Here is a 144,179-nt window from a genome sequence, read left to right as displayed (position 1 = left end):
TTATGCTCTTTTTTTTTTGAAAAATTAGTTATGGTCTGTTGGTTTTTTTGGCCCAAAATCTGATTTTTTTCCTTTAGTTGTTGGGCTTAGCCCAAAATGTGTTTTCCCTCCTCTTTTTCTGAAAAAAAAAATTGGTTAAATGGAACTTTAAAAAACGTGATTTTAGGTTGGGCCTTAGCCCTCAAAACCGAGCCTAGCCCAGAAAATATTTGTGTGTTTGGTGCAAGAATACACTATACATGAGTTTAAAATCTTTTTTCCTAACTAGTTTATAGTCCAAAGAACGAACTTATTTAAAAGCATATTACATTTACACGCAATTTTGAAATCTATTTTTCCCGCCTGGACTTAGAAGAAAGCTTTTGGAAAACTGAGTTAACAAGAAAACGTTCCTCTGGTTTAAAGAAAAAATGTCAAGCCTGGTCTTTCTTTGTTTAGAGAAGATGATAACAATAGTTTTTAGTAAAATGAAACTAATCGTTTTCATTCTTTTACTGATTTGCTTAGCCATTTTTATTCTTTCAAAATCGTTTATATTAAGCCAGGCTTTGAAAAAACGAGTGGAGGAGCCTAAAGTCGAACTAAACGGCATATATACCGTTTTCCTAAGATGCCTAGTTCAAACCATAAATGATTCCTATAATAGTGTGAGTTTGTTTTACAACGTACAAATACAACACTTTAATCAATAAAGGAACTGGCATGATGAAATTTAAGGAAAGAGGGATACGCTAGGGGCATACCAAAACCCTAGTGGACCATTTTTATCCATGGTTGGGACTTCATGTCATTCTCACCCATGACTGGGCCTTCAATAATATTAGCTTCCCTTTTCTCTCGTCGGACTCAATAACGTTTGAAAGAAAATTTCCTATTGGGCCTTTGGCCCTACAGGGTGGCTGGACTTCGGCCCAAATGGCCATACAGTAAGAGGAGGAAAAGAAAAAGGAACCAAATTATTCTATGTTTGCTGAACCTGTCACTAGCATAATTATACACATAACTATATATATATATATATATATATATATATATATATATATATTTGGTTACAAAGTGCACGATTAAAGGACTTGATTGTATACTATTGGCCTCACTGGACTGTAACTCATACCATACAAAGGGAAAAGGTTATCACCACTCTTATTCCTGACACCGCACAAGTTCCAAGGAGCTTCATGAACCCCAGGCATGGCTGGACATCGGGTCCATAATTGTGCACAAGTGTCACCATATATGAAAGTAATTTATTTACAACCAATACTAAAAATAAACCCACAGTCATAATAAGGAAAAACTGATACAAGTATGGCAGTGTGATGACATTAAAAAAATATAACATAACAACTTCAAAATACTTAATCAATAGATCATTTCAACAAAACCATCCTTTTTTTGTTCCTTTGTATTTGGGGTTTAATGAAAACTGACACCTTTTCCAATTAATCCTGAGTTGAGCTAGGACCAACTGCCTTCTAAAAGAGAACCCCAATTGAAAGTTTAGAGCTTAGGTGAAGTTTCTATCTCTTTTACTCATTTACACATGCTGTCTATAACTGGCCTATTCCCTTACATACACATGGTGTACTTATGATATACACATGTGATGTGTTTATCAACTGTATACCATATGTATATTCCTCTTCCTTTTCATTAGCCTATGCATATTCTGTGCATATTCATACTCTATGTGTTTAACTTTAGGCCTCAAGATCATTTCATTCACCTAATGAATCTTTATTCCTCAGAACAGTGTTCAAAGATAAAACTAAAGCTATTTCAAGTCTAACTTAACTCTTATACATATCAAATAAATGATTCACCAACTTCACATGTTAACAGACCTCATAGTAGTAAGTTTGAGAACTGCTTGATGCAATTAACAAAAACACAGCAAGGAGATGCAGGTAAAGAGAGAAAATCCTATAATTTTATGATTACCAAAACATGATTGGAACACCAAGAAATTTGAACTAAAACAACATTAAATGAACTGAGACTGTGCAATTTATATTCTCAGGAAAACCTACAGAAATGAACCTTCGTTTTAGTCAAGCAGTAGTAAGAGCATGTACCCAGGAAGATTTCATGTGAATTGCCACTTGAGTTAAAAAAAAAAAAAAAAAAAAAAAAAAAAAGAGCAATGAGCAGCTATGCATGTCACCAAGTCTCACAGAAAAAAGAAATGGCATAAGGCTTTAAAAACAACTCTTTGCAACCCAGGATTTTTTTTTTAAACTCCTAAAAAAGGACACTTATCATCAATTAGCCTTAAACTATTCCATTTCCCTTAGAAAGAAAGCAAAAATCACCCTACTGAAATAACCAGTTTCTTTTTCCTAACTTCCTAAGTTCCCTTTAGAAATTTAAACAGGTTAACTTTTCCCACCCTTTTCTATTTCCAACCTTTGATAAAATGGTGAGATTCAAGGAAGACCAATGCACCCTCATGACAGGATTGCCCCTCATGGCCCATAGGCTGTGTCATGATACCCCTCATTTGGAGGGTAGGTACTATAAGTCAAGCTAAGCTTGACTCTTCCATGCCCCCTCTTTGAGGTGTCTTGAAAAGACCACTCTATGCTAAGTGTTTCAGACTATTTTAAGAGTACTCACAACATCCTCAAGCCACCACATTAAACCAATTCCAGCATATCACTTATTCATTGTTTAAACACAGACTCAGTATTCAGTTATTTCATCCTACAGTTCTAAACATGATAGGGCTTTAAACAGACCAACAGTATAGAGACAAACCTTATTAGACAGAGTACAACCTTACCTTTTCAATCCAAATTTACACTGCAATGCACATTAAAGTCTAAATGCAACAGTTCAAGTTCAAGAGTAGGGATTCTAACCAACCTTATGTTAACTAAAATGTCCTCTTCCCAAATTCAAACTAAGTCTAACACACAATATAGACAGGTCTAAACATAAATGTATCATACAGGTTTTATTGAACATATTCATTCTTAAATAACACAAAGCAAACATGTTGTCACGGCCTATTTTTCCTAAGCTGTGTGGGCACTTACCTTCCCACCTCGGTAAGCGAACTCTCAACCCAACAATAAATAAAGTCACAAATACATAACTAATCAAGCGAAAAAGAATAGATAAGTAAGACTCACGATATATATATATATATATAGTGCGGAATAATAATAATACCCCCAGGGTCTAGTCTGAATAATAATAGAGCATCTAAAAGGGAAATAATACAAGTCTGGAATAATAATACATAAAGTGTCTATGTCTCTGAATAGAATAGGACATAAAGATAAAGAAGTCTTCAAGGCAGCGAACGGCCATGCTCACCCTGGAAACTCGAAGATAAAGCTGAAAAGACTATCAGCCACGTGTCACAGAAGCATATCTGACCTGACACTCTGCATTCATAAAGGAATGCAGCAAGTGCAGGTCAGTACAAAACAAAAGTAGTGGTAGGCATTATCGGCCGACTAAGCATAGCTAACACAACTCAGAAAATAAAGCAGAGAAGCAGATAAATCAATAAGTATAAGTCAATGTAATCAAATCCAAGTATACGTCATCGCCTACGTAAAGAATCTAATCCCAAATGTGCCAAGTCTAAATATATCCAATCCGAATCCAACATCACAAGTACAACACCAAACATCTCAAAATCAAGTCATAATGCAATGCAATAGTGTATGAATACAATGCAATGCAGTAATGTATGAATGGAATGCAATGCAATGCCATGCAAATGTTGTGTACACATGTACTCCGGACGGAAATATCGACATCTCGGTAGCACAACCCAGTGTGACTCGTGAAGTCTAAGTGCCACCAGTCCCGGATCTTTTCCCAACAGACAGACGGGACCCCGGATCTTTGCCCACGGGGGGTTCTCACCGGCAACACTATAGGGGACCCGCGGAGTCCAGTACTCACTCAATCAATGATTTCGGAACTAACATCAGATATCGGCAATCTCACGTCTCTCAAGTAAAATCGAGCCTAGCTCATCAAAGTGTCTCATCAAATATCATCAGTATCTCAACAGTGTATCATGAAAATAAGAGTGCGTGCAATGTATGTATCAACAACGATAATCATGCTCAATATCACAAGTACCAACAATGGGCACGCCAACTATATCATAATCAAGCTGATAAAACAGAATCCAATATCTATCAGCAACTCATGGCATCAAGCCAGCACAATAGAACAATTAAATCACAACACAATGGGGTGGGTAGCCCCAACACACAATAGGGCCCAACCTAAGGCAATATTCATCCCAGCTTCATACCCGAAGGTTCACATGCTGTCTCCGGCAATAAAATCTAAATATATGCTTCGCTATACAAAGTCTCACCAAGGGTAAGTCATAACCTACCTGGATGGCCGAACCGCAACACCAACAACTCACTCTTTTATCTTGCCTTTCCGCTGAACCTCAGAACCAAAATAGTCTAAGCATAATCGAAATCTAGATTAGAAATCATGAAGAATGATACTAATATTGCTACCATTTAATTTAGGTCAATTCTAACCTTAGAATTTGGGGAAACGGGCCCATAAGGGAAAAACGGGAAATTCGAAAGAAAAATATCAAATTAAGCATTAGGTGATCATAATCTAACCACTAATTGCTAAATTAACTAATAGATTTACCCAATTTCGAATTTGAAGTAAAACCCCCAATTTGGGTATAAACCCTAACTTTTTGATTCCGAAATTCAATACTAGAAATGGAAGATATATGATTAAAAAGTTAGATTCATCAAAATCTAGCATAAACACAATCAATTTCATCATTAATAAGCCTAGGGAAAAAGTTCATCAAAACCCACTTTCATCTTTGATTACTAAGGGATTATTAAAGGAAAGGGATAATCTATGATGATTAGGATTAAAGAAATAGAAGAGAGATTAGCAAGATTTACCTCCAAGAGTATTCCCCAAAATATCTCCAAGAACAGTTCCCAAAGCTTTAATTTCGAAGTGAAAATAAATGAGGGTCTAAAGGCTTATTAAAATCACACTTAATGAAATAACAGGCCCGTTACCGCCACGACGGTAATGGGACCGAAACAGTGGCGTCGCAACGACGCCCCCCAGGCCGCACCAGCGGTCTGGGTCAAGACACACATGGCTGCTCCAGCGGCCAACATGCTTCCATAGCAGTACCGCTGGGACAGCCCTGGTGCCGCCAATAGAGGCACCAAGTACCAGAATCCACCAGATTTTCTAAGTCTCAATCGAAATTCCGAGCCATTCCCGAGGCCATCTGCTCACAAACCACATACACAGACCCACACAAAAATTCACTACGGTCGCGCTCGTGGCCTCGGAATTCCCAACGGAGGTCTCATTGACCTAGTCAATCCCCAATACCTCATTCCTATTTCCTAACCCAAGTCCTAAAATGCATCCGAGTGCATTGGGAATCGAACCAGATATCCACACACGTCATAAATGACCATCCGAACCTCTCAAAATCGAGGAATTTTTAAAAAAGGTCCGTTTACCCAAAAGTCCCAACTTCGTGTCAAAAATGTGCTAGTCAATGCTCGGAAAATAGCGGAAATGCCGAAAAGACTATAACGACCAAACGGGTTATTACACATGTTGAACTCTGAAAACATGGATCCAAGACCTGGTGAATAACTTACTCTCAGAACTTGGTCAATAGTAGCTTTTAATTCTTTAATTAAAACAGAAAATGTGACAGACCCTCACACTTTGTTTTAACTTGGTTTTAAACAACATAAATCTCAGAGGTTCCCTCCCATGCATGGTAAACTACTTATAACCAAATATAAGGTCCCTGTGAATCCCACAATCATGGGAATAAGGTTCAGGAGAAAAGGAAACCTCAGGGTCCTGAAAGAGAAACAGGGTAAGGTGAGGTCATCACCTCCCCATCCCTCTCATAAATCTTGCTTTCAATAAAAGGGGAACAAAGGCCCCACTAGTCATTACCTCTAGCTCATGCCTAAGCTCACCCTTTACTCTCCCAAGGTAACCTCAACCCTTTCCCTCATCCTCATACCTAATGGCAGCAACCAAAACCTTGTGGTTAAAACTAGTTTGACACTGTATTTAAATTAAATCCCATCTAAACACCTAGTTGACCACACAAGTTATAAATTTCAATCAATTCAATCTAAGGTCTCAACTATGCAAGCTATTTTGAATTCCCTGTATACATTACCACTTTGAAAAGATTTAAAACATCTTAATCATTTGAAAGCTTAAGTTTAGGCTGAACACCAACCTTTAGACTCAGATAACTCTCTTTCACGTATTTGATTAATCATTTTTAACAGTCAAAGAACATATTAGGACTCTATTACCCTTTTTAGTCTCACTAGACCTCTTTTGAAGACTCAAGCATGAACTAGACATGAAAAGGGGAGGGTCTGATAACATGAATAGTTAAGACTAGACTCTGCTTAAATGAACAGCCATGACAAACAATCATCCTATTTGTATTTAGGTGTCCTAATTCATTTTAGATGATTTTACAGCTTTATAAACATACACTAGCTTCTAGTGGACCATTTGGGAACCTATTACCAAATAAATAAACCTTAATCTCAACCTTCATTTTAAAACTTCTATATCATATTCTAGAGTGTTATTGCTTCAACTTACCTTTGATGTATAGCATACAACTACTCAAAGTTATTTTAGGCTAATCCAAACATATTCAAACAGACTTACGTAGACTCAAACCCATTCAAATGCAAACAGACCCCATTTAATCTTACTCTAGTGTCTTAATCACATCATGAGACTCCTATAAGTATGTCTAGACTCTTTAAGCCTTATTTCAGTCTAATCATGATCCTTTTTTTATCCTAATCATAACTCACGCTAGCTAATTGACATAGACAAAGTATACAAACTTATGAAAGCAGATTGAAGATTCAAATTTGACATAGTCTCATCCAGGAAATAGCAATTATCTTAAATGATTCAAGATAGATCATCACAGTACCTTAGCAATCTATTACATTCAAATAGAATTAGTATTAGTCTAAAAGTTCACTAAATTACTATTATGAATCGTGTAATCATATTTTTTGTCATGTTTAAGGTTTGAGCAGCCAAACAGGAAACTTCAACATCTAATAAAGCACACAACAATCTATTCATCCATGGCTATATAACAATATGAATACATTATCTAATCTCGTACATTCAGTCCATATTAACAGCCAATATTAAGGTTTAAGCAGGTATGTTTTGAAAATAAGAAAGTAATCTCCATTTCCAAAACATCTAATGAACATTAAGCATCTTTTAGAACAACACATTACTACTTAATTGAACCAAAGATAATCTAATAACAAACTAACATCAAACAGGCCACTATCACATAGCAAACTACTAAATAACAAAAATAATAAAAACGGATAAAATGTTACCTTTTTAAAGTGCAGCCGGGGTCAAAATTGAACTTGAAAGCCTTTTGTGCTTCCAAAACCACACTCAGCCACACCAGACTCAAAAACAAGAAAGAAACGAATTTTTAGAACTACGAAAACCTCAACTTAAGTCAGTCTTAAAATGTTCATATTAAGAGGCTTGAATTCGAAGTTTCTAGCCTTTTTTAATATTTTCCCCGATTTTTCCGACTTGTTTTCATCGTGAGGGTGCGGTTCTATTTATAGAACCCCAAATATTGTTCAAACCCTCAAAGTAACGATGTGGGACAACTAATCTTTCCCAGAAAATAAACTTGTAAAGCGAATCTATGGCTTAAAACAACTTATCAACAAATGAACGACCAGATCTGAGCCTTATTCGACTCGATCCAAACCCTTCACCCCCAACCAATGGAAATCAAGCAAAATGAACACAATACAACAAAAATAAGACATCAATAATCAACTTTGACTAAATAATTTTAAAGAAAAGCAAAAGGAAAAGGTTCCATTACCGATTTTGGAAAGATTTGGGTAAAAACAAACTTAACATTAATTCATTGCACGCAAATAATGCTGTAAATCTGTGCATCTTACACTTGTTCAGTGATATTTCCATTTTTGGGACGACAGAGAAGGGGAAAGGCGGGCGGCGGCCTTAAGGTTTGCGAGAAAGAGGAAGAGAGAAGGGGAAGGGGAAGGGGTAGTTTGGAATGAAAATTAAAAAGGGGATATACCCCCTTTATCTATATTGACCCGGTTGGGCCGGGTCTTGGCCTGTTTTGGGCTAGACTCGGTCCAGTGTTTTAATATAAGGTTGACCCCTCTTTGTAGTGTATAGATATATGTGTATACCTAGTGTATACATATGTATATATAGAGTAAAAGTAAGTAATTTAATACTCAGATAAAAATTGAATTTGATTATTGGTAATAATATTTTCATTATAGACGGACAAAATTAACCTATTGAAATAATTAAAAAAAAAAAGGCCAACCGTCTTAATGGGCTTAGTTTTGCTGATATGGCCCTGATTGATTTTAATCCAACTGATTATTTCAATTATGGCCATATTTGGCCTTAATTGATTTAATCTAACTGGTTATTTCAATTATGGCCATATTTGGCCTAATTAGCATATTAAAAAAATTAAATTGCGTTAATGACCTTGATTAATTTGAGCCAATGAATTTTGTTATTCAATTAAGGCCATTAAGAGGCTAATTTTAAAAAAATGACCCCAATTTCCTTAAACCATGAATTGGTTAAATTAAATGTGGCCATAACAAAATAATCAAATAATTTTAAAAATCAATTTGCAATAATGACAACTTAATTGGTTAATTAATACATTTATAAATAATTATAAATAATTTTGACAAATTACACAATTATACAAAATTAAAGATTGAGGGGTGAAATGGATAATTATTTAAATTACTCAAACTCCTTGGATTGAAGGGAATAAAGTCTTTGCTAATCTTGATTTTTTGAAAATTTAAACAATTAAATAAATTATCATTATTTTAAAACAAAATTCCCTTTATCTTTGATAAAATCTAACAAGCACCTCATAAATGTCATAAAAGTATCAATTAATTTCTAAATAAATTTGTGATGTCATGAAAAACCTTTCACCAATTTAAAGGAGTAAAATATTGATCTGAACCATTTATAAAAATTATTTAAACCCTTTAAGATGCATAACTCATTTTATTTATCTTCCAAGGTCTGAGTAATTAAAATAAATTACGAGAAGTCAAAAATTAGGTGTCAACAGATAGTTAGCTCTAGGACTTCACATTGGAGAGCCATGACGCATGAACTTAGTTGAGTAACTTGTTCTTTTAGGGAGTGATTTTCCTTTTTTGCCTTTTCCCTGCAGGCTACACTTGTCATGAACTCATTTTTCAGTCCAAAGAGGGCATTAAACGACTCAACTCTATTGGTGCTCATGTCATGATGTTTATCAAGGATAGCAATCATTACGGATATGAGTTTCTCCTTAAAGAAGGGATCTAACTTGTCTTTTAGATCAAGAATATTTAACCTTGAATTTGACTTCTCATTAGCCATTAGGGTTGAGGGATTTTCTTTATCTTCAACACTGTCGTTGCTCTTCTGATCATTGAACGGATCCTTCAACCTATCCTTTTCTGCACTTTCTCTCTTCCATTCGATTTCCCATAGTGGGCAATCTTTGATTTTGTGATCAGTGTTCTTGCACTTGAAGCATCATTCATTAGATGGTTTGTCAATAGTATCACCCTTTTTTCATTTGACCTACATCTTGAGCTTGATTGAGGAGCCTGAGTTCTACTTACTGTGTCCTTTATGGTGGTGCAACACCTATCATAATCTTCTCCTGAGGTGCTAGCCTTCTTAAGGAGAACCTGCTTTGGTACCACTTGTTAGGTTGCACGACCTACTTCCTATCCTATGCAATATCCAATTTTTGCCTAAGAATGGAACATGTCACTTTACATGTTCTATGATAGCGTCTTGTAGAATGAAAACAACAGGCAAGTAAAGAATACAGTGATTTTTACATGGAAACCACCCGACTCATAAGTGAGATAAAAACCACGTCCTATACCACTCTAGGAATTACCCCAAACTCCACTACAACGGTGAGCCTTGCAAATTCAAGTTACAGACTTTGTAACCTAGGAACTAACCTCTAATCCCTACCTTACTAATCTCTCTACACTAGTAAGCAACCTTCAAATTGATCCCCAACTTGAAGTTGAATTTACAACATTTTTGTACTAACCGTATGCTTCTATTAAAGAGGATAAAGTACAACTCAATAAACAACCTAATATAAGTTTTTTACACTCAAGAACAGTAAAACATAACCCTATTCTACAGCTTCTTCAATCTTCTTCTCGTATTAGGGACGGACGCCTAGATTCTGAATATTCTTGATAAATCTTTTGATAGCTCGATATTTTGAATTCTCTCTATGTTGGTGCGCAAACCTTATTTTGGTAAGACTTGGGTATATATAGCATTGAGTGCACAATAGGTCGGCAAAAACAAAACCCTCTTCGAATAGGCCAATAAGATATATTAGGATTTGTGTTGAATTGGGATTCTTGCCTTTTGGATCGACTTCATTATCCTTGTAGGAGTTTGAAGAACCATATTTAATTATAGAAAGGAATCTTATAACTTGACCGCCAAGTCTTTACCATAAATCTGCAAATCCTAGTTGATGTAGACTAGCGTTGGAACATGTTCACGAAATTGTTTCATCATCCCCTTCTCATTCATTCCTTCAACTTTATCTTGAGCCTACTTTTGTGATGGATGATGGAACATGTTGACAGACCTGTTTCATACCATCATGCTCTTTGCTCTATGTCTGTATCCTTCATTTGGATTTATTCATCGCTGGAATAAATCATGTCTTCAGCCTTGTCTAGCTCTGTGACTCTGATCATGTTCTTGCTCTATGTTGGAACATGTTTGTAGAACTGGTTCATATGTTTTGTCTACAACTCTCTTTACTTGAACAGATTACTTCTTAGTCATCTTCACCTTTTCTCCTCACGATTTCTTCTCTTCTGATTCATTCATCAACTGCACCTGATGACTCCTGAGATGGAATATGTTTTCAGACTTGTCTTATTCTTCAATGAATTTCTCTGTTGATTGAGTCATCTTCATCTCCTTCGCTCTGCATCTATGTTTGTGATAGATCATATACGTGGATGGTCCATTCTCTCTCTGAGCCATTCATTGCACTTGTCTTTGCATTGGCACACATGTTTTGCAATCTAGATTCATGTGTATGCTCTTTTCTATTGCTCCTTTGCAATGAAACACGTCTATAGACCTATTCTAACTATCACGTGCTTCTTATTTTTCCCAGTTGTCTCTAACATGATTCAAAGGCTTTTGTTTATTTTGTCAACCAGCAAAACGCAGACGTGCTAGTTCCAACAAATTGGCTCTGGGAAGTTCTTGGGTTTTCTAGTTTCTGAAAGTGGAATCGAGGTAAACCCAGATAAAATCAAAGCAATTGAGGACATTCCCGACACATTGGACAATATGAAGGCGGTACAGTGGTTGACCGATTAGTTAGCAGCCCTCAGCAGGTTCATATCCCGATCATCAGAGAAGTGCCAGAAGTTCTTCTCGTCGCTCAAAAATAAAAATGACTTTGAGTGGATGCTAGAGTGTCAACAGGCACTTTGCGATCCGAAAACATACTTATCCAGTCATTCGCTAAAGGATGGGGAAAAGCACTTGGTGTATCTGGTTGTATCGGAGGTAGCGGTAAGAATAGTTTTAGTACATGGAGAAAAAGGTATGCAATTTCCAGTTTATTATGTAAGTAGAATCACGTCAGGGGCCTAAACTCGGTACCTGCTTCTGGAAAGACTAGCCTTTACTCAAGCGATAGCATCACAAAAGCTCCGGCCTTACTTTTAGTGCCATCAAGTTTCCACAGTTACTATTTTCCCTTTGAAGAATGACTTCACAAACCCGAGCTTTCTGGATGCCTGGATAAATGGGCGGTAGAGTTAAATGAACTCGGCATAGAGTACAAGCCCTGAACTGCAATTAAGTCACAGGTCTTGGCCAACTTCATTGCTGATTTCAGTTCCAAGGTGGCTCCTCAAGTAAAAAAGAAATCCGCCTTAGTCTCGGGGGCTACCCCATGGTTTGGATGCTTTTACACTGACAGACTGTCTAATGTTAAGGGAACCGGTCTAGGGATAGTATTACATATTCCAACTGAAGAAATTTTGAGGCAAGCAATACATAGTGTACCTCTAACTAACAATGAGGCAGAATATAAGGTTGTGATTGCAGGTCTTGAATTAGCCTCGGGACTGGGTTCTGAGATAATCGAGGTGAACTCTGATTGCCTGCTGGTGTTCAACCAAGTCCACAAAGTGTTTGAAGCGAAGGAGGAGCGCATGTTACAGTACCTCAAAAAGGTTGTAAAGCTACTCTAGGAGAGGACAATGGTGCACCTGCCCAGAGAGAAGAATATAGAGGAAGACGCCCTTGCTAATTTGGGCTCGTCCACAGAAGCAGAGGGGTCGAGTACTGAATCAATAATGATTTGCTTCACTCACCGTTGGATCCAACAGGTTACAGTGAAGTAAAATCAATGAGCTTGATCTAGGATTAGGGGAACGAGTTCTAGACTACCTCAAGTACGAAAATTTACTCGAGGATCCGAAAACATCCCGAGCATTAAAGGCAAAAGCTGCTCGGTATTGCTGTATTGCCTCGTCGATGGATTATTGCATCGAAGATGCTACTATGGCCATTGGCGCATTATGTGGGCCCTGAAGAGGCAGACTATGTGATGAGAGGTCCATGAAGGGATCTGTGGCAGTCACTGAGAAAGATTAGTTGATGAAATAATTTATAAGAGTCGGATACTATTAGCCTCAGATTGAGGAAGATACAAAAGTGCTTGTTCGAAGATGCGACTAGTGTCAACTCCATGCTCAGATGTTGCATCCGGTTGTGTCTCCACGGCCATTCATGAAATAGGGGATGGACATAGTCGGGCCTCTTACTTCTTGGCCAGGACAGGTTAAATTTGTATTAGTAATGACTGATTATTTCTCCAAGTAGATTGAAGCAGGAGCCTATAAGAAGATACGAGAGAAGGAAGTGATTGACTTCATCTGGCAGCATATTATTTGTCGTTTTGGTATCCTGAAAGAAATAGCTTGCGACAACGTCCCTCAGTTCATCGGGTCTAGGTCACTAACTTTCTCGAGTACTTGAACTTCAAATGGATCACTTCCTCTACTTACCACCCTAGCCCAAACAGACAAGCAGAGTCAACTAACAAGACTATAATCCAGAATCTGAAGAAGAAGCTGGAGGATGCCAAATGGTCATGGCCTGCTAAGCTACCTGAGGTACTTTGGGCATACAGCACCACAGCAAAATCAAGCACTGGGGAAACATCTTTTTCCTTTGTATATGGCACAGAGGCATTAATCCCAGTTGAAATAGGGACTCCGAGCTTGCGTTATCTCTGGGCGAATAAAAAGGCCAATGCGAATGTAATGCTGGTTTAGTTGGATTTTCTTGAGGAGCATCGGGACCTTGAATACATTCGGATGATAGCGCAAAAGAAACGGCTGGAACGATGCTACAACTATAGGGCCTATGTCCTACTCTTCAGAGTCGAGGACTGGGTAATTCAAAAGGTGCCTACAATACTCGGGATATAAACGCAGGCAAGTCAAGTCCCAATTGGGAAGGACAATACAAATCATCGGGATCGCCGATAAAGGATCATATTAGTTGGAAGATCAGGATGGAAAGAAGCCTCCCAGTAACTGGAATGTCAGTCATTTGAAGAAGTACTATGCCTAATCGGGAAATATATAGCAAGCTATTCAGAAAATACGTGTTGCACTCTTTTTTCCTTCGACTTGTTTTTTCCCAAGTGGGGTTCTTACCGTAAGGTTTTTAATGAGGCAACACCATATGGCGTACTATGACATTTTGCTCCTATGTTACTATCCAGTGCTCGGGTCTTCATTCTGTATACCCAAGCACTGGGTGGGGGACTATATCCCTACCATCCGGGTTAGGCATGGTTGTTAGGTACTAAAGGAGTTTTCTAACCATTTTTTCATGAAAATGGATAGGTCTATGAGAAGGCCTAGTATTCATCCTTTCACGAAATTGGATAGGTCCATGACAAGGCCTAGTATTCATCCTTTCCTCAAAATGGATGGGTCCATAAGAAAGTTTAGTATTCATCCTCTAATGAAGGAAACTGAGTGCTTCAGATCAACGGTACTTTGATGAATCGACGATTACCGTAACAATTGTTTGACAGAGCTTCAAGGCAAAATCATATTAACACCAGGGACTGCCCAGTTGGTTTAATATTTTACACATGTAGTCGGACTGACACACAAAATGGCAGATGGGTCAGTCTTACATTTTTTCACATTTGTAAATCAAAGGAAACAATAAAATTTTCCTATTCATGATAAAATTTTGCCATTGAAAGAAAAGATAGTTAAATCAAATGGATGTTACTTACAACATACCGAAAACTTGTGCCATAATGAACAAGAGACACCCTCTCCTAAAGCACTGGGCCCTCTCTTATTAGAAGCTAAAATAAAACCTTAATAAAGAAAAAGGTTGAACTTGATTGCTTGAGCATTTGGAACAAAATTTGACCGGTACAAAGAAATATATGTCGGGTTTTACGAACAATAAACCACAAAGGTTTTCATTAAAAGAGTCCAAACGCAAAGAGTAACTGGACAGTACTTAATTTACATGTTGGTTAAAGCCAGTGAAGTTATGAAACTCGCCTTTTGACTCAAGAAAGTCGATTATTATAAGTAGGGAATCATGAAAATCCTTAAGGAAAGGCTTTGTGGGTCGAAGTTAGAACCCTCAGGTTTGAATTTATAAAGCCTTGAAGTATTAGCCATTTTCCTTTTCCTCTAAGGAAGGGTACGAAGTATCCTTATTGTAAAAGAAAATCATGTAAAGAAAATTCCATGCAAAAGACAAGGCAATAGAAACAACAAAATGATTCATGTTATAAAAACTATAGGCTCATTAGTGGCCCGGAGGCAAAAACTTACTAGCTCACGAAAGGAACCGATACGCTCGATTCCATGATCCACCCAATCTTAGGGGAAAAATATATATCAATATGCTAAAATCAATTGTTCGAAAAGATACTGGTGCCTAAAACTACGAGGTTAAAGGAGTATCCCCGACCGCAGGAGGCTCTACGAGGCCCTCGCTCCTGGAACTGCTTCCCTCAGTGGATTGAATGTTAGCCATCATAGATTCTGCAGCACCTTGATCAACATCAGCTTCCAGTAGGGCTGTGGAGAGATCCAGCTTGTTTTCGAGCGCATCCTTGAAGGTATCCCGACGAGACTCTAGAATGGGGAGGTCATGGATTAGGATTTCTTTGTGTTCATTAAAAATGCAACGGAGCGGAAGTTTCTTGCACCAATTTTGGAGCCAAACTCTAGAAGCTACTGAACAAGCCAACTGTCCTCGGACGGTCTCCAGCTCAGCCTCCATTGGGTGGACCCAGGACTGAAGGTTCTAGTGGTTAAAGGTCAGGGACCGGAGAGATTCCTCTCACTCCTCCAAATTCTCTTTGACTTCATCATAGTTCAACCTCATAGAATGTTTCAAGGACTCAGATTCTCGATGCCTCGACCGGAACATTTCCACTTCGACAAAAAGCTGACATTTTTTTTAGTTCAGCAGATCATCTGTCGGTGTGGTGACAGCTCTCCCTGCCATGTCTATTGTGGTAATTATAGTTGTGTGATTGTGGAGGAGGTGATCGACAAGTTATGACAACAAAAATTTCATATCCGGATCCTGTTCTTGCTTAGGGTCGGAGCTTTCGCCACGATTGGTGGAGCGAGGTTGAGCCATCGGAGCCTCAGGAAATGACCCCTGTCCCTCCGAAGTGTGGGCATCTCAAGAGCCTCATCTCCATGGCTCGATAGATCCTCTTTCACTGCTTCATCATCATCTCACCGGGACCCAATTCCTTCGGTGGGAATCTCGGCAGGTTGTATAAGACTACAGGCCCTACGTTTCCGGCTGCTCGAGGCCCAGGATACAGCATGAATGATGTTCACGCAAAGGAATCCTCCAAGCAGCCGACCTTCTTGTAGGAATGCCTAACAAGTAACAGGGGAAAAAAAGGGAACTGTGAGTACGGAGAATCTAGATGAAAAACATACGAAGGTAGGATTAGATACCTTACCATGGCTTTTTCCTTTCCACCAGTTGGAGTTCAGACTCTTCGACGTCTAACGACATCAGGAGAAGCTCTCAGCAGGTCCATTACCTAATCGAACATTCCGTACACAAAATCGAGCTCCACGGGAGCGGCTGTGAGAATTTGCAAAATTATTAAAAATGAGGAATCAGATGTATGTATATATAGGAAAAGGATAGGGTGGAGGGGTCTAAAACAATAACAATGGAGTGTCGATGCTTACGTGTGTTATTCCAAGCTTCCGAAAAAGGCTTAGGGGAGGCACGGTGAAGGAAATCGATGCGGATCATGACGAACCGGTCACACCATGCACCAACCGCCATCGAAGTCATCCTCGGCACTGGTAATCAGTCCACGAGAACCTCAAGGGTATAGATGGATCATTCCTCCCCGGAACAATCGAGGAAAGTAGATTTTCATCAGGTGGTCAATAGTGAAGGCCATTCTGGCGCGGTCGGCCAAATCCTAAACGCAGTAAATCATTCTTCATAATTGAAAGGCAGGTTAACCGAGGCAAACCTAGTACTAGCAACAAAAGTTATGGGACATGAAGCGTGAATCCTATAGTAAAAAGATAAGTATGGGTCATGGTGAAGCCCTCAATGTGTTGTCATCCGCCCCTCTTTGCCCACTGGTAAAGCCACCACTTCGGCGCCCCAATTGCAATCCACGTAGACTTGCGAAATATTTTCGCTGGTGATCAGAGAACTGATTTTGCCCACGATTCATGAAGATTATCGATTTGAAAATACCCTTGGTATGCGCAGTCGAGAGGAAGGATGTCGGCAGCATGGGAACCTAATTCAATTTCTTGGGTGATTGAATGCACGGGGGCTTTCCCTTGCCTGTGTGAGGTTGTATCAGAATGCTCCTCTCCTTGTCCCTCTGAGGGGAGAGAGGGGGAAGAAGACATAAATGATGGATTAGGGGAAGCCATTGTCAGAATAGGATTTTTTTTACGAAAGGAATAGGGTGCTTAATCTTTTCCCCAAAAGAATTGAGTGCGTAAAAGGTAAGAAATAACTTGGAGAAGAATATAAGTTATTGAGGGAATCTTATGCTTATATATGGAAGAAAAACATTTATGTTCGTAAAATGAGGAGTTGTGTATCGTTATTAAATGACAATCGGCGGCACCATCAGTGAAAGCATGCAGTGGCAACTCTGATAATTGTCACACCAAATGAAGGGATGGGATGTTTCATTTCCTGCCAAAAGAAACGGGTGTGAACCTTTCCCCTTCCCTGTCACATCTGTTCGAGTCCCGAAAAAATGGGGGGACTATATGTATTGGGGAAAATTTGTAGAATACAACTGGATGTATGTCATGGTGATATGTGTCAATAGGGATGAATCGGATCTAAGTTAGCACTCAATGCCCCCGGAGGTATTCAAAGGCACCGAAAGCTCATTAGGATTCATGTCCCCAGGGAATTCATGATATTAGAAGGCACCGGTTGAAGAGGCCAACGGTCAACTGATACATGAAGACTTTGCGCTTCCCATGGGATATTAATAGTCATTATTGTCATCTTTACTTTCTATCATTACTATAACATTAATTTGTAAAATTAATGGGGGCATAAGGCATAATTCGTGGAATGTGTACCCCTGAGTCCAAGTATAAATAGGACTTCTCATTTCGTTGTAACATCAATCTAAGAAATATATACAATAAACACTTGATATTATACTATTTCTAGTTTCTTGTTTCAATTCAGCTTATAGATATGTCTAGTTAGGATTTAATTATCAAATCCATATTGGAATAGATTTTTCCAATCCTAGTCTATTTTGATTTTCTAGTATTATAAATAAAGGTGCCCTGTAACATATTTTCATTGTAGTGAGATTCAAGAGTTTTGAGTTTTCAAGTAAAGTCTTCTACCTTCTCTCTCTAGTTTAATAAATTTCTTCTATATAGCCATTGTTAAGTCTTTTACTTGTCCTTATATTATTCCTTTGAGTATTTTTATTTCATTCAAATTGGTATCAGAGCCTGTGTGAGATCCGACCAAAGCCTCGTGTGAGATCTGACACTTATAAAAGAATATGGATATTCTATATTTATCAAATTGTCCCATTTTTGTGTTTGATGGTAAAATAATTTTGAGAATTGGTATCAACAGATGAAGAATTTCTTCAATGTTGTTGGACTATGGTTCATTATTGATACAGGGTTTTTGGAAACCCCAAACGGCACAACATTGACCGGTGAAGCAGTTAAAGAATTGGCGAGAAATAGACAATTGGATTATAAGGCGCGTTTCTACCTTGACAGCGAGGTCCAATTGCATGTATACAATAAATTTTGACATGCAAAGTTGGCAAAGGAGGCTTGAAAAAATTTGGTGAATTCACATCGAGGATCCGAAGACGTAAGGAAAGTCAAATTGCAAGAGCTTAGAAGACAGTACGAGTTGGCCCAAACGAAACCAACTGTCTGTCAAAGAATTTTTACAAGAGTTATTGATATTGTCAACGATATGACAACTAATGGTGAAGCATTAGACCAAGTTAAAGTTGCTGAAAAAATATTGCGGTCCTTGAGTATAAAATTTTCACACTAAGAAGACGGTTCTTAAGGCCACCAAAGATCTTAGGACTTTGACACTTGGTGATTTAGAAGATGAATTAGTGACATATGAGATGTCCCTGAACAACAAACAACTGAAACAATTGATGAGGCATTGCAAGAAAAGGTGGATCAACCTAAAGAAAAGAAGAAACATCACATCTGGCTAAAACAAATCCAAGAGGTCACAATTTTAGAGGTAGAGAAGGTGGTGGTAGAGGCGATTATTGAGCCCGTGGTAGAGGTAATTTTTCCTATCAACAGAGAAATGATAATAATTTCAAGAGGGAACAACAGAGTAATCAAAATTTTCAAAGACATGATAAATCAAATGTTCAGTGTTATAGGATGTGTTTGGTATGATGGGAAATGTTTTCCTAGAAAATGATTTCTTGTGTTTGGTTGGATGTGAAAAATAATTTCTGGTGTTTGGTTTGACGGAAATACCAATCCAAACCCCCTAATCACATGCACCTCCAACCCCCCAGCTCACTACCTCTCACCTCCTACCCCCCCCCCCCCCCCCCCTACATTCCAACCTTCCCTACTACCCCACCCCGCATTTCGATATAGATGCTACTTTCACAAAGTGGCTATTTTTATAAGATAACCAAATATGTGCATACCTTTGCAAGTGGTCTTTTTCTAAGACAACAAAAAAAAATGACTACTTTGTACTTTGAAAGGCAACCGAAAAAAGTGACTATGTTTGTTGCACTTTGAAAGACAACCCAAAAAAGTGACTATGTTTGTAAACTAGCCATTTTTTTAAAAATGACACAAAAAATGGCTATTTTTGTAAATTGGTCATCTTTTGAAAAGTGACATAAAGATAGATATTTTTGCAAAAATGTATTTCTTGCAAAATGACAGAAAATGCAAATGTATAAAATTGCCACTTTTTGTCATTTTTAAAAAATGGCCACTTTATGAAATTAGCCATTTTTGTGTCACTCTTTAAAAATGGCTACTTTACAAAAGTGGCTGCTATCTTAGAAAGGGCACATTACAAAAATGGTTATTTTATTACTTTCGCAAAGAGGCTATTTTAAAAAATGGTTACTTTTGCAAAGTAGTTAGTTTTTAAAAGTAACTACTTTCAAAAAATGACTATTTATGAAAATTGGCTACTTTCAAAAAGTGACTATTTTTAACAAGTATCTACTTCACGAAATGACTATTTTCTAAATGTGACTATTTTCTTAAGTGACTACTTTTGCAAAACGACTATTTTTGAAAAATAGCTACTTTTCACAAGTAATATTTTTAAAAAGCGGCTACTTTTGTAAAGTGATTACTTTTGTGAAGTTGCTATTTTTGAAAGTTACTATTATCACAAAGTGCCTAGTTTTGCAAAGTTGAGAGATAGGGGCTGGTAGTAGGTAGGTGAGAAGTAGGGGTTGGGGCTAGGTGGTGATAGGAGTAGGGGTGGGTAGGTGGTTAATTATAGGGGTGGAGAGGGAGGTAGTGGGGGTGTAGGGGTGGTTAGGTGGTGGGGTGGGGGTATTTTGGGTGGTGTAGTGGGAGTGGGGGTTCGGGGGTGGCGAGGTGTGGGAAGGTCGAGGGATAAGGGTTGGGGGTGTTGGATGAGTGGGGAGGAGACAATGAACTTGAAATGTTACTTGTGGAACTTGTTTTCCACACTTCCATTAAGAAAGTCATTTTGCTCATTTTCAAGGAACTTGTTTCCCTAGAGAAAATATTTTTCAAGACATTTTGACCAACCAAATATGAAAAAATTGAAAAACCATACCAAACACACTTATAATTGCAGAAAATATGGACATTACCAACGTGATTATTGGTACAATGAATCTAAAAATAGCAAAGAACATGTAAAGATGGCTGAAAATTATGGAGATAAACAAGAGACATTATTGTTTTCTAGCTCAGCAATCGAAGAAAATAAAGGGAATGAATGGTTTATTGATTCTGATTGTAGCAATCATGTCTGGAAATAATAAGAAATTATTTGTTGATCTGGATGAATCATTTGAAGCTATAGTAAGACTTGGCAATAATGCAAAGGTGTCTGCTGTTGGAAGAGGAAAATTCCAATTAATTCAAAAAATGGATCTTCTCATTTTATATCTGATGTATATTCTGTTTCGAGTCTTCATCACAATTTATTGAGTTTGCGGCAACTAGCAGAAAAAGGTTATGATTTGCGTTTTAAGTACGGAATGGGAACTATCAGTGATGATAAAATAGACCTAAATGCAAGAATAAAGATTAATAATAGTCGTTTATGGCCTCTTTATTCCCTTACTTTAGTTCTGTGAATTGTGATGATACTTGGTTGTGGCATCTACGCTTTGGGCATCTGAATTTTGGGAGTTTGAATTTTCTTGCAAGAAAGAATTTGGTTGATGGTTTTCCTTCTATTGATTTTCCTGACAGAAAGTGTGAGTCTTGTATTTTGCGAAAGAAATACAGAGAACCTTTTCAAAAAGGCAAAGCTTGGAGGGCTAATGCACCATTGGAGTTAATCCACTCAGACTTGTGCTCAGTTGAAGTTCCATCTAATGGAGGTAGTAAGTATTTTATTACTTTCATTGTTCATTTTAGCCGAAAGACTTGGGTATATTTTTTGAAAAATAAATTTGATGCATGTGAAATTTTTAAGACCTCAAGGCTTATGTAGAGAAGCAAAGTGCATATTTTATTAAGACATTGAGAAGTGATAGGGGAACTGAGTTTCTTGTGTGTGATAATTTAAAGAAGTATGGTATTAAGCATCAATTGACAGCTAGATATACTCCTCAACAAAATGGTGTGGCTGAAAGGAAAAATAGAATAGTGATGGATATGGTGAGATCTATGATGCGTTCCAAAAATATTCCAAAAGATTTTTTGGGCATAAGCTATTTCCTGTGCAATTTATGATCTACGTAGGTGTCTTACTCGATCTAATTGTGGAAAAACTCCACAAGAAATTTGGACAGGTAAGAGACCAAGTATTTCTTATCTAAAAGTATTTGGTTGGCTTGCTTATGCTCATGTTCCTGTTTTTTTTAGAAAGAAATTAGATGATAAGGCAGAAAAGTGCATTTTTATTGGCTACAGTCATGAGAAAAGAGTTACAAATTATTTAATCCAGATATAGAAAAAATAATTATTAGCAGAGATGTTACCTTTGATGAGCAGAGAGCCTGCGATTGGTCAAAGAAGGATCCTAAGCCTTCCACGTCTCAACTAATAATTTCAGTCATAGAGGAAGGAAGTTCTAGCAGACATCAAGAGGAACAAATAGTACAACCTGTTCAAATAGAGACATCCAATCGCCCTCAAAGACATCACCATTTACCAGCCCGTTTGCGAGATTATGTTGTTGGTAATGATAATGATTTATCTGATGATGATATTGGGAATTTTGCTCAATTTGCAAACTGTGATCCAGTTACTTTTAAGGAAGCTGCGAAAGATGATTGTTGGATACATGCAATGAATGAAGAAATTCATGCTATTGAGAAAAATAACACATGGGAATTGACTATTTTACCACATTCGAAAAGGCCAATTCGAGTCAAGTGGGTATACAAGACCAAATACAAACCAACTGGAAAAGTTAATTGCTTTAAGGCAAGATTAGTTGTTAAAGGATACAAGCAGAAAAAAGGTATTGATTATTTTGAGGTATTTGCACCTATTGCAAGACTTGATACAATTCGTATGATTATTTCTCTTGCTGCCAATAATTGCTGAAAATTTTTTGAAATGACTATGAAATCAGCTTTCTTGAATGGTGTTCTTGAGAAAGAAGTGTATGTTGAGTAGCCTGCAGGGTATGTCAAAAAAGGTCAAGAAAATAAAGTTTACAAGTTGAAGAAGGCGTTATATGGGTTGAAACAAGCTCTTAGAGCTTGATATACTCGTATTGATTCTTATTTTATTGGACATGGTTTTCATAGATGTCCCTGTGAGCATACACTATATGTCAAATTCAATTCTGGTGGAGACACTCTCATTGTGTGTTTATATGTGGATGACTTAATATTTACTGGCAATAATCCCAAACTAATTTATGAATTTAGAGAGGCCATGATTAGCCAGTTTGAGATGACTAATTTAGGATTAATGTCTTATTTTCTCGGCATTGAAGTTTCTCAATTTGAAGATGGAATTTTTATCTCTGGGAAAAAATATGCTGGTGATATTTTGAAGAGATTTAATATGGACAAAGCCAAGCCAATTTTGACCCCTGTTGAAGAAAAATTGAAGCTGACTAAAAATGGAACTGGTTATTTTGTTAATGCTACATATTTTAGAAAATTGGTAGGGAGTCTAAGGTACTTGACTTCTACAAGACCTGACATATTACTTATGGAGTTGGATTAATTAGCAGATTTATAGAGTTGCCTCGTCAATCACACTTGCAAGCAGTTAAGAGAATTTTGAGATATGTTTAAGGTACGCACTCTGATGACATTTTTATTCAAAGACTAATGCTAGTAGTCTTGTTGGATTTATAGACAGTGATTGGGCTGGTGATATGATGCAAAGAAAAAGTACTTCTGGACATGCATTTTATTTGGGGTTTGATATATTTTCTTGGTCTTCAAAAAAGCAACAAGTTGTTGCTTTGTCAACTGCTGAAGCAAAGTACATGGCCGCAACAAGTAGTGCTAACACAAGCATTATGGTTAAGAAGGACGCTTGGATTTCTTCAACACAAGCAAGATAGTCCTACAAAAATATTTAGTGATAGCAAGTCTGCGACTGAGTTAATAAAGAATCCAGTTTTTCATGACCGCAACAAACACATTGACATTAAATATCACTTCATTCGTGATTTGGTTCAAGATAAAGAGATAGTTATTGATTATTGCAAGACGAAGAACAAGTTGCTGATGTTTTCACAAAGCCACTAAAACCAAAGTTGTTCATAAAGTTGAAGAAGATGGGCATGATCAAGTTTGAAGATCTTGGTTTAAGAGAGACTATGTAGGAAATAAATCAAGAGTAGGAAACCTAATTGTTTAGGATTTAGTTTATTTAATTCATCTCTAGTTAGGATTTATTTATCAAATCCATAGTGGAATAAGTTTTTCTGGTCCTAATCTATTTTGGTTTTCTAGTACTATAAATAGAGGTGCTCTGTGACATATTTTCATTATAGTGAGATTCCAGAGTTTTGAGTTATTAAGTAAAGCCTCTTACTTTCTCTCTTCAGTTTGATAAATTTTTTCTGTATAGCCATTATTGAGTATTTTAGTTGTGCTTATATTATTCCTTTGAATATTTTTATTTCCTTAATTTTATTTTATTTTTGCAGCTACTATGACTATCCTTTTCATACATGGTACTATGACTATCCTTTTCATACATGGAATCACGTTACATCAATTTCTGTGTTAATTTCAACGTATGTCCAACAGGGTTCTTAAAGCATACGACAATGAGAAAAAGGGCACGATGGTTGTTCTTTCATCTCCATTATTTGCCAGACAGAACGAAGTTGTTCTAGCCAATAATGTTTTCTCATCCTTTTAAGCTTTCCTGTTCAAGCACAAAATTCATCTTAACAAACATGTTTCCCCAAAGTGAGGATGCTTGATAAATCAAAATGGCCTTAAATAACTTTTCTAAGAGACAATACAAATACTTTATTCTTTCCATCAAACTACAAGCCATCTATAAATTATTCTATGCAACTAGTATAGATGCGGGCTTCAGCTACTAACTTATTCTCTTTAAGAAATACATAATCCTAAAAAATTTATTTCACTGGCCAAAATAGTGTTATGTTGCTCAAATCCTCGAAAAGTAATACATATTTGGAGGATCGAGCAACATAGAAACAGCGTAATGCCGCACCATGTAGACCAAATCAATACTTTCTCAATTCAATGCATTACAGCTTCTTCTGATCATGCCTTGAGAACCAGTGAGAACCCCAGAAGTAGAAAGCTTGACAAAAGCAGACGAGAAAGTCTGAAAGAACGCGTCTTGATCAGCTGCAAAGCGTTGTACAAAGGGAACAGTACGAGGATCGAAAGGGATTTCAGCATCAATCGTCAAAACTCCCCGGCCATTAATGGTATTGATGAAGTAGTGGTTGTCAAATGTAAGTGTTGTAGGTTCATTAAGCACAACGCTAATGTTTGAGGTTAAAGAACCTTGTGGACAGCGCAATTTTAGGTACATCTCAAACGCGCTTCCGTGTTCACTTTTTGGGTCATCATATAGCCTGCTTTCAATGTTGAAGCAGTGTGCTACTCCTAGTGTGTGAGCCCCTGCATTAAGATTAATAAGTTCTCAAGTACATGAAATTTGTAAGGTTGATAAGTTTAGTACTCCCTCCATCCCAATTTATACGATATAGTTTGACTAGGCACGTATTTTAAGAAAGAAAGGAAGATTTTTTAAACTTGTGATCTAAAACAAATCATACATATTTATGCACCGTAAATCATTTCACTAAAAGTAAAAGGGAAACTTTTAAGTTAAATTATTTCTAAATATACAAAAGTATCATTATTTTTTAGACAGACTAAAAAGAAAAGTGTATCACATAAATTGGGACAGAGTGAGTACCATATTAAACTTGTGTGAATGGTCATCTAAAAACTTAAACTTTAAAGAGATTTGACATTTTTATTTATTTATTTTGATGCTTGTATCGGAACATAATTCATACACCTAATTTAGTATATATTTTTTTAGAATCAACTGAACTAGTTACTTGTTTATAAGCTAATCTATGTTTTGAAAATAAAACGTGATGATACAGAAATAATTTGAACAATACATAGTTGCAATGTTGTCCCACTTCTAATTTCTAAATTATATGAGAAATAGTAACTTCTAATTCAAAAAAAAATTCTGCTCCATGGAGAAAGGGAACTGTGAGAATTGGATCGTCTATTGTGTGTAAGATTCCCATAGGTACTCTTAGAATATACAGTTTAATCGTATAACATTATTTAATTAGTTAAATTTGATTTGTTAGAAACTAAAATTTCAAATCCTAGAGAAGGGCGACTAACCAAAATAGTTCGACACCAAGAATTGAGAAATATATGTTTAAAATTTCAGAAATTGGGAAAACGAGAAGTACGTACAAGTTTCTATACTCCACTATGGTAAATCTTATAGTCCAATTTTATACTCCTTCCGTCCCAATTTATGTGTTTTAGTTTGATTAGACACGAAGTTTAAGAAATAAAGGGAGACTTTTGAATCTTGTGGTCTTAAATTAAAGATGTGTGTGGGCCTTTAATTAAATCTTGTGATCTTAAACTTGTCAGGTAAAATGTTGGAATTAGAAAACTTAATAAATATAGAAAGAGACACTCTTATTAGACATTCCAAATAAGAAAGTAAGAAATTTAAAATGAGACGAAGGGAGTATGTCAACTCAATTGTATAAAATGTATAGTTGGGGGTTATATTGTTCTTTTCCTATGGGTGGTTAATATTCGGTTAGTTGGTTTAAGGGGTTAGCCACAATGATTAGCTGGTTGTTAGAAGAGTCAAATACTCGATTCACTCATTCTTTTTTGTTGTCAGTCTCAATAATACCATCTCTTTCTTTCTCTCAAATCTGTTCAATTCCTTAGGATTGCATAGTTGAGTTCTTCATTAAGTTCGTTACATCCAAAGTAGAAGGTAGTAGCAATTAAGATGAAAATCTTACAACATACGTACCAATGATGGCAACAGATTCTTCAAGGGAAAGTCCTATTTGTTCGAAAAGACGAAGCATGTCATCGACTCCCACATTTGAAGGAGGAAGTGAGGAATCTGCTAAGGCTGAATTTGTTGGATTTGAAGAATCCCTGCGACCCAAAGGAACATCTATTCTCGGACCACCAGAACTGAAAACAGCTTCACGTGCTGCCAAAATTAGAATGTCAGCACATGATACTCGCTGTGGACATTGTACTTCCACCACAGACTTAAGCAAATTCACTGCTTCTCTCTTTCTTATTCCCATGTTTCTGCTTGATCTAATCTCTGATTTGTAATTATTACTCTCTGAATCCACCAGAATGGAAGCATCACACCCCTGCCAATATTCCCAAAAGTTTTTGCTGAAATCGCTGATATTGATTATTGAAATAAGGTTTAAGTTATATATATCCTTATAGTGTAGTTTCTTACACAATTAGTACAATTTATCTGTTGTAACGGGTTATTTACCGTGACTTAATCTCCCAGCATGATGCGTATCTAGGATAATTAAATATGTAGTGGCACTCAATTTGTTTGACTTGGGTCATACATATAACTGGAAAAACATTTAAAAATTATGTACATAATAAACTACATATGCTTTGTTAAATGAATTTTTGGCCTAACTCAATCCCAAAAGTCAGCTCAAAGGGAGGAAAATTATCAAGCCATATAAGAAGTCCAAGAATCTCATTCATCTCTAATGTGGGACTTTCATCTTCATCATGCTTACATTGAACTTACGAAATCTAAATTCTATGTCCAACTTAGGATCGATATAAAGACCTAGTCTTTAATTTACCACTTTAACGTGCTTTAAATAGTTGATCATTAAGAACAACAAAAACTCACATTAAGTAGTCTCGACTGATAAGGCAGACGAAAACTGTCTCGTGATTTTGTAAATTCCAAAAATGAAGGTGGCAAGCACAAATGAAACTAACTAGCCATTACAAATGAAACTAGCTAGCCATTCTTTTTCAAAGTAACTAAAATAATTTTTCCAAAATTCCTTTTCAGTTTCTTAAAATATCGAAAAAAAACCAACGTTTAAAAATAAACAAATGTCATTAAGGATGTCTTTAATTTAGTTTATTCAAAAAAGAAATGAAAAACCACCCCATATGTATTATTCAAATTTTGCAAAAAGCTGAAAAGCTTTTCTGTAATAGTGTTAGGTTAATTAACCAATTAAATTTTAGAAGAAATAAAAGTGCATGTAATGAAACCTGAACTTGACAGTCATGAAACATAAGCCTTAAAAGAGCAGCAGGAGTAGTGGGATCAGTGATAGATATAGATTGAACACCGCTCCTAACAATAGGTTAAGGGTATTTATGAGCCTTTTTCCGATACAGATATAACTTGAGCTAATAACAGCCGAGCTCGGAGCCAAAATGGGTTTGTTTTGCATACATTGAACAAAAATGGTATGCTTTTTTTTTATAGACCCAAATGGACAGTTCGTGATACAATCCATGAAATAGGTGGTTTTTTTTTTTTATTTCGTGAATTAAATGAAGAAATTGATTTATTATTTTTTTTTCTTTGCATTTCGTGTATCAATTCACGAAATGCCTTCTTTTTTAATTATTTTTTATTTCCTGAATAAAAAAGAAAGTAATTTGTATTTTTTTTATTTTTTTTGCATTTCGTGACACAAATCACGAAATAGGTTTTTTTGGTTTTTTTTTTTTTTTTTTTTTTTTGCAATTCGTGAAATAAATGAAAGAAACATTTTTTTTTTTGGCATTTCGTTGCATGATTCACGAAATAGCCCTTTTTTGGTTTTTGCATTTCGTTGCCCAATTCACGAAATAGCCTTTTGTTTTTTTTTTTTTTTAGCATTTCGTGAAATAGTCAACGAAATGGGTGTTTTTTTTTTTGTATTTCTTGAATAAAAAAAAATAGGAAATTATAATTTTTTTTTTGCATTTCGTGTATTAAAAAACGAAATAGGATAATTTATTTTTTATTTCGTTCATATAAAAAGGAAATTGGAAAATATATATATATTGCATTTCGTGTATTAATGAACGAAATAGGTTTATTTTTTTAAATTTTTTTTTTTTGTATTTCGTGTATTAATGAAGGAAACTTATTTGTTTTTTTTTTTTTGTATTTCGTGAATAAAAAAACGAAATAGGAATGCATATATATATATATATATATATATATATATATTTTCGTATTTCATTTATATAAAAACGAAATAGGAAAATAATTTTTTTTCTTTTATATACCAACGAAATGTTTTGTTACATTTTGCAGGTATAAAACGAATCCCCCCCCCCCCCCCCCCCCTCCTTAGAATCTTGGCAGAAGCATTGTACACTTATTTAATTTTGTCCAACCAGTATTGCATACATTAAGAGGAAGCTAAAAAGGAAGCTAGTTAGTAGCTTTCAATTCATTTAGAATCTTGGCAGAAGCATTGTACACTTATTTAATTTTGTCCAAGCATTATTGCATACGTTAAGAGGAAGCTAGTTAGTAGCTTTCAATTCATTTAGAATCTTGGCAGAAGCATTGTACACTTATTTAATTTTCTCAGCATTATTGCATACGTTAAGAGGAAGCTAAAAAGGAAGCTAGTTAGTAGCTTTCAATTCATTTAGAATCTTGGCAGAAGCTACACTTATCTTTTCCATTGTTGCATACTTTAAGAATCATTGTTGTTATATATCTTTTATATTTCGTTGCATACTTTGCGAAATGCAGGGACAATTTTTTTAGCATGGAGAAGTCAAATCCCAATTTTTTTTACACGGATTCCTTGGTCTTGGCTGTTGAAAGAGCTAACATTTTCTTACAATTGCATTCATCCAATTTATAAATAATCGGACTATTTCAACCAAAAAAATATAAACTTTCAACCAATATTCATCGTATTCGATTATCTATATCTCAATCGAACTAACTTCATTAATGTCTAAAAAACCTTTTTTCAGCGGATGGTTTAAAAATAAAAAACATAAAGGAGAGGAAATCGCTCACTCGATAATGAAGATGGATGAGATGGAGAGGAAGATGAAGATGAATACGATAGCATTTCGCATAAAATACAAATTGAAATAACATTGAAAACTGAAAAGGTACAAATACAATACTTAACTAGCCAACATAACATTAGAAAATGCTTATGGAAAATCATCTTCATCAGACATTTCGCAGTCTGAGTTCCAATCAGGGGTAACTATTAACCCCAATCTGTGTCCCTCCAAACGCAACAATCGCAAACGCATCCTATTATTTTCTTCGCGAATGCAGTTCAATGCAACATTCAGTTCTTGGGGTGATGTGAGCGGCATGCCTACTGCACGGCGTTTTGGACGGTGCAGGCCACGACTTCTTAAATCGGTCTCAATATTATGAGCTTCATCCAGGCGATAGTTTCATTCTCTCCTCATTTTGCTAATGTATTGTCTATTGTAGCGCTCGCTTGGATTAAGCGAGTACTCAAATTCACGTTCCAAAACCCATTTCCTACCCATTGACTCAAAAATGTCACCTGGGTGATATGTCATTGGGCCGCGTTGCCAGAAGAATGGATTCCACGATGACATTTTGAAAGATTTTGTTTTAGCGTGGTGAGATGAATAAGGTACTATGGAAGACTATTTATACAAAAATACATGGTGCAGAAAGGTCTAAATCCCACATGCAATTTTCGTATTTATTAAAAAAACAATTCATATAGAAGTCTAATTAGTCAGAAATCCACCATAATTCATATTGACGGAATATATGTCGCTATAATAAGTCTTATATAGTCATAGATACACAATAAATTTTCAAAATAAGTTGTTAAAACTCCTCATGCATCCCTATGTGTGCATCTTTTCCTCCCACCAGTGCCACATTGTGTTGGCCGGCGATCCCTACGAGATCTGCGCGGAGGAACCCCCTCATGCATCCCTTCCGCACCCTATAAATATCATACAAAAATAAATGTTACTTTTTAATGCGACACTTAAATTATATATATAAAAATTTAAATTCAAAACGAACTTGTGCCTCTAAGTCCTGAACATCTGGCGTAGGTGCATATGCATCATTAAAACTGAGCCTCCTTCCATCACAGGGAAAATTAGCTGGAGGTCGAGATGAGGTACTAGTCTGAGGAACTTGGAAAAGGAGGTTGTCCAAAGCCTGTTGGCTCCAAGGTTGTGAGGAAGGTCTAAATGGGGTGAAACCTTGTGGAGTGACCATATTAGATGGGTCGGAAAATTCCATCGACGGATAATATGGGCTAGATAAATTCGTATGTGGGTCATGTGGACTGGATGGGTGATGTGGGGTGGGTAAATGCGTAGGTGGATGAGAGGAAGCAGTCATAGATGGGCCGACATTACAACAGAATGCATGAGCCGGGTCTGGGTGTGGCTCTAGATCGTCAACTTGATCGTCATCAATAAGCTGGTGCGCCACCTGACCTCGACCCCGTGGGTTACCAGCACGACATACATTTGCACGATCCCGACGACCAGTTGGCAACTTAGGCGATGCCTCATAAACTGCTGGTGGTACATAATCGGGATCAAATGTCAACCTCGTCCCCATTGCAGCAGCATTCAGAGACTCAGTTGACATGTTAATAAACCTTTGCATCAATGCATTCATACCCTGAGAATCTGAAGGCAACTCTAACGGACTTTCCTGAACACTGTAAGCCAAATGTCTAACTCCATGAATTCCACGAGCCTACAAAAACATATATAACAAACAGTGACGTAAGAAAGCCACTGATTGGCAAAAAGAAATTAATGTGTATCATATACGATATAGTTATTACTATTACTATAATATTTAATACATATGATACACATGTATTTGCATGTAAATCGGTTCCAAATCCTTTATATGATGATTTAGTTAGAAAATATAATTAAATTACTTTCATAATCATGGTCAATTTATTATTATACAGTCTTTTTGCTAAATAACAAAAGAGATAAAGTATAAAAATCGAAGCACCTAGGTTAAGATTTTCATGGTAAATTTGCCTGAATACTGGCATTGGATGAGTGTAGTAAGTCAAATTCTTAGACTATTTTTCAAGATATATAAATTAGTACTACCAGTAATTTTGTTTCTACTCAAATGTTAGAAAACTATATAGTACATCATTAACTGTCTATTTAACTTGACATGCACCAAAAGTTACGTACCAGTGCTTCATGCCTCCCTGCGAGGTGTTGGTATCCCCTATCCACGGTACGTTCTGGATTTCCTATCAAGGTGCGGGAGTACCTCCGGTACCATTTAAAATATTCAGAATCCGGTCCGGGAGCTACAGTAGTATATGGAGCTTCAACTATTAGTTCCCGACGGTGTTCCCACAAATATTTAGCTTCCTCAAATTTTTGCCACATCTCCTGACTTATCTTAAATCGCTTGTCCAGTGAAAAATGAAATGGTTTATGTGGGGGGATTGGTCCCGGAACAAACAGCTCCTTACCAAATTGTCTGTTGACCCGACCCGCCATGTGCCACTCTCGGTAGATCCCACAAATGAGTGGCAACTGCACCATCCAAATGTCTTGACCACGTCGGCACCACTCCGGAAGTCCTTCATTGATGGCCTGTGTATAAGGCTCCCACACAAACTACGATAGCAAAAATATTATACAGTCATTTATAATTTATACTACAAATTATAAATTTTCTCATTACAACAAACATCCATTATGCATTTTCAGTTAAGTAAAGATTAGAACATTCAAGCAATTTCCTTCCTTCTAAATACACAAAATTTCATCATTTCCAAACCATGCAAATGAAGAATAAAAAATACTCAATAGTAGAAAGCGTATCATGACCAAATCCTTGCTAGGAGTACTTTCTTTTTTATTCAGTTCCAAAGCATAACAAGAACAGGCTAACTTGAAAATTCCATAATGAATTTTGATGGAAATAAAAACAAAATAAAATACTTTAGTAACCTTCTAGCCATTAAAACAAACCTAGAAAAAATACTAATTATGCTAAAAGAATAAATGGGATCTAAAAAATATCACAACAAGTAGCAAGTTGTAGCAAATTAGCTATAACAAATTAAAATAAAATTAACCCATTATCATAGTACGATTAAGCAAAAAATGAACAAATCTATAAAAACTCTGTTGTTGTTGTTATATTTTTCACATTTCTTATCAAAAAAATTTAAAAGGAAAAATACCTGATCATCAGTTAGGTTGTCTAAAACATCCCTACAAACTACTAGCACAGCTCGTGCCTCGCTTTCACGAACTCCACGACGAGTTCACTTCTGCGCAAATACAATATCTCGTTCGTTTACTCTTGGGGGACGAAGTAATGGCTGCATCGGAATTATTTGCTCCCAAGCCCAAACCTGTATAAGTAAATTTAAATATATAAATATTTTTTGAATTAAATAAAATAACCCGAAAATACACATGAAAATTGTGTTGTTATGGTTGGGTTCCGATAATGCGCTAATATTGTTGTGCAAGCTATTTGACAATATTATACTCTTTAATGATTTATTATACAAATTATAACACTAGGAAATCTAAAGTATTATTTAAAAGATAGCAGAGAAGTTGACTATTTAAACGTGTATTAAGCAATACTTTAAAATTGTTAGCGTGACAACTCAAGGAAATATGGTTAGCTGACATTTAGAATTATACACAAATATTAATAATCCAGATTGCATTATATATAGTGGTACATTTAGTGTTTATAATAAAGCTCGACTTTCGATTCCTAATTTCATTTTTCAAAATTTGGGTAATGGTGGTTATAAGAATGTTGCTTCATCTCTTATTTCTACTGAAGTAGAACAATATATTATTGAAATTCACGTACCTGTAACAAAGCAATAAATTCACAAACATCACGGCTATTGGCCATCGAAGCATGGCATAAACAACTGTACAAGTATGATAATGTTGCTGCTCCCCAAGCTTTCCCGCCTATTGCATCAAGGTCTACTATGTCAAGCAAAAAGTGTAAACTAAGCTTTGAACCACTATTATCAGGGAATATATTGCCACCAATCAACCAAAGCAGGTACAACCTGACCCTCTTTTGTACCTCAGCCTCATCAGTGTGTTCATCAATAATATCATTATTGTCAATCAAGGTTTCCAAATGATTAGATAATTGTGTTATTACCAACATGCTATTACCTATAATTGCTTCTTCTCCGAGCAACCAACCAGTAAGGTCGTACATCAATTCCCGCCACCTTGATTTAGTTATATCTTTAACATTTCTCTGCACCAACGGGTGGCCATCCACGGGAATGCCATATAACACCTCGACATCCTGCAGTGTGATAGTACATTCGCCAGTCCGCATATGAAATGTATACGTCTCTGGACGCCATCTCTCAATAAGTGCAGTGATGATTCCTTCATCATACTGCACATTACCTACTGCTAAAACTCCCCCAAATACACACCTCTCAAAGTAATTAAGGATGCGATTATGTAAAGGGTATTGCCTCACGTGATTCCAGAATTCATGATCCGCACGACGTATAGTTAAACACGCGTTCTTTCCAGTCAATGTTCCATCCCACACAGCCTGGGATCGATGCTCATGCTGGAGTATTAATAAATCATAGTTTTCTGGACCTGGATGTACAGTGACTTTGGGGCGATCCATATCTATAACATTGCAACACCAAGCCACTGCTATTAGAATAATGGACAACACATTACAGAATTGTTTACTATATATTCAATAGGAAAGTCAATAGAGGTCAATCTATAAGATATATTATCACGTGAGAAAAGAAAAAAAAATTAATAAGAGTACAACTGTCAAAAAATAATTGCAGTTCCCTATGTGGTGAACGAAATGTAATTAAACTTTTGGTTAAGCTCATAATTAATTGCCATAATAGTATTCATCTTACATATAACTACTTCTTTTCTATTTAAAACAAAGCATATGACTGGAGAGGGGATGCAAGGAAAATATATATATTTTTTTAACGGATCGGAATAGTATTTCGTCAGTTATCCAACGAAATACCCATTTTGGTATTAAAAAAAGGACATGCTATTTTTGTCTATTAGCTTCAAAAACAACTCCAACTTCCTCACAGTTTCTTGATCTTCTACTTTTAATTTGAAAATTAAAAATTCTTGATGCTTATTAACAGAAAATAATCTCCAACGACTATTCACAATTTGAACATAAAAAATGACCCAACAAATGATACAAATATATTTATGTTATATTTAACAATCTTACTTTCCTCACAATTTTTTCATCTTTTTTTTAACTGTTGTTCTATGAAAATGACTAACTAAAAGAACATTTTATAATATAAATTTATACCTTTTTAATCAGTAGCTTCAACGATTTTTTAAGTATTTTAATTGTAGTTCGTTAACCAATAAACTCTACTAACATTTTTAAAAGCTTTTTTTAATTGAAGCAACGACTGAAATTACCAACTATTGATTAATTAAACTTGTAGCTTTTGTTTTCTTTATTACAGTCTACTACACTAAGTATAACATATAAATAAATAAAAAAAAATGTGAACTAATTTATAATGACTAAATCAAAAAATATATGTAAAAACTTATAAAATTAATAAATTACCTTAACTTAAAGAAGATTATGGAGCAAAAGTTGAGAAATCCTTGTGATAGGATTAGTAGAAGAAGAAGAAAAGAATCAAGAACGGAAGAAGAGAAAGAATGGAAGTAGAGGAAGAACGGAAAATGGAGAAGGGAGAATGGAGAATGGAGGTAGTCCGATTATTTATAAATTGGATGAATGCAATTGTAAGAAAATGTTAGCTCTTTCAACTGTCAAGACCAAGGAATCCGTGTAAAGAAAATTGGGATTTGACTTGCCCATGCTAAAAAACTTGTCCCTGCATTTTGCAAAGTATGCAACAAAATATAAAAGATATATAACAACAATAATTATTAAAGTGTACAATAAACCTACTAAATAGCTTCCTTTTTAGCTTCTTCTGAAGGATGCAATAATGCTTGGACATAATTCTTAAAGTGTACAATAAACCTACTAAATAGCTTCCTTTTTAGCTTCTTTTGAAGGATGCAATAATGCTTGGAGAAAATTGTTAAAGTGTACAATGTTTCTGCCAAGATTCTTAAAATGAATTGAAACCTACTAACTAGCTTCCTTTTTAGCTTCTTCTGAACGGATGCAATAATGCTTGGAGGAAATTAAATATAACAACAATGTTTCTGCCAAGATTCTTAAAATGAATTGAAAACTACTAACTAGCTTCCTTTTTAGCTTCTTCTGAACGGATGCAATAATGCTTGGAGGAAATTAAATATAACAACAATGCTTCTGCCAAGATTCTTAAAATGAATTGAAAGCTACTAACTAGCTTCCTTTTTAGCTTCTGACTTGTCTAATTATTTAGATTTGCATTTCGCAAAGTATGTAACGAAATATAAAATCTTGGAAAAAGATAACTGCAACAATGCTTCTGACAAGATTCTTAAAAAAATGGATTTGACTTGTCCATGTAAAAAGAAAAGAACTAATTTCCAAGTAAAAAAAAAATTGAAAGCTATTGACAAGCTTCTGACAATTTTTTATCCTTGCATTTCGGAAGGTCAGCATCATCATATAAAAAACTTAAATTTGACAAGTCCATGCCGAAAAGTTATTTATAAACTTGGATTACTCCAATTTTTTTTTTTACATTTTCGGTGCATATGCAACGAAATGCAACAAAATTTACATTATAAATAACTCTAACCGGTCATTGTTATCTTCAGGTGAGCGTTTACAAGCAAGAGCCATTTTTTTTTATTTTGCATTTCGCAAATTATCCAAAATCTTCGACTGAGACTTAAAAATCCATTTACTATCCAAAAAATGTCAAACAAAAAAGAGAACACTCCTGGAAGCTCTTCCTCACCTTTTGCTTGGGCATTCCCGGAAAACAGAAATGATAGCTTCAGTTCAGAGTCACCCAACAGCGACTGGGGAACATGGGATCCATATGATTTTGAGATGGACATGTACAACCCGCACATGCTTCACGAACGAGAGGATGATTTTCGGATGCTGAAAAAATCAGATCCATGTGAGTACTACTGCGGATTACGCCGTGAATGGGAGCATAGGTACCATGAGTCAAATATGCTCATGAATGAGCTTGAGCAACTGGGGGCACCCAAGCCACGTCGATTCTCTGTGTGGATGGAACGCAGGGATATGGTAGAATATGAGATAGCTGTGAAACAAATTCGAAAGGAGAATAATAGGATGTTGGTGAGACGTTGTAGGTACTATATCCTTAAGCTCGCTGAAGAACAAGCTGCAGCAACAAATCGAACGCTAACAGAACATGAAAGAGCAAGTGTTTTAGCACACGAACTTTACAAATCGGATGATGACATACCTAACGAACTCCCTTAGACCAACTATGTGTTATGTTTTTTAATTTTCAATTATAATGTAATTTTGTGTTCATTCAATAAAGTGTTGTGTAAGTTCTATCCAACAATAACTGTTAAATTAAAGACAAAATTAAACTCTACAATACGAACCGTTTATATTTTAAAGTAAGGACGACAACATATTATTGAAGGACGACAACATATTATTGAAGATTACATAAGATAACAAAGATTACATAAAATAAAAATAACATAGAACTCATGAAAAAACTTAACAATAAACAAGCAACAACAACTACTGAGTACGATTGGGGCAACGATTTTTGTTATGACCGGTTTGCCTGCAAGTTCCACACCTCCTAGCCATGCGAGCAGGAGCAATATCCATTTCATTCCTCCTTCTAGTTGTTCTCTGGGCTCCAGAAGTTCGCTCGTATGCAGTGTTTGCAATTAAACAGAAGGGACTTGCAGGCCAATATGCCTCATCACCCAAGGGAGAAAACTTTCCACTGTATGTTTGCTTGTAATACCTACAACTGTAGTACTTGCTAACATAGTCCTTAGGCTGAATTTTACGGATCCGACAGAATTTAATTGCATGGGAAAATGGCATGTGGTAGTTTTTCCATTTCCCACACGAACATTTTTTTCCATTGTCAGAGACTTTATGGACATTTCCACCCTTACCTTCGTGTGCAAATGTCAGAATCTCGAAGACCCCAGTCACAATGTTATAGTTCATCATATCAGTGTGCATAGCGGCCCTATCCCAATATTTATGGAACTTTTTATCAACACTGGGCGGCCAAGTCTTCTTATTTACCATTAGTAGAGCAGCAAGGGCGCTTCTTTTAATAAAATGATCAACAAGATTTTTAAAGGTCAAGCGAACCATGGCAGTAACAGGCAATCCACGGGCTTTCTTCAATAAACCGTTGTAAGACTCAGAGACATTTGTCGTCATAGCCCCTCACCTATAACCACCGTCCTTATACAATGTCCATTTTTCCTTCGGAAGATCGCTTTACCACATATGCGCTGCAGGTGACAAAGTTTTGATTTGTTGCATCTTCATTTGGTATTTCTTCTTCTGGTGCTCTGTAGCAGCCAACCACATTAGCTTCTCAAGATCAGAGTTAAGAAACTTTTTGTTAAAGTTGCTTTTTAAATGTCGAACACAAAATCTATGATGTGTGGTGGGTGGTTGTAACCATTCATGTGTCATTACACATTGCAAGATCCCTTGGTGACGGTCAGAAATTAGTCCAATGCCTTTTCTATGACAAACAACATGTCTCCATAATAAATTGAGAAACCAAGTCCATGACTCATAGCTCTCACGTGCTACTATAGCATATGCAAGTGGAAAAATATTTCCGTTTGCATCAATGCCAACAACAATCAACAATTTCATCTTAAACTTACCATAGACATGGGTGCCATCTATTGAGATGACCGGCCTGCAACTTTTGAATCCATCGATACTTGGTTTAAAGGCCCAGAAAAGATACTTGAAGATGTGTTCGCCTTGCATTGTAGTTGACTCGTGTGTCCACTCAACAATAGTGCCCGGATTGAAATGTTCTAGGGGAGCCATGTATCGAGGCAATGCCCTAAAAGAACCTTCGAAATCACCATACACCATCTCAAAAGCTTTCTTACGCCCTTTTTGCGCTTTTCTATAACTAGGAGTATAGTGATGGATGCCTTTTATAGTTTCCTGAACAAACTTAATACTGATTTGTGCATTGATCATAACATATGGTATCAACGAAGTAGCAATCATGTTGCTATTCAAATTGAAATGATCCTCTGTATAATCATCTGTATCACAATTATGTGGCTCAATCATTTTTCCTGCTTTCCACATACCACTTCCGATCAACGAAAAACGGATCATCCAACTACAACCTTCCTCATGCCGCTTGCAAATAACCTTCCAAAATGTATCTTTGGCTTGATCTGTTTTATATTCTTTTTTGTGAGCTATATTATAGAGCCTCACTGCACCTTTCATTTGCTTCTTGCTGTGAAATAACATACCTATTTGCATGTCCAAGAAAAAATATCAACTCCTAATTACACCAATTAAAATCACAAAATTCAAAAATAATATATTATTACAAAAATTAGTCGCACGAAACTAACCTGATTTGATAACTTTAGGATTACTAGAATTCCAAAGTGCAGCCCGAACAGACCCGTTATCTCTCATGTATGCAAAATCTTCCGGTTCTACTTCTTCTGTATTATCCAAATATGGGATCACATTTGAATGATAATTATCACTAACATTACTGGGGGCCGCAACATCTTCATCAGAATCGTCACCGTCAGCAGACGATTGATCATCGTCCGTCCCGTCATGATCTAATGGACTATCGCTATCCGACTCATTTATTATATCATTAGCTAAATCGTTATTGCTCACAATTTGTGTGAGTTGAGTCAACGTGGGGTTATCTTCAAAATCGTTATGCCTATAAATAAGAAAAATTCATAGAATTTACGAGTCAAATACAATTATACAATCCATGAATAAAGTGAATAAAATATGATTATATTTACCTATCACTGTCCAATTCACTTGGACCAGGATGTGAAGGGTGTCGTACATTACAATTCAAATTATGCAACTGCGTAGTAGCATTATTTGGTCCTCGCGTCTCACGATTCTGTCCACTCCAATCAAAGTTATGATCATGCGTTGAAGCCATACCATCATACTGTGTACCATAATTAGTTGTATCATTTGACTGACTACCAAATCCTACAATTGTTTGTTGTTGAACTACACCCCTTCAAAAACCAATATTCAAACTTGGGAGATAGGTAGTACCTCCAAAATCGAACTCATTGTCGGTCGGTACTTCGACCTGGGTAGAGTGTTGAACTGTAGCATACATGTCAAGCGCCGCTATGCATATGTGATTTCTAAAAATCTCAGGACAACGAAGAAATGACAATAAAGATTCATCGTCCGTAATTGGCATCTCACCATAAATTGGTGAACCATCGGCTGTAAATGAACTTGGACATCGTCCGGTTATAACCACCGATAGTTCAGGATCATTTACGAACATTTTACTCCTTAAGACGCGTTGCAGACGATCATATTTTAGGGAAATTGGAAACCTTTGCCCTATTTCAGGACCACGGTTGTATCTAACCGAACCAGCTTCATACACAACTTCACCACCCCAAAATAAATACACTTTAACATGAGTTTCCGTTATCTTTTATGAAATATATGAGAGAAAAAATAAAAGTTGAAGGATATGAAACAGATAAGAGAAAACAATAGATGAAAGATATGAGATGGATAAAAGAAAATTGAAAGACTAAGGATATACCATAAGTAAAGATAGGACAATATTTATAAATGAAGACAAGTAAAAAATTTCGCAAATTAAGTCACGAAATGTAAAAGATATTATTTTGACAAGTATTCAATGCTCGTCTGAAACTGATTGAACCAACAGAAATGAAACAAAAAAATAAAATTAAAACCATAGCGATATGGAGAGCAGAAAAACGGTAAAAAAAAAGGGGCGGGGGAGGTTTCGTTATATACCTGCGAAATGGAACAAAACATTTCGTTGGTATATAAACGAAAAAAAAAAAAAATTCCTATTTCGTTTTTATATAAATGAAATACAAAAAAATATATATATTCATCCTATTTCATTGGTATATGAATGAAATATATATATATATAATTTCCTATTTCGTTTTTTTATTCACGAAATACAAAAAAAAAACAATTTCTTTCATTAGATTACGAAATGCAAAAAAACAAAAAAAACAAATCAGTTTCGTTCATTAATACACGAAATACAAAAAAAAAAAAAAAAAAAAAAAAACTTATTTCGTTCATTAATACACGAAATGCAAAATAATATATATATATATATATATATATTCTAATTTCCTTTTTATATGAACAAAATAAAATAAAAAATTATCCTATTTCGTTTTTTAATACACAAAATGCAAAAAAAATAAATTATAATTTCCTATTTCTTTTTTTATTCAAGAAATACAAAAAAACAAAAACACCCATTTCGTTGACTATTTCACGAAATGCTAAAAAATAAAAATAAAAATAAAAAAACAGGTAAGTTAATTAATATTCACGAAATTAAAAAAAAAAAAGAGGCTATTTCGTGAATTGTGTCACGAAATGCAAAAAAAAAAAAAAAAAAAAGGATATTTCGTGAATTGGGCAACGAAATGAAAAAAAAAAAGCCATTTCGTGAATCATGCAACGAAATGCCAAAAAAAAATGTTTCTTTCATTTATTTCATGAATTGCAAACAAAAAAACCTATTTCGTGATTTGTGTCACGAAATGCAAAAAAAAAAAAAATATAAATCACTTTCTTTTTTATTCAGGAAATAAAAAATAAAATAAAAAGAAGATATTTCGTGAATTTATTCACGAAATACAAAAAAAAAAAAAAACAATTTCTTTCATTAGATTACGAAATGCAAAAAAAAAAAAAAAAAAATCAGTTTCCTTCATTAATACACGAAATACAAAAAAAAAATTAAAAAAAATAAACCTATTTCGTTCATTAATACACGAAATGCAAAATATATATATATATATATATATATATATATATATATATATATATATATATATATTCTAATTTCCTTTTTATATGAACGAAATAAAAAAAAGTTTATCCTATTTCGTTTTTTAATACACGAAATGCAAAAAAAATAATTATAATTTCCTTTTGTTTTATATTCAAGAAATACAAAAAAAAAAAAAAACACCCATTTCGTTGACTATTTCACGAAATGCTAAAAAAAAAAAAAGTTAAGTTAATTAATATTCACGAAATTAAAAAAAAAAAAAAGGCTATTTCGTGAATTGTGTCACGAAATGCAAAAAAAAAAAAAAAACAGTTTCTTTCTTTAATTTCAAGAATTGCAAAAAAAAAAAAAAAAAAAAAAAAAAAAAAAACCTATTTCGCACCATAGTTTATGGTGGGGAACTTGCAAATATTGGGACATAGGTAGTGACAAAAAATATTATAGTTCTACAACATATAATTGAACCATGAATACATATACATCATTTACCAAAATTTATTAGAAAACAGTTTCTTTCTTTAATTTCAAGAATTGCAAAAAAAAAAAAAAAAATGCCATTTCGTGAATCATGCAACGAAATGCCAAAAAAAAAAAATTGTTTCTTTCATTTATTTCATGAATTGCAAAAAACAAAAAAAAAAAAAGGCATTTCGTGATTTGTGTCACGAAATGCAAAAAAAAAAATACAAATTACTTTCTTTTTTATTCAGGAAATAAAAAAAAAAAAAAAAAAGGCATTTCGTGAATTGATATACGAAATGCAAAGAAAAACAAATAATAAATTAATTTCTTCATTTAATTCACGAAATAAAAAAAAACAAATCACCTATTTCGTGGATTGTATCACGAACTGCCCATTTGGGTTTATAAAAAAAAAAGCATAACATTTTTGTTCAATGTATGCAAAAAAAACCCATTTTGGCTCCGAGCTCAATAACAGCCACATCCATTGTCTTCAACAATCAACAAATATCTGCCAACTGCAATTATTTTCCTTTTCTATTTATCTCATAATTGACACAGAATGTAATTCAACCATTTTACAAAAACAACATCCTCATAGACTTTATAAATGTCAAAGATAACAAGGAGCGAAAGAGAGAGAAGAGAAGAAGAAGGTTTCATATAACAGCTCAAATTAAAGTGTATTAACTGTTCATGATAAACTAAATGAGTATTACTCCCTCCGTTCACTTTTACTTGTCCACTTTGGATTTTTCATGTTGTTTAAGAAAATAATAAATGAAGCGCAATTTATCAATTTACCCATATTAATTGGTGCATATTTTTATTGGATTTGAAAAAATGATTTGAAGTGAGCATTTAATACTATGGGTAAAACAGGAAGAAAAAAGTTGTCTTATCTTGATATGCGAAAAATGACAAATAAAAATGAAAAATTATTTTTGAAATAGTGGACAAGTAAAAGTGAACAGAGGGAACATTTTATGAAAGATATTATCTTATGTAGGTTAAAAATACTGAAGTTGCAAAGTTGTTAGTAATCTCATACATAACCTTTTCAGGTCTCTAGGCTAAATGTCCACTTTGAGTCTCCAAGTGGTGAAATACCTACTAAATCTTGAAATATTGTGAAATACCCATTTTTTTGTGACATCAACAAAAGAAGTTTAAAAGTTGTCAATTCTAACATCAAAGTCTTGAAAAATACAAAATAATTCTCATCTCCAAAGTTTTGAAAAAGCTCAAATTAGAAATTTCTTCCCTCCGAAAGCTCCAAACCTCACATTTTTCTCTCCTTTTAGATCCTTTTTCCGACGAAAAATCCAAGCTTTTCATCGTAAAACCACTCCCCAACGACGGAAAAAGCTTCTCCACTTGTTCAGCCATAATTATTCCTAGCCCTCAACCATTGTTATCCAATTCAACCATTGTTATCTCCAATTAATTTCTCCATTCCAGTAAAAGCTCAACCACTTCACCAACGATTATAGACTATCCTCCGTGTTGATGCTGGACTATGAGCAAGTATATCATAAATCGGCCCGTATCAATTGTCAACAGATATGTTTTCTACTCAACTAAATCATTTGCCACTAATCGACCATTAGTTATATCTAGGCTAGACTAATATTTGGCTAAAAAACAATTAATTAATTGAATTAATAAGGGACTTAACACTATCTATTTAAGCATGAAGTTCATCCGGACCTCACGCATAGCGGGAGCTTAGTGCACCGGGTTGCCCTTTATGTGAGCCCCCATCAATTGGCCACATGATCTAATGTGTTTGAGAACAAGTAGTGCACAAAGCATACCATTTTGGCTTAAAAAAAGCAATAAATTAATTAACTAAATTATAATAAGGGACTTAACACTATGTAAACATGAAACTAATATTTGATTATATCATATATGAGAGTCCCCATCAATTGGACACATGATCTAATGAGTTTGAGAACAAGTAATGGTTCTCAAAGCACTACCATTTGGTTAAAAAAGCAATTAATTAATTAAACTATAATAAGGGACTTAACAATATTTAAAATGAAAATAATACTTTCTTCTATCATACGAGAACCCCACACTACAAGAAAGTATAGAAATGGCAACAAAAAATTTAATATTTGGCAACAACTTAGTTTTATTGTTGGCAAATGAACTTTTTAATTGCTAAAGAATTTAATTTTGTTGTCATAGTATTGATTATTGTTATAAAAAGTACTTTTGGCAACAAAAAAAAAAGTTGTTGCACGTTTTTGCAATAACAGCCATTGGGAAAAGTCTATGCAACAAAAAAAAATTGTTGTTAAAAGTACTTTTTGCAACAATAATCAATCTATGACAACAACAAAAAAATTGTTATCAAATATATTTTTTCTTATAATGTCATTTATTTTAAACATATGATGTAATGAGTTTGAGAACAAGTAATGGTCCTAAAGGCAATATTATTTGGCTAACAAAGAAATAAATAAATTATACATAAGGGCTTAACAAATTATTTAAACATGAAAATAATACTTTATTATACCATATGATCAAGATCCCTCATCAATTGGTCACATGATACAAAGAGTTTGAGAAAAAAGTAATGGTTCTTGTAGCACATGATCCAATGAGTTTGAGAACAAGTAATGGTTCTCAAAGCACATTCTTGTTCTAAGGTGGTGCTCTGAGGACCATTGCTTATATGATAATCACAAGTAATTGATCACATATTATTATGTTAAGAATTACTAATTTGTGAGACATTATTATGTGAGGAATCATCAATTGGTGCGTGATCCAATGAGTTTAAGAACGAATAATGGTTATCAAAGCACAACCTTGTCCTAATAAGGAAGTGCTTTGTTCAACTATTACTTGTTCTCAAACTCAATGGATCATGTCACTAATTGATTGAGACTCTCATATGATAAGTATAATTATCATGTTTAAATAGTGTTAATTTTTTTAATATAATATTAACTAATTTGTTGCTATTTAGCCAAGGGGTAGTGTATATGTACCAAGTGATCGATTATTGATAAATGATGTAATTGAGTAGAAACATATATGTTGATAGTTGATATGGGCTGGTTTATGATATATTTGTTTGTAGTCCATTAGACTTGTGCAAATTGGGGTTTAAGGTTTGGAGTTTAGGATCATCTTTATTTACTTTGGGTTATTATAGATCATGAAATTAACTAATATCCACGGCCAGCGAATGGTTCTTTTACAGTGTCAGAGAATTTTAAGGCTTCCAATGGGTAATATTCTTAATTAGTTTCAACTTTTAATATTTAAATATAAAATAAAAATAGTAGTATAAGGCAAGTTGGACTCTAAATTTATTCAACCGTGTTTATTTACGAGCATGACATGGCTTACCAAAAAATAGGAAGGATCCGTGCCATTGAAACAAATCACCGGCATACACCATAGAAGTAATTCAATTTTTTGGTAGGAATATAATCCAGGCATAGTTTTGCACAAATTTTTTGTTCAACATATCTTTTCCCAATTTTTCTCATAATCATTGTCACAGACAGTTTAAACTCAAGTTTTGAGCTTTAAAGTTCCAGATCAAGCAGCAATCCTCATGGTTGTTAACAATGATTTCTGTTTGTTCTTTTTCGTTTATTATTATGGGAAAGTTTAACCATCTTAGTCGCCTAATCAAGTTCGACGCTTTTGATAATTGATTCTCCCATAAATTAAATAATGTAGTAATCTTCTACCAAAAAAGAAAAAAGTATCTTAGCCGCGGAAAAATAGGCACACCAGTCCTGCAATTCAGAGTTGATATTTTGACATTGATTGATAGAAGAAGATCTAAAGTCATCATAGAAAGAGGAGTCTAGGGGAGATAAACAAGGAAAGAAAGAGGATGAAGGAGTACATCTGCATAGCGAGAGAGAGGAAATAAAGTAACAGATGAAAAGAAAAATAAGATATAAACTGGCAATAGCCGGTTAAAAATTTCTGACCGTGTAAACTAACCATCCACGCAGTGTATCATTAGGTAAATCTCTCGAGGAAACGTTTAAAAGGTCAGAACAGGATTTTGCATCGACCTGCACTTTGATGTTACAGGTTGCTGGGTGATTTTAATTAACCTTCCTAGGACCAGTCCCATGTTGCCATATTTACTCCTTGGTTGGTGGTTAGTTGCATATAATTGTAACATGTCAATTTCCCATAAATTCACTGGAAAAAAAAATCCCATAAATTGTCTTCTTATCTTTCTATGAAGCAAAGTCACAACTAATGTAGGAAATTAGTTTTAAAAGGCAGGGGAGTTTTATATGACTCGGCGAGGCGCAAGTCTCATGTGTATTTAATTTTTAGTATTTCATAAAATAATATAATTACAATAAATATTTTAAAATAGGTAAATTACATAAAAATCAAAAGAAAACTTTAAATAAATGAAATATATATATATATATATATATATATATATGCTTGATCCTCACAAAAAACTAATCAAAACAATTCATTATAAGTCACTTAAAACTTGTAATTATATATAACATAATTTATAAGTATGAATGATACAATGAAATAAAAGCTATTATGAAATGCAAATCAACTCTAACATCTTGACTTTCAAAAAATAAAAAAATCAAAATTTCTTAAAAAATAGTACTATCATACTATTCAATTTATCTCCCTATAAGCAAATAATCAATAAACTTTATTGGACGAATACAATTCAGCTATGTACTTTTAAAAAGAAATATTAAGTGATATTTCACTCTCACGATGTTCTCAAATAGTAAATATGTAATACTATGACTTGTTATTTGAGTTACACCCAATCATCTTATCTCTATAGATGAAAAACTATTAAGTATCATTCATTTGTTAAAGAATTATGAGGGTCAACAATTTAAATTAAGGAATTTAACATATAGTTTGTGTAAGAACTGGTAGGCAAGCCCCGAGCGTTAGGCGTGTTTAGGACGTACAGTCAGGTACTTATGACGTAAGCCTCACAAAAACTAAGCCTCGTACGTGAGTTCCAGGGCAAGTCCTGAAATTGCCTTTTAAAAGAGTGGACAATGTCTAGGACGAGGAAGGGCAAATATTGAAGTCTCCCTCCATTACTTTTCTTCTTCTTTTTTGGAGTATCTAGTACTTTGGTATTTTATTTATCTTCTTCCTCTTTCATTTATAATAACTGGCTCCACTTGCACTCATCTCACTAACTCTTCAAGAAGAAAAAACACATTAACTTTAAAATTTACAAAAACAGTTGCGTGATACTTTTTTTTTTTTTGCAAAAATATATACTAGTAAATTATTTCCAGAAAGTCTCCTAACCTAATTTTTCATATCATGCAAAACTTCAAAGCCTAAGGTTTTTGCAATCACCAAATTATTATTGTAGAAAATAGATTCCGCACTTGATAAATAATCAAGACAACAAATAATGCAATAATTTTAGTGATTTTTTTCCCTGTAAAATGAGTATTACAATCACCAGAAACTTCTTAAAGTCTTGAGAAAGTATCCCCTAAATTTTCTTTTACGGCTGGATTCAAGGATTTAATACTTGTTCTTGAGTTTGTTTGACTTGTACTTGAATTTAAGGACTTGTACCTTGATCTCCTAATTGAAGTACAATTGTGAGCTTAATTTATTCATTTGAATTGTCGTTGCCTTTTACCTTGAATACTTGAAGTGTATGAAAATGATAGAATTTTTGGAATTTTTGACTTCTACTTATGGTCCTTTCAAATAAATGTGACCTCTTTTTATAGGGGTGAGCTAGGATTTTTGGTGGAGTTGCCTCAAAAAAAGGTTAATGGACCTTTGGACTTGCAACCTATTGATCGAACCATTTTGTAGAACCCCAACTAAATTAGCTAGCCCAATAAAATAAAAAATTTATTTAAGTCCATTTAATTAGATTTCAATATCAAATTGACCACTTATACAGTTATGTAGTCCAATGCTATTTAGGACTAATAAATTTAGGATAAAATCCAAATTTCTTATGGATTAAATTCAATAAAATTGAATTGTATACAACTATAATTGGATTTCTTAATATTTCGTTGTGTCTTGCATGTAAAACGTAGCAATCAGAGTTTTTAATTCGTAAATCGCTTTCAAGTGTTTTACATCGACAGCTGACACAATTGGAGTCCAAAATATATTGAGAAAACTTGTACGTTTTGAATAAGGCATAATATATAAGCATACACTCAAATTTGATCTCAGCTAGCAAATAAGCATTCCAACTTCGGGAGTGCAATTATAGACACCTCAACTTGTCTCCACTTTGTCTCATGGACACTTGATACTGATGTGACACATAAATTTTGGAGGTGTCTAGATGATCATTTTATAAGTTGAAGTGTTCAACTGACACAGTAGAAACGAGTTAAGGTGAGTAGATGTGCATTCTCAAAGTTAGAGTGTTTAATTGCCTGTTGAGGCCAAGTTTAAATGCTTGTTAATCTATTATGCCTTTGAATAAACATAAAAACATATAATTAACTGAAAGAAATTAATCATGGATTGGGAATAAATTCCAACTTTACGACGTAAGTAAGAGACAAAGTAAAGACAATTAAGGGTGGGGCATGGTACGGTAGATGCTGATTACCATACCGAAATCAAAATTTTGATACCCCGATTTCGGTATTATGGTGTTTGGTATGCATTTTAAAAAAAATTGGTATTCGGTACAGTATTTGATACTTATGAAAAAGATACCGAAATATCGAATACCGTACCGAATTATATAGTTACATATATACAATTCATATATATTATTATAATACGAACAAATATGTAAACTAGTATTAGTACAAACTAATTGTGTAAATGTTGGAAATTTGACTACTCTATCTTGATTGAAATGCCCTTTTTGTGTGATTGATTAACGAATAGGGAATTATTTGTACTTTCTTTTGAATATTTTTATATGTGCAAGGTGTTAAGTATGATATAATTGAGGCAATTCTTGAATAATCTAAGTCAAAATTCTCTATTATATGAGTATATGTAAGTCGAAATCGGACAAACTGTGGTTACTGATTACCATACCGCAAAACTATCAAAACTGAACCATAGCGAAGTTATTTGGTATGGTAATAATATAATGTTTTTATAAATCGAAATTACCGAACTGAAATTTTCAATACCGTAACATACCAAAGTAAATAAAGGACGCAAGTACTTATTATACTGCAATTATACTACTTTAGGGTAATAATTGGTATAGGGCAGGTAGATTTATGGACATTGTCTCTGTCATCGGTGACCCAAATTGATGAATTAAATCAAGGTAAGGTGGTCCGTACTACATGTAAGGGTTAACCCAAATTGATGAATCAAGACCGAATAACCAAACGACTGAGATGGTACCTTGTTTCAAATGAGTTAGTTATCTACTAATTAAATTGTGCCCTTTAGGACGATTATCGATTGAGCAGGCCAACTTGAAGCTTATTAGTCTATTGAGCTACTAAATTAAGGTTGTGTTCCACTAGCATCTAATTAAGTGGTGCCCTGTGAAGCAACAAATGAGTCGAAACATAGGGTCTAAGTGGATCCATGATGAGTTTTAGCTAAAGCAAGTTCAACTGAAAAATCTAACTCGAGCTATGCTGAAATAATCAGTGTACTTGGGGGTGGTTTGGTTCAAAGACAAACTGGGCAGGAATGATAATGTAATCATTGGACTATATGAATTGTAGTGCAGATATTATTTCTTGTTGGATATTTTATGAAAAGAAGAGGATATAAATTTTAAGATTGTGAGGATATTTTTGTCCTTTTCATCTTATTTCATGTATTTCTATTACTTGAATTTTTATTTCGCCGTCTATCTCACATAAAATAGTACTCCACAATTTTTCGCATAAATGTATATACTAGTTTTTATGTATATATAAAAGAAAAAAATCAAATAATGTATTGAAGAGTTTTTATGTGGTGGCAAATTATGTTTATTCCACCTACCAAACAAGCTGTAATTGTTTCATGTCTATGATGTGGTAGTCATTTCTGAAATTGATAGTGATTTGCCAGACTGGAACTGATAACTAACGAAATCAGTCGGTAGCACAATTGTTGGGAGCAGACAAGTTGCTCTACAGGCTACAGCAGTAGCAAATATCACACGGCCTTAATCCTTGGTTGGATCGCTCATATGAATTTACGCTGAAAGACTTAAATAGCCGTTTCTCTGTCTTTTATAAAAGAAATATTGCTAAATTTATTAGTTATGTTAGTTAAGTTTTTCTTAATAAAAAAAACAGTACTCTATCTGTCCCAATTTATATGATACACTTTTTTTTTAATCAGTCCAAAAAAGAATTACACATTTACTTAATTGACAATAATTTTACTTTAAACTTCACCTTTTACGCTTAACGAGATGATCTATAGAGCCCATTTGGCTTAGCTGATTTGGCTTAGCTGATTGAAAGTGGCTGATAAGCATTTTTAAGTGTTGAAGTTGATTTGATAAATAAGCAATTATGTGTTTGGATAAAGGTGCTGAAACTGATAATAAGCTGCTTAAGTGTTTGGCAAAAAAAGTGTTCATAACCATTTTTTGTGTTAAAATGACTTATACCCTTAAAGTTGTTTACACTAATAAGAACATTATTTTTATAAATTTTTAAATTCCAAATTAATTCAAATGCACAATAATTAAGAGTCTGGAACCTAAATGACCCAAAAAAAGAGCATTTGAACCAAAATAACCTAACAAAAAGTGGTACCAAAGTACCGTTAGAGCAGAAAATTCCTGCGTTAAAGGACTTAACCGTAACAACACGGTTAAGTTCTTTAATGTAGGAATTTCCTGCGCTAAAGGACCTACTCCCTCGTTTTCTTTTTTTCTTTTTTTTTTATCTTTTTTTTTGTGGTTAAGCTCTCTTTCTTTTACATTTTCACACTACTTTAACCCTAAATTAATCATGCTTCGAGACCCCGGAACTTCAATATTTTATATAGAACCTGACTTCAATAATTTATATAGAACCTGACTTATTTTTGTGCGATTGATAAGGTAGGCTCAATACATCAAGGATACGCAAAACTTCGATTGTCGTTTTAGTGGTTGAAAAGTGCTCTAAGTAAGTTTTTGGTTGAAAACTTGTTGTCATTAGCTTTAAGTTATTTATGTTTTAGGGTTTCGTGTTATTTTTAAATTAATGCGTAACATTATTTTGAACATGTCACGATTTTTTTTTTTATGATCAATTTAGGATGTCACACGAATAAAGACTAAGATAATATTTATAAATATAAATAGATACGCAAAAAATGTATAATATTTACTTCAATTGTACAACTTAATTGCATATACACTATCGTGGATGGGTCCCACATTTGGTATGCTTGAGACTATCCTTAGGCCTAAGGCTAATACCATCCCCAGCGCCCTCGCCATCATCTTCATCCCTCTTTCTCCTCTTAATAACGGGGTGCTCTAAGCCATGATCATCCGCCCTTCCCCTTCCCCTTGCCCCCTTGAGTATAGCATGCTTCTTCTTGGGATCTAGTCCCTCTGGTACGCTCAGAATATCAGGCTGATCCGCATCGGGAGACGAATCGTCGTCATCGTCGGGAGGTGTGTCCGCAGGCGCCGAAGGATGAACCTAAAAAATACATAAAAATTAGTACCAATTTTTATTTATATTGAATACATTAAAGTTTGTTAAAAAAAAAATCAAACCTGTCTATCAACGGGTGTTTGAGTAGAGGGTGCCTGAGGTGGGTCTGGTGCAGAATATGAAGTAGTCTGATGGACGGGATGCTGAAAGGCTAAAGCTGGAGCGGTGTGCTGTTCGAGGTCCAAATAAATGTTTTAAAAAATAAAGTAATATTCACCTTATATTGAATAAATTTAAGTTTCACTAAATATCTTACCTTTGGCTCGACATTCTCATGAGAAGACACATGTGGCTCGGTAGACTCATGAGAAGATACCTGTGGCTCGAAAAACTCATGAAAAGACACCTGTGGCTTGGCAGACTCATGAGAAGACACCTATGGCTCAGCAGGCCTATGAGAAAACGCTTGAGTGGGTGGCTCTGATGGACCCGCTAGCACCGAATCCTAAAATATAAAAAATTATGAAATAATAAGTAACATATATATATATATATATATATATATATATATATATATATATATATATATATATAATAAGTATTTTAAATACTAACCGTCACTAAAAAATCATCGAAGTCAAGAAACCTGGGACCGTCTACATTTCTCACTGGTCGTTCCTCCTGTAATGATGCGCGAAGCTCCGCCCAATCGATGTCATCATGTAGCTCCTGGTACGCATGATGGCTCGGCTGAGATGAAGACTCATGTATCTACGTAAGTAGGCGCGCCAACGTAAATGTAGTTGACGACAGTCCAGCTGAGCTGCCACTGGGCTCGAATGGCTATGGATGGACTGGAATGGGAGCGGCCTCTGGAATGTGAGCGGCCTCATCTGTCTTATTTATTAGATGGTGTCCCCTACCACCACGTCCTCTAGCATAACCGCGTCCTCTATCACTAGGTCCTCTAGCAGCACCGCGTCCTCTAGCAGTTGCACGTCCTCTAGCAACACGACCTCCTCTACCGCCTGATACTGACCTTCTAGAATAGGATCATGCATGTGCCTAATCTCTCCTGCCTGCTGGATACCGTCCTCAGTTATCCGTACCATCTCCCAAGCAAGCCTCGCAACCTCGGGGATAGATATATGGTCTAACCCCAATAAGCGAGTGCGTTGTACGGTCACCAGCTGCATTTGTTTTCAACAGTAAAAAAATAGTTAATTTTTAAACGTAATAATTAATACACCTAAATAAATCCAAAAGCGATAAACTTACCAACACCTCATACTGTCCCGTGAATGCTGCGTATCCTACATCCCTTGGGGGACGTAAAGCGGGGTTGCCAATCAAGTGGCGTGTGATCCCATGGTACCAATGCATGTAAACCATGATGGGAGTCTGTAATATCCCGTAAATTCGAGTTAGGTGTGAATGTATGAAAACCAGTATTAAGTTGATATTATAGCCATATGAATCCATTCGGGATGAATTCGAGTTTTAAACAGTCGTTTTGAACTCAAACCAAAAAGTAAAGTTCTTAAGGTCTTCTAAATTTGTTTAAGTCTGAGACAGTCTGCACTTATGGCCAGTTTTAGGATATTTTCGTTAGGAATTTGAGAAAACTCAAAACATTAAAGTTTTAGGTATTTTAACAACCTTTCAAACGGTAGGTTTCCCAGCTCTAACAGAGCTCTGTTCTAGGAGTTATGTCCATTTTACTGAGCATCATCTGTGCAGTGCGAAAATTAGGTGTGTGCGGCGACCTAGGCGGCGCCCCAGGCCAAATTTTCAGGAAACTAAAAATTTTGACACCGTCGAAAGGGATACACTATGTGCGCCGCCCTGGGCGACGCACCAGGCCATTTTATGCCTGAAACGATTTTTCCCGAAATTTTATAAAAGCCTAACTTCGTTATATTCATTCGCACTTCGTTTTGGCCGACCTTTTGAGAGGAAACAGCCCTAGGGTTTCCCCAAAACATATAAGGTGAGTTCTTGATCAATTCCCATCATTACTTCATCAATCACATCAAATTAACACTAGTTCATCTTTCAAAAACCCTAGATTCTTGAAACCCAAGAAAGAGAGGAAGAAAGGGACGTTTGGAGACGTTGAGATTCCTTCAATAAGGTATGATCCTTGACTTTTCTGATGTTATTGAAAGGGTTTAGACTAGTGTAGGTTATCCTATGGGATTAGAATCCATGATTGATTCATGAAGTGTTCAAGAATACATTCTAGACATGAAAACCCTAGTTTTCCTATAAAGGGGGTATATGGCTAGAATTGGATTAAAGCTCTAATAGTTCTCATCTGAAACCATTTTAGTGTGATTATTGAATCTTGGAAAGTGCGTTTGAGAGAGATTTGAGGTATGTCTAGATTTTCCCAAAAATCTTTCTTGAAGTATGTCTATATTTCAAAAATCGTCTTTTCAAGTATGTCTGCTTTTGAAGTACGTTTGTATTTTGAAAGAATGATTTGTATTTGAGAATTCTCCCTTGATTGTTTATATAAGTCATAACTCTTGTCTGGTGGAAGTTCTTTTGGAATTAAAGATGATTGTCATGCGTGTGTAGGGTCAAGCCTGCATCGAACCTTATATAAATTATACTACTTTGTGAAGCTCGATTTTCCCATTATTGGATGATTGAACTTATTTTTCTGAAGGTTGGACCTTAAACTTGTTTTGTTGTTGAATGGATTTCTTGAACTTAAAAATTGAATAAGAGATTTGAATAAGATTCTAAATCGGTTAAGACTTGAAATGCCTGTATTTTGAGATGATGACTTGAGAAGTAAGATTCGGCTCTAAGCCATCATTGATGATTCGGTAATATGCCATGATGTGTATTTTATTTGTGTTTGGGCCTGTATGGGCAAGCTGTGCTAGTGTAGAGGACGATTAGCCGTTATGGATCCTAACGTATCGATATGAGTATTGTTGTGTCAGTCCAGAGGACGATTGACCTCCGTTTCTTCCTAGCCCGGAGTATCTATTATTGTGCTAGTCCAGAGGACAATTAGCCTCCGTATCTTCCTACACCGGAGTATCTATTGCTATGCTAGTCCAGAGGACGATTAGCCTCCGTATCTTCCTAGACTGGAGTATCTATGGCTGTGCTAGTCCAGAGGACGATTAGCCTCTGTCGCTTCCTAGCTCGGAATATCTATTGATGTGCTAGTCCAGAGGACGATTAGCCTCCATGGTTTCCTAACCCGGAGTATCGATTGATTGATCAGCCTGTGAGTGGCTTGTTTCGTACTTTGATTATCCTGTGAGTGGCTTGTTTCGTATCTTGTTACATGTGAGTGGCTTGCGGTGATAGTGAATTCGTAAGTGAAATACTTGGACTGGTAAATGGTAAGGAGTTAATTTAATGTGTCCTTCGTTGTTGGATTCTGTGATGACTCTTCAATGTATCTGACTTACTTTATTCCTGGGTTTGAACTGTTATTTTCATTGATATCATTTTATTGATTTTATTCATTATATCTTGTTTTGTTAACTATTGCCCCTTAGACACTCACTGAGTACGAAGTACTCAGGCATATCATTGTTGTTTTTGATGGTATGTTAGGTAACGGAGAAGAGCAGGTTCTTGATACTCAAAACGCTTAAGAAGGAATTGTTGTTGCTGCTGACTTGATGAGCCCACATGTTCATTCGTGGGACACCCCTTATCATATTTATTTACTATTCTAGTTTTTTGGGCTGCGTCTCGATGTGTCAGACAAATTACTCTTTTATCTTAGAAGCTCCATAGTACACATTCTTGTTGGTAGTTGTTGAGTTTTGTTTAACTCTTGGGCGTTCGTCACGTTTTGATTAAGTTTTATAATACTAAAGACTTCCGTTGATTTAATTCATATATCATGATTTAATTGTATTTATTTTATAAACTGTTGGAGGTGAATATTGAACCTGACGGGTTCAAGTGTTGTTATTGCATCTTTTAGGTTCTTCCGATGTTGTTCATGACGTCGAATGCCGGTCACGTCTAGGGTGGGTTTTGGGGCATGACAGAGTCGCATGACCGACCTCCACTAAACTATCCAACCTGTTCTCCCAACACTGGATCTGGACGTCCATGAAAGCCAGAAACGCATCATCAATGGCTGCTCGATTGTCCAGCGTGTAGTGTCCGAGATCATGGCGAATGCCCAGGGGGGGGGGGGGGTTATATTCTGTCAATGCCCAAACTGTCGTAAGACGCAGTTAGGCATGTGGTCCTCAACGATCTCCAAGTGTATCAATGGACATCGCAACATCCACACGGCCTGACCAGCCCTGCAAAAGGCCGGCAAACCATCCAAAATAGCAGCGTACGACGTCTATACAAATAGCTGCATAAAATATAGCTACAAATTAGTGATCAACAAGTAGAAAATGAAATAATTAAATTAATAGTTTAAAGTTAAATAGTTTTACTGCATCGTCCGTCATGCGATCAAGCTGGTCTCGGAATGGAAGAATATTGTGGTGACTATCCACATCCCGAAAAAACCCTGCCGTCCACCTCCTCACATAGGGCATGTGGAGGAAGGTGATGCCTAGGTACGGGCTGAAAAGGCAGGATCCTTTTCCACGCCCATAACTAAAAGCGATATTAAAATTAGTCATCGTTTCAAGAGGTATGTTTACATTAAAGGAACACACACTTAAAATAATACATGGAGAAGAGAAAAAAATCCACACACATTACTGATATAGCCAATAGTCGCTCGGCATAGGCATCGGTAGAGGTACACCAAAACAACACCGCCCCAGCTGTAGTCTTCCAAACGGTCCAGATGCTCCAAAAATATCAAATACAATAAGCTGACATATGCACCCGATGTGTTTGGGAACAGGATGCCCCAGAATATAATGAGCAGATACAAACGGGCGTGACGATCAACAATCTTTTGATCAGTGTCGTCGTCAACAGGAGGCTCCTCAAGCAAATAATCGCAGAGAGCACTATTCTACACCGACTCTGTCCCAAGATAGTGGTGGGGCATGCAGGCTAGAAGTGGGTGAGCCTAGTCAACTCCGACACCTATGTACTACCAGGTGGAGGCTCAACCCGACTGTATAATGGGTATCCATCTACTCGCAAACCAAACATGACCTCCACGTCCTGAAGCGTGATCGTGGCCTCACCAGTGCGTAGATGGAAGGTATGCGTCTCCGGCTCCACCGCTCAACCATGGCCATAATGAGTGCCCAATCATGTTGTACCCCACCAATGGAGACACAACGATAGATACCGCCCCAAAACAATATCTCTAAGACGTGGGGAGGTGGGGAATGCTCGCATAAAAGAATTCACGCTCTCTGCAGCCTACGGGGACGAAGCCTAGTCCCTATCCCTATAAGACCACCCCATAATAGCTCGAACCAATGATTATCTTGCAAATAAAGTACAGATCTATCATTGAGCCCCGGGTGAATGTTCGGATCCATGAAGGTGTCGTATTTGTAGAAACCAAATTATTCATTATTCTCGAAATTAAAGTGAAATTATATTAACGTTTTAATCATTTATAGGGAATATGTGAATTATGATAATTATGTTGTACTATATTTTATGACAATTTATCAATTTCTAACTAATTGTTCTCCTAACTAAAAATAAGGAAATAAGGAACTAATTTAACGAGAAATTGTATTAACTACCTAATTAATAATTAATTTAATAATTAACACATAAAATTAGATAACTAATTATCATATTAACAATTAACATGGGATACATAATTTCACAAATAAATAAATTAACAATGGCATAATTAAACAATAATAGGAGATTACTATATTTTTTCTAAATAAACAATTAAAAAATTAACAATGGCATAATTAACAAATAATAGGAGATTACTATATTTTTTCTAATTAAACAATTAATAGACAATTAAAAAATTAACAATTCATAATCAGATCATAATCAATTAACAACTAATAAATTAACAAAAAAAAGGGCAGTTCATAGGAGATTACTATATTTTTTCTAATTAAATAATTAATAAACAATTAACAAATTAACAATTCATAATCAAATCATAATCAATTAACAATTAAAAAATTAACAAAAAAATAAAAATAAAAAAAGGGTAGTGGCAATTCCAAACTGCTCAAAAAAAATTAAAAAAGAAAAAAAAATAGTTTTCGAAATTCGAGGCGATGAATTGATCATGCTTAGAATTATAATGTATTTAACAAGATAATGAGAAAATTTCATAGTAAAATACCTTGTTTGAAGCATGTTGTAGGGTTGTTCGAATCGAGTGTACGTCGCTTTTTTTTCAAAATTCGACCTTGGAATCTTGTTCCTTGACTTGAATATACTGAGAGTCTAGACTTTCCAAACGAAATTTGAATAGAAAATGAAATTTTTGGTTGTGGGACCCGACCTTTTTTCTCCTTCAATGGCGGTCTCAATTTTTTTTTGAAGTGTTGGTTGGGGCGGGGGAGGGGGGACCAGTGGTGGAACCCGATAGTTTTATCTCAGGGTCCTATAGTGCAGTATTTGACTGCGCTAAAGGAGAGAAGGGAAGCCCTTTAGCGCCGGAAATTCCTGCGTTAAAGGTACTTCTGTACCACTTTTTTTTGTTGGGTTATTTTGGTTCAATTGCTCTTTTTTTGGGTCATTTAGGTTCCGGACTCCAATAATTAATGCCTCATTTTATTTTTAATAGTTTAACAAGGGATAATGAAATGACAACATACAATATGTGCATGATTTCTCCTTCAAGAACTTATGAGAATGGATTTTTTTTAAAGAGAACAGTGAAATGTATGATTTTTTTTTTTCCTGGGATTGAAGAAAGGAAGAAAGGGCATGGTGTTGACATGAAATTTCTGTAGGCATTTAACTTCTTTATTTTAATTTTTTCGTCAATAGAGATTTAACAAAATAAAAAATATATGTATCACAAATACATATATTGTTATCTTATAACTCACAGAACTCTACCTATATATAAACACAAAGTTAAACATACTGCACCATACTCGACATTAAAGCAAAAAAAACTTGTAAACAAATGTGAAAAAGGAGAACAAAAGCGTCAAAACTTTTAAGCAAAGCAGATCAATCCGACTGCTTCTAATGGAGAAGAGTTTCAGGTTCTGGTATGTTTTTAATGTAGGTAGGGAAGAGCTGCTAGGTTTTAAGGACGTAGGGTGAGGAAGTGTCGTCATACAGAGGGTTAGATTTTATTAGAGTAAGGGTATTTCAGGAATTACAAAAAAATATTAGGGATAGAATAGTAAAAGTCTTAGTCAAACTAAATGTGCTTGTAATCTCAAAAAATAAATTGGAGTAGACCTACTTATGGCTTATGACTTATTTTTGGCTTATAAGCACTTGACTTATAAGTACTTTTATTTTTACCAAACACGGAGATAAGCCGAAAAGTGCTTATAAACTGGTTTGACCAGCTTATAAGTTTAGTCAAACACCCTCATAATCACACAAACATCTTTGGCTTATTCTATACCACAAGATTCAAAAGTCCTCATTTATTTCTTAAACTCCATGCCCAGTCAAAGTACATCACATAAATTGGGATGGATGGAGTAATAGCCACGAAATGCATCTTGCAATTGTGTTTTATGATGACTGGCTAACCTGGGACTACTTCTTGAAACTTAGGGTTGTTTGGTTGCTGGTTAGGAGCCAAGTTATTTATGTATTCAATTCTGTAATAGTAATACTATATTTGGTGTTTGGTTTGCAATTTATAAACCAGCGTAACTAATATATGTATAAGTTATGAGGGAATCTGATGTATTATATTATGCATAAGATAGTACATATATTTCTTCATAACTAATCCTTGTATTACTAATACATGCATAATTCTAACTTAGCTACCAAACGATCCCTTACTGTACAGAACATTACTCATAAGTCATAAGAATTTACTTTTACAAAGCAATTCATGAACCTTAATCACTATCACGACCCAAAAATCATAAGTCGTGATGGCACCTATTCCCAACCGATAGGTAAGACTGCCTCATCATTAACCAATTCAATTAAGTTAATTAAGCAGAAAAGAAAAGAGATAAGATGAATATCCTAATACTGGATCTTTTAGAAATAACCAAATCCGGAAACAACTAGAAATACCACCCAAGATGGTGCCATGTGTAAAAGAGCCACTATAAATAAATACAAGTCTGAAATTCACTAATACACTGTCTGGATACAAAGGAAAGGCTGAAATAAACAAAAGGATAGAAGAAGAAGAAGGGTGCTGCCGATCAGCCAAGCAGCTCACACGATCTCCTAAAATCACTGTCTCAAACTCAAACAACTCTGCGGGTCCCACTTGTACTTTAGGATCGAATCTGCACCACAAAGAGTGCAACAAGTGTAGCATGAGTACGGGAAGCACATGTACTTAGATAAACATATAATCAGATAGTCATAGAATTAGATAAGAAGCCAACCAAGTAATAATATAAGGAATGGATAATGAAATTGTTACACCTCGGAAATTTTTCCGTTGGTACGCAAGTAAACGAACTAGTGATGTGTGCGAGGAGTGCGAGTGTATAATGTTTCATGAGCAATGTGCGTATATGGACGAGAATGATTAGAATGAAAAGTCGAGAAATGTGAAAAGTTGAAAGTTGGCAAAACTGCCCAGTGGTCGTAAAGTGCAAAATACGGACCGTATAATGGAATATGGTCCGTAAACTGGCAGTCGTAAAGTGGCATGCAAAAACTTCAACTTTCTGCCAGTCGAGTAAATGGTTAAAAACGACCTGGTGGACGGACCGTAAAGTGATTTACGGCCCGTAAACCATGGTCGTAAATCACCATGCATGCAGCCAAAGTTTCTGGTTCTGCTTAGGGTTGAAGACGACCACGAGGGACGGTCCGTAAACTGGAATACGGACCGTAAACCTCCATGGACGACTACTGTTCACCGCAGCACAAATTTTGCAATTCATTAAATAAAGGGACCAACACTTGTTTTATTTCATTTCCACATTACACACCTTCTCTCTAAAACCTCTCTCTACATTTATTATCCAAGTTTTCAAGGATCATAAGTCATCAACAACATAAAACAAAGTGAATCAAGAGTAAGAACATCATCAAAGGTCATCCAAGTCAAGAAATCCACATGGAGAAAAACTAGGGTTTTTGCTCAAAGTGGGGTATTATCAACTAAAGTTTGTTCCTACAACTTCTAAGGTAAGATTCGTGATTATTACATGATGTTTAAGGTATTGGAGAATTAAACATGGATTGTAGAAAATATGGTAAGATGGGTTATGAATGATGAATAGTGACATTTTGAGGAATAGTTTGAATTGAATCATGAATGTAGTTGTGTTGTGATATGAGCATGTTATAAATGGTATTAAGATCATGAACTAGAAACTTTAGGCGAATGGACGAATTTGGGTGTTATGACCTTGAACATGGGTGAATTAGAAACAAATTGAGAAATCTAGATAATGTGGATAATGTGAATGACTAATGGCCATTGTTATGATATTAATGAAGGTAGAAACGCTAACATTAGAAGGGGACGTGCAAGTGTAGAATAGTCCGACGAAAAGGTATGTAAGGCTAACCCTTCTTTCATAAGGCATGGTTCTTTGGCCAATTCTCTAAATCCTCTATACGTGTATGTTGCCTTCAATTGATAAATTTTCCGAGCTTGTAAGCTCACGACCCTTGATACATACTACGATTGCACTACGCTCTTCGTATGACGAGTAGGCCCATGATCTAGATGTAACGATAATGAAGATGATAGTAATGATGACGATAATAATAATGATGCTAAAGGTGCCTATGGGATATTATACGTATGTGTGCCTATACAGGGCTATAATGAACCCCGAACTTATAATGCCGGGTAGAATATATGTATATGGATGTATATATTTATGTATGTATATGATTACGTAACGCGCGCACACATCTGCAGATGGTACGGATAACCCTGAAGCCTTGGTAGGGCCGGGTAGAAATAACATTGAGCCTTGGTTGGCCAAGTATGTATGAAACACCGAACCTTATGGTCGGGTACGCTATGTATGTATATAAGTGTATGGCTATGTATATAATATGAATATGAATGTGAAAAGACTATGTATATGAATGCGAATAGGGGCATGTATACGAATACGAGCACTATTATGAAATACGCATGAGAAATGGAAAGTTCCTATGAAAGGCAGGTAAGTGCCATGATGATGATATTATTGTCTTCCCTCCTATGCCACTTCATATATTGTCTATGATGCTTCTATATTGATGTTGATCATGCTTTACATACTCAGTACATTCTTCGTACTGACGTCCTTTTGTTTGTGGACGCTGCGTCATGCCCGCAGGTGCACAGGGAGACAGACTTGATTCATAGCTGCTTATTCAGAGATTACATAGCGGAGCTCCATTTCCTTCGGAGCCATATCTTTTGGGTACTTATTATTTTGTGTGTATAATTATGGGCATAGCGGGGTCCTGTCCCGCTCATGTGATATGTTTTACTCTTCTTAGAGGCTCGTAGTTGTATATGGTTAGATATGTCTGGCCTTGTCGGCCTATATTTTGTATATCATTTTGTTGGCCTCGTCGGCCCATGTACATTGTTGTGGCATATATGCCTATGATGATTGAAGATGTTGTCGTCCAATGGGACTAGCATGGTCGATGCTTAGAAATGTATGATTAATGATGTGGCTCACCTAGATGTAAGTCTAAGTGTAAGCTAAGGGGTGCCCGAGTGGGCTAACGCCGGGTGCTCGTCGCGGCCCCCTAGTCGGGTCGTGACAGAAATGCAATGCAGTATGCTCCGTATACACATAAAGCTTCCAGGACTGTATGGAAGATGTTACCCATTGGGGTCCGCTAAGTCCATATACCACCCGGAATATCAGATCTCCCAAATCACATCGGGTTTAGGCCTCCCAATATCAATATCATGCTCCTGACTTTAAGAGGTCAATTTATCATGCAATATAATGCACCCCGTTGCAAGCGTGAAACTCGATCCAACCATATGCATATGCATGATAAAACACATAAGCTAATGAATGTCTCAAATCCGTACTTAATAGCCAACAAGTTTAAGTAAGTTCATCAACAATTCAGACTTAATAGCCAACGCGTTCAAGTAAGTTCATCAACTGTTCAGACTTAATAGCCAACATGTTCAGGTAAGTTCATCAACAATGCTTAATAGCCAACAAATTCAAATAAGTTTACCAACATATTTATCATGAGTGTACGGGTTCCTTAAAATGTCCAAACACAATTAACATTCAAGTATAAGAAAGTAGCACATAACAGCTAATGTCCACATGCTTTGGCATTCTTGGGTCACGGCCAATAACTACACATTACACTACTACCCATATTATGACACCGGTACTCGTATCAATGCCCATCACGTCACAGATACGAGATCCCCTATTACGCCTTTACCCTTATTATTAAGCTTATTTTATTATCTTTATCGAAAACGCCCTCAAACGAAGTCTAGAAGTTTTAAAATAGCTCGAATGCCGAGCCAATGCGCCACGAACCTCCAAAAATCGCTCTTCTTTTTTGGAGTGACTTCGAACACTCCAAAATTGTCAAATACACAATCTACAGGAGTGTACGAGTCTGTTAAAACCCATATTGTGATGGTAATAACTCAGGTCCAAAAAGTCATCCTAAAAGCCAGTCCTGAGCCCTGTAGGTCAAAACTGTAATTTCGTCACAAAATCAGGTTACCTATAGCCCGTAGGTTCTAAATCCAGAAAATTAATCAAAACCAACCATCAATAGCCCTCCAAGTCAAAGAATTACCATTTCTCAACTTTGGTACTCAAAACCCTAAATTCTACTATCCAAATGCGGATAAAAATGATAACCAACGGACGTAATAATAGGGAAATACCAAAATAAGGATTAGATACTTACTCCCTTTCAAAAACGATAGGAACGCCGCGAAATCACCCTAAACCGAGCTCTAGAACTCAAACTATGCTAAAAAATACTAAAATATTTGTTATGTCCATTTAAAACACTATCTATGCAAAAATTCTCCGCCTTAACGGAAGACATTCGTGTTCACGAAGAACAACTTTTTGCGTCTACCGGTCAACCCAAAATTTCTTTCTTCGTGTTTGGGGGACCCCCCTCGCATTCGAAGAACAATGGTCTGCACCAGAAAACCATCAATTTTTCTCGATACTAAAATTGGCATAACTCCCTTATACGACCTCGAAATTCTACAATTCTTTTTGGTTATAGTTCCGTAATCACGATACAGATCAGATAAGTCTATCAAAACAAAATTTAGCATATTTTCTCAATATGGTACCCTTTATACCCAAAGAAACGACGCCAAACATCAAATACGAGCGCGCCACAATCCAAATCCATCTGAAATTCATCGGAATCTAAACAAAATTTGTGTACATGTCCATAATCATCATACAAACCTGGTGAAACTTTCAGAAAAACAAATCTAGAGTCGCCTCGACCGGATGTTGACAGTGGTCAACTCAAATTCTAAACGTCAACTGGAATATCTACCAAGGGTCCAAAACACCCGCTCCCCTCATGATTCGAACCAACTACTTGATTAAGTTATAAATCATATTCCGGATATCATGAAATCAACGAAACTCCGACTCAACTCAATTAACCTAGAATGTTGACTTTGGTTAACCTTCTCTATTTTCTTAACTTAAGAACTTCGAATTTTACTATTTCTTCTCTGATACTCATCCAATTGCCTCGGGAACCGCATCACCCATTCCGCAAATTAAGAATATCATTTTAAAGCTACAAGAATGGTATTTTGGGGAAAAGAGTCCAAAGCTCAAAACGACCTAGAGGGTCGTTACAATCATATAACAATCACTTTTCTATTTTTTTTATGGCATAAAAGTCATCCAACTTTAAAGTTTATCAAACAAAAATTACTTTTCTATTTTTCTTCATGTAAAGTCATCCCACATAATTTAATATTTCTTTTTGGATCTCATTTTAATAATCTATCAGGGAAAATTCAATGACATGTTTTTACGCACAATATGGTGCATTTTAGTTGCCTTTTTAACATTAAGAAATCCAAATGTCTCATAATGCCTCGCTCCTCATGAGTGCCAAAGGCAATTTCTTGTATGAGAAAATGGACCTTATCAACATGTACAACATAATCTTGTATTATATATGTGCCAATTATTAATAATATATAGAATAATTAGAAACAAATAACATGTACATTCTTTCAAAAAGTAGATATCCATATGTCATGTTCAAAATATTCAAACAAGGAAATACAACATTCTACAATCTGTGAAAGCATAGATATTTCACATGTTCAGTAAACAGATTCCCAAGTATTGGCTTCATTAAGGGATCAACTAGCATCTTGTGTGTAAAAAGAACATGTAAAGTGATTTCTTTACGTGCTATGATGTCTCTAACAAAGTTATTGATAAGTCCAAGTGCATTTGTGTTTTGATGATTGTCAAACTACTTCAGAACAAGATGGAGACCTGGTCTATAACCTGCTCTATGTGCACCTTGCACCCTCAGTACAGAATAGTTGTAAAGTCGAGCCACGTGTTGCATACATGTATAACAATGAGTTGGCCCATGCTTTAGGTCAAAGGGAATGAGTGGTCTCTATCCATCCCACATGCTCCCACTATATATACAACACGATGACAACATATTGAGTAGACTTGAAAAACCTAATCCATATTTTGCAAAATCTGCCGACACAGGTTTCTCAAGTGCTCTTAAGAACAAAGCCATCTACAATCTGAAGAACCTGATCCAGACACAAGATATTGTCTATGTTCTTTAGGTTGTTGTAAGTCTTTGTTTACTTGTGCTTAAACTGTAAACCTACTCTTCCCAAAAAGGAAGCTGTTTGTAGGTGTTCTAAATTCTCAAGGTTGCTTCCACAAGCTCTTGAGTGGTACACTAGTCTAGAGTTAGCTTAGTTGTATTAGCGTGTGGCTAGAGTTAGTCACAGCAAAATCTCAAAGGGTGCCTTTGAGTGGTACACTAGGCTAGATCGAGTCTAGGTGTATTACTTTTCTTGGCTAGAGTTAGTCAAGTGGAGGTGCTTGCAATCGGAGTATTGCAAAGGTTGAGGGACTATATGAGTTAGTTCCTAGGTTGCATAAGAGTTATTGTAAGGGTGAGGGATTATGGGAGTTAATTCTTATCTTACGATAAGAGTTGTAACCTGAAGGTGCTTATGTAGTGGAATTGAAATCCTACTTGTGTAGGTCATGATTTTTAATCCCTTGAGCAAGGAGCTTTCCATGATAAAATCTTGCCTTCTGTACTTACTACATTACATAAGGGAACTGGTACTCAACCAGGTCTCTTCATATTGTGTTTGGTGGACGCATAGCCTTCATCATTTGGTATCAGAGCAGGTTCTTTCTAAAAGGTTAACACCTAGAAAGGATCTCTTCATAGCTAGCTCACTAAACCAAAAGAAGGGAGAATTTATCTCAAGACCACCAAGCTTTAGCGCTGAAAATTATGAATGGTGGAAGGTTAGAATGTAAGACTTCATCACTGGTAAGGATAAAAATCTATGGGACATGATCTGTTATGGTTCTCATCTCCCCGAGTTGAATGGCTTTACTGTACAAAAAGTTCAATAAGCTAAAAAGATTCTCCTTCAAAGCATTGGATCAGGGGAGTACAATCTAGTTTCCTCTTGTGAAACAGCAAAGGAGATCTGGGACGCTCTCAAACGTAGTCAGTAATTCAGCCAGAAGACTTGGGTGAGGAAAGGACAGTCAAAACGTATCATTGCTCAAAATCCTTTTGAATAATGAAGAATGTCACCTCACTCAAGGAACCTTAAAGAATGTATGTGTCTTTAAAAAAATTAAAAACACCTTCCTAAGTTATTGAAACTAGCTGCTACTGAAGAAGAGACCACATGATCAAAAGAAGATCTTCACATTCTAAATGACAGTGACCAAGGAGAAACATACTCTCATACCACTCTCAGGACAACATAAGTATTAGAGACATTGCATACTTCCGAGTTTCCTGCTACTTAAAAAAACTGTCAAGGAACCCGGTTCCTGTGATTTAGGTTAGTACTTTCTCCAATGCTTATATATGTGTGTTAAACTGCTAAACATGTCATGTCATTAAAAATCTTCCCGCCTAAAATCCTGAGCCTAAACGTTACATTTTTCCTGGACCGACCCGGTCTGTAAGAAACTTCAGGTATTAACCAATCAGAATCAGTTCCTTGTCTCAAATATCTAAGGCTACTATTTGTGTCTCTCTCTTATTAAACCCATCTTCTTTGTTCCCTTTGTTAGTGTAACATTCACAAACTCAAATCCCTCATCTTCCTCTCGAAACCTTGGCCAAGATCAATCATGTTTAATAATGAACCCACCTCTCAAGCTATCCCAGACATAAAACTCTTCCCCTCACTTTCTAAAAACACATCCTCAGATCTCGTTCCATCTAAAAAACCTGTTTCAGACGGCAGTAGTCAAACACTTTCGGTCTCAAAATTCCTCCAAACCACTGAGAAAATCAACGCAAGGGATGATGGAGTGGAAGTTTCAAGCAACATCATGAGCTCTGAGTGTTTAAATACCAATATCCAAAGTTCTATTGCTGAACATGCAAATTGTGAGAATATTTAAGACTCAATAAATGGAGGTACCACTAAGGAAAATGAAGTTAGTGCAGAAATCTCAAGTAGTCCTAATTTCTTTGGTTGTGTAAAAAGGAGCAGAGGACTCCATCTCAGTTATAGATAGTAACCTATCGGAGAAAAGAGTGCAATTTTCTAATATACTGGAGAGTGAAAAAGAAATAGTGGTTGGGTTTGATGATGCCATGTAGACTGAGAAGGATAGTAAAAACGTTCAAGGAAAAGAAGAAAGTACAGGGGATGTGTAGGAGGGACCTGGTCTCTCAGCACAAAGAGTGTTCGAATCATTTATACTTCGGACTACTCCCATCGTAGTTGAGATTCCAGACCCCCCTAAAGTAATTAGAGATGTTATCCCTACTGTTATGCACTTAATGTAACGACCCATTTAGTCGTTATAGTGTTTTGATCCATTTAACCTTGTTAAACCTTCCCCAAGTCTCGTTAGTATAATCTATAACTTAATGAAGTCATTGGGTTGGTCTCCGCAAGGTTTGAGTGTAAATTGAATCTTTGAGGGAGAAACTAGTTAAGTTGACGAGTTAGAGTTGACCACAATCAACGCCGGGTTAGTACGACCCCGTGTCAATGTTTTGGAAGGTCCAAAATATGATTATGATGATTTTGAACTTGTCCACAAGTTTTGGTGAGGTTCCGAAGAGTTTCGGATGGGTTTGGGTTTTGTTGCGCTCGTATTCAGTGTTTTCGCCAGAGGTCTGTGGATAGAAATGGCTCCAGATTGATCATCTAACCTTTGTTTTGGGTGAGGTTTCAACCATTAGATCCATATCAAAATTATGAAGCTATAGGAAAAAGAATTATCGCATTTCGCCTCCAGATGAGGGAGTTATGCTCTTTTTAGTGCGGACTGCTCCAGCAGGTCCACTACCAAAAAAATGCTCATTAGCCATGCGCAAAACCGTGGCTAAAGGGTACCTTAACCATGGGTAACCCTACTTTGCCACGGTCTTTGCCCACTGTTTCTAGCGGGCCCATACGGGGCGTCGCCAGCAAATTAGCCACGGTTTTAGTCTCCGTGGCAACATTTATTTGGCCACAGTTTATTGTACATATAGCCACGCTTTGACCATGGGTAAATTTGACTACAAAAAATAGAATTCTATTTGAATATTTTAATTACCCACACAAGAACCATGGCTAATTTAAAGGGTAAGGTAATTATTTTACAAAATCATCATATTATTTAGCCACGGTTCGACCGTGGCAAATGTGCACAGATTTTTTTTTTTTTTTTTTTTTGAAATTATAATTTTTTTCCCTGCATATTCTTGTATCAGTACATAATGATAGGCATTAACTAATACACTCACCATAATACACAAATCATCATTGCTATAAAGATCAAAGTTCCAATATTCTACTTATCATATACATATATCTTACTAACAAGACATAAGTTTCAAGCCTTGAATATACCAAAAAGATACCACAATTACTAGTGTAATGGAAATGCAAAAAGTAGAGGTACACCACATATAGTGGTTCAAAAATATACTATGCACAAAAGGCTAAGAAGAATGTAAGTTGAAACTAGGCAACTCACTACCAAATTTAGCTTGTAAAAACGTATGAAGAGTTGCCAAGTGATTCTCATTTTGCGCAAGCCGTTCCTTGGTCTCAACAAGGTGTTCCTTGGTCTCCTCAAGCTTTTCCTTTGTCTCCTCATATCCAGTCAGCTTCTCTTTCAAGGTTTCTACATGTTTCTCTAGGTCTTCAACACGTTGATGAGACATATTAGTAGAACCACCAAAATTCGTATGACTGATTGAACATCTAGGCATTCCAAAAGCAGCCGAGGGGTATACATTTCCACCTAAACCACGCACACGACCAGAATGTTCAGCTCCATATACTTTTCCAATGGCGTTATTAGGATGAGAAAATATCTTCAAAGGAACACCTAAAGTGGCAGCACGTTCTTGATCTTGAGATAGATGCTCTGATATTTTATCCTACAAGTAAAATAGAAGAAATGAGAGTGTACATGAAGACTTGTGACAAAGTGAGCTGAATCAAATCATAAAAATTGAACATTCAAATGCAAGTTAAGGACCAAAGCTACCACATGGCTTCTCAATCCATGAAATATCCCAAAAAATAAGGCATGTTTTGTATCAGTTTCTCGGATTAAAAAAATGTATAGACCTATAGCATGGTTTTCTACTTAAAAGAGAATAAGAAATAAGGTGCGGAATCACATAAACAAGAATAGATCATCTGTATCATAGTCTAATTTGCTAGCACAACATTCAACCAAAGGCATGCAATAAATTCTTATACGTATATAATCTAGTCCTGAAAGGACCTGAAATCATACTTCCATTAAACGACTATGGGATTAGAAGCAGCTATGCAAACATTTCAGAAAAGTACATTTTCATTTTTTATTCAATGCTCCGAAAGAATAAACAATAGTCTAGCTCTAACATCATTCTTCCTATATTATACCAATTAAACAAAGTGTACACTTGAAACCTATTAGAACACATTATTGATAGATTCTAAGCTTCCGGGAGTAAAAAAGCGATTCTGTGGCGACAGGGAAGGAACAAATATATGATACTATTATTAAGCTATAAATGGATGCATTTCATATCCAGAAAGAGAGAAGACAGCCAGGGAGCATTGCCATTTTAAACTGCTAGCTAGATTACATTCCTAAAAATTTTAGAGCTTAGATTTCCGACACACAAATTTCCTCTTCTTTTGCAAAGAACAAGGATTAAGAACATAGTAAATGTAACTACTAAAACAGAGATACAACCAAAAACCACAGAACCGCCACTATCCTTCATCCTCAACAAAAAATCAACATTGTAACTGAAATTTGAAAATGAATAAGTGTATGGAACTTACAGCTATAATCTTCCCTTCTTCATTCACATAATTGCCATCCTTTTTTAGTAAAGTTGACAAAACAACCTCACTTCGGCACACAGGCCTTCCATATTTTATCTCCTATAATTAATCAAGTATAGATTAAAAAATAAGTAGCATGCAACACATTTTATTTGGTACAATAAAGTGATTTCCAAAACAAAATCCAAGATAAAGAAACTTACCATTTGACGAACTCTCCTTGCATTGCTTTTGCTACCACCGGCATGAGGGACTTTAAGTTTACGTCGATTTCTTGCATTTTGTTCACTTTGAGCCTGCAATTCTCAAACAATTTATATATATAACTGGACATGAATTACGTGAAATAATTTTCCTTTTATGAAGAACAATTACCTTCACCTTATCCTCTTTACAGTGATGCACAAAAGCAGCACAATCAATAGAATCCACGTTCTCGGGAGTTTTAGCAAGTATCTCTTCCTTACTTTTGTTAGGGTAGAGGTTCTCGTTTCTTAACTTATATTTATAAGCCCTCCATCTTTCGCATAAAGTACGCATCACCCATTTATTTCCAGCAGCATAATCAAACTCAAAATTCTCCTTCAAATAGTTTTACATTCATAAATCAATATCTAATGACAATAGATACACTAATTGAACTTGAACGAATTCAGATAGTTACCTCAATAAGCTTCCACTGTAGGCGGCTTTTCGCATCTGGCATCCTATCCCATCTCTCAACCGATATGGGATAAACTGTTGACTTTTGAGAAAGTTTGCCAAGAAATCTCACAAGCAAGTTTGAACCATTATTACTTCCTTGTCCATCTCCATTGAGTTCCACCATTATTTTTTTTATTTCTTTCCAAGTTCCAAACTCGATCTGCTTGCATCTTTTGAGTTGTAACTTCTCCCGTCAAAGTATCTATGATTTTAACAAGCAATCATCAACATTAATGAGAAAGCAGGATTGCATTCTTATGTTTTCGTTTCCAGGAAAGAGGAATTCAGTTCTTTTGTTAACAACATAATATGAAGAGTTAGCGTCTTCATTCACACACAAACACACATATTCCATAGCTAATCAAGAACAAGTACAAACAAACAGAAACACTTTCAAGATATAACGGTTTTAAACAACCAATCAAACTCCACTATTTCAATTTAACAATTGCATTAAGTTTATTTCTAACCTCTAATATTGACAACTAAGGGCTCCTTTTTCTGTTGTGAGTTAGCTTCATTAGAGCTTGAAGAAGAATTTAAGTTGCCATCACCGAGTATAGGAGTTTCTATGTTCTCATTCTCAGGTTGGGCATCAAGTTGATCACGACTAATTTGCCGCTGCAGAACTTGGGAAGTTGAGCTATTATTGTCAGCTTGCTGTCCTCGTAGACTTTCCAACATTGCTTGGGCTGAATTTTTGCATTTTCTCTTCATGATCTCCTAGAAATATAAACAATAGGTTTTATGCAATGACAACCAACACCACACATTTTGCAGCCAAGAAATTCAAATGGGTAAGTCCATTTGAGATTTAATCCAATCATTTCAGATATAACTAATGAACCAAACAACAAGAACCCATAATACTTTAATCCTTAACCCTCAACCATCAACAATGCCCAATGAACCCAGCAATGATGACCTTCTTATCTGAGTAGACAACAACAAAAAAAGACAAGAAAAAGGGAAGGGAAATCAAAATATTACCTAATGCATGTGAAGACCACTCCTAAAACAGAGAAGAATATAGCACAAAACGAAATGCAAGAAACCAGGAAAAGATAACTACAGACTTACCTCAATTGAACCTTTAATTCTGAAAACAGAACACTCTCAACCAATATAAATTCAATTCCTGAAAGTCCAGAAAGAAACAGAATTCTCTGAAATTATCAAGAAAAAACTGATTAAAGAGGAAATTGGATCTTAAGCATGTTAAAAATCCTATCTTTATTTCTTTACATAAGAAATTCAACCATGAATGTTAGAGACTTAATGGAGATCAAGATGGTAACTGAACATCTCAATGGTACCAGGGCTTCATTTAGCAGTATAGATCAATCACTGCTGATATTAATTACTCCAGTTAAGTTCATAAAGCACGCTGATGACCTATTATCTTTGTGTATCTATATGTCGCTTCAAATTTGAAGTTCCAGACCTAGAGTGCACTGCATCGATCATTTTACGGGCGTTACATTACGCTTTTAACCTTTCATTTCTACTAGCACGAGGCAATTTCAAGAAAGTATCCAAACCAAAAGAAGCTTGTTTTTAGCTCTTTTTGACGGGACTGATGAACTAATCTCGCAAGATTCCTCACTAGCCTCCGTAGATATCTCCGCCTAAGATCAATAACGCAATCATAACATAGAAAGTATAAGAATACAGAAAATTTAAGTTGTAATAGAATTGTTTTCTAAGTGTACACTGAAAACTTTAATGAACTTAAAATTAAAGCAACAAAATTTGTTTCTAAGTTTGAAAACCACATAAGAAGCAAGGGCGGAAAACTATTAAGAACCTCATCTGCATATATAATATAGGAATAAGAAACAGAGAAATATCATACATAAAGTGAGAATAACTAAAGGCCTTATCTGGCAGCAGGAAATGGTATACATATCAGGTTTTGGAAGGATAGGTGGCTGAACCATATCATCCTGATGGAGGAATTCCCAATCCTATTTCAAATAGCATGTGAGCAAAATTCTTCCATCTCTCATAATAGGGAAGACAACACTGGTAAGTTGATGAAGTGGCCAACCTGCTTTCTAGGCTAGAAGGCCAGGTGATAAATGCCTAGAAAACAGACAAGGTGGGGCAGTGAGTTCATTGCCAAACTTAAGCCTAATCTCTACGATGAAAATCTCACACAATACCTAGTCAAAGATACCTTATTAACATGAGCTATTAAAGATAAAGTATATTGACTTCAATTTCGCCTCTTAAATTAAGGTATCTCAAAGTCACTTAATCATGTGTATTCGAGAAAACTTGACCAACAAGCACATACAAGCTCAAATACAATCACCAGAAATCGCCTTCAAACATAATCACAAGAAATCAACCAAAACCAGTCACCTTCAAACAAAATTGTCAGAAATTTTATGCCCTCATCAAAACTATTCACAAATTTCAGATTAAACTGAAGGCTACAAAGAATTAACAATGTCATTGTGATAGAGATTTGGTACTCCAACCAAGACAAGCCATAAGAACAAGATACCGGTAAACAAGCATACTAATACAACCGGCTAATACAATAATTAAAAAATGCAGTAGCTAAATTAAAAAAAGAAAGAAAAAAGAACTGTTATCCTTTAGGGATTCCCAAACATGCAACAATGTAAGTTTCACAAACATAAATTCGAACACAAATAAACAAGTAAATCAACTATTGCAGCATCAAAGGGTAAAATTGGTATTCAAAATCGTTTTACCCACACATTTAGATGAAATTAGAAGACCCCCCCCCCCCCCCCCCCACCCCACCAAAACAAAAATTGCAGTAAACATGAAAGCACTAGCCAGAAAGACCCAATTTAAAGTAAGAAATTGTTTCTATATAATTTAGCAGTAAGAAAAAAAAATCGAGAAAGTAAACAAAGCAAAAACTAACAAAACGAGAAAGTAAAAGAAGTTGAAAATTGGAAATTATCAAAGGCTACCTGAAGAATGGAGAAGGGCAAAGCTGGGTCTACCTGGATAGAGTACACACACATATTTGGAGAATGGAGAAGGGCAAAGAACTACTGATGTTTCTAGAGAGTTTTGGTTGTGGGTATTGTTAAAAGGGAACAATTAATTAGAAACCAAAAAGAAAACATTAACAATGTAAATAAATGGGGGGAAATGGAAAAAAAGAGGGAGGGAGTGAAATTTTTAGTACCCGCCAGATTTTTCCACGATATTTTAGCGTCATTTTCTTATACGTGGAGAACGTTCATATTGTTGGCTAATTTTGCCACGGTTTCTGAAACCGTGGCTAATGAGCACTTTTTTGGTAGTGACGTCCACTGTAGCGACCATAAGGCCGCTATAGCAGGACAGCTGCAACGACCAACTAGCCGCTACAGCGGCCGATGGGGGGAAGAATGCCCTGTTTTAATCCCTCAAATCCTACCGATTATTCCCAAGACCCCAAAGTCAGTTTTCAAGAGAGAAGTTAGTTTTCAAGAGAGAAAAAGGCAAAATTCATTCGATTCTTTGGTGAAAGCATCTTGGAGAGTAAGTCTCATCTTTATTTGTTCCTTTTCTTTGTTCTTCAAGTTTCATGATTATTTTAAGGTCCATCAATGGTGGGTGAAAATCCTAGAACCCTAGAATTAGTAAACCCTTAAATAATTGGTGGGTTGTTGATTAATCATCTAGTAGTATAGATTATCACTTTCTAGGAAGGGAATTTGATTTCTTATTGTTGAAATTGTATGTTGAGACTTAGGGTTCTAATAAAAATGAAAGTTTTGTCCTAAAATCTGTTTGGAAGGGTAAATTGATTAGAAACCCACGGATTGAAGGTTATTGATTGTAGAGATAGAAGTTATGATAAATTCACCATTAAATGAAGGTTTCATCCATTAAAAAGGGGTAGAAGTAAGGGGTCTTCTTCCCCAAATTATAGTTCTTATTTAAATACATGGTTTGTTGCTTACTTAGCATCATATTGTTAGACTTTGACCGTCATGAGGCGCTTCGAAAATAGAAGACTCGTGTGGAGTAGTTCATGGCTCATGTTCTGCATTCCAGGTAGGTTATGGCTTACTTTAGTTAGACTTTGATTAGCAAAACGTGCGTAATGTGTAGAATTGATGGGAGAAAGCATGATTAGGTCTTCGAAAATGGTGTTTATGTTGGATACTTGCTAGGTTGGTATGACTTCTGATTTTGTGGGCTCGTCGCCATTACGTTATGTATTGAAATATGAGGTGTAGTTGTATTCATACTGTCGTGATTCGGGATGCATTTCTACTAGGTTGATTGTTGTTGATGGTGGCTTGTTGCCCTATTATTGTGATTAGACTTATTGCCTAAATTGTCGTGTTGCACTCAGTTTTCTCTTATTGTGACATATATTATCGGAGAAAGGAAGGATACTAAGTTTAGACCTGAATTGTAGTTTATATATTTATGATAGTACGTAGATGAACACTTGATGCATGATTTATTGTTGATGATAATATATAGAAAAGTGCAATTTCTTAGTGATGCAAGACTTAGTGTGAGGCGTACTTGCTATATGAGGAAGTAAAGAGGGACATAGACTCATATGTTAGTTGAGACGGTTTGTATGATTCATTTCATAGTTGAGTCGATCTAAGTCCTGATATGACTTGTGGCTTTGTGACTTGTACCTTCACTGTTTGGGTTTGTATGGATTTACTATGTTTACACTCATTTATGCATTCATACACTCATGCATGATGGAAATAGTTTGGAAGACTTGTGGCATGATGCCTTGTGTTTGACATTGATATTACTAATTGTTCATAGTCCATACATACTAATGAACTGGAATACGTTAAGACATACATTGTGATGTGAAATTTATGAAGAAGTTAATATAATCTTCTTGTTGAACTTGTGATACTATTTGATACATGGTACTTGATGATTTGAGCATGGATAATAAGAGGGCAGGAAATGTCGTTACGTACAGATATATGGAAAGGCACATATGTGACCTAGATTATGGCTCGTGGTCCGAGGTTCGTTTCGAAAACGAGGGATATATTGATATGGTCCGCGACCGAGGTTCTTTCCGGGGCGGAGGATTTAAAACTCTGGTCTGAGGAGTGGATCCGGAACGAGTGGTACATGGACACCATGGGTTCGTTGCAGGTCATGACTACTGAGCTATGACATCACTAGCATGTGTGTACAGTGTGTATTTGGCCAGTGCATTGAATTACATTGCATTGCACATCATCATATTTTGCATTGCACATCATTACATTTTATTCTGCATTATTATATGGCTCGTTTAGCTCTGATTTTGGTGTGTTTGCTGAAACGGCTGTTGTGGTATTGATATGATCATTGACTAAGTTAAATTGTGGATTAGTGACTCTACCTAGGGAAGGAACTTAGGCTTGTGATTATCAGGTGAGATTACTGAAACTTGACAGACTTGTGGGTTAGAAGCTTCATCTTAGGTTATGACTCTGTTATGGGATATTCTGTTACTTGGATTGAATATTAAGTGTCTATCTGTTTATCTTGTTGATTTTATGCTTATATATGTGAACTAATCTTAGTCGGCCTATGATGCTTACCGGTACATAGTATTTGTACTGATACTACCTTGCTGCACCCTTTTTGAGTGCAGATTGTGTTCCAGAGATTTTATCCAGATTACATCTCTAGCTTGAAGCTAGTTTGCTCGATCAAATCCGAGGGTGAGCGTCTATCCATGCCATGGCACCTGAAGATCTCTCTTTCCAGATGTCTACTTTTATTCCAGACATTAAGTGTTATTATATTTGAGATATGCTTCAATTTTCATTGTTAGTTGAGCCCTTGTACGATGACTTTCAGATCGTGGGGCTGTAATAGTTAAGACTTCCGCATATTATCTATTAATTTTTGACTTGTTTTATTTATTCATTTATTCACTTATCTATTGACTGTTAATAAATGATTAAAGAAGTTGAAATTGGTTGATGATTAATGGGTTAACGGGGAAGGGTTCGCCTACTAGTGATAATAAGGTAGGTGCTCGCACGATTGGTAATTAGGGTCGTGACACTTAAGAGGACCATCTTCGGAGAAGGAAAGGTCTGACAACTCCTCTGAGGAAGTAGACTTCGATGGTGATATCATTCTAAAGATCGTAGTCAAGAGATCGTCTGACCCTATAACTCTAAGAAGTGGGAAAGTCAGGAATTATATTACTTATAAAGCTTCAAACACTAGGCAAAGGAGAAAAGCTAGGCTTGAGTCCGCCTTAAAGGCAAACAAAGAGAAATTGGTGGACAAGAAGAAAGGAAGATTTGGGAATAACAATTTGAAAGATGAGGAAGTGCCATCGTCTTCGAATGTGATGATAATTCCTGATGAAGAAGAGGAACCTGAACAACTATATCTTAAGAAAAGGTTATCTAAAAGAAAAGAAGAAGAAAAAAAGGGAAAGGGTTATCAAGGAGGATACACCTATTGATAGAAATGAGCAAGCTGTCAAGAAGAAGAGTACACCTCGACAACCCAAAAGAAAAGGGAGCAAAATAAGAAAGGAACCAGGTTGCTCTGAGCAAAGCTCATTTTTCTTTCAGGGTAAAGCGGCGCATAAAAAAGGGCTGGTCCGTCAAAAGTCCAGTTCCTTCGCGAAGTCCATTCTCTCTTACTGGTCTTGGTATTACACTATCGCGGAGCGAATTGTTAGATCTTTCAGTGTTGTTATAGCTCTTGCCTGTGGGCGTTTTCTAGCTGATGCTGATTTCCGGAAAGGCAGTCGAAGCATTGGCTAAGCAAATCCCATCTTGAAGTGAAGCAAGAGGTTCTTTCAAGTTCAAAAAATTGGGAAAAGCAGAATGAAAGACAGTCCTCTATTGACGAAAATGAGAAGGTTAAAGGACTCAGATGAGGAAAGAGAAAATACTCTAATGAATCAAAAAGTGTTGTTGGGAAGAGTATTTGATCATGACATCTCTGACAAGCATAGAATGAGGGAACTTCTAGAGATAGTAAAATTTTAGAAATGGGAAGATATGTTTGTTGCTCCAGCTCCCAGTGTTTTTTAATAAGAGGTGACTGAGTTCTACCAGAATCAGATGCATACTGATGATTCTACCTTGTCTCTGACAATTCATTCAGAGGAATTCGAGCTAGATGAGGCAAATCTTGGAGAAATCTTAGCAGTCCCAACCTGTGGACTGAAAACTGTGAAAGGAAAATCCTCCCAAGATTTCAAAACTCGATTGTCAAGAAGGGCCATGCATCCTCTGAAAGGTTCCATAAGAAGCAACTGAAACCGCAATATCAACTTATGTTTGCGTTTGTTAACAAAGTGCTGCTTCCTACAGTTGAGGAGAGATGCACAACTTCATTGTCAGACCTGGTGCTTCTTCAAGCTTTTGCAAACTTTCAACCCATCAACTTGCCTGGTCTAATGATTGAACATATGATAAAGGCTGTGAATATCAAAGACAGCAAGCATGGGCTTCCTTATGGCATATTCTTGACCAATGCGTTTGAGCATTTCAGTGTCAAGACTGGAAAGACTACTAAGGGAACAATGAAGCATATTATCACTCTAGGGACATTAGAAGAGTGTGAATGCATACACAAAAGGGAAGGTGTAGGGAGAAACTCTGTTATTTCTGATCTAATTGATGCACAGGAGCAAGCAACCATTGAAACCAGCCGGCTTCAAGCTGAAAATGATCGTCTGAGAGATAAATTGGTTCAACAAGCATGTGAACCTGGCCCTAGTAGTGAGCTTGCACGTGCAAATACTGAGCTTCAAGTGGATAATGCTCTCTTGAAGGAGAAGGTGGATGAGCTTCGTGATAAACTGATTGAAAATCAAAGAGATGCTAGTGAGCAAGTGATTAATGTTCTGAAAGCCTTTGCTCGTGCTTCCTGATTCCTCTCCTTATTCTGTCCTATATTCCAGTCCCTCAAGCTCCTCTTGTTTTCCCCCAGTCCTCTCTAACTATGACATGATGTTTTAACTTTTTAAGAATCATATGTATATTGTTTAGACTACTATTTTTGGATAATGATTGTTACTTCATCATGTGGGCAAATGAATTTGATGAATGCAACGATTATTTGTCTTTACTTCATAAGATATCTCTATCATTATATATGCTTATGTTTCATAGCTCTGAGAGAGCGTCACTGAATCTTTTTGATAATGATAAAAGGGGGAAGATATTGTTGATGATATGAATAGGTACATCTGACTGTGATCAGAATAAGTAAAGAAATTGTCACACCCTAATCTCCCTAGGGTGTGATGGGCACCCGACCCTTACTTAGGGCCGAGCGAACCCTCTGACTCTTAATACACATACATACTCTTTTCAGACTTTTAAGTCAAATAGAATGAAACACATAGTGATACTTTCAGAATATTCTATCCGTTATTCTCAAATCAAACCAAAATCCATAGTCATGTAGAATTTATATCATAACACAGAATGACATATCGGCTGATGGAGCCGCTTACAAAACCGACATCCTACACCCACGACTCTGTCTGCAAAGTCTCTAACTTCGAACAAACATCACAGTACATATACTCTGACTCGGCAACACTCCAGGAGCAAATGGAGTTGCCAATCAAGCTGAAGCATCTTCTAGCACTATCCTGTACTCTTCTGGGTGTACCTGCGTGGCATGAAACGCAGCCCCCGAAGAAAGGGGGTCAGTACAGAATATATACTGAGCATGTAAGGCATGGAATACATAAAAGAGAATCATAACTGAAACAGTGAATTACCAGAATCAAGTATGACTTTTTAGAACATCAAAGTACTTGCCTTTTTAAATGAAAATCAGGCATATCCATGTCATTATGTCATCATGAAAACATGTATACATATACCGTACCCGGCCCGTTATGGGACTCGGTGAATGAAATCATGCGTGCGAACATCATATGTCATATAAATACCGTACCCAGCCCATTAAGGGACTCGGTGATCAAAATCATGTCATCCCGCTTTTATATCATCATGCATGCATACACATATACATATACATACCGTACCCGGCCCTCTAGTGAGGGACTCGGTGAATGAAGTCATACCGTACCCGGCCCATTAAGGGACTCGGTAAATGAAATCATATGCACATATACCGTACCCGACCCATCATGGGACTCGGTGCCATAATCATATCGTCATATATATATACCATACCCGGCCCTCTAACGAGGGACTCGGTGAACAATGCAGAGGAATACGCACGATAACATATCCTGGCCCGGGACTCAGTGAATAGACATATTGAGGCTTGCACGAGCAGAGTAGTGCGAAACCATATGCACGTAAATCAAGACTCGATAGACAAGTATACTTATCGACATCTGAAGGCTCAGAAACAAGTTTCGGATCAATCGGATTTAGTATAAGAAAGTTATGAGCGTTTGAAGTACAGAACCTTCTACGAGCGTTTCAGAAGTTATTTTTGGAAAATCAAAGCAACAATCATATCAAGTACCTTTCGGATATCGTATGGATCAAATCAAATATAGCCTTTAGAATCATGTGTACATATCAAAGTATATCAAAGACTTAGCGGAATAATCAGACGTGCCATCATTTGAAAATCAAGACATAAGCCATATCACTTTTCTTTCGAACGCCAAATCGGAAACATATCAAATAAACTTCGGACATTATGGATACACATCAAAACCATATGAAACGGCTTATGGAAGTCAAGAACGTTAGCCATCCTAGTGGCTCTAAGAATAGGAATCTCTTTGAAATCATACATATACATTATATACTCGTTTCATAGGGATCATGCCAAAAGAAAGAAAGGGTGAGCCTTACATACCTGTGCCACGCCTTATTAGCTACGCTTATTTATCCAAGCTTGCTATTCTACATTCAAGAAGATATTACATGATCATTAGATTCATTATCATTTACTTGTCTTGATCTTTCAAATAAAATCACTTATAATCTGCCGAAATTTCGACAGCATTTCGCCTGTAAATACCACATCCCCGAGAATCTAACTCGGCCCAAATCATCAACAACAAATCCGAGAATGTAACTCGGCCAATTTCTCAACAATAATCCGAGAATTTCACTCGGCCACATTATCCACAATAATCCGAAATCTTCCAAACTTAATAAGGACAATAACAACACATTGTTTTCTTCCAAATTCATGAACTACACCACAATCTACACATTAACAACTTTGTCAACCAATCCCAAGTACCTTCTAACGTTAGTAACTTCTTTTACATAATTCGACAACATTTTCTTATATTCAATTCAATCACAACAACCAACTTACAATCTCCCAAATACATGTCTCACTTCCAAATTCATAAATTATATTTACAACTTACACATTAGGAATTTCATTCCTACAAGTATAAGAAACCATACTAATGTCATACTAACTTCTTCAATAACGCACAAACGATTTCATCATGGAATCCACATCTACAACAATCAAAATACAAAATAAAAATTAGTTCATCACCCCCACACAATATAGTATATACACGGCCAACACCCCAACATACCAAAGTCGTGATTTTCATCCTTTTCTACATACTACAACATACATAAATCATCCATAACATGTCTAAAATAAGATTAAACACATACCTTTTCCCACGCATGTTCTTAATCGGCTATGATTGTGATTTGCACAAATGAATGTTTTGATTGCTCCAACAACTACTCCATGTTGTAGAGGACCTTCCAATTGGTAGAAAAGCTAGAAGAAATTATTTTTTTGATCAATTTTCCATGGCCTTCTTTGGCTACACCATGGCCGAATGGCCTTGTATATTTTTCTCCTTCTCCAAACTTCTTCATCTTTCTAAAAGATGAAGATAGTTATGTCCTATTTATATTTCTTTTTCCACCATTTATATATATTTATTTTTAAGCCCCTCAAGTAAGAATTATGGACACATGACCCTATTCTTTCTCTCCAAGCTTCTAGATTTTTATGGAGAAATATGACCAATATATCTTATATATATACACATAATTCATCTAAGGTGGGCCAAGGCCCACCTTAAGTTGGACGGACACCATGGTCCATTTAAGAAATTTCTTGAATACTTTGTGAAATTTTCATTTTGCCCTTAGCCTTCCACAATATTACCTTGAGCCACTTTGCGAATTTTCCTTTTTACCCTTAGCCTTTCTCAATATTTCCATACTAATAATATTCATAAATAATATTCATAAACAACTTGTGCATTAAAATTTTTTTGGAAAATGGTCTTGCCCTTAACTTACCACGACTATCTCGAATTATCCGATCGTACAAAATACGGGCTATAACAGAAATGTTGCTGAACTAAGGGGAAGATATGGTGTAGAAATGTGTTATGTTGTTGCTAACATATTGCAGGTGCTCTAAAATGATAGTCTACTTCACAGGGGGAACAAGTGGGAAGCTGGTTTTTAGGGGAAACATCGTCTACGAGTTTGTCATCATCAAAAAAGGAAAATTGATAAGTCCAAGTGTATTTGTGTTTTGATGATTGTCAAACTATTGCAGAACCAGATAGAGACCTGTTCTATAATCTGCTCTCTGTGCACCTTGCACCGTCAGTAGAGAACAGTTGTAAAGTCGAGCCATGTGCTGCACACATATACAGCTGTGAGTTGGCCCATGCTTTAGGTCAAAGTGAATGAGTGGTGTCAATCCATGCCCATAATCAAATTAAAAACGGACATCGGTAACATACATAGATCAACTACGGTGTCCCTGCCCTGAACAGATATCACACAATCTCTATAAAATCTATCTACTAATATACTCTCCCCCACTGGAGTTTCGACCACATATGGCACATTAATAGACTCAACTCCCCGTTCTAAGAATATAGCAAAAGAAGGAGATACATACAAATACGTAGAACAGGGATCAATAAGAGCATATGCACCATGAGAACCGATAGTAATAATACATGTGACTACGGCATTAGATGCCTCGACATCCTGTCTGGTCATAGTAAAGAATCTCGGCGGTCCACCCCCTCCCCGAGCAAGCTATGCACCCTGTCGACCTTGTCCACGAGCACCCTGTGGAGCGGTCCTAGCTGGCTGAATCTGACCCTGTGTAGCTGTAGTAGTTCCCTGCGGCTGTGTAGTAGCTCGACTAGCACCAGAATTTCCTTTAGGACAGCATTTAGCAATATGCCCCTTTTCACCACAAGTAAAACAAGCCCCATCTTCCCCAAATCAATGACCACTGTGATTTCTACCACAGTTAGAACACCTCGGATGATAATCTAACTGATATGAGCTATTACCCTTCCTCTGCATCTGCTGCTAGCCCTGTCTAAGTGAATAACCACTAGAAGACTGCACCACTGATTCTGACTGAGTAGGTCTGGACTGCCCATGATAAAAACCACTCTTGCCTCCAAATGGAGCACCACTGAACCCACCCGTGTTACGTGACTTTTTGCTTTCACGCTCAACTTTGTACATCTCTAAATAGGACTCGTAACGGAGAGCAGTGTCAACTACATCTGAATAGGTACCATATTGCACATCTCGTACTACAAGACCACGATAGCGATGCTCGAGTCCATCTACGAATCATCTCACCTTCTCACTCGGATCCTCAACCAAAGAAGGCACATACCTGGATAAATCTGTAAACTTGGCCTCACACTCTGTAATGGTCATAGTTCTCTGCCGCAGATTATTGAACTGACGTCTCATGTCATTTTTCTTGCTTAATGGAATAAATCTGTCCTTAAACAGTGCTAAAAATTCTGACCAAGTAATAGGTGGTAACCCTGCTTGTCTACCTCTCTGAATCGAAATCCACCAAGACTCTGCAGACCCTGAGAATAAGAAAGTGGCAAATTCCACACCACGAGTCTCCTTCATCCCCGACGTAGTCAATATCTTTTCACAACGATCAATGAACTTCTGCGGTTCAATAGAAGCTGGTGAAGCATCAAACTCTGGTGGCTTAAGATCCATGACATTCTTAAACTCCTTGGATTGCCCTGCAGACTGGACAACCTGTTGAGGGGCCAACTGAGGTGTCTGATTAGCTGCAACATTCAACTAAACTTGAGCTTGTGCTTGTGAAGTAGCCTGAGGACCTGGAATTCCACCATGATTGGGCGCTAATGCCTCCAACACATTCAACAATCTGGTCACCACATCTGCAGGCAAAGCAATAGTAGGTGCAGCAGCTGGTACTGGTGGAGTGTTCTGAACCACTTGTTCCTGCACTTGCTCTGACGCAACTCGAGGTTGACCCCCATTCACAACTTCGGGCTGAGGAGTGGCCTGAGTCCCAGTCTGAGCCCTAGTCTGATGAATACCAGCTTATCTACCACCGCGAGTAGCACTTTGTCCAGCACCACGTTTAGCAGATGAAGATGCGCGTTTCATAGTCATTTGCGAAATAAATATTACAAGGTTAGACTTGATTCAACTCACGCACGAACGAGGAATGAAAGAAGGGAAAACTTCCTAGATGTTCAGTAGCCTCAAGTTCATAAGTATGGGCGCCTACATACCCATGAACATGACTCTACTAAACACTGCTCCATGACCTGGGACTTAAAGCTTAGGCTCTGATACCAACTTTGTCACGTCACAAAATACCCCCTAGGCGTGATTGGCGCCCAGCACACACCACCGGACAGGCGAACCACATGGTCATATCTTAACCATTTACGAAAGCACTAAAAGAAAATAAGTGCAGGTCCAACAACGTTATTAATGATAAAAATGCGAAATAGTCGCCAACCAAATCCATAATCGATTTATGAAAACCAACCAACGCCAAGATAAAAAGAATCTCTAGCCCACATCCCACGCTAAGCCCATGGAACATATAACAGAGTTACATGAGTTTGAGTGTCGGGCATGTAAACCCAAAATAAAAGAAATAACTAGAAATAAACTAGATAAAGCTGAAATGGTTGCCTCCACGAACAATGCGGTGGCTCACCTCAGCAACAGAATCCACTCACGAAATCTTCAATTACCAGCCTCGTTCTCAACGACAGTATCTGCATGGACATACAGGTAAGGAGTGAGTTATACATAAATATAACCCAGTAAGATTCTCGACCCGCCACTTTAAATACCCCTGGAACAAGTGTTAGAAAATACAAACACACAACAAGCACAAAAGATTACGCACATGAATATATCATTATATAATAGCAACCAAGTCCCAAACCACTGTTTATCAAGTATATTATATATCTCAACACAATTTACACTAAGGACCTGTCATAAACGGCAGTTAAAGAATTAATAAACGCCACGAATCCACGACAACATACACAATGTGCCAAATATGTGGGGAAGCATACACAATGCTAAGGGAAGCATACACAATGCTTCAATATAATCAAGAAGCATACACAATGCTAAGGGAAGCATACGCAATACCCCAATATCATTGCTCATAGCTATATCACATCACAAAATAATTTATAAAGAGAGTTTTAGATTATTTGAAAATAAAGTATATGCGGATGGCCTTAAGGACCACCGATTCTGCCAAGCACACGCTCGCCCAACACATGGACCAGGCAGACAAAACATATTTTTAAAACGGCTTTTGAAAAGCAAATACCCAAAGCTTAAAATCTCACTTACATCAAATTCACAATTCAAGCACACTTCCCAATAATTCAAAACTGCGTTCTCGAGTCTCCGGATTGCCTCAAACTACACAAAAACGGATTTAGAATGGTCAAAACCCTTAGGGTAAACCACTTCTATATTTTTAGAGGCTTAACCGGTTGAAGCCAAATTTTAAAGGACGAAAACACCCTCTGGTTAATGTGTTCAAAACCCAACAAGACATATGTTTTCGGGAAGGCCTTAACGAGAGGATTCCAACGATATATAGAAATCTAAAATCCGACAATATTTCCCCTTTCAAATCAATGATTTGATTGAAGAACCCTAGAGCTAAACTTTCTCAATTCCTCAAAATATCCCCATGTTTTCACCATAAAGATTCACCCATAATTATGTAATAAACTTAAATAAAAGATTAGAGTCATTACCTTGATGATTTGGGATGAAAGTTCTTGTTTTTATCCTCTCTTTTCCTTTCTTTTTCTCCCTTTCTTTTCCTTTGTCCCACTGGTTTTTTCTCCTTCTGTTGGCACGTTTCCCTTTTTTTTTTTTTTTCTTTCAGCAATTTAGTGATTCACATCTGGTGGCTTAGCCATCAGAATTTTAAAGCCCCCGCTTTTTTTTTTCTTTTTTCCTTTTCCTTTTCCTTTTTGGGCTTGGCCCACTAAATTGCTTCTTTTTCTATTTTCTCTTTAATTCTAATTACGAATTTCTTTTTTTTTTTAAATTCCTTTTAGCTAAAATTACCAACTAAACCCTTATTTTAAAATTGGGTTATTACAATACTGATGATTCTACCTTGTCTCTGACAATTCATTCAGAGGAATTCGAGTTAGATGAGGCAAAGCTTGGAGAAATCTTAGCAGTCCCAACCTGTGGACTGAAAACTGTGAAAGGAAAAGCCTCTCAAGATTTCAAAACTCGATTGTCAAGAAGGGCCATGCATCCTCTGAAAGGTTCCATAAGAAGCAACTGAAACCGCAATATCAACTTATGTTTGAGTTTGTTAACAAAGTGTTGCTTTCTACAGCTGAGGAGAGATGCACAACTTCATTGTCAGACCTGGTGCTTCTTCAAGCTCTTGCAAACTTTCAACCCATCAACTTGCCTGGTCTAATGATTGAACATATGATAAAGGCTGTGAATATCAAAGACAGCAAGCATGAGCTTCCTTGCGGCTTCTTCTTGACCAATGCGTTTGAGAATTTCAATGTCAAGACTGGAAAGGCTACTAAGGGAACAAGGAAGCATATTATCACTCTAGGGACATTAGAAGAGTGCGAATGCATACACAAAAGGGAAGGTGTAGGGAGAAACTCTGTTATATCTCATCTAATTGATACACAGGAGCAAGCAACCATTGAAACCAGCCGGCTTCAAGCTAAAAATGATCGTCTGGGAGCTAAATTGGTTGAACAAGCATGTGAACCTGGACCTAGTAGTGAGCTTGCACGTGCAAATACTGAGCTTCAAGCGGATAATGCTCGCTTGAAGGAGAAGGTGGATGAGCTTCGTGATAAACTGATTGAAAATCAAAGAGATGCTAGTGAGCAAGTGATTAATGTTCTGAAAGCCTTTGCTCGTGCTTCCTGATTCCTCTCCTTATTCTGTCCTATATTCCAGTCCCTCAAGCTCCTCTTGTTTTCCCCCAGTCCTCTCTACCTATGACAAGATGTTTTAACTTTTTAAGAATCATATGTATATTGTTTAGACTACTATTTTTGGATAATGATTGTTACTTCATCTTGTGGGCAAATGAATCTGATGAATGCAACGATTATTTGTCTTTACTCCATAAGATATCTCTATCATTATATATGCTTATGTTTCATAGCTCTGAGAGAGCGTCACTGAATCTTTTTGATAATGCTAAAAGGGGGAAGATATTGTTGATGATATGAATAGGTACATCTGACTGTGATCAGAATAAGTAAAGAAATGTTGCTGAACTAAGGGGAAGATATGTTGTAGAAATGTGTTATGTTGTTGCTAACATATTGCAGGTGCTCTAAAATGATAGTCTACTTCACAGGGGGAACAAGTGGGAAGCTAGTTTTTAGGGGAAACATCGTCTATGAGTTTGTCATCATCAAAAAAGGGAAATTGATAAGTCCCAAGTGTATTTGAGTTTTGATGATTGTCAAACTATTGTAGAACCAGATAGAGACCTGTTCTATAATCTGCTCTCTGTGCACCTTGCACCGTCAGTAGAGAACAGTTGTAAAGTCGAGCCACGTGCTGCACACATATACAGTTGTGAGTTGGCCCATGCTTTAGGTCAAAGTGAATAAGTAGTGTCTATCCATCCCACATGCTCCCACTATCTATACCACACGATGGCAACACATTGAGTAGACTTGAAAAACCTAATCCATATTGTGCAAAATCTACCGACACGGGTTTCTCAAGTGCTCTTAAGAACAAAGCCATCTACAAGCTGAAGAACCTGATCCAGAAACAAGATATTGTCTATGTTCTTTAGGTTGTTGTAAGTCTTTGTTTACTTGTGCTTAAACTGTAAACCTACTCTTCCAAAAAAAGAAGTTGTTTGTAGGTGTTCTAAATTCTCAAGGTTGCTTCCACAAGGCTAGAGTTAGCTTAGTTGTATTAGTGTGTGGCTAGAGTTAGTCACGGCAAAATTTCAAAGTGTGCCTTAGAGTGGTACACTAGGCTAGAGTCAGTCTAGGTGTATTAGTTTTCTTGGCTAGAGTTAGTCAAGTGAAGGTGCTTGCAATCGGAGTATTTCAAAGGTTGAAGGACTATGGGAGTTAGTTCCTAGGCATAAGCGTTATTGTAAGGGTGAGGGATTATGGGAGTTAATTCCTAGCTTACGATAGAGTTGTAACCTGAAGTTGCTCGTGTAGTGGAACTGAAATCCTACTGGTGTAGGTCGTGGTTTTTAATCCCTTGATCAAGGAATTTTTCACGATAAAATCTTGCCTTCTGTACTTACTGCATTGCATAAAAGAACTGGTACTCAACCAGGTCTCTTCATATTGTGTTTGGTGGACGCATAGCCTGCATCAGTTATACTCTGTGTCTATTTGCTTAATCCTACTATGATACTTAGGATCTATAGTATATGCTATTGAGTTGCATTGGATCCATTAGCCTACCAATGATCCCTAAGTTTATTTGGACCTCTTTAGCCACATAGCTCATTGCACTGCAGCGGAGCATGCAATAAACTTTTCTTTCATAATCAGAAGTATACTTTATTTCATCTAAGTCTCGTCGCTGTTAGCATAGAATAACCCACCAATAGTAAGTCATTTCGTTAACAACATAATTTATAATCAACAACGCCTCTCAAGTACCACAAGATTCTCTTTAAAACTTTCTAATATGATTGCTCTGAATTAGCCTGATAACAGCTTACAATACCCACATAATAATATTGAAACATGTAGATAATATTTTATACATTTTTTTTTAAATTGTTTTTATTACATAGGGGGTAGGGAAAGGGGATTACAATGTGGGGATTCGAACCCTCACCAACAAGGTGAGAGTTCAGACAGTCAATCAACTGAGCTACTAGATCCCTACAATAATATTTTATACATTAAACTTTCAACTACACTAAAATATGAGACCCTTCTCTTGACATCTCTTTCACTTTAAGTTTAAGGATACATTTTAAGACTCGTATTTTCACCTTTAACTACAACGATATCTATTGATTTACAGTCTTTCATCTCGAACCTCTCAATATATGACTCATTTGACAAAGCCATTAGATTCTTAGAACGATCTCTATAAATTTAATTTCAAGGATGCAATCTTCTTGATATCCTTCATTTCAAATTAAGGACAACCAGCTCTTTATGGCATTTGCAGAAGTAAGATAATTTTTAGCTAATACTTTCTCGGGTCCATTTTACTTGTCGTCCTTACTAAAAATAGATAGTCCAAAATAGTTGTTATTTTAAAGGATCAAGGTATAATTTGTTGTTTGTTTCCATTTTTACCCTTATTCATAAATATGGAGAGATATTAATATGGTGAAAACGAAATTAGTATTAAATTGAAGAGAAGTAATAGAAAAGGACAATTTAGTCAAATTACCCTCTAGTTAATGTTTTTCTTAAGGGATGTGCAAAAAAAAAATGATAAGTAAATGGACCAGAAGTAGTATATTATCCACATAAAGAGATAATACCACAGATTATTTTTCAGACCGCTTCATATGCACACAATGGTTCTCATCGATCATACTAAAATCATAAGACGTAATAACTCAATGAAACCTCGAGTATCATTGTCTAGATGATTGTTTAAGTCCATAAATATATTTTTTAAACTTGCAAACTGTTCGGATCAGCCGCATACACAGGTACATGTGGTCGACTAGCAATATAATAGCAAGTAAAGTATCGTTTCATGAGAACTTACTCGATTAACTCTTCAAATTAGATCAAATAGTCATAAAGTATTTATCCAAAAAGTTCCACATGATTTGAGTTGTTATTATCTAAAATAAAATTTTAAACTTGAACTATTATACTTTTGACTAAATCATTACGAGGAGAGATTCCAAGGTTACAGTTGAACATCAATCATGTTGAGTATCCACTTTAGTTAACTAAATAGTTTACTAATCACAGAGTCATACTGAAAAAACTAGTCCAGGATTACATGTACAACACTTTTCATAACCGAATATACTATGCAAGTAGTTATCGGTGTATCGCATAAGAAGCTTTTGCTCTTAGTCTGAATCATGAGCTTTTGATCTGGTAGTATAATACCTGGGTCACTCAACAAAATATGTGGCGTAAAGATAAACCTTGAAAGAAGCCTTAAGTTTTTAGATTTTTTTTATAACGGCGGGTATTAGAATCAATTTGCGTGCTCGTTGATCATTCATTGGTTATCTCAGTTCTGCCAGCGAAGGTATCAGTTAACTCTACTCATCGAGATTTAGGCAATGTGAAAAATTCAATATTATTTGTCAATGCTTTTTCAAATTCTCATCGGCTAATCATCTCAACTTTCTTTTACCACCAAGTACAATGTCAAATTAATTTCATACATTTTGAATAGCTTAAATATTTTTTAAGTGAAAAATGACTTACAACACTGTAGATAAGAAATAATCAATTAGATCTAAAACATACTTAAACATACAAAGTTTTTGTTATCAATAGAGTTATCAAATTCCTTCTTTCCTCGTAGTCTACGTTTATTACAGAATTTAAGTTCATTGATCTAACAAGATAAATCACATTCCAAAAAAAAATATATAAAATTTATAATCTTTTTATTAATAATATTTTATGTAATATATATAATAAATAATAGGAGTAACAAAACTTTTGGGGGTCTTCCAACATTTGGAATCTAAGGCAGTGGATTTAGCAGTCTTGCCCTTCAGCTGGCCTTGGTATAATAGGAGATTGCTATTTTGTCGTGATTGCAACCTGCTTGGTTAAGGTTCTACTTCCCTCCAAAATATTAGGATAGTCTCCTTTAATATGTAGTTATAACTCAATTGCCTTATATATCTTGTTCAGTTGATCCTTGGCGCCCTCGAAATTTCATTATGAAAACTTGAAGCATGACCTTCTTTTACTAAACTTTTCACTAATGTACTCACTTGTCTTTATCTCGCTCAATTTGAATCATGGTGGTCGTCGCTCTAGCTACCACTACTAAAAGCACTGTCAAACCGACCTTTATTAAGGTAAAAAAAAAAAAAATCGACCTCAAGATGCCGGTTTTGACCTCCGTTTTATTTTTAAATTTTTTTAGGAGACAAGAGGTCGGTTATTAATAAAACAAATCCGAGAAAAATAAATACCTACCTCCTGAGGTCAGTAACTATTTAAAAATTATTGAAAAAGAAATTAAGGGATGCGGCCTTAGAAGGTCAGAAAACCTAATTAAAAAATAATAATTTATTTTACATATATCGACCTCACGAGGTCAGTATTATTTAAAATCTTTAAAAAAAATTAAGAAGACCGATCTCATGAGGTCGATTCTTTTTTTTTTTTTACTAAAAATCAGATATCATCAAAACAAATATGATTTTTTGTAACGACCCGCTAGGTCATTAGGAGCGTTTTGATCATTTTTACCCCTGGCAGTTCATTTCCGAGGCTAGGAGCGAGTCTAGTGAGAACTTAAAGGTTTTGAATTTCAAAGCAAAGGCTTGCGATAGTATTTTGTGCACTTGTTTGAAAACTTGTATTTATTCCCGTTGGGAGGGCACTTAGTAAATTAGACCTCCGCTGGGAATTCCAAAGCCACGGGTGAGTCCGTAGCGCTTTTTTACTAATGTGTGCATGTTTGGTTTGTGTCTATAGGGCCTCGGATTGATGTCGAGATTTTGGGTGAAAAACCAGAGTTCACTGGTCGATTTGGACCGCTGCAGCGGTGGTATTACCGTTGTAGCGAGTCCGCCATAGAGGGGCGAGGCTCGCCGCCGCGGGAAAAAGGGGATTTAATGAGGTCCGCTATAGCGGGTCAATTACCGCTATAGCGACACCGCTGTAGCGGAACATCGACCACTGCAGCAGTCGACGGGAGGCAAAACTGACTTTTATATTGTGGAATTTCGAGTCATTCCTCACTTTGCGCTAAAAACTGTTCCCTAGAGAATAAGAGGCGAATTCCTTAGAGTCTTGGTGGGTCCTCTATTGAAGGTAAGTTCCAACCCTTTTATTGTTCATTCAATTGTCGTTCTTAAGTTCCTACATGTATTAAGGGTCCTTTAATGGTAAAAGAAAAGGCTAGAACCCTAGAAATTGCAAACCCTTGAATAATTGATGGGTTATTGATTTTATTGTTGTTTAATCATCTAAGAGTATAGATTATCACTTTCTAGGGTGAGAAATTGATTATTAATGGTGGAAATTGTGTATTGAGACTTAGGGTTGTAATAAAAAAGGGAACTTTGGACTAAAATCTTATTTGAAAGGTTAAAGGTGATTAGAAACCTATAAATTAGAGGATTATGATTGTTCGGATTGAGGTTATGATAAATTCACCATTAGAACAATGATTTTACCAGTTGAGAAGGTTAGAAATAATTGGGTCTTCTTCCCTAATTGTTGTTCTTATTTTGAGTAGATGGTCTATTGCTTACTTAGAATTATTGCTAGACTTTGAGCGTTCCGAAGCGTTACGAAAGGGGAAAGCCCGTGTGGAGTGGTTCATGGCTCCTGTTCTGCATTCGAGGTATGTTATGGCTTACTTTGGTAAGACTCTGATTAGCGAAACGTATATATTGTATAGAATTGACGGGAGAAAGCATGATTAGGTCTTCATACACGGTGTTTGGTTGGATTATTATCTAGTTTGGTATGATTTCTGATTATGTGGGCATGAAGCCATTACTTTATGTACTGAAACCAGAGGTGTACTTGCTGTGATATGAGAAGGAAGGAATCAATATATACTCCTCTTGTTGATGTAGATGTTACATAGCCTTGCTATTGTTGAGTGATTTATCTGAGTCTTGTTAAGACTTGTGGCATGGTGTCTTGTATTCATTGACCTTGATATTATTGGCTGATCATGTTCTATATTGACTGTTGAATTGGAAATACGTTGAGATTCATATTGTGATCAGATAATGAGATTAGGCTTGAATTGGATGTGTACTTGCGATAAGGCACGAATGAGATCTTGATTGTGAATTGCTGATGGTAACAAAGTTATGCAAGATTTGATACAACTTATGGTGGTTGTGATCTTCATAGCATATTCCTTTACATTCATTGCACTGATTTCCTCATTCCTGTATTCATACATTCATACATGATGAAAATGGTCCGGAAATTATTGATGGAAGACTTATGAAAATTATGAAAGGAAATGGAACACTTTGGTGACACAAGACTCAGTTATGAGGCGTGCTTGCGATACTTGGAAGAAAAAGGTGACATAGACTCTTTATGTTTACTGAGATGGTTTGTATGATTCATTCCATAGTTGAGCGGATTTATCTAAGTCCAGATATGGCTTATGGCATTGTGACCTGCATTTTCATTGGCATTTGATTTCATTGATTGATCATGCTTACTTTTGAGTTGATGTTTCATCTTGGGGTTCTAGACTTTAACCATATTTGAATACTCATTCTTGCATATAGTATATGTTTAAAAGTACATCTGACAGGGGTGAGGATGTGGCATATATATATATATATATATATATATATATATATATATATATATATATATATATATATATGTAATAGCAGGTGAGGATGTGGCCTAGTTAGGGGCTCGTGATCCGAGGTCAGTTCCAGAGCGAGTAGTACATGGACACCATGGGTCCCCTGCAAATCATGACTATTGGGCAAATAATACCATTAGCATGTGTGTACTGGTTTGAGGTATTTGCCAGTGCATTACATTGCATTGCACATCATTACATATTATCATGCATCATCATACGACTCTTTATTTCTGATTTGGTATAGTGGGTTCGTATTATTATGGTGGCATGGATTGAATTATGGACTGGGTTGGATCACTGGGTAATGACGCTGCCTAGGTCAGAACTTGGGTTGTGATTATCGATTGAGATTATTGTGATAAGACGGACTTATGGTTTAGAAGCTTCCTCTTAGGTTGTCATTCAGTTATGGATATTTTGTGATCTTGGATTGAGCATTATGTGCCTATCTGCTTATCTTGTTGATTTTATGCTTGTATGCGTGAACTAATTTTATTCGGCCTGTGATGCTTACTCAGTACGTGTTGTTTGTACTGATGCTACTTTTGTTGTACTCTTCTTTTGAGTACAAAGTTTGTTACTAGTTCCAGTTCCTGTCGTCGAGGGTGATCCGAGTCTACCTTGATTAGTTAAATTATTATTTTAGAACTTTGAAATGAACTTTCAATTTTCTTTTATTTTTGTAGATGTAATATCGTATTTGATGTATAATCGGAATTATATTGGCCGAGGGGAATGAGGGATGAATTTATAGAAGGTGTCCATGATTCTGTAGACTAAGCAATGACACTTGAACCTTTTCTAATAGATGGTTTGATTAAGTGTCCTTTTGAGACCTGTCCATGTAGGAATTACTTAACATTGGAGATTGTTAAGCTTCATCTCTATCAAAAGGGGTTAAAAAAAATTATACAGTGCAAACTAGTCATGAAGTAACATATAGTAGTTTCGATAGATTTCAAAACTTTGTTGTTGGTGAAAGTAGTAGAGCGGTGGAACCTAATGTCCAAAATTCTGGAATGCATAACATGGTTCAGCATGCTTATGGGATGCGTTCCAATTTTGAAGCTGGTGACCATGTTGAAGAAGCTAGATGTTCTTTTGAACATTTACATGCTGTTAGTCAGCCTTTATATGATGGGAGTCTGCACTCTCAATTGTCTATTGCAGTTAGATTATTAAGTATCAAATTAGATTGGAATATTTCTCAAGGGTCAATGGACTCCATGATCTTACCGATCGATTTCTGGTGGTACTTCGGCAGCTACTCCCAAACCAACTAGATTACATCCTTCTTCGGTGACTACTTCACAATTTGGGCTATCAGTTATTCGCCTCCGAGATAGTAGCTCTAATCTAAAAACTTCTACCACGGATCACTCAGCTACACGTGATCAAGATGATCCACAGCCTGACATGAGCAACATGTACAACAAACTCATCATAGAGCCTGAGGGATTAGATTATGATTTATCTTTTTGCAAAACATATTTTGTTTAAGCTTATCTCCTACTCCCTTTGTTTTGTTTAAGTTTATCTGCTACTCCCTTTGTCCCAATTTGTTTGACACTTTTTGTTTTTAGAGAGTCAAACTTCTTAATTTTGACCATGTGTTCGAACGTAAAATCTTTAACTTTTTTTGAAATAAAATTTACATATTTGGAAAATACGTGAAAAGTACTATAAGTCACCATAATTAATAATTTAGAATATTTAAAAGAAATGTAAAATTACGCTCAAAGAACAACTTGTTTGACTCTCGAAAAGCGAAAAGTGTCAAACAAATTGGGATGGAGGGAGTAATTTTTTATTTTAACCTCTAAATGTTTAATTGTTGTATTGCAGTTTCAATATAGACGAGGCTACGTCGATCATTTCTCATGTCTTAAGATATCTTCATAGGGGCACACACCCGACTTGGGGCAAGATGCCACCAGATCTCAAGAGGCAGATCTTTTTGGAGTTTAGGGTATGTATGAATTTATTATTTTAATTCAAACATTATACTTATCTTGATTGATTCCTTATTAAAATTTATTTAATTTTCATTGAAGAAAAAGTATGTCGGCTCCCTAGAACATGAGGAATAGATTTGCGGTAACCTCGAGAAGAAAGTCAGGCACATATTGTCTTGTTCATGGGACCTCATGAATAGAAGATCAATAAGCTATCTAGCCAGCTATAAGCCTCGGAGATCAGGGATAGAGGAGGGACAAGTAGTTTGCGGGGCTTAAGACCTAATTAGACACATAACTTGCTTCGGGGGCATTTTCGATTTTTCTGTGTCTCGATGATGATAACCCTCATCCTCTACCTCTCTAGTATCGACCTGAGGCACGGCGTCAAGTATATGGTCAATACCAACTTGTAGATGAACCCACAAGTGGTAAGGATGATGATGAGGATCACGTGGCAAATAAACCACCACATGATTGAACTTTAATCTTGCAGACTAACTTATGCCTTTTTAGGTGGCTTTGTAAGAATTCTATAAGTGTTTTTTGAATGTTTATGAAGATTGAAGTAGTTTAAAGTAGAATTCTATAACTTATGACTTGTATGGCTTTTTCATTCAACTTTGAAGTAGTTTCGGATTGAATTTGATGTGTTGTGTGTTGGAGGATGTTAGATATAGTTTTGTTGTTGTAGTTTGGTGGATTATTAACAACTATTTGAGCTGGTTTTAGCTGATTGTTAATTGTATATTGATTTTGAATTAAATTGGCAGGTGGGAAGCTGCAAAAACAACATTTTGCTGCCAGTTTTTCTACAGAAAACCCACCTCAGGAGGTCAGCTTTTTTTATTTTCGTTTTCCAAAAATTGTGTAGAAAAAAATCATCTAGGACACTGACTGCATGCGGTCGGTATTTGCAAAATAAATAAATAAATACTAATACAGATATACCGACTTCATGAGGTCTGAATGAATATTAAAATATATATATATAATATCGACCCCATAAGGTCGATATAATTAATATTTTCCAGATTTCAAGGAGAGAGACTACCGACCTCGTGAGGTCGATTTTTATTTTCGACCAAGCATTTTGCTGCATGCATTTGAGGTCGGTTTTTAGGTCAAATTTTGATAAAAAACGGCCTTATGAGGTCAATTTTTGCTATTTTTTAGTGGTGTGCCCCACTTGACATTTTAAGTAAATTCGAGCATGACTTAAAGGTATTCTTGTTGATGTTCCCTTATGTTATTTTGCTCAAACAACTTCCAGTTCATACCAACACTATTCTGACAACATCTTCTGGACATTGTCACCTCATCTCTATAGAATGTGTCATTAACTTGTGGTTGTTAATTTTAGTTTATCACAACCTTCTTTCTGGCTATTTTTATCCCATATCCTCCTCACTTCAAGGTCCAACAACGCCATTTATTTGCACCCCAAACAACTACTTATTGTTACATTTAGCCTCGAGCTCTCTCATCGTGTCGTGAATGCCAATTGCTCGCAAATTAGATGGGGATATTCTTTCTTTAAGCTCTACTTCACGATGCAAGAATTAAAGGATATTGTCCTAATATATCCTATATCCTACCAAGTATTAGATATGGCTCATTGCACACCTATATGTATGACTATAAGACATGGATGATGACCCTCTAGGACCACTAGATATGACTACTCCGATATCAATTTGTCACGACCCCAAACTGCAATGGGACGTAATTGACACCCAACTCTTATTACCTATTAAGCAAATCCAACATTGTCTGCTGCATGCATGTCCTAATATATCAATGGTCGCACTACAGACATTTTGGCATGAAGTTCGGGTGAATAATTGTTTGCCAAGAAACAACTTGTTCGTCAAATTTCAACAATCAACATACAATTCAACACTCAAATGAGCTCAAATTTAGAACATGAGTTTCAAATATCAGAAAGAACAAACTTTAATCATCAATTTGCTAAAACGACAACAAATCTAACATAATTATTTTGCCATTATTTTAAAGCTTTTTTATTAACACCCGCTTGATTTACACTTAATTTTCATATTCGAAATTCATGACTCTTTAACGCATTATACTTCAATTGTTATAAATCCAGAAAATATTACTCCCTCCGTCCCAAAAAGATTGTCATACTTAATTTCCTTATTAGTTTGTCTCAAAAAGATTGGCATATTTTTAAATTTAGAAACAATTTAACTATATGAGATGATTTGCAGCCACAAAGATATCTAAGGCTTGTTTTGGACCACACATTTCAAAAGTCTTTCTTATTTCTTAAATTCTGTTTCAATTCAAACTAAGACAATCTTTTTGGGACAGAGGGAGTATTGTACAACAATTAAGAAGAAGAACGTAACGACCCGTCTGGTCGTTATTGGACCTTCCACAGCCCGTGTATGACAACTAAGTTTCTTGTTATAAAATTTGTCCACAGGGAAGGTTTACGTGTAATTTTAATCGTGATCAAATTGGTAGGAGTTAAAACATTGTGGGCCCAGATAGGACCGCTTCGCCGCAGTGGTTGAAGAACCGTTGTAGCGAGTCCCCAGCGGACGGAGGACCGCTGTAGTATTCGGCGCAAAAGAAGAGCCAGCTTAAAGACCTTATTTTGTGATTTAATCCCACTTTTCCACAAATCCTTCTTCTAAGCCGTCACTTGGGAGAATTCTTGGTAGAGCACATAGAAACTTGAGTAAGGTAACCTTTCTAACCCTTCCTTTTGTTATCTTTTCTACAAGTTAATTCCTCACCGCTAGGTTTAACCTCCGGATGATAATCAAAATGGAGTTCTTAAATTGCTCACACATTAGAGGGATGAAATAGGCAGCATAAAGCTGGAAACTGGTAGTTCACTAAATCTTATTATAGAGTATTATTCTAGGCAAATAAACAGAACCCAAAGGACAGCGATTTCGATAATTAAAGAGGGGTTGAGACTTGAGTCCTTGAATGAGGAATATGAAGGCAGGGGTAGTCAACTGTAGAATTTAGATTACTGTGCATGATTTATTTTGACTCTCGTTATTGAAATTCTTGTTGCTTCTAGACTTCTCCGTCGTGGTCTCCGGATTTGGAAGCAAGGTATGAAGACTCCATGATTGTTCATGGCACCTACTCGTCCTCGAGGTAGGTTATGGTTTACTTGAGTTAGACTTTGATTAGTGAGTCGTATATGCATTATTGAACTGACGAGAGAAAGCATGATTAGGTCTTCGGACGTAGTGTTTGGTTGGATATTAGATAGATTGATATAAATATTTGAATTATGTGGGCTTGTCGCCATTAGGTGAGTAGTTGAACCAAGATAAATAGTCGTTATGCTTGAGAGAGTATGGTGGTGTTTATGTTCTTAGAGCGATTAAGTGAGAAGACCTGGATTCACATACGTACTGAGTTGATCATTATAAAGCTTGTTGTACTATTGGGCGGGGTGACCTGTGCATGATTGCACGCGTCTTCATTAGAGTATTCATGTCGTGATTTAGCGAATTTCATATGTGTGTGATTAATAAGCAGAGTTATTCGGGTCTTGTTATGACTTCTGGCATGATGCCTTGTGATCTTGATATTGATATTGTTGATTGATCATATTTTATATGTGTTGATGAACTGGAAATACGTGAGGTACACATTGTGGCGAGAAACAGAATATCTATACATATACGAAAAGGCACATATGACAAGGGGTAAGGATGTGGCCTAGTTAAAGGCTCGTGATCCGAGGTCAATTTCGGCAGTGATACATGGACACCATGGGTCCCCTGCAGGTCATGGCTATTTGGGCAAACAATACCATTTAGCATGTGTGTACGGATGTGATACTAACTCGGGTTGCATTACATTTTACTTACTTCCATTCATGTGATAGAGGTGATACTCGTCTTGGCTGCATTACATTGAATCGTGACTCATTCTAGTGATTTCATATTTTATTTGTCCTTATTGTTGAGTGGTTGTGTTTATGTGTAACTTCATGACTCCATTGACTAATGAGGAAAGGTGGTGTCGGAGTGATTCCATTTAGCATGGCTCAGGTCTGGAAGTACGGTTGAGATACCGTCGAGGGTTGTATTGCTTTCACTTACTTTCACTTGCATTTGATAAGTGATTATTGACTAATGCGTGAGGTGAGCTGTTGCGATGTTGCGTCTTTTTGTCAATTTAAAAGTCTGTTAGATTATGGAGGAAAAAGGTAAGGGTTAGTGGTCTTACTTGGTATTGGTTGGTATGGGGGTTGATGTATGTTCGTTATAAATTGTTGTGGGTTAATTAATATAGGAGTCGGTCTTGAATATAATTGTTGTTGTCTGTTGGTCCCTAAGTTCTGGTGTTGCGTCGACATGGTAAGGAGATATGAGCATGTTTATGTCAGAACTATTTAAGTATGGGTAGGATTTTAAAAAGGTGTTACGACTGTACCTATCTGTTTATTCTAATTGATTCTATATCGTATTGTGTGAACTAATCTTAGTCGGCCTGTGATGCTTACCAGTACGTGTGGTATATTGATACTACTCTTGTTACATCCTTTTCGGGTGTAGATGTGTTTCAGGTTATTGATGAAGGTTTCATAGATCGGAGTGGCGGACATCTTCTTACAGCTTCTGTGCATCTCGTTCCAAGGCAGTAGTCGTGTCGTTTTATTTTAAGTTTATTCCTCTGTATCGTAGGAGCTCTTGTATACGTCTAGACTAGGTCCCGAGAGATTGTAAGTTCTAATTTTCTAAAGAGTGTCAGTTATGTTCTCTCACTTAATGTTTATGTTTATCGGCTATTGAATGGAAAAATGAGTTTCAATAATGGGTTGGTTGGTGAGGGTTCGCCTACTAGGAGGTAATCAGGTAGGTGCCCGCACGATCTGTAATTTGGGTCGTGAGAAAGAAGCAAGAGGAGGAGGAGTAAGAGCGGAAAAGAAACTATTTTGTCTGAAGTTATTTATATTTTGAGTATCAATTAAACATTATGAGAAAAGACATGTGTAGGTAAAATGCGGATGCCGAAATAGGATGTGGCGTGCAATTTTACAAATTTCAGCTATCACATAAAATTTGACAAAAAATACAACACGTACACACTATCCAAATGCCTAACCAGGCCCAACAAGAACAAACGCAAAGCAAAAACATTAGAAGTGGTGGACGAGCAATCTCAATACTAGACTCGAAGGATTAGCCTTAGACAATCTCACTGACCATGTTCAAGATCGTCAATGTGACTCTACTCCCTTTTGTTTGTATTACTATGAGTTTATCAATTTTTATGATAAAAACAAATTTAATTTCTTTTAGGCTATGTCATCAATTACGGCATCCAAAGAAGCTGATATTCAATCTATGAGAATGAGGTTTGCTCTTTTTTACCTATTTTCATTTGAGTTTTAATTTTGTATCCGCTTACACTGTATAATCTAAGTAACTTTTTACGCCATTTATGTGTTTTAATTTAAAAACCTTTCCGTTTTCCTGTAATTGATGATGAATGAGCTTATGCATATGGATTTGAGAACCTATCCGTTTTCCTGTAATTCAAGATGAGTTGTTTCTTTGTTTCATTAGTCAAAATTTTGTTGGATCTTGAAATGAGTCTCATGACGAGCTTGCCTAGCTAGTATATGTCAGAGTAAGTGCAGAAAATGCAATTAAGGAACTAGCTACTGTTAAGATCAATGCTGCTGATGCTGATATAATTGCAAATGAATTAGTGGTCGGTCTCTTGTTATGTCTATATATCTTGTTTCAGTTGGTTGATTGTAATTCTCATATGGAGCTTCTTTCACTTTTGCTGCAACAGGTAGACAAGAAGGTTGCTGGAAGGACGTTGCAAGAGCATAAAGGTGAAGCTGTAGCTGCAATAAATCATTTGCTCAACTAGTGTCACATATATCACAAAAAGGAAAGAGCTAGCATTGGAACTCTTTTCTTTTGAACAGTTGCACCATTCAAGTGGTTTTGTAAAATATGGTTTCACCCATCTGATGTCTTTAAATGGATCGCTCATAGCTAATACAGAGGTTCGAAAAATGAGGACTAGAATAGTGCAATTAACTTTTTACGCCGCTGAATAAGGTTATAGAAAAAGAGCAAGTCTGTAGTGACAAAATGCAGAAAGCTGCGTGTAAGCTTATTTGAGCAATGATCCATTTTCCAAGTCTCGTCCTCAGTTCTTTGGGGTGGGGGGAGGGGTTTAAGTACACATGGATGAACTAGACTTGGAAAAACGAAAATTTAGACAGGTGAGTCTACGAGGCACGCAAAAGTCCAAAATATGTGCACAAACAAGGGCTAAGAGTGCGATTAGAAGTGGAAACGACGTTTTACAGATGCTTTCTAAGCCTCAATAAAATACAACCTCAGTTGATAGACCACGACCTCTATGCAATCCTCGACAAACAAACTAAAAGTTGCAAGCCACAACCCAAACTGAGGTGATGATTTAATACTAAAAGCTCGTGTGATGCAGAGACTAGTTCAGTTCACACAATGGATGCACTAGACATGAAAGTTATGTTTTCACATACGCAATATCCTCTGTTCTGCCTTGACACCAATAAATGACAGCTGCTATCTTCTCTATCAAATTTCCTCCCAGTGAACAGCCTGCTTGACAAATTTGCACCAAATTTGGGAGCCGACAACACAAGCAATTTGTGAGCTCCGAGTGACACTTCCAAGCAAGTCAAGTCACTGCGCCTTAAGTGCTATCAGTGTATCTGCTGGCAATTCCACACAAACGCACACCATCTTTATCTATAGTTCCTTCTGGCTGTTGTCTCCTGCAACATTACGTGCTGCCTGGGCCTGAATGGCATACTGCCTTAGCATATCCTTGAGTTTATCTACTAACTCTAGGAACGTTGGCCGTAATTGTGGCTCACTGAGGTGGACAAATAAAAGTTGCATATTAGTTAAATGCATAGTAATGCTAAAACAAACAAAAGATAATGAGAAGAAAGATACATTGAATTTTCGGTCAGAGTGCTTAAAATTTTAGTCAGTAAGTCAAATTTGGAAGCTGCAGCCAGTAATACTGACATGTCACCTTTAAACATAAATTTACTAAAATTCTAAGAGTGTTCAAAATTTTAACAAATTAAAACACCTTCTGGTTTACAAACATCAAGTACGAAGAGCCTCACTCTGATTATGTATTGTCAAGTTATTAAATGTCATGAAACATCTATATATGTTTAGATGTTGTGCCACTACAGCTTGTCAAGGACACACTCCAGGGGCAATAATCATATTCTTAATAAGCCTATTTGCTTATCATGATGGCAATAAGAATAAGATACAAACCTATGCCAACAGCTCTCAATAATAGAAGCCCACAGTGGATCAACATCCTTGGGGATATCTAGCCGCTGATTCATGAAACCTACAGCTCCAATCACCTGAAGTGACTCCAAAATAATTGTTCTCAGCTATATGAATACATTTCCTTCTGATTTTTTTCACTTTTGGGTATTCCTTTGGAGGTTATGGGGTGTTCCCAAATAAGGGAATCTTTTGGTATGTAATCCATGTGGAAGATGAAAATACCTGCATTGAGTTGAGGCTATCCCAAGGGATCTTTTCCGTTGCAAGTTCCCATAGTATTACGCCAAAACTGTATATATCAGCCCTGAATGTAAGAACCAATATCATTAATTATTCATGAATCTGCATGAAATTCATCAAAGATTTAAAGTCTTATTTTGGCATACTTCTCATTTGAAGGTTCATTGCGAAGAACTTCTGGAGCCATCCATTGTGGCTGCAACAGAATGTAGTTTAACATAAGTCAGCCAGGAACTTGAAGTTTGAATATAAAGGTCAACTAAAGTAGCTCATATCGATATGCTAAGAAAAAGAGGTCCTCAGTTCAAGTTGGATACCGTTCCTTTCCCATTCTTTGTTGTTAGATACGTCTCATGCTTAAGACGTGACAGACCAAAGTCCCCAACCTATAAGATGTATTACTTGCATAGTGAGAATCTCAATACATCTAGAAACTCCAAGTGACAGAGGTTTTGGAGTTTGGGAAGGAAATTCAGCGGCTAACCTTGACGGTCCAGTTCTTGTCCACAAGAAGATTTGAAGTCTTCAGATCCCGATGAACTATTGGTGGGTTGAAATGATGAAGATAGTTCATACCACGAGCCTGAAGAAGCAGCATATAGAAACAAATTACAATTAAATAACATGATTTACCTTGGTAATGCCAAAATCCCAGACATTCAACATTATTGAAAAGAGAGCATAATCTGAAAACATGTCCGAAGATCATGAAAAGGAAAAGTAAAAATGATGCTTTTCCAGTAGAAATAACGGATGCTACTTATGCTGATATGAAAGACATAATTCTTCAGGACCCCCTGAACTATTTTTATCCTAATGAACCCCCTGCACTTGGCAGCCATCACCTTGGACGCTAAGATGGCAAAGGGCGTGGAGATCCTCTCTTTTAGGCCCGTGGAGTGAAGAAATTGAGAAATCAAAAAATCAGCTTCCAGGTGGGGTATTTCCCAAAGAAGCCCGTGGAGTGAAGAAATCAAAAAATCAGCTTCCAAGTGGGGTATTTTCCAAGTGTTAATTGCGAGTGTCATATACTAGTATGTTTTATTTGTTCCACTTGTGTATTTCTTCTTGCTTCTTATTATGCAATACATATTTAACCAAACTTTGTATTTCTTTCTCAGTAATGGAGTTCCACCCATGTTCTTTTCAAATTCGACCCAAAAAGATGATCCAATTATTAACAAGATATGTTTCATTTTACATAAATGTCAAATGGCAGCACACGACTCTCATTTCCATCAGCTGAGATTAGTCAGGGGGTCAAGGCTATCGAATAGCCAAGTATAGGTTGGTAATTAGGACAAAAAATTAATTCGGGTGCACACTGAATAAACGGTGCCAAGTTCAAGGGAATCCCAGATATTATGCATAATATGAGATGTTTTAGGAATTACAGATTTCATAAGGAACTCACTATATCTAAAGCCATGTGAATACGTCGTCTCCATTCTAGTTTGGATGCATTTCTTTGTAGTAACCTAAACAAACTTCCTCTGCATTAATGGGAAATGGAAATGGTTTGTAAATTACATGATATCATCATAATAATAGACACATTATCTCATATAATATGAGCATCACAAATTTATTCAAGAACTGAGAATTGACCGTGGCAAGAACTCTGTCACAATACAGAGGTGTTGAGGTGAAGTTACCGCACCCATGAAAAGGAGAATATTTGGATGTCGGAGACGTTTCATTAGTGACACCTGCAGAAAAGCAAGTGATATCTCTTAGAAATGCTTGTCGACGAAGCTCAATCATAGAAATCCAATGGCCATGCTTGAATTTGAAACTCAAAAGGATATGTTATATCTGGCAGATCTACAAAGAGACATATTAGTCCTTCAGATGATTATACGTAAATATCACATAAAATGATTCTCAATACAATGCTTCATTATAACGACACTTTTCCAAACAGGAGTCCTCTAATACAATATTAGTCGGCACCTAAAGTAGAAAGTGGAACGTAGGAACCCAGGAGAAAATTAACCAAAAAAAAGGAGAACTATAGAACCATGGAATTCTTATTTGAGGTCACAGAAACTTAGACATGAGCAAGAGAATTACTTCCAAGCAGAGATCTTTTGATACAATTCAAGGTGAGTGGCGAAACCAGGAACTCCGTTAAGGGTGTTCAAGGTTTAATACATACATACATACATACATACATATATATATATATATATATATATATATATATATATATATAGACACATAATTTAAGTAATGTCCTTTGATATCACCTGTTTCAGCCTGTACTTCATAAATTGCTTCGGCACAAAATAAGAAACGATCTCTCCAACACATAAATGGTTGTGAGTTCACGTTCTCATCATCTATACATATATCATATCATCATATTATGCTAAAAGTGTGAAGCTCCTTAGTTGAAAGTTAGTTTACGAAAATACCCTTTAGACATTTAGTGACTTTTATCCTTGATTGAAAAAAATAAACCACATAATAAATGAGTACCAATCATGCGTACAGAAGAAGGGAAAAACAGCTGAAATGGCTGATACACTTAATTATAAGGAGTTTCATCTACCCAACTTAATTAACCATTACACATTATCTCGTGTTTATTGTCCTATCTTCTCAGCTCCCATCCGTAAGGTAAATCTTCATTGGATTGCCAGATTTATAAATTAAACATCATCATTTTTCTTTCTCATTTTCTGTTGCAACAATTTCATGTATCAAAAGAGAAAGAACAACAATGACATCTCCTTAAATCATACTTCCAATGCATATTGTTGAAGAGGGAAAATTCAAGAACTCGTGCCAAGGCCTGCTCCCATGTTTTTTACTTCAAATTATTTAACCAGTAAGTATTTGGAATCTTTTTTCCTATGCTACATGCACACAATATTTCTTATCAAGATGAATTTAAATGTTATGCTTTATTATTTGGTATATGTGTCAGATTAGTCATTTTTATTAAGGCTTGATCTGGTTTTACACTCTTTATAATTGGTTGCTTGGGTTATTTTATCACGAAATTAGTGAGAATTCTGCATTTTGTAGTCATATTATTTTTTTAAACTAATATTCTTTTACCAAATCACAAATGACAATTCTCATAATTTCAAATCCGACAAAAGGTACATGTGCATGTAACTACGATCACTAATAAAAAAACAGGAATTAACGACGATCACTAATTCTATTAAGTGATGGACTAGCGACGGATTATCACCAAATCCGATTAGATATAAGCAATTTAGCAACAGATCAATTAGCGACGAAGTTCATAGCTAATATCATTTTTTTGTAGTGGATAATGTTTTGATAGCAATAACTATTATGTATCTCTTTCCAAAAGTCACTGTTACTTCCTTGCAGGTAAATACAATGAAATTGACAAAAATCCACTAGATGTCTTAAGGAAGACCTATATCGATCGAATTTATATGCACGAGCTTCTACAAAAATGCTACTTTCATTCGAATACAACTTCTTGATATGTATGCTTCTACAAAAGCAAATAGGCTGCAGTTTCTTAAAGAAAAGGCAGAAGCTTCAAGACGTGACATATTTACAACTATAACTGACGCTGGTCATATTTAAATTTAAATCATATTTGAGAAATATTTAAGAAAAATAAGAAAATTGGCAAACTAAACATTTGGTATATTGGAAATACAAAATTAAAGTTGTTCGAAAATTATTTTGTTGCAATGCATTTTATCATCAATTGGAGGATATTATCTCACATTTATCAAAAGCAATTTACAGTACACTTGTGCTTTGCGATGACAATAAATGTAACTCGAAGTCATTCATCAATTTAAATTTGCATTTTTCCCTTCAAATATTATTGTAACTCATAGCACACAGGTTCTACTATTATTATGCTACTTAAAAATATTTGTACTAATTAGTATGGAGCACATGTGCGTTTGATATCTAGGATGTATAAAAGTAATCTCTGACTTATATACACTATAATTTTCAATATACTCGCTATATTTTCGTATGAAGGGTGTTCAAATGACTACCTGCCCTGCTACGTCAATGAGAGTGGTTAATGCATAGAACTTCACGGCCGATGTGAAGTGTATAAAGCAAGACCTTAAGAATATTGCTTCACTATTAGCATTAGATATGTTCGTTTGATAAAAGTGGCTTTCCAAATAAGTTCTACAACTTGGTATATCTAATTCTCGTATAACAATTAAAAATTCAATTAATACCTTACTGTAATTATGGACAGTTATATAGAGTCATACATGTAGATCCATCATACGACCAAATGCAAATTTCAAACACATCAATGATGAGGACAGGGAACAACTCTGTCAGGGTTGTGAAAAATCTTATATTCATTATTCTCTTATCAGTTGACAGCCTACAATTCTCTAAACAATATTTTGCTGGTTTCTTCTATTCATTGACATTTACCACAAAGATGATCATTGCTTTGCCACATCCTAGACCTCATTAGAGCTACAGACTTCCTGGCTCTCATGAACCTAAAACTACAAAAAAACTCAATAATAACTGTGAAACTACTTTGGAAAAACAATTTCCAATACGGAAACAAGTAAAAACTTTTCATAACTTATTCATGAGAAACATACTGACCTCCTGTCTGAAGGAATATATGACATCATCAGAATATTCTTGCTTGGAGAATACTTTAACCGCAACATCCTGCAAACCAAAGATATCACTTTACAAAAGTAAAACAGCAGGAGTTCCACTCCTTAAAGTAACCAGTTAATCAAGAATTCAAATCACATTCATAGAACATGAGATATGGCATGTCAAACACTATATAAATACTGGCTTAAAGCACTTTAAAGTTTTAGACATTAAAATGAAATGGAGCATATAATGAGAAAAAGCAGCAAGAATTTAGCCCTTTTCCCCCTTTTTTAGTGAGTGTAAGCTCCCATCAACTTGATAACTTATACAAGTGATATCTGATAATTAAAACATTTCATCGCACAGTATATGTTTGGAAACACATAAACACAGCTTCTAAGGACATTCTCTGTGAAAGGAATGTCATAAAAGAGTCAGAGAACATACTGATCCGAACCACAGCCCATGATAAACAGTTCCACAAGAACCTATTGACACATAAACAAAGAGAAAGTGAGAACAATTAAACAGAAAACACGAGAAAGTCTAGTAAAACCATAAAAGACATAAATGTGATAGCTGTAATGCAAAAATGTAGTCATTGGGAAAATGGTATATAAGCTTCGAAAATATGCATAGTACGGGTTATCTCTTCAAGGGTGGCTCAGTTGGTTGAGCATGGGGCTTCCATAATGGAGGACTCAGGTTCGAAACCCCCTGCCTACAGCAGCAGGGGATTTTCTTTCTGGGATGAGCTCGTAGCAGGGCGCTTGCCTAGTGCGGGCTATCTCTTCTGTGTGGTTTGCGGGCTATTGCACAGAAGCGGGGTTTACCCTGTGCGCACCCCTAGGGTAGCGGTTGCGGGTTCTCGTCATTTAAAAAAAAATATGCATAGGAGTAATTGTTGCTAAGTTTTGTCCGAACTTCTGATTGTTGCTCTGAACATCTATAAGTACTATAAAACAGAGAGTGACAGCATCATACATGGGTAATAACCCAATTTTAATTAAGGAATATTTTGTCTTTTAATAAAAATAAAAGAAAAAGAGAATGAAGAGTTGCTAAAAAAAATACAGAATTAAAAAGGTCTGGTGGTCCAAGCCATCAGCCGTGAAACAGTGCATAGAAACGCAGAAGATGAACAGAAAAGAAAGGGGGAAAAGGAGAGGAAAAGTGGGGGAGAAAAATAGGGATTTTCAACCCAAATCATCAAGGTAATGACTCTAATCTTTTCTTTAAGTTTATTACGTAATTATGGGTGAATTTTTATGGTGAAAACATGGGGATATTTTGAGGGATTGAAAAAGTTTAGAGTTCTTCAACCAAAATCATTGATTTGAAAGGGCAAACAGTGTCGGATTTTAGACTTCTATATATTGTTGGAATCGTCTCGCCGAGAGCTTTCCGAAAACATATGTCTTGTCGGGTTCACTGACCAGAGAGCGTTTTCGTCCTTTAAAATTTTACTAACCGTTTCAACCTTTAAAAATATAGAAGCGGTTTACCCTAAGGGCTTTGACCAAATCCGTTTTTGTGTAGTTTGAGGTGATCCGGAGACTCGAGAACGCAGTTTTGGTTTATTGGAGAGTGCGGTGAAATGTGAATTTGAGGTAAGTGAAACTTTAAGCTTTGGGTGCTTGCTTTTCAAATCCGTTGTAAAAATATGTTTTCTCTGCCCAGTCCATGTGTTGGGATGAGCGTGTGCTTGGCAAAATAGGTGGTCTTTGAAGCCAGCCACATATATTTTATTTTCAGGTACACTAAACTCAGTTTATGTATTGTTTCGTGATGTGATACGGATCACGGCTGTGAGCCATGAGGTTGAGGCAATGTGTATGCTTCCCCGAGCATTGTATCTGCTCCTTGATTTCACTGGGGCATTGTGTATGCTTCCCCGAGAATTGTGTATGCTTCTCGACATATTTGGCACATTGCGTATGCTTCCGTGGACTCGTAGTGTTGATTAATTTTTCTAACTGTCGTTCATGACAAGTCCTTTGTGTAAATTGTGTTTAGATATATAGTATTCTTGATAAAGTATAGGTTTAGACCCTTGTTGGATATAATTCCTGTGTACAAAATTTATGTGCTCGTTGTGTGTTTGTATTTTCTAACACTTGTTCCAAAGGTATTTAAAGTGGCGGGTCGAGCATCTTACTGGGTTATATTTACGTATAACTCACTCCTTACCTGCATGGCCATGCAGATACCATAGCTGAGAACGAGGCTTGTGGCTGAAGATCTCATGAGTGGATTATGAGGTGAGCCGCCGCATTGTTCGTGGAGGCAGCCATTTCAGCTTCATCTAGTTTATTTCTAGTTATTCTCTTTGTTTTGGGTTTATATGCCCGACATTCAAACCCATTTAACTCTGTTAGATGCTCAATGATTTTAGCGTGGTATTTGGGCTAGAGTTATATTATTCAACTGACTGTCAATTTTTCCATCAATGGATTACGGATTTGGTTGGTAACTATTTTGTATTTAATTACTAATAATTATGTGGACCTGCACATATTTTGTTAGTGTGCTTGTGTAAATGATTAAAAGTATGTGATATGGTTCACCTGGCGGGTGGTGTGTGTTGGGTGCCAATCACGTCTAGGGACTATTTTGGGACGTGACAACATGCTTGCTAATGCCTTAAGAAAAGAAAAATGGTCCAAAAAACTGATAAGACTTATCTTGCAAAATTTTAGCAGTAAACAAGAATTTGACGTACCTTGCCCAATTTGTTCGCCGATTGTCAAGTCCTCCCACAAAATTTCATAATCCAAGCAGTCAGTATCAGTGTCCACTTTATTAACAGCAGTACTAGTGGTGCTATCGGTACTACTAGCACTGCTTGTGCTATTAACATTAAATGATGATGACCAGGATCCCCAAGCCTCGTTGGTAGCTGTACGGTTACTTTCAATAACCTGATCGTCTGGTGTTGATACTGCATTAGAACTCTTGAAATGATTCCACTCATTATCTTGGTCATTGTTTAGCCAGGGCCAAACAAATTTTGTAGTCTTTGCTTCTGATACTTCTCGCTCGTTACCTTTCCATGGCCATGATAAGTTCTTCTTAACCATCCATGCCTCTGCCTTTGAGGTTATCATCTTAGAAATCCCAGGTTTTCCGTCACTCTCATCTCCAGAATCTCTTGAGGGTTTTTCTGGAGAGTGCTCCTCTTTTGCAACATTAGAGACTACCCCAAATGGAGAAACGTGAACATCTCCCCTGGGTGTACTTGCTCCACTTGAATTTGCATCTTCCCTTTGATCCAATAGAGCAGGCTCAGAAAAAGCATGATCAGAATGGTGACTATCTCCACTTCCACCTTCCCGAAGGATGCTGCCCTCTCCAGTTTTCATTTTTGACTTAACCTTGTTGCTCATCTTTGTAGCCTATTTAAAGGTTTTCATCATGTCAGTACATAGCCACCTCATACAAACAAGTAAAAATAAAAAGTGAAAAGAAAGCATGTCAAACAACTCCACACTAACCAAATTCGATATTTTGGAGGCAATGGCAATTTGCAGAGGTTGCTGTGGATCAAGTCCAAGTCTTGCATTAGCAATGCTTCTAGGCCTACCAGAACTTTTCTCTGGTTCTATATGCTTCACCTCCGCAGATGTTTCTTGAAAAGACCTCGCATCAGTTGATACACAAATAATACCAACAAGTGTACCATCATCATCAAAAAGAGGAGTATCTGTTGCTACAACTAAAAATCTTTGCCCTTGCTTATTCTTCACAGGAAATTGTCCAGTCCAATTCTCACCCATATGCACTCGGTGTATAATTATTTTAGCCACAGCATGATCCTTAGGATCTACCATCAGCTCAAGAAGATTCTGCCCAATAGCTTCGGCGGCTGAATAACCATATAGTTGCTCAGCACTTCGATTCCTGCACGACAGTTACAAGCCAAATTTGCAGAGGAGGTAAATTTGTGGTTTAGACCTACATTATAAAGACTCAACAATAACGACCATGCATCTTAATCCAAACTAGTTGATATCGTCCGTATGAATCCTCAATTTCCATTCTGCTCCATTAAGACTGGTTGCAGTACTATACTCAATAGTTTGTTTTTAAAGACTAATGGAGGTTCTTTAATAGTAGAGGTTCGCTACAACATACATGCTTGATACCTATCCAGCACAATATTATTTTGATACCAGAGGTGTCCGGGCCAGCCTGCTCGCACCTCGACTAATTTCACGGGGTACCAACCACCTCCCACCAGCACAAGCACAGATACCATGTAATCCACCAAGGATGGACAGATGGAAAGAAATCACCGTAATTTTGCCTCCGTCGAGACTTGAACCTGAGACCTCATGGTTCTCAACCCTATCAGAGACAAAACTAATCCCTAATAAGCTGACTTTCCTTTGTTTTCTCTCCCAAATACCTACCAGAAAAGGAAAGGCAAGCAACAAGGATACTGCACCTAGACAGGAAAAGCTAACCTGCTATAACATGTTAAACTATATGATGATACCATAAAATCTATAACTATTAGGGGTCGTTTGGTAGGATGTATTAGAGAAAATAATACATGTAGTAGCTTTGGTATTATTAATCCTTGTTTGGTAGTGTTTCTCAACCATGTATTAGTTATACACCCTATTCAGTACTCTTCTTAAACATAGCAAACCATTGTATCAGCAATACAAGGGTTATTAATACATGGATAAGCACGGTTAAAGACAGAACTGCCCTTATTACATCAAACCAAACAATGGATAAGAACTAACCCCAGCATAACTAATCTCAGTATTACTAATACACCCTATTCAGTACCATTCTTATACACTCTACCTGTATATAACTTAAAACACAAAACAAAAATAAGAAGACTGAAGAGACGAGAACTGAGCAGACATTTTTCCACAAATAGCAAGTCTAATTACCAGTAAATTAAGCGAAAATTGAGATCAAATATATGGATAGCTTGCCCCATGGATTGCAATATGCTGGAATACTGTCTATCACTAAAATTCACAGCAGCTGGACCTCCACCTCCAGAGCTGCTAGCACAAAGCTCAGTTCTACTACTAGTCTCTCTTTGCAAGGGCGATGAATGGCGATAAGAAGTGGACCCCTTTTTCCATAACGCATCATTAGAACCCCTAAGTCTAGGTGGCCTTTGAGGGGAGATAGAATGAGACCTTTGCTCCCTCTCTGATTTGCACTCATCATTTGTAACCATAAGATTAGACATCTCTTGCTTCAACTGAGCATGCCCTTCCTCCAATTCTTGGATCTTCTTTAACAACACCTCTGTTGCTGGTGTTGTACCTTTAGTTGTCTCTTCCATTCCACTACTTCAATTTTGAACAAACCCCACTTCAAGATTTCAGCTCAAAATTCAATCTTGATAAAATACCACTTCAAATTCCAATTTTGAATAAACCCCACTTCAAGATTTCAGCTCAAAATTCATTCTTGGTCAAACCCTCAAGATAACATCTAGGACTATTGATCTAATGCCAAATTTGACAAATTAAAAAACACTCACTATATATACACAAGACTATTTTTGCACATTTTGCAGCTCATTTCTAGCTGAAAAGAAAAAAAAAATCTAAGAAAATGGTAAGCTCAGATACCCTTCAGTAAGCAACCCTTTTCAGCTTTTTCTCTTTTCTTATTTTTAATGGTTATTTTGTGAAGAGTATTGTGTTTTTTCTTCTCTTCTTGGCTTCTCCGTTTCTTTCTCTAATTGATTATGGCCAATTGTTTATTCTTTGTTGTGACCGCCAAAATGTTTTCTATTCTCAAAATAAAGAGCGTGGGAGTAACGCGACTGGGGTAACCACTTATATTATTGTTGGGGGGTTTGGCTTGTCTGCTCCAACATAGAGTCACTCCCCAAGCCTTTCATCTTGTCCTTTTTTTACTTTTATAACTAGTTTTTTATTATTTATGTTTACCGTTTCCCCACTCTCTCTTTATTTTTTTAATTTTTTTTAATTATTACACTGAGTAGAGGAAGAGAAAATAGGAGAGGAATTATAAGGTTAAGAATTGAATCCTCACCAATAAAGTGAAAGTTCATATAGCAATCAATTGAGCTACTAAGATCCCTAGATTTACTGTTTCCTCTCATAAATATTAGACATGAGTAATTTATTCTCCAACTCTTTCCTTTTAGGAATAGTGAGGTACGTAGAATAAGGTAGAATATCCCAAAATTAAGTTTGGGATTATATTTAGATTGTATATGATTGATAATATAGACTTATTTATTGTATTTGGTTGATAATATAAATTTATCTTGGGATAAATTTATACTGTCAACTAAACATAATATAAATTTATATTATGTTTAGTTGACAGTATAAATTTATCTCGAGATAAAGTTATACTATCTACCAAACAAAATATAAATTTAATTTCAAACTTAAACCTGGAAATTCTAACTTATCCCATCAAACTTGGATTATTTTATTCCACCTTCCTGGAGGAATAAATTAGTCAAAAGATTATGATCCCAAGCCTATAATTCGGGAATAGTTTAGTCTGTGAACCAAATGACACCTTGCCACATATAATCTTAAGCTAGGGAAATTAGAATACTCTCTCCGATTTAAAATAAGTGTTCGCTTAGCCTTCAACACAATCCTTAAGAAAATATTAATTACTAGAAAAAAAAATTGATATTTTAATTAAATTGTGCTTATTAAATGGTATCTATTTAGTATAATTTCTTTATTACATAAAACTCACTTATCTAAATAAAGATAAATATGAAAAAACAAAGTTAATTTATTTTTTATTATATAAGTGCGCACTTAATTTGGACCAAAGTAAAAAAGGGCAAGTGAGAACTTATTTATAATCGGATGGAGTATAATTTAAGGAAAAGAAATTGGGTGATTATACTAGTATTCTATTGGATGTTACGTTGAAAAGAAGAATGGTAAATACTTGGATTGTATATTTCTAATGATAGTTGTCCTATAAGAAATTTAGTTTAACAAGAAGTATGGGATAAGTGTAGAGTTCAATTATTCAATTAATATCCCCCGTCAAAATTGGATAGACTATACCTAATAGGCCAATTTTTGTGTATAAAATGGAAAGAGGAGAAAAAGGAAAGGATTAGATCGATAAGGTTGCTAAAGTTCTTTAAAAAAAAGTGGTGTCTAACTCATCTACTAAAAGCAATGGGAGCTCAAGCTGCTCAACTCAACTGAATTAAAGGAGGCGTCTATATCTAATCAATTAAAGTGGAAAAAGTATGCCTTTTGCTAAACTGACGTTTGTTGTACATTTCCATTAATGGGGAAGCATTTTGGTTCATTTTTAGTCTCACCGCAGAAATGCATTCTTACCTTTTTTTTCCCTCTATTATTCTTGGAGGAGGAGTAAGCACTTGTTTTTCACCTAGTATTTGATCTTTCTTGTTCAACACATTGCATTACCACATGGTAACTCAAAATCCATTTCCTCACTCTTTTATCTCTCTCTGCCTCTTTGAGTGAAAGAAATGGAGAAGATAAAGACGGATCAAGATTTTAAATAATATAAATATAATATTTTTAGTAAAGAAAGTGTTCAAGTGTACATATAGATCTCCAAATGAACAACAAAATAATTAAATTTCCCATTGATTGGTTGGAAATTGAAATTAACTTTTAACCTTTGAATCTTTTAAAATAATCTACTACTTCAATGAGAGGAGTGCGTTCCTATTTTTCTAGACCACTCATCAGAAAACTTAACCAGGTCAATTTAATAGAGGGGAATTTGTTTGCGTGCACAACATTGACATGTGTGATAGAGACCTGTGTGTGGAGAAAGAACAAAAAAGTATTGGCACATTTAGTATGAGAAAAAGACAAACATGGTCCCTTAAATATGAGAGTAAGTTTAAAATAATTCCTTAACTATGCAGTTAATAGTTTTGGTCCTTTAAGTTTGTCACAAGTTAACAAAAATGATTCCTTAATTATAAGGATTGGTTAAAAATAGTCCCTTAAGTATGCACTTAATAGTTTTGGTCCTTAAAGTTGGCCAAAAGTTAACACTTTTAGTCTCCAATAAAATATTCATCGAACTTTGTTTGTTAGATTTGACTAGAACTATAAAAAAAAAGGAAAAAATTTGTGGGAACTCACATTTTTAGAGGTACACATTGCTAAAGAAAATGTCAAATACCTCGGGACAAAACCAGCGTAAGTAACTTAGAAATAGCAGAAACTACAAAAATTGTCAATACTAAATGCGAAAAAAAGATGGACAGAAACCGATGGATAAAATCAAGGGACACTATATTTTAAAAATTTCTCATTTTTTACGTAAAACAATGGACATGTGTCGGTTATTTTCGAGGAAAAATGCGCGGAAACTACTTTAAAAAAAAAAAAAAAGAATCACTACGTTGGAAGTATTTATTTTTATACCGGATTTTCAGTAAAAATGAGTCTAGTATATTTTATTTAGTCGATGAACTCGCTCGATTTTAATCAACAGAGTCCGTTGGTCTTTGCGTTTCGAGATACTATTTTCTAACATTATCAAGTCTGTAGGTTTTTCTTCGGTTTTCCTTATAACCGACGAACGTCCGTTGGTTTTGTCCTGAGATATTTGGTCTTTTCTTTAGTAATGTGTACTTTTAAATGTGAGTTCTCGCTGATTTTTTTATTTTTTTTCTATAGTTCTCGTCAAATCTAATAAACAGAGTTCGGTGAATATTTTATCGGAGCCAAAAAATGTTAACTTTTGGTGAACTTAAAGGACCAAAATTGTTACGTGCATACTTAAGGGACTATTTGTAGCCAACCCTCATAGTTAAGGGACCATTTTTGTTAACTGTGACAAACTTAAAGGACTAAAACCGTTAAGTGCATACTTAAAGGACTATTTTGAACCTACTCTCATAGTTAAGGGACCATTTATGTCCTTTTCTCCATTTACTATCAAATGTTACCATTAAAAGAATTTCACGGATCACAAAATGTCCTTACAAATAGACAAAACAATAAGCTTCTCTATCCTTCCCTATTTCTTCAATTCATTCACCATTTTGCCATTTACTTATTCCAATAATGTGACATCCAATATTGACTCAAATATAAACAAATAATCAACTAATTAAAATTTTGTAAAGGTTTATTGAGCTGATTGAATGTTGAGGTTATCAACAAGTGCGGCTAATGTCAATGTATTTTTTTAAGGCGTGAGGTGGGCAGTAGTTCATTTAACATTATTCTTTTAGTTTTCTATTTTTTAAAACTCTGATTTATATGGACCTTGGGATATTTTATTATGGTATTGTTGTCAGGGGTAGGTTTTGCAGCTTAATCACCTTATCGTATGACCACTTGCCTTTCGTTTCCAGCTGCATAATTCAATTCAACAAAACATTATTTCAAATAACTGTCCTAGTTGACTATTTCATATATACATAATTATTTATTTAATTATATACACACGAGAATAAGGAGTTTTAGTCATTATTATATTCTTCTACTCTATTTCCATTTTTATATGTGAGTCTCAATTGTGCTAATTTTCTCATGATAAATGGAGTAGTAACTATTTTCTACACAACACCTAAAACATGGGTATTTGTGAGTGTTGCAAGTTGGTTCTGTCGTATTCTGCAAGCAGACGAAGAAGCGTTAAAGAAGGTGGGTGCCAAGTGAGTATGCCAAAACGTCGGCTAGCAATGAGAATATTGGAAAGGAACATAGGAATATACTTGAAATGATATGCTAATTATAAATTTTGAATAGGAAAATTGTGGTGAGATAGATAAGATTTTTTCGCCCTTAATTAGTCAGGTCCTAGTCTTGATAATAGAAAATATCCCGAGAAAATGCTTACCTCTTAATGGACATGATCACATGAACAAGAATTAGTTGGAGCCGGATACCGAGTGAAAAATAAATAGAAATCTTTTGACCATAGGTCTCACTTATGATCCAGCTCCTACAACTGTTGATCTGGAGTCAAAGCAACGACAATTATAACGTCAAATTCTAAATCAGTTTAAGTCAACTATATGAATCATAATGTCACAATTCTGAACAAATTTAGATCAACTATGTGAATCATCAAGCTCCATTCGAACCCGTCTCCATTCTATATTAGTATTGAAATATAGTTTCTCTGGCACAATAAAATTCTCTATGCTTTTAATTGCTACATAAATCTCAAAGAGGAATAGAAGACTCCTAAAAAATGAAGTAAACATATTATCATAACTGAACCTTGATTTCAGTTAATTGATATCGCCTATATAGATCATATTTTTCCACGGTACGCATTACTCGCTAGCTCTACAAGAATTTAATCTGGAGTCGGCAAATGCATTCATGGTCTCAACCTTATCAGCTTAAGGCAAACTTAAAATTTAGAGAGTAAATTAAGAATTAGTCCAATTACCTGCATGCTTAAGTATAAAAGTAGAGGCAAACTCAAAATTAAATCTAGTAGATTAAGAGCTAGTTCATTTATACACACAATGTTCATAATGAAGAATATAATAAGCAAGACCCGTCCAAATTCGATAAATTAGTTCCAGAAATTAGTGATATTTGGCACCAAGATCTACGTTTAAGTGTCACTTTACCTCTCGTTCTTAAGACTTTAATCGCTAATTATATGTTGAAATCGTTGTATTTGCGCTTATGTTGGTGTATTTTGCGTAATCAGGTATAACAAGGACAAACGATGGAAAACCGGGCTATTTTGGTTGATTTTGGGATAAATGAAGCTTGCACAAGGTGACGAGATGAGAGGCCTGAAGTTTGGAACTGATGAAGACACAGGGAGACAATCAATGTGCCAGCCCCGCGTCGCAGGGGTGCTACTCATGTGTTAGCCCCGCGTCGCAGGGTCATGATGGAAAAGAGGGGCCGCTGACTGTGGACAATTTCGTTTCACGCCCGCGTCGCGGGCTCAACACAAATTGGGACCAAAACCACTGAAGAACCCGTGTTGGACCCGCGATGCGCGGCCAACACAGGAAAGCCCCAGTTTCAGTTGAGTTAAGCTAGGATTGGGACCCTTTTATTTTGATTTTAACCCTAAACTATAAATAGATGTTTTATTCGTTATTAATGATGTGCTGGGATTATTTTAAGACTTGTAAGCCGTCATCTTTACTTTCTCTCTAAGTTTTATTTTATTTTCATCTTTTCAACCCTAGTTTCTTCATCAATTCTTGTTGTTCATTAAGAATCATGAGTAGCTAAACTTCTTAATTCTGGGGTTGTGGGGAAAGACATGATAGTTGATTTGACGACAATTTCTATCGATTAAATTTCCATATTTTGGGTTGCTTCTTGATTTTTATTGTTTGATTATCTGGCCAATAGTTGAACACTATCTGTGGTGTGTGAATTGAACTAGGGACAGGGAATTTGCATGCGTAATAAGAATAAATAAGGCTTGTTCGATATAATCGTTTCGCTAATGATGATAGGAATATACCTTTTAGCCTTGCTTAGTTGAATACGAAGAATTAAATGCGTTCTTGTTACCTCTAACGATCATAGGGATATAGGCGTTATAGTAGCATCTATAGGCTTGTGAGCTACTCGAAAAATATTCATAAAGTTATAATTAACTCGTCAACTAGTAACCCAGGAAATAAGATAGGTAGAATTGTCAGAAGATCAACTGGATTGTCGAAACCCATGACCCTAGAACTCTTCATCATCTGATAAACCTTACAATCTTTATCGAAATCTTCTCAGTCACAAAAACACCCATCATAAATTGTTTACTTTTCAGTTTTAGTTTAGTCACAACAAACACTTTTATTTTCACTTTCTTGAATAGTTTTATTCGAATTTGAATTAGTTTAACAGTAGAATCTAAGTCTCCGTGGTATTGATGTCTGGACTTAAAAGTTCTATATTACTTGTACGACCGTGTATACTTGCGTGTGCGTTTGGAAGCAACAAGTTTTTGGCGCCGTTGCCGGGGACTTAGAAAAATTTACTATTTTTCTAATTTGAGTTTGTTTTTCTATTCAAGTTTTTACTTTTTTTCGTTGATCTACTTGTGTCACTTCAGGCTTCTCTGGTTTATGCCAAGCACTAGAAGTTCAGGAAAATCGTTAATTGATCTTGATCCCGAAATCGAAAGAACTTTACACCGACAGAGAAAAATGGCTGAGGAAGTAGCAAGACTTGCTCTTGAAGCGGCAGATAGGGAAAGAAACAGAAATGGGGATGAACAGGGTGCAAGAGATGCTGCGAGGGCACAAGAACAACATATTCTTTTGTCCAGTTATGCTAGACCTAGTCTAGCAACTATTGCCAAGGCTATCGTCAGACCTGACATTACTGAAAATTTTGAGCTGAAAGGAGGAACAGTGCGGCTGGTGCAACATACGTACCAGTATATAGGTAAGTCTAGTGAAGACCCGCATAAGCACTTGATGCAATTCATGTAGTTAAGCGAGAATTCCAATATAGATATGTTCTCGATAATTATATGAAGCTATCTTTATTTCCGTTCTCATTGATTGGTGAAGCGAGGGAATGGGTGAAAAATCTGCTTGTAGGTTCTATCACTTCTTGGGAGGTATTATCGAATAAATTTATCGACAGGTTTTTCTCACCCAAGAAAATAAAGGAGCTACGAGGGAATGGTTGACAAATCTGCCTGTGGGTTCTATCACTTCTTGGGAGGTATTATCGAATAAATTTATCGATAGGTTTTTCTCACCCAAGAAAACAAAGGAGCTGCAAGGGAGAATTGCTAACTTCACTCAGAGAGATTCTGAATGTCTGACGCACGCTTGGGAAAGGTATAAAGGCTATTTGTGAGATTGCCCACATCACATGCAACCAAGGGAAATCATTGGAAACTATTTTGTGGAAGGACTTAAGCATGAATCAAGGGCCTTGTTGAATGCTTCAGCTCAAGGGAAGATCTTAAACAAAACATATGAGGAGATGGAAGCTCTCTTTGAGTTGATATCCGAAGGTGCTTATGAGTAACAAGAGACGAGCCGGGGGTTACCACAGAAAGCTACTGGGGTTCTTCAAGTAGATGATGTCGCATCTATTGGGGTCGATATAAGTACTCTTGCAAATATGATGTTGAGGGCATTTCTTCAAGCTCAGCAGATCCAACCAATTCAACATATTCAGCAAGCAGCGTGTGTAAGTTGTGGTGAGCCTCATGATTATTCTAACTGAATACAGAATCCGTCTATTATGTGGGGCAGCAGAATCGTGGTGTCAGAAATTATGGGAACTATTATGGAAACAATTACAATCCTCCATTCAAAAAGCAGGACTTCCACAAGCCGAACAATTATCAACAACCTAAGGCTCAGCCAGCTAGCAATTTGGAAAAGATGACGAAACAACTTGTAGCTCAAACACAAGTAACGCAACAGCAGAATCAGAAAATTCAGAGTGAGATGCAGAAATCTATTCATGAGCTTGAGCGTCAAACGAGGCAGATGGCTGTTATGCAGAATGTCAGACCACTGGGTTCTCTTCCTAGTGATACTGAGAAGAATCCCAACTAGTGCAAGGCAGTCACCTTGAGTAATGGTAGAAAACTTGAAGAAGTGCCTCCAAAAAAAGAAGAACGTAGCAGAAGCAAAACTTATCCCTGCTAAGCGAGCTGAGCCAGATCTGAAAGTCATAGAGCAACCCGTAGAGGAAGTGGTTCGACCCCCCCTCCTTTTCCACAGCGACTTCAGAAATAGAAAGTAGATTCGGCTTGTAAGAAATTTCTTGAACTCTTAAAACAGGTACACATCAACATTCCTTTGGTGGACCTTTTGCAAGAAGTTCCAAAATATGCTAAGTATATCAAAGATGTGGTTGCAAACAAAAGGCGTTAGATAGAGTTTGAGACTGTTGCACTTACTAAAGAGTGCAGTTCTAGAGTAAGGAGTAAAATTCCTCCAAAGTTGAAAGATCCGGGTAGCTTCACGATTTCAATTACTATTGGCAATGTTGAAAATGGACTAGCATTATGTGACTTGGGGGCTAGTATTAATTTGATGCCTACTTCTGTGTCCCGAACTTTGGGCTTGGGTGAGACTAGGCCAACGACTATTACTTTGCAGCTAGCTGATCGATCTTTTGCTTATCCTGATGGTATTATTGAGGATGTTCTTGTGAAGTTAGGCCCATTTATTCTGCCGATTGATTTTGTGATACTTGATTATGAGGCAGATAAGAGTGTTCCTCTTATCATGGGAAGAGGATTCTTGGCTACTGTTGATGCTGTGATCCGAGTTAGAGATGAGAAGATGTCCATGACAATTGATGGACAAGAGGCGAATTTTGACGTGTTTAAAGCTACCAAGCTTCCAACCCATTATGAAGAGTTGAAAATGATTACTGTGATGGAGCTCGAGCTCACTAATGCAGAGTTAGATCACTTTCTAGCTTTGCAAGATCCTTTGGAGACAACTTTGGTGTATGGGGAAGACTTGATGATTGATGCAGAAGTCGAGGAGTTTCTTAGTATCCTTGACACTTCATATGCTTATTTGCGAGCAAAATCACCATTTAAGGAGCTAGACAGACCAGAATCGTGGAAGAAGCCGAGGCCATCTATCGAAGAGGCTCCACTTCTTGAGTTGAAGCCATTACCTCCTCATCTTCGCTACGCTTTCTTTGGTAGTGGAGACACATTACCTGTGATCTTCTCTGCTTATTTGACTGATGTGCAGGTTGAACGTGTGTTGCGAGTGCTAAAAGATCGAATTCGAGCCCTCGGGTGGTCAACAACTGATATTCGAGGTATTAGTAGTTCGTTTTGCATGCACAAAATATTATTAGAGGAAGACATCAAGCCTAGTGTTGAGCGCCAGAGACGATTGAAATCGATCATGAAGGAGGTGGTAAAGAAAGAGGTAATCAAGTGGCTTGACAGCTGCATTTTTTATCCCATCTCTGACACCAAATGGTAAGTCCTGTACAATGTGTCCCAAAGAAAGAGGACATGACTGTGGTGGAGAATGAGAAGAATGAATTAGTGCCTCAACGAACTGTTACTGGTTCGAGGATATGTATTGACTATCGCAAATTGAACAACGCCACCAGAAAAGATCATTTCCCAATTCCCTTCGTGGATCAGTTGCTCGATAGATTGGTTGGGCAGGATTATTATTGCTTTCTGGATAGATATTCGGGGTACAACCAGATCATGATTGCACCTGGGGATCAAGAGAAGACCACATTTACATGTCCATATGGCAGGTTTGCATTCCGGGGGATGCCTTTCGGCTTGTGCAATGCTCCAGGTGTTGACACCTAATTTTTGACCTCCCGTAATTTATTTTAGTCACTCAGAGTCACCGGATAATAAGTAAAATGAGCTGGGCACCTTGAAAGATTTAAATTATTTTTTATAAATTGTCCAAGTCAATATTTCACTCCTTTAAATTGATAAAAGGGGTTTGCATGGCATCATAAATTTATTTGGAAATTAATAAGTACTTTTATGAGATGTTTGTTAAATTTAATTAGAGAGAGAGAGAGAGAGAGAGAGAGAGAGAGAGAGAGAGAGAGAGAGAGAGAGAGAGAGAGAGAGAGAGGGTTTTCATTTATTTAATTGTTTAAAAATGTCAAGAAATCAGAATTTTGCAAATACTTTATCTCTTTTGATCTTTGAAAGTTTGAGTAATTTAAATAACATGAGCGATAAACTATTTAATCCTCTAAATCTCAAATTTTTATATAATTGCATGATTTGTTAAAAAAATGCATAAAATGTCCATAAAAGTTTTAATTAGGCTAATTAATTAATTAAGTAATAATTATTGCAAATTGATCATTTTTATATAAATATTTTGCCATGGCCACAATTGTAATAATCAGTTCATGATTTAAAGAAATTGGGGCCATTTTTGTAAAATTAACCTCTAAATAGTTTTATTTGAAATAACTAGTTCAATTTAATTTCGAAATTTGTTAATTAGGCCAAAAAAGGCCATAATTGAAATGATCATGCCAGGTTAGAATTAATTAAGGCCATTTTAGGCCCATAAAAATTTGGCCGATTTTTAAACTATTTTTGATAAAATAATTATGTCCTAATTTTTCCTATAATTAAAATTTCATCAATTTTAATATTTTTCTAATTACTTGTTTTTTATGTAATATACACACACACACACACTTGGTGTATACATAAACGTATAAGGGCCTTTTTAATATATATATATATATATATATAGTCAGATTTTGGATCGAGTCCAGCCCAAGACTAGGTTGAGACCCGACCCAATTCGTTTAAACTAATAAGAGGGGTATACCCCCACCCTTTAATTCATTTTCTTTTCTTTGCAATTAAACCCCACCCCCATCCCTTACCCGTTTCTCTCTCTTCCATTCTTGTGTAACCCTAGTGCTACCTCAAAAATGGCAAGTTTACAGAGCATGGCTGACAAATACAGCTACTTCATGCTTATTATGGTGAAAGCATTAAAGGGTGCACCCGATTTCATGTTCTTTTACCCGAATATCGTAATGAACCTTTATTTTACTCATTTTTTCAGATTTCTTGGTCAAAATCATGATTTTCTTTTGCTTTTAAGTTGTGTTGTTTATTATTTTTCGCAAGTTCCTATTGGTTCATGGTTGTTCGTACAGGTCGACCCAAGAAGGGTCAGATCTGGCCGCATGTTTGCTACACTCTTAGATCTGGGACTTTGGTTTGTTTTACTGAGTATTTATTTTTGGAACAAAGGTTTATCCCACATCGTTCATTGTTAGTCTTGGTTGAACTTTTGGGGTTCTATAAATAGAACCCCACTCTTACAAAAAACAGAGGTCGGAGAAACAAGGGAAAAATAGTAGATAGAGAAATAGAGGAAAAATTTGAAAGTTAAAGAAGTTGGAAAATTTCGTTTTTTCAAAAAATTCTTAGTACCTTGACTGAAAACAGTTGGGGTTTTCTCAGTTCTAAAATATTTTCTTACTTCATTTTATTTTTCGTGTGGCTGAGTTGCTGAGGTTGGAAGCACAAAGATCCCAAATTCATTCTTTTGTTGGTTATGCGCACAAAAGGTAAATTTTAATTCATTTTATTTTGTTGTTTAGAGTTTTGCCTAGTCTAAGAGTATTTACATTAGTTAAGTTGGCCCGTGGTTTGATACTTGTTAATGTTGGTTCTCACTGCTAAGAGTTGCCCTATTTGATTGTGTGCTTAACTTATGGATTTGCTTGAGGTAAACACAGTAGAACTAACGTGAATGTTGTGTTGAAACTCATTAGGAAGTAGGATGTTTGAACTTCCTATTGGCTTGTTTGTTCATGTGATTCTAATGTTCCAAGTTTACTGTGAAAGGGATGTGGTTGAAGTACTTTTTAAAAAAAATCCCTTTTTCTTTTCCTTCCCTCTTGAAGTCATGTTAGTTTGTGAACTGTAAGCCTAAATAGAACTAATGTGGTAGTTCAACTCATCTTCACTACTCAACTCCTAGGTGTTATTTAAATGAGATGAGGCAGTTTATGTGTTGATTTAGATGAATATGGATAGATTACTTGTAATGTGTGCTTGTGTTTATAGTTAGAAATCACATACTTTTGATAATCAGTCATGAACTACACTCCTTTGTGAAGCAAAGTCTTTTATCAAAGTCATCTTAATTATGAATGTTTTAACTTAACAAATTGGTTGGGATGCAATTTCTGATGTGTTCTCTTCTTCCAAAAAATAAATGTATACTTAAGTATAAGTTGAATCTGTTTGCTGCTCCTTTAAAGATACAATAGTATATTATTCCATTTTTCCTTTCCCTCATTCTTAAATGATCTTACTCACATGAAATAGAGTAAAAATAGGATCAGCTAATAGTTTACTACTTTTACCAATTAATAGTCAGATAAAAAATGGAATCGAGTTCAGTTTGAGTTTGTGGGTTGATAGACTGTTAATGGAAATACCTGTGATTATGTTATCATCTAACGTAGACCAGAGTGTGTGATAATTGTCTATGATTTGTAGCAAATCCTAGAACTAATGTGATTAAGGTGCTTGAGTGTGAAATCTGTTCTTTCCTTGGTTTAATCAAGACTTTAGTTTCTTGCTTGAACTTGTTGCTTAAACATGTGATGCTCATAGCTTGTCTTGTATGGTCCATGTCACTAGCCTTACATCTGAAAATGGTCTACTCCTAAAGGTTCAGAGTTTGGTAAAAAGAAAGAAATGAAAAGAAAGGATCTAGTTTAGGAAATGTAGGACTAAGTCCCCATTTGAAGATTAATTAGAGTTAATCTAACTAGTAACTAACTAACAAGATGGCTTTCAGTCTGAAACTTGGTTAGTGATCATGTGGGAATTGAAAGGTATAAAAATGGAAGGAAGTAGTTGTCTAAAAGGGAAGTCTGTTCTGCTATCTTTGATCTCCTATCGTTAGCCCTATCCTCATTAGTTGTTTTATCTAACTAGTGAAGTAAACTTGTTATGGAAGTGGATTGATATGCCATACTCTTGCATCTGTGTTGCATTTCATTCATGTATAGGCCCTAGCTTGATAGATGATCCTAAGTGTTCAAACATAACAAGTTTGAAACATTAAGGGAAAGGTGAAATGAAGTAGTTTGGTCATGGTTTGCCCAGTTTTGAATAGTTTAGAGATTGAGGCTTTTGTTTTGAAATCTGAGGTCTATTTTTCTTTTCTTTGTGCATGGATAAAATATGGTGATAATAATCAACTTGGGTCTTTCTACAATAGAATAGGAGGAGGGAAAAGGTCTAAAAGGATTTCAAACTCTGAACTTAAAATGTGAATCTTATGTGCATCCATGGGGATTTTTGGCCCTTCTATTTGTTTAAGTTGTGTGTGAAAGTGTATAGATGTGTGTATAGTGAATGTATGATAGGAACAGTAAAAATATAAACTAACCGGGGTCTTTTATTTCTTTCCCCTCTCAATTGCATGGCCACTTGGGCCAAGGTCCAGCCACCCTATTGGATCAAAAGCCCAATAGGCAAATTCTTTCAAGTTCATTGAGTCTAAAAGAGAAGAAAGGGAAGCTAATATATTGAAGGCCCAGTCATGGGTAAAAATGACATGAAGGCTCAACCTTGGGTGAAAATGGTTGGGGTTTGGTACACCCCAGTTTACTTTCCTTATTACATTATGCTTTCTCTATTTGCTTTAAGTGCTTCTTGTATTGTATTCATATTTGTAAAAATCCCACAAACATTATTGGAATCATTTATGTTGCGAATTAAGCATCTTAGGCAAAACGATGCATATGCCGTTTAGATTGACTCTAGCTCCTAAAAATTCTTTTGAAAATCTGGGAAAAAACGAGTACTGATTTTGAGGATTTAAAACGGAAAGCAACTGCTTTTGGTCTTACTAAATAACAAACTAAAGAAGTTTTAGAAAAGCAAAATGGTATAACGTATTGTGCAAAATTAAGAGGATGAGTAAATTAAGCGAAAAACTGCTTTTCAAACTGTTGAAACATGTTTTTTTTTTTTTTTGGGGGGGGGGGGGGGGGAGGGGGGTGTGGTTTGAATTGGCAAAAAGTATATGATAGTTTGGGCCAGAGCCCCCCTAAGTCTTTTTCTTCAAGAAACCAAATGTTCATGCAAATGATTTTTGGCTCAAAGACCATTTATGTTTGGTCTTTTTTAAAAGAAAAAACAGAATAACATAAGCCATTTTTGGGGGATAAGAATTCCATTTGACCATTTTTATAAATATGTAGCTAAGAAAACATGATTGAGGCCTATGTTTTGATAGCTAAACTAAGGTATATTTGGGCTGAAGCCCACACAGTTTGTCTTTTAAAAACCTAAACAAACTGTTTCTTTGGGTCAAGGCCCACGATTTAAATAAATAAAACAAGTGTTTTTGGGCCTAAAATACGAAATGGACTTCAAAACCAAAATTTTACTTTTAAAGTGAATCTGGGATTTTGTTCAAAATGAAATATAACGAGAACTTTTATTTTTAAAGGGAATATATATAAGCATTTGACCATAAATTCAGTACACTTGTTAAAGATAAAACGGGCAAAAAAATATAAAGAACCTCTTTCTTGTAAAAATAAAAATTGGTCCAATTTTCACGTCCGTAAACTTAGGTAAGGATGTTCTAGAAAATGTATTAACGGATTAACCCGGTCCACGTGTGAGTAAAGCATGAATAAAACCTATTCATCCAGACTGTAAAAAAATAATTAAACTTTCTATCCTTTCTATAGAAAAACTACTATCCTTACATATAAAAGGAACTAATTATACCTAGATATTATAAATCCGAACCTAAATACCCTATATATAAAGGGAATATATTCAATTCTTTTTAAAAAAAATGATATGCAACACGACAGGATTTTTACGGGAAATAAACACTAAATAAACAGTTCAGGCAAATAATCACACATTGAAATTCGAAGGTCAACCGTATAGTACGAATCCTTAATACTAGGGTGCCTAACACCTTCCTTAGAAGATCACCAGAACCCTTACCTAGAACTTTGGATTAAGAAGGGTTTTTCACGGCATATGAATAAACCCTTTGAAACTGATTTTCCTAATTTCCTAAAAATTAGGTGGCGACTCTTTTAAAACGAAGTCCGAAAGAGCACCAACGATTTCGAAGTAGCATTTTCCGAGCACTAATCCCGCTAGCGAAAATGCGAATAGTCACAGAAGGCGACTTGCTGGGGACTTAAAGGTTCTAACCATAAGGATTCCAATATAATGTGGGTATATTGCTTTAACCATAAGGATTCCCGCAATTATCAACTGTCATTGCATGCATATCATGACTCCGCCACTCCTGACATTTATTTTACATTTCGTTCCAGAGGCGACTTCACGGAGTAAGCGGTCGTACCTTCACTATAAAACCAAAATACTTCTTTTGGAACCGTTATGAGATGGGGTTGGTTCGTGGTCGTCCAACAGCCCTACCGGTTCAGCCCAAGTTGTCCGCTTGGGTTCCCGATCTTTTGTGAAAAACTCACTCTAGTAAAACTAGGATAGAGCTAAGCTAAATCCCTACCGAACTAGAGCATTCATACCTAGACGGGCTTTGGGTATCTCAGACCTACCTAAAGCTCATTAAGAGAGGCCACCTTGTGTTCGGACGGTCTACGACCCGAAGAACACTACATCTCATTTGTGTGCTATGTGGAAGCATGTTTTGTGCCTATGTGATGATCCATTGACCCTGTGGGAATGGGGGGATCCTAACTATGTTTTGTTTTGTAGATGGAAGGCCGCATCGGTTTTTCCATAGTTGTCGAGGCTCCATATTTATTTTAGGTTTGGTGGGCATGGTTAGGTGATGCTCACAAAAAGACAATTAGCTACACTCTAGGTCACTTACCAGCTATCATAACGATGAAGGGTCATCCAGAACTAATAGAGGTGTTAGCCGGACATTGGGACGATAAGGAAATATTGTTTCGCTTCGGCGAAATTGAGATGACTCCGACCTTGGAAGAGGTAAGTGATGCCATAGACAACAATGGAACCTGTCTAAGGAGGCGACACAAGCCAGATCATCATCACCTGTTGCTTCCACAGGGACCCACAGTCGGCCAAATCATCAAGTTTCTTGCGCTGACTGAGGCACCCTGGGCGCTAGGACCCACTATAGCTTTTAGAGACCTGTATTGGAGATTCGGAGATGTCACCGGGTATACTCTGTATTAGAGAGAGTTCAAGAGCAGAGAAGAGTAGGAAGCTGTTAGACCCTTGGCGTTCACCATATCCTTGCTAGGCATTTTGGTGTTTCCACAGGATGAATTGTTAGCCATAGACACCCGAGTGATCTACTTAGCCAATGCTATTTTCTATGGTACAACCAAGGACCAGGAAACGAGGTATTTTGACCTAGCACCCATCATCCTATCAGACATTTTTTGGGCTTTAGACAAATGTCGGGATGGCTACCGATACTCCCAAGGATATAGCATGTTGTTACAATGGTGGATTATCAAACACATCAACATAGCTAAGGAAGTCCAGTATTTGAGCAATCACAACAGGATAGACCATCTGACAAATTATTGCCCGAACCTCGGTTATATGTCCAAGGGGTCGTGGACTAGTTTCTTTGAAGAATTGACCGAAGATAGAATCCAGTGGATGTTTCCCGACTTCACATCAGAAATTGTGGTGGTTTAGGGTAAGAATTGCCCTTTTGTGCCATTAGCAGGGGTCCGAGGAATCTGCCTTTATTATCCATCTCGAGTTTTGAGGCAATTTGGTAGGAGGCAAATGGTACTTCAGGTATGAAATCCCGGGGTAATCCTCAGATAATGGAATGGTTGCGTGAGTTGGGGTCCAGATACTTTAGCTCCAGACAGGTTCGAAGCAGGATGTGACCCAGGGTATCATGAATGGTTGCAGGGACACTTGGCTCGTGCATCCATCCCAAGGCCCGCACCTCCTCACGATGCCCAAGAAGAGGAGCGTCTGAAGGAATATTTGGAAAGCACAGATGAGCACTTAGCTAAGAATTTAGTAGAAACAGACCCAGTGATAGTTAGGATGGAAATGTACCAAGCACGACTTCGGATTCAGACCACTCTTCGGAGGGTGAAGAGGGCCAAGACAAGCCAGGCCTCGACATTAGCCGCTGGAGGAGGACCCTGCTGATTTACTATTTTATATTGAGCCCCTTGTCGGCTTCATCATCTTTGTAATCCCTTCGGGGAAGATATTTTTATTACTATTTATTAACTAATAATGATTTTTCGGGGCAATGGTTCACTTTCACAAATGGCACTTGCATGTTTCAATCGATTAGAAAAGCCTTAACTCAAAAGGGCCTTAGGAACGCGAATAGTATAAATATCTGCAAATTACATGAATGCTTGCTACATGCTTCACATTCCTATTTGCTATGTGTGCTATCATATATTAAGGCTTGAATGCAGTTGATCCGATGATCTAAAATTGCATACCAAAAGAAAAACCCAAAAGCTTAAAACTTACCCAAATTGATCTTCATTAAAAGGTTGACTTACAATGGCAAACCAAGGAGAACAAGAAACGTGAACCCCGGGAGAGACAACAGAGATGTTAAGGGACAAAGTGCTACAAATGGAGAAGAACTTTCAAGAAATGGGAGGGAAAATTGAAGAAGTGGACAGATTCCTAGAGATGGTGGGAACCTGCCAGAGGGCATACCCCAAGAACAATACTATGGGAATGTCCCGGAAGGGGTAAGGGATTTGGTGCTGAATTATATACCTTTAGAGAGAAGGGTTATGACGCCCGGAGAAGAGACTCCAGGAGGAATGAATGAAAGCCAAGGATCTAGGTCAGACCCATGGGTAACGGAATCAGATCTGCCAGAGGAGTCGAGACCCCAACAGGAAGCCTCTGAACCTGTCACGCCCCAAAACCCACCCTAGACGTGACCGGCATCCGACGTCATGAACAACTTTGGCAGAACCCAAAAGATGCAATATTAACACTTGAACCCGCCAGGTTCAATAATCACCTCCAACAGTTTATAAAATAAATGTAACAAATCATGAATATATGAATTAAATCAGCGAAAATCTTTATTCATCAAATACTTAGTCAAACGTAATAACATGCCCGAGAGTTAATCAATAATCAACAACTAACCACAAGATCGTATACTATAGAGCTTCTAAGATAATGAGCAATGTCTAAATCATTGGGACGCAGCCCAAAACTAAAAGACAAAAAGTAAAGATAGAATGGTGCCCCACGAACAATCATGTGGGCTCACCGAATAGTCTCAAAAACAGTAAGTTCTCTTAAGTAGTAGGCATATCACGAACCTGCTCCTCAATAATACTAACATACCATCAAAAAACAACAATGGTATGCCTGAGTACTGGGTACTCAGTGAGTGTCTAAGGGGCAATAGTTAACAAAACAAGATATAATGAATAAAATAAATAAAATGATATCAATGAAAATAATAGTTCAAACACAGGAACAAAGTGAGTCAACAACATTAAAGAGTCATCAAAGAATCCAACAATGACAGACACATTAACTTAACTCCTTACCATTTACCAGGCCAAATATTTCACTGACGGATTCAAATCACCACAAGCCACTCGCAGGCAACAAGATATGAAACAAGCCACTCACAGGCAGATCAATCAATCGATACTCCGAGTTAAGAAACCGCGGAGGCTAATCGTCCTCTGAACTAATACAGTAATAGATACTCCGAGCTTGGAAGCAACGGAGGCTAATCGTCCTCTGGACCAGTACAGCCATAGATACTCCGGTCTAGGAAGATACGGAGGCTAAATATTCTGCGTTAGGAAGCAACGGAGGTCAATCGTCCTCTAGACTGACACTACAATACTCGTAACGATATGTTAGGATCCATAACGGCTAATCGTCCTCTGGACTAGCACAGCTTGCCCATACAAGCCCAAACACAAAAAAAAAAAATACAAATCATGGCATATTACCGAATCATCAATCATGGCTTAGAGACGAATCTCACTTCTCAAGTCATCATCTCAAAATAGAGGCATTTCAAGTCATAACCGATTTAGGATCTTATTCAAATATCTTATTCAATTTTCAAGTTCAAGAAACCCATTCAACAACAAAATAAGTTTAAGGTCCAACCTTTAGAAAAATGAGTTCAATCATCCAATAATGGGAAAACGAGTTTCACGAAGTAGTATAGTTCGTATAAGGTTCGATGCGGGCTTGACCCTACACACGCATGACCTTGTCTAAAAGAAATCATCTTTAATTCCAAAAGAACTTCCACCAAACAAGAGTTATATCTTATACAAACAATCAACGAAGGATTCTTAAATACAAATCATGCTTTCACAATATAAACGTACTTCAAAAGTTGACATACTTGAAAAGACAAATTTTGAAATATAGACATACTTCAAGAAAGATTTTTGGAAATCTAGACATACATGAAAAGACGAATTTTGAAATATAGACATACAAAACACCTTCATAGTCAAAAAGGATTTTTAAAAGAGACATACCTTAATATGTTAAACAAAGTTTAACAATTCACTTTCCTAATGAAGAACACCCAAACCCTAGCTTGAATCACTTTGGGAAGAATTATGCTGAAAACCCTAGGTTTTGGTCACAAGAATCATGTTAAGAATCATGGGTTTGATGTTAGAATAGATTAGTAATGTTAAGGGTGTTCTTACCTTTGATTTGAAGACTTGGAGGGCTGATTTTCGCCCCTAGGGTTTGGAAGGATGAAAACAAATGGGAATAAAATAAGACCATACCAATTTTAAACCCAATTTTCTGCCAGAAACGAAAGAAGTACGTCCTAAAAGGACATCCCGTACTTTAAAGGACGTCCTGTACATTTTGGGCGTACTTTGGGCGAAATCTCCACCTTTTGCGCCCTTCAGTAAAGCGGACATAACTTTTCTCGGGCTAAGAGACCTACCATTTGAAAGATATTTCAAAGATCTACAACTTTCATCAAAGAAGATTTTCCAAATTCGCAACACATTTTCATGAAAATCGCCCAGAAGACAGACCTACCAAAACTTAGGCGAGTTTAAGAGCCCTTAAGAACTTCAACTTTTGGTTTGGCTTCAAAACGACATCTTCCACCCGAATTCATCAAGAATGGATTCGTATAGGTATAATATCATCTTAACACTAGATTTTTACACATTCACACCTAACCCGAATATCCGGGATGTTACATTATCCCCCCCTTAAGATCATTCGTCCCCGAATGAAAGTCATGGCCAGGATTCTTTACTAAACCTCAAATTTCAGAATTTCAAGAGTTCTTCTAGCAAGGTGAAACATTCTCAGAGAGAACATACTACTAACCATGTAACGAATGCATCAGCCTAAACATAATTGTGAGATTTATGCTTCACTCTAAACTTTTACAGGAAAACACATCCGAAAGGTTCAGCACATACATGTAGTAGGGAATAATTCAAGGTAACACGATTTGAGTAACACTACAACAACTAGATAGAACTACGCCCCTTTCGAGTTCATCCCGTAAGTCTTAAGATACAACATAAGTCTACCCCGAGGTTTTAACTATATCCGTTTTGCACTCTATAAAGGGTCCATCAGCAAATTCAAGCCTAACTATTTCTAATTGACAATCTAAAGTTTCAAAACGCTCGGAAAACTAGTCTATCCCCAAAAATCACATCAAAGTCCAAAGTTTCTAATTCAAACACATCAAAAGTAATCTCACGACCCTTAACTACAACGACGCAGTCTCTATATATTCTAGAAGTGATAACAAGGACACTAGCAGGGGTATTCATAGAAAAAGGGTGGCAACAATTGTTCGGGTTCCCTACCTAAATCAAGGGTAAATTACAAAGTCACATAAGAAGGATTTCGGACTGGATCGATCAACGGCTACGCATCAAGAGAACAAATAGTAAGAATACCTGTGACCACAACATCTGAGACTCCAGCCAACTCTCACGAGCCAAATCACGAAATAGAGCTTTCTTTGTACTAAACGACCCCGGAAAGATAAAAATACATCTTCACCTAAATAAGAACAACATAGCCCTCATGGGGATTTATAACGACTAGAACACTCAAGTCTCACACGAATAAGGGGGTTTCTACCTTCATCTCACTTTTCCAAGAGTTAGATACTCAAAAGGTTCAACACGTATATGCTTTGACTAGGAAGCGCACAATATATCAGTCTAGACAATATACTCCGACAAGGAGGCTAATTCAACAACACATGATTCAAGCTTAACTTACCTCATGCCAAAACTGAAAATAACAAATTAAAGCCTAAATCAACTACATCATCTTCTTAAATCATTATTCCACAAGCGGTTGCTTTCGAGTTTCAAGCCTAAAATAAAGTTCTTCCACTAAACATCAAAATAGTACAGATCGTTTAACCCAATAAGAATATAACCTTAATGTATGGTAATTCTTACTTCACTACAAGAGACCCTCAATTGTTCCCTTCACCCTAACCTCCAGTACTTGAAACATATCACACCTTAATTATTCCTTTCGGCCTAACAAGATTTGGGCAGAGTTTTTTCTGTAACAAGGACTACTTTTGTTTCTATACCTGTCTCAATTTATCAACAACCAAACCCTACAACAACCATATATACCAAACACCTACAATACAATTTCAGCGACTCTGTATCATCCATCAAATTACGCATCAGAACAATGTGCACTCCATAACACCATTGTTCACTTGGTTAACATCTGCAACACCAGTTAAAGTGATCTCCATAAAGCACAAGTAACGAACACGTCAGAATGATCCTAAAGGAAGCTCAAGCTCTATATCACAATCTATAATCAAGAAGAATGAGAAACACCTATTAATGTCCGGGTAGTGTTTCGATCAGGCAGGTGATCAGGCTGCACAAGGAAGACTCCACTAGACACAGCTCCACAGACACAGACAATTCCTAGGACGCATTTAAACCTAGGCTCTGATACCAAGCTTGTCACGCCCCAAAACCCACCCTAGATGTGACCGGCATCCGACGTCATGAACAACATCGGAAGAACCTAAAAGATGCAATAATAACACTTGAACCCGCCAGGTTCAATAATCACCTCCAACAGTTTATAAAATAAATGTAACAAATCATGAATATAAGAATTAAATCAGCGGAAGTCTTTATTCATCAAATACTTAGTCAAACGTAATAACGTGCCCGAGAGTTAATCAATAACTCAACAACTACCCACAAGAACGTATACTATGGAGCTTCTAAGATAATGAGCAATGTCTAAATCATTGGGACGCAGCCCGAAACTGAAAGACGAAAAGTAAAGATAGAATGGTGCCCCACGAACAATCATGTGGGCTCACTGAATAGTCTCAAAAACAGGAAGTTCTCTTAAGTTGTAGGCGTATCACGAACCTGCTCTTCAATGATACCTAACATACTATCAAAAAACAACAATGGTATGCCTGAGTACTAAAATAACGGTTCAAACCCAGAAACAAAGTGAGTCAGCAACATTAAAGAGTCATCAAAGAATCTAACAATGACAAACACATTAACTTAACTCCTTACCATTTACCAGGACAAGTATTTCACTGACGAATTCAAATCACCACGAGCCACTCCCAGGCAACAAGATATGAAACAAGCCACTCACAGGCAGATCAATCAATCGATACTCCGAGTTAGGAAACCGCGGAGGCTAATCGTCCTCTGGACTAGCACAGCAATAGATACTCCGGGCTTGGAAGCAACGGAGGCTAATCGTCCTCTGGACTAGCACAGCCATAGATACTCCGGTCTAGGAAGATATGGAGGCTAATCGTCCTCTGGACTAGCACAACAATAGATATTCTGCTCTAGGAAGCAACAGAGGTCAATCGTCCTCTGGACTGACACAACAATACTCGTATCTATACGTTAGGATCCATAACGGCTAATCGTCCTCTGGACTAGCACAACCTGCCCATACAGGCCCAAACAAAAAAAAAATACAAATCATGGCATATTACCGAATCATCAATCATGGTTTAGAGACGAATCTCACTTCTCAAGTCATCATCTCAAAATAGAGGCATTTCAAGTCATAATCGATTTAGAATCTTATTCAAATATCTTATTCAATTTTCATGTTCAAGAAATCCATTCAACAGCAAAATAAGTTTAAAGTCCAACCTTTAGAAAAATGAGTTCAATCATCCAATAATGGGAAAAATGAGTCTCACAGAGTTCAATCATCCAATAATGGGAAAAACGAGTTTCACGAAGTAGTATAGTTCGTATAAGGTTCGATGCGGGCTTGACCCTACACACGCATGACCTTGTCTAAAAGAAATCATCTTTAATTCCTAAGGAACTTCCACCAAACAAGAGTTATAGCTTATACAAACAATCAATGAAGGATTCTCAAATACAATTCATGCTTTCACAATATAAACGTACTTCAAAAGTTGACATACTTGAAAAGATGAATTTTGAAATATAGACATACTTCAGCAAAGATTTTTGGAAATCTAGACATACATGAAAAGACGAATTTTGAAATATAGACATACAAAACACCTTCATAGTCAAAAAGGATTTTTAAAAGAGACATACCTTAATATGTTAAACAAAGTTTAACAATTCACTTTCCTAATGAAGAACACCCAAACCCTAGCTTGAATCACTTTGGGAAGAATTATGCTGAAAACCCTAGGTTTTGGTCATAAGAATCATGTTAAGAATCATGGGTTTGATGTTAGAATAGATTAGTAATGTTAAGGGTGTTCTTACCTTTGATTTGAAGACTTGGAGGGATGATTTTCGTCCCTAAGGTTTGGAAGGATGAAAAAAAAATGGGAACAAAATAAGACCATACCCATTTTAAACCCAATTTTCTGCCAGAAACGGAAGAAGTACATCCTAAAAGGACGTCCTGTACATTCTGGGCGTACTTTGGGCGAAATCTCCACCTTTTGCGGCCTTCGTTAAAGCGGACCTAACTTTTTGTACATAACTTTTCTCGGGCTAGGCGACCTACCATTGGAAAGCTATTTCAAAGATCTACAACTTTCATCAAGGAAGCATTTCCAAATTCGCAACACATTTTCATGAAAATCGCCCAGAAGACAGACCTACCAAAACTTAGGTGAATTTAAGAGTCCTTAAGAACTTCAATTGTTGGTTTGACTTTAAAATGACATCTTCCACCTGAATTCATCAAGAATGGATTCATATAGGTATAATATCATCTTAACACTAGATTTTTACACATTCACACCTAACTCGAATTTACGGGATGTTACAGAATCCGTCGATGAAGAAGAATCAGAAGAGGGAGAAGAAGAGCCTCAGAACATGGAAGAAGAGGAATTAGAGCCTATTGACATAGAGGCTGAAGGGGAGGAAGAACCATTTGAGATGTTTCCAGAGTTTGCAGAGGAGGAGAATGATGCCAATGAGGAATCTGATTATTAGGCCCCAACCAACAAGGGATCTGACTTCTATGCACCCTCTAATTGGTGGGGGGTAGCCTTCAAAGCCCATTCCTACCCATTCAGAGTGGCTCCACGACCTGTCACCTGTAAGGAGGTATACGAAAGGATGGTTGCCACGGAAGTGCCTTGCACCACTAGGCCTAGGTTGCCGCCGCCTGAGCTGGTGTACACATATAAAAGGTGCCCGTTCCACTGCAACCAAGCTGGACATACCCTGAACGAGTGTCTGGGGTTGAGGAGAAGAATTTGTAGCTTGATTGATGATAGGATCATTGGGACTTTTTGGGGGCAACACACCCTACTAGTCCATGACCCTATTATCCCTGGAGAAGGAGTCACCGCTGGTGCTCAGATCTGGCGACATAATTTCATGATCTTCGAGGAATCATACACCCAAATAATCTCAACTCTGGCTAGTCTAAAAAGGATTAGACCCTTGGAACCTGCCCACGAGCTCGCGCCATTAGGGCCTAACAGGAACAAGTTTTGTCTGTATCATACAAGAGCAATGAGGCACGACATAGAAGAGTGCCACACATTCAAGATCGAACTTGAACACAAGATCAGTACATGAAAGATCTTGGTCATCTTGCCACTACAATACTGAGAAGGAAGGAGAATGAGAGAGAGCGGGTTCGTAAGGACAGCGACTCGGGGAACTGTATTTTTGGGTAGATATTAGATGTCCCTATTTTTTGCACATAAAAAGTTACCCCCTCCCCCATAAATATTGTAAGGAACCGCGACCTGACGTCCCTATGGAGGGATACGCGGGAAGCCCTAGCCGAGCCTGGTCTGGGGATGTCTTTAGCTAGGTTTAGCTTAAAGGATATTTATGAAAGATATATATCCTTCTTTTGTAAAACGAACAACGATAGAGCCTGACTTTCCCTGGTGGGATACGTAGGCAGTCTACGTAAAACTCGACCCCTAAATTACTATTTCCCCCCATTTATTTAACTTCTATAACAAGGAAGGGTTTGCCAGAGTAAGTCAGCCATAAAACCCACTGGACCAAGATCCAACCAAACATCAAAAGCCCATAAACATCCGAACCTTTAGAACAAAGGATCAAAAGTGTTCAAGCTTTATATATGACTTTGTGTGCTTTACATATCAATTTGTGATGTCTTGCTCTTATATTTTTTGTCCAGTAACTAACTTTGTCTACCGTTGAGTTATTCTTGTCTTATAGAACGAGGCCGATTAGCGTAGTATTGAAAGCTGGCATACTGCACAAGATCCAAAACCGCGTTAGCATCCCTCGCAGACAAAGGTAAAGAGAAGATGACTGGTACCCTCGATAACAGAAATGAACTCGATCTCCGTGACGGAGATGCCCAAGACCCACAAGAGGTATCATCTCAAGAAGATGTGATTGTAACATTACAGACTGTCGTTATGACACTTCAAGAAAACATAGCCAGGAATGAGACAGCAAGTACGAGTAAGGACGCCTCGACAGAGGAAAGAAGGCCTCCTCCTTCATTTCCTTCGCTGAGCTCACCAATGCCCGATCATTTCCCTATATACCCATCAGGAACCATCCCACCTCCACTAAGCGCCACCAACCCAAACCATGGTGGTCCCTCTTATTGCACTCCTCCACCAACAAAATACATTCAAATCCCAGGGACCACTCACTCAGTCCCTTTTTACCAGGTTCCTCATCCTGTTCTCATTAATCCGGCAAGCTAATTACGCGCTCCAGCTATACCAACTGGGTGGACCACTACTGTCCCGCTCAACGATACCACCCACCAGGTCTCGTTCTTCACTCCTAATATCCCCAGCGAATGCTCCCCAGGGCATAAAGAGCTAGATCATTATGAGGAAATGGAAAGGGCTTGGAAAGCCGAACAGGATAAGCGGGAAAAAGGTATGGAGAAAAAGATGGAGGAATTACTGGAGAAATCCAACAGGTCTGCAAGAAAGGCTACAGGCCTAAGATATGATGACTTATGCATGCATCCAGATCTAGACCTGCGAGAAGGGTTCAAAATCCCGAAGTTTGAGATATTCAATAGGACAGAGAATCCCAAAGCACACCTTCGATCCTACTGCGACTAATTGTTCGGAGTAAAGAAAATGAACCTCTAATCATGCGACTATTTAGTCGTAGCCTGACCGGACAGGCCACTAAATGGTTTGCAACTCAAGATATGCGTCAACGGCACACCTGGGAGGACATGGCAGAATCCTTCATGGAAAGATTTCGTTTTAATGTTGAGATGGTACTAGACAGCTATTACCTTGAAAAGGTCAAGCAGAAATCCACAGAAAACTATAAGGAGTTTGCCAACAGGTGGAGGGCCGAGGCAGCCCATGTGTAGCCACCAATATGTGTAGGAGAACTGGTCTCGTATTCATCAGATCCCAAGAGCCTGATTTCTACGACAGAATGTTGTCCATGGTTGGAAGGCCATTTGCTAAATTGGTCAAAATGGGAGAAGCTATAGAAGATGGTCTTAAATCTGGTAAAATAGTTAGTGTCATTAACAAGGAATCTGGACAAGCTACCGCAGGAATATTCCGTAAGAAGAAAGAGGACGTGGCAAGCAAATCCCACAATCCACCCACATAACTACACCCCTCATAAATTATCCAACGCCCATGTAGTACGCACAACCGAGCTTCACCACCATCGTGCCAGCTTACACAGCTCCGCCTAGTGTCTGTGTGTCCACTCCCACTTACCAAGCACCACCTCAACAATTTCCCAGTACTAAATAACCCACCACAAGCATATCAACATCCTCAGAATTAGCAAAATCAATCGCTACCCCCAACATACAATGTTCCACGTCCTACTTTCGAGAAAAGGCCGGTAAGAAAATTCACAACGCTCCTCGAGCCAAGGGCTCGACTCTTCGAATGGCTATTGGCCACAGGCCTGAATCAGAAGGTCCCCCCAAAGCTAGCACAGCCGGGAAATAGATTTTAAAGGGCTGATCAAACTTGTGCCTATCATTCGGAAGGAAATGGGCACAACACAGAGAATTGTATAAATCTCAAACACAAAATCCAAGATCTGATCGACAAGAGGGAAATAATTTTGGAAACCGCAGCTCCCAATGTGAACACAAACTCGTTACCTAATCATAGAAACAATGGGGTCCACATGATTGAGAGAAATGAGGACTGGAAAGCTTGCAGAGTAGTTGAATCCCTGGAACATACAATAGCCTCCCTCACGCTCCAAGAGCGTTCCAATATCAAGGTTCTGGTCCCAGCGATAGGAGCCACGAAAGCAACATCGAGGTTCAAAACTTTGATCCCAGCACCCGTGGTAGCACAGACGGCACAACAAGCTGTCCCCATGCCCAAAAATCCAATCACTGTACAAGCAGCCATGGCTCAGGGCATGACCCGCTCGGGGAGGTATTACAATCCTGAAGAGTTAGCTCAGAATTCTACAAGAAAAGAAGACACCCAAAAGAGAGCCATAACTGAAGGAGAAGCCGAGGATTTCTGGTGGCGCATGCAGCCAAAAGACTACTCCATCGTTGAGAATTTGAAGAAAACACCGACAAAACTATTGCTGTTGTCATTACTAGCCATCTCCTCATCACACAGGCAGGCTCTTATGAGAGTATTAAATGATGCACACGTACCAGCTGGTATAAGCAGCGAAAATTTGGCTGCGCCGGTAGCCCACATCATTGGAGAACACAAAATCTGTTTCTCATAAGAGGATTTGCAGCAAAAGGAACTTCCCACAACAGGGCCCTTAACGTCATCGTGGTGTGCCATGGTAAAGCAATAGGGAGGGTGCTCGTGGACAATAGATCGGCCTCAATATCTGCGCCCCCCCCCCCCCCCCCCCCCATCACCATATTAATACAGCTCAGCTACGATATGAGCAAAATTTGTCAGAGTGGGACAAACATCAGAAGATTTGATGGATCTCTAAGTGATCCCCTTAGAAAAATAGACCTGCAGATCCAGGTTGGACCGACCTCTTCCACAGCAGAATTTCAGGTCATAGCGATCACCGCCAACTACAATATGCTCTTGGGAAAATCCTGGATACACTCTGCCTGCACAATCCCATCAACTCTGCACCAGGCCATAAAATTTGAATTGCAGGGACAAGAAATTGTAGTGGCAGCTGAGAAGGATATTCAGAAGTATCCTTAGAAAATCGTTCCTGTGATCGAAGGGAGCCCTCACTTATCAAACTTTCATCTAGTGGAATACGTTGGGGCCACACATGCGGAGGAAGAGGTTGATAAACCCATGCCAGCAGTCTACAGAATGATCGCCTCTACCATGCTGAGGAGCGGTTTTGAAACAGGAAAGACTCTAGGAAGGGACCTCGAAAGGATAACAGAGACTGTTCCAATTCCAAAGGAAAATTACCACTTCCGTCTAGGGTATAATCCTAGCGAAGACTATCTCACAAAGGCAATCAAGAGAGATCCCAGAACAAGGAATTTACTTCGTTCAATTCCGAGTCTGTATCAGCCATTCCCTAGAAAGATGCCGATGCTGTATGAAGAAGAAACTGATGGGAGTCTTGAGTCGTTGTTCCAAGAAGAGGGATGCTACGTGGTTGTTGAAGAAAGTCAAGAGACACCCAACATACGCAGTCTGAGCCCGGGAGAGCGCCTGAAAATTGGACATCAACCCCCTCTTGGCTCCTCGGTAGAGAGATGGATTTTCCTTAAAACCTTTTGCTAAAAGCGGTGACGACGACTGAGGCCCGAATGATCGCCTTTTCTAAATTACCTCGTGATGCTTAAAAATGGAAATGGTCCGACGTTGTTTCGAACCAGGACCACAATTGTAGTCAATTGTTCTTGAATCATTGAAAAGCCTCGATTACATAAAACTGCTATCTTTATTAGGTAATGATAATGAAGGTTTTTTCTAAATTAACTATGCGTAATGAACAAAAACGAACCTAACTTTACTTTATCTTGCCTTTTCAGTAGTAACCATAATAAAACAACCAAAAATGTCATGACATGTCGTGAAACGAACGAGAAAAACAGACAACAGGAATACGAGGAGTACGATGAATCAACAATGATGCCAGAGGGACTGGTAGAAGAATTGGAAGAACCAGAAGAAAAGAAAAAGCCAAATATGGATGAAACTGAGGTGATCAACCTCGGTGACGAAGAGGATGTTAAGGAGATACGGATCAGCGCTCACCTAGAAGCTCCACAAAAACAAGAGCTCGTAACTCTATTAAAGGAATATGTGGAGGTGTTCGCCTGGTCATACGCGGACATGCTAGGATTGAGCACTGAAATTGTAGCCTACATATTGCCTGTTAAGAACGGCTTTGATCCGATTAAGCAAAAGACCCGGACATTTAAGCCTGACATGAGCATCAGGATAAAGGACGAAGTGAAAAAACAAATCGAGTCTGGAATAGTAGAGGTGACGTCCTACCCCACTGGAGTGGCCAACATAGTGCCGGCACCAAAAAAGGATGGCAAGATTCGAATCAATGTAGACTACCGAGATCTTAATCGGGCCAGTCTAAAAGACAACTTTCCACTCCCAAATATCCACATTCTAATAGACAACTGCGCCAAGCATGAGCTGCAGTCATTCGTGGATTGTTTCGTCGGTTACCATCAAATCATCATGAGTGAATAAGACACTGGGAAAATAGCCTTCATCACTCCCTAAGGAGTCTCCCATTAACGGGTGATGCCGTTCGGCCTCAAAAATGCCGGTGCCACATACATGAGAGCTATGACCACTTTGTTCCATGACATGATACATCGAGATATTGAAGTCTATGTAGACGATGTCATCATAAAATCAAGGGAAAGCTCATAGCACATTGTGCATTTGCGAAAGTTCTTCAACAGACGCAAATTTAATCTAAAGCTGAACCCTGCAAAGTGCGCGTTTGGAGTGCTTGCAGGTAAATTGCTAGGATTCATAGTCAGCCGTAAGGGTATTGAACTAGACCCTACCAAGATTAAAGCAATTTAAGAGCTACCACCTCCCAAAACTAAGTAAGAAGTCATGAGCTTCCTGGGAAGATTGAACTAGATTGGACGATTAATAGCACAGTCTACTGTGATTATAGAACCAATCTTTAAGTTTCTCAAGAAAGACGCTCCCAGAAATTAGACAGAAGAATGTCAAGAGGCATTTGACAGAATCAAGAGATACCTTTCCAATCCTCTCATCTTGATGCCGCCCAGGCCAGGGAGTCCTCTGTTACTATACCTGTCGGTATCAGAAAAAGCTTTCGCGTGTGTGCTCACCCATCATGATGAAAAGGGCAAAAAGGAACATGCCATCTACTATTTGAGTAAGAAGTTCACCTTCTACGAAGCGCGGTATATGCTCGTAGAAAAGACCTGCTATACTCTGACTTGGATTGCCCAGAAACTAAGACACTACCTATCCGTATTTACCACTCACCTCATATCCAGAATGGATCCGCTGAGATACATTTTTCGGCAACCAATGCCCGTAGGAAAATAGGCTAAATAGAAAATGCTACTAAGCGAATTTGACATCGTGTACGTAGCACAAAGGGCAAGCCCTAGCGGACTTGTTGGCAGAAAGTCTTGTAGATGATAAGCTGGACCATATTCGGGCTGGAGACTGTTCTTTGATGGAGCGGTTAACTACAAAGGATAAGGCATTGGAGTAGTGTTGATGTCGGAAGCAGGGCAGCACTATCCGATAGCCGCAAAACTCAACTTCAGATGTACCAACAACATGGAAGAAT

General features: G+C 36.7%; 4 protein-coding genes across 17 annotated transcripts; 1 reads left to right on the top strand and 3 right to left on the bottom strand.

Annotated features, from left to right (window-relative positions):
- Nucleotides 1–24,315: 24,315 nt before the first annotated feature.
- LOC132626721 (peroxidase 29) lies at nucleotides 24,316–27,775 on the bottom strand. Of its 2 annotated transcripts, none has more exons than XM_060341690.1 (3): nucleotides 27,665–27,775; nucleotides 26,409–26,769; nucleotides 24,316–24,994 (listed from the first exon to the last, which is right to left on the bottom strand). In XM_060341690.1, the coding sequence occupies exons 1-3, from the start codon at nucleotides 27,686–27,688 to the stop codon at nucleotides 24,600–24,602; spliced, it is 780 nt and encodes a 259-aa protein (XP_060197673.1). In that variant the 5' UTR covers nucleotides 27,689–27,775; the 3' UTR covers nucleotides 24,316–24,599. The 2 variants fall into 2 exon arrangements, with proteins under 2 accessions (XP_060197673.1, XP_060197674.1); XM_060341691.1 differs by having other exon boundaries at nucleotides 27,671–27,765.
- Nucleotides 27,776–68,461: 40,686 nt separating this feature from the next.
- On the bottom strand, nucleotides 68,462–74,023 carry LOC132626717 (uncharacterized). 11 transcript variants are annotated; one of them, XM_060341679.1, is made up of 9 exons: nucleotides 73,665–73,809; nucleotides 71,791–72,795; nucleotides 71,581–71,643; nucleotides 71,181–71,433; nucleotides 70,670–70,912; nucleotides 70,381–70,587; nucleotides 70,209–70,301; nucleotides 70,003–70,104; nucleotides 68,462–69,098 (listed from the first exon to the last, which is right to left on the bottom strand). In XM_060341679.1, exons 5-9 carry the CDS (start codon nucleotides 70,832–70,834, stop codon nucleotides 68,655–68,657), a joined length of 1,011 nt encoding a protein of 336 aa, XP_060197662.1. In that variant the 5' UTR covers nucleotides 70,835–70,912; nucleotides 71,181–71,433; nucleotides 71,581–71,643; nucleotides 71,791–72,795; nucleotides 73,665–73,809; the 3' UTR covers nucleotides 68,462–68,654. The 11 variants fall into 11 exon arrangements, with proteins under 11 accessions (XP_060197662.1, XP_060197666.1, XP_060197663.1 ...); XM_060341683.1 differs by lacking the exon at nucleotides 71,581–71,643 and having other exon boundaries at nucleotides 71,791–71,848; nucleotides 72,566–72,795; XM_060341680.1 differs by lacking the exons at nucleotides 71,581–71,643; nucleotides 73,665–73,809 and adding an exon at nucleotides 73,886–74,023.
- Nucleotides 73,849–76,591, top strand: LOC132626719 (uncharacterized). Of its 2 annotated transcripts, XM_060341689.1 has the most exons (3): nucleotides 73,849–74,223; nucleotides 74,667–74,742; nucleotides 76,322–76,591. In XM_060341689.1, exons 1-3 carry the CDS (start codon nucleotides 73,849–73,851, stop codon nucleotides 76,357–76,359), a joined length of 489 nt encoding a protein of 162 aa, XP_060197672.1. In that variant the 3' UTR covers nucleotides 76,360–76,591. The 2 variants fall into 2 exon arrangements, with proteins under 2 accessions (XP_060197672.1, XP_060197671.1); XM_060341688.1 differs by lacking the exon at nucleotides 74,667–74,742.
- A 25,114-nt stretch (nucleotides 76,592–101,705) lies between these two features.
- LOC132626716 (uncharacterized) lies at nucleotides 101,706–113,340 on the bottom strand. 2 transcript variants are annotated; one of them, XM_060341675.1, is made up of 13 exons: nucleotides 112,503–113,339; nucleotides 111,087–111,492; nucleotides 110,315–110,987; nucleotides 108,040–108,080; nucleotides 107,590–107,658; nucleotides 104,605–104,705; nucleotides 104,411–104,489; nucleotides 103,481–103,579; nucleotides 103,314–103,382; nucleotides 103,143–103,192; nucleotides 102,979–103,060; nucleotides 102,736–102,830; nucleotides 101,706–102,313 (listed from the first exon to the last, which is right to left on the bottom strand). In XM_060341675.1, the coding sequence occupies exons 1-13, from the start codon at nucleotides 112,907–112,909 to the stop codon at nucleotides 102,187–102,189; spliced, it is 2,298 nt and encodes a 765-aa protein (XP_060197658.1). In that variant the 5' UTR covers nucleotides 112,910–113,339; the 3' UTR covers nucleotides 101,706–102,186. The 2 variants fall into 2 exon arrangements, with proteins under 2 accessions (XP_060197658.1, XP_060197659.1); XM_060341676.1 differs by lacking the exon at nucleotides 102,736–102,830 and having other exon boundaries at nucleotides 102,178–102,313; nucleotides 112,503–113,340.
- Nucleotides 113,341–144,179: the final 30,839 nt, after the last annotated feature.

Source organism: Lycium barbarum, chromosome 2, assembly GCF_019175385.1.
Source record: "Lycium barbarum isolate Lr01 chromosome 2, ASM1917538v2, whole genome shotgun sequence".
In the NCBI taxonomy this organism is placed as follows: Eukaryota; Viridiplantae; Streptophyta; class Magnoliopsida; order Solanales; family Solanaceae; genus Lycium; species Lycium barbarum.
This window is presented reverse-complemented; position numbering and strand designations above follow the sequence as displayed.

What these genes read in the sequence shown, in the direction of transcription:
- LOC132626721 (XM_060341690.1), bottom strand. Translation starts at nt 27,688, where the DNA reads ATGTTTCATGACTGTCAAGTTCAG. An exon ending in TTCATGACTGTCAAGTTCAG is followed by an intron (nt 26,770 to 27,664) that starts GTTTCATTACAT and finishes GAATATTGGCAG; the next exon opens with GGGTGTGATGCTTCCATTCT. An exon ending in AGAATCTGTTGCCATCATTG is followed by an intron (nt 24,995 to 26,408) that starts GTACGTATGTTG and finishes ATCTTAATGCAG; the next exon opens with GGGCTCACACACTAGGAGTA.
- LOC132626716 (XM_060341675.1), bottom strand. Translation starts at nt 112,909, where the DNA reads ATGGAAGAGACAACTAAAGGTACAACACCAGCAACAGAGGTGTTGTTA. An exon ending in AATTTTCGCTTAATTTACTG is followed by an intron (nt 111,493 to 112,502) that starts GTAATTAGACTT and finishes ACTGTCGTGCAG; the next exon opens with GAATCGAAGTGCTGAGCAAC. An exon ending in ATAGCCTCAACTCAATGCAG is followed by an intron (nt 102,831 to 102,978) that starts GTATTTTCATCT and finishes GAGTCACTTCAG; the next exon opens with GTGATTGGAGCTGTAGGTTT.
- LOC132626717 (XM_060341680.1), bottom strand. Translation starts at nt 70,834, where the DNA reads ATGGTGGAACTCAATGGAGATGGACAAGGAAGTAATAATGGTTCAAAC. An exon ending in GTAAAGAGGATAAGGTGAAG is followed by an intron (nt 70,302 to 70,380) that starts GTAATTGTTCTT and finishes TGAGAATTGCAG; the next exon opens with GCTCAAAGTGAACAAAATGC. An exon ending in AAGAAGGGAAGATTATAGCT is followed by an intron (nt 69,099 to 70,002) that starts GTAAGTTCCATA and finishes TTTTACTTGTAG; the next exon opens with GATAAAATATCAGAGCATCT.
- LOC132626719 (XM_060341688.1), top strand. Translation starts at nt 73,849, where the DNA reads ATGGAAAAAAAGAGGGAGGGAGTGAAATTTTTAGTACCCGCCAGATTT. An exon ending in TGGTGAAAGCATCTTGGAGA is followed by an intron (nt 74,224 to 76,321) that starts GTAAGTCTCATC and finishes TTTTGAGTGCAG; the next exon opens with ATTGTGTTCCAGAGATTTTA.